Source organism: Anomaloglossus baeobatrachus, chromosome 5, assembly GCF_048569485.1.
Source record: "Anomaloglossus baeobatrachus isolate aAnoBae1 chromosome 5, aAnoBae1.hap1, whole genome shotgun sequence".
NCBI lineage: Eukaryota > Metazoa > Chordata > Amphibia > Anura > Aromobatidae > Anomaloglossus > Anomaloglossus baeobatrachus.
This window is the reverse complement of record NC_134357.1, coordinates 53,946,716-54,090,894: the sequence shown is the minus strand read 5'-3', so window position 1 is coordinate 54,090,894 and position 144,179 is coordinate 53,946,716.

Below are 144,179 nucleotides of genomic sequence, written 5' to 3'. Positions count from 1 at the left end.
ATCCTAATCTTTTCTGATTCTCTACAGGAACACCAGGAGCACGTCAAGACCGTACTTACCCGTCTGAGGGAAAACCACCTGTACATTAAGCTGGAGAAATGCGAGTTCCACTGCTCACAAATACAATTCTTAGGTTATGTCATCTCTCCTCAGGGACTAAACATGGAATCTAGCAAGATACAAGCCATTCTGGACTGGCCGGAACCGGGAAACATCAAGGAGGTACAACGCTTTGTCGGTTTTGCCAACTTTTACCGACGCTTTATCCGTAACTTTTCAGAGATTGTCCGTCCCATCACTCTGTTAACCAAGAAAGGACAGAAGTTTGTGTGGTCCGCCCAGGCCCAGGAAGCATTCCAGAGTCTCAAGGTATGTTTTACCTCAGCGCCAATATTGGTCCATCCGAATCCCGCACTTCCCTTTATCGTGGAGGTCGACGCTTCCGACTATGCATTAGGGGCCATTCTTTCTCAAAGGACCGGGGACAAGAGTCTCTTGCATCCGTGTGCCTTCTTTTCCCGCCGGTTGTCCCCTGCAGAAAGGAACTACGACATTGCGGACAAGGAATTATTGGCGATTATTGCCGCTTTCAAGGAATGGAGACACCACTTACAGGGAGCCGCGCAGCAAGTGATAGTACTCACGGATCATCGTAATCTGGAATTTCTTAAGTCTGCCAGGTGCATGTCTCCACGGCAAGCCCGTTGGAGCCTATTTCTTAACCAATTCAATTTTATCGTTACATACCGTCCAGGTTCACGTAATGGGAAAGCCGATGCCTTGTCCCGAATCCACGCCGTGGACTCCGTGCCTGGAACCCCGTCTCAGACCGTGTTATCGGATGCCAATTTCGTTGGAGTACTCCAGGACCGGGACTTGTGGAAGGACATCAAGCTGGCCTATGATGGTGACGTATTTCTTGCTGCCCCCCCGAATGATGTAACTCTTGTTCTTCGGAATGGTGTGTGGTTGAGAGAGCGACGCATTTATGTCCCGGAGGCCGTAAGACTTCGGGTTCTCAAGTTGGTCCATGACTCCGTGTTGGCTGGTCATAGGGGGGTACAGAAGACGCAAGAATTTCTGAGCCGTTTTTTCTGGTGGCCTACTTGTTTAAAGGATGTGAAGGACTATGTCCACTCATGTGTGGTTTGTGCCCGGTGCAAGGTCCCTCGTGTGGCTCCTACGGGACTCCTCCAACCGTTACCCGTGCCATCTCGCCCTTGGGGGTCTATCTCCATGGATTTTATTGTGGAGTTGCCAGTCTCATGCGGACACAATACCATTTTAGTGGTGGTAGATCGATTGACTAAAGCTGCTCACTTCATTCCGTGTACCGGTCTTCCCTCAGCCGCAGAGACAGTGGATTTGGTTATCCAGAATGTATTCCGATTGCATGGGGTACCAGACGAGATCATCTCTGACCGGGGCGTGCAGTTCACGTCTAGATTCTGGAAGGGGTTTTGTACGGCACTCCAGATTGATGTCTGTTTGTCTTCTGCATACCATCCTCAGACAAATGGGCAAACCGAACGGACGAATCAAACCCTGGAACAATACCTTCGATGTTATGTCAGCCATCTCCAAGACGATTGGTTGAAGATGCTTCCGTTGGCGGAGTTCTCATATAACAACACTCAGAGCAGCTCCACTAAGGTAACGCCCTTTTTCGCTAACTTGGGTTACCATCCGAATGTTTTGCCTAGGTCACCGGTTGCGGTTTCGGTGCCAGCGGTGGAGGACAGATTGACAGAGCTACGACAAAATCTGGAGGTTCTGAAGGACACTGTGGCTACGGCCCAGGAGCGTTACAAGAGGTCGGCCGACACTCACCGGAAACCGGCACCCATGTACAAGGTAGGGGACTCTGTATGGTTGTCCACCAAAAACCTGAGATTGGGTGTTCCTTCGCAGAAGCTGGGACAAAAATTCATCGGTCCATTTAAGATCACCGGGATCGTGAGCCCTGTGGCCTGTCGGCTACGGTTGCCGCACCATCTAAAGGTACACCCGGTCTTTCATGTGTCTCTCCTCAAACCTGTCTCCCCTAATACGTTTCGTGGTCGTGTTGTGCCTCCTCCTCCGCCTGTGATGGTCGACGGCGAGGAGCAGTTCGTGGTTGAGGACATTATTGACTCCCGGCTCCATCGTCGTCGGCTTCAATATCTGGTACGTTGGCAGGGGTACGCCCCCGAGGACGATTCCTGGGAACCGGTGGGTAACATTCGGGCACCCCGGAAGATCGCTCAGTTTCATCGACGGTTCCCGGACAAGCCGGGCCCTGATCCGTCCTGAGGCCGTCTCTGGGGGGGGGAGTAATGTCAGGTTTCCAGGTTTTCCAGTTCTCTTTTGAATGAGCTTGCCCTCAGTTAACATGGAGTTTAAGGTTCTGTTGCCCTACTTCCTGTCCAGCTGCTTAAAAGGCCGCCTCTCAGCCCAGTCCAGTGCCTGAGTATACTGCTTGCTGTGTGCTCCTGCTTTGCTGCTGCTAATCCTGATTGCTTTTGGATCCTCCTAAAAGACTACCGACCGACCGACTCTGGACCTTACCCGGTTTCTCAAGCTGTGCCCGGATTCCGTCTGCCATCTTCGGTCAGCACTCTGCCCGGTTCTCTCTGGTTCGTAACCACTCTGGACAATCATCCCGTACGGACACTCCTGGACTTTTACCGCTTGCCCATTGTGTCCCGGCTGCTGCGCATTTAGGCCTTCCGGGGTGATTGCCGGACAGTCCCTGTATAGGGGTTCGCTCTGGTGGTCTCCCTGGGGGAGTCCGGTGCGTGGCCCCGGGAATTCCCTCCGCTCCGTTTCGGGAAGGTATTTGTGTATTTGTACTGCTGTGTTTGTTCCGTTGTTATCTACCGTGGTTACAGATTATAAAACATCTTGTATCAAAAACTCGTCTCTGCTGATCATTGCCCTACGCTATCGAAATCCTCAGAACATATAATAAGTATTACACCGTGTATTGTAATGCACCCATTCCATTTATTATTTTAGTAGCCCGCCTCTGAACCCTTTCAAGTTCAGTAATGTCTTTCTTCAGCACCGGCGCCCAAAATTGCACACAATACTCCAAGTGTGGTCTGACTAGTGATTTGTACAGAGGGAGAATGATGTTTTCATCTCGTGCCCCCAGACCTCTTCTAATGCATCCCATCACCCTATTTGCTTTGGTGGCTGCTGCCTGACACTGGGCACTCCAATTTAGATTCTTATTGACTAAGATGCCTAAGTCTTTTTCCATGTCTGATTTCCCCAGCAGTTTCCCATTTAGTAAGTAATCGTAGCATCTGTTTCTCCTTCCCATGTGCATAACCTTACACTTATCTGTGTTAAACCTCATTTGCCATTTTTCAGCCCAATTCTCCAATTTACTCAAGTCCATCTGTAGTTGCAAACTGTCCTCCTTTGTGTTAACTACCTTACATAGTTTTGTATCATCTGCAAATACTGATATTTTACTCTGTAAACCATCCACCAGATCATTAATAAATATATTAAATAGTAGGGGGCCCAATACAGACCCCTGTGGCACCCCACTAGTAACCCTGGCCCAATCTGAGTATGCACCATTAATAACCACTCTTTGTTTTCTACCACTAAGCCAGCTACCTACCCATCTACACACATTTTCCCCGAGCCCAAGCTTTCTCATTTTACTTAGCAGTCTTTTATGTGGGACAGTGTCAAATGCTTTACCGAAGTCGAGATAAATGACATCCAATGATTCTCCTCGGTCCATGTGAGAGCTTACATCCTCATAGAAGCTGATCAGGTTAGTTTGACAGGAGCGATCCTTCATAAATCCATGTTGATATGGAGTTAAACAGTTATTAACATTGAGACATTCCATAATAGTATCCCTTAAAAACCCTTCAAACATTTTACCCACAACTGAAGAGTGAAGAGGTTTCTGCATGTTCCCCTGGTGGGCTAGGGTATGGTAGGAGTTATCACCTTCTGTGCTTCATTTATTTATCTTCTTAGATTGTTATGAATACTTTGCACCTAATAAATGGTCCATATTGTTATTACTTTTAGGATGGGGGTAGTGTATATTTTTGATATTTTTGGAATTATCAAATTAACCCTTTTCAAAAGGATTAACCATTTCCAATAAGTTAAAGAAATGGTGAAACGATAAAAAGTGCAGCATATGCTCCACGTTCTCAGAAGCATAAAAACTCCAATTCTGGAAGTTATAGGTCTCTGCAGGAGCGACAATGGAACTAAAGCTTTCTAAGTAAGAAAACTCCTTTTTGTCCGGAGGGTTCTGTCACCGCCTCCTAATGAATGGGGCTCTTTCCATACAAATGCGCTGTTTGCCTCTCTGCGTCAGCTCCCAGGAAATAGAACCTTTTATGATTTATGAGCCGGACCGGCAGGAGGGAGGAGGGAGACATATTTTTCCCCCCAACCTCTGTATTGGTTGCACGTCAAGAAGAAAAATTTAGACAACAATATACTATGGCTGGAACACAAGCAAAGAGCTGAAGGAGGAAACCTCTGATCGTAAGGGAGATCTATTCAGTGCGGAGAGCCAGGAACTTTCTGTCTCATCTTCTTTGCTAATTGAGATAAACTCTGCGGTCGATAAGAAAAGGAAATTCATAGCAAAATGGAAGAGAAGGATGGGGATAATTAGCAACACAGCACAGGATATGCAGTTAGTCGTCCATTTCTCCCATCTAAGAAATCACAAATAAAAACACTGTAAAGTGATTTAATCTGACATTGATCGATTAGATAGGTGACGGACTATGAACTATTCTAGATTATTGGACAGAGGGTCAACACTAAAGACCGCTTTACACGCAACGACATCGCTAACGAGATATTGTTGGGGTCACGGAATTCGTGACGCACATCCGGCCTCGTTAGCGACATCGTTGCGTGTGACACGTACGAGCGACCGCTAACGATCAGAAATACTCACCAAATCGCTGATCGTCGTTCATTTCCCAAATATCATTGCTGGTGCTGGTCGCAGGTTGTTCATCGTTCCTGAGGCAGCACACATCGCTACGTGTGACACCCTGGGAACGACGAACAACACCATACCTGCGTCCTCCGGCAACGAGGTGGGAGTGACCTTCATGTGGCTGCTCTCTCCCCCTCTGCTTCTATTGGTGGCCTGCTAATTGATGTCGCTTTGACGCCGCGCAAACCGCCCCCTTAAAATAGAGGTTGTTCTCCGCCCACAGCGACGACGCTAGGAAGGTAAGTTCGTCTGACGCATCCTAGCGTTATTGTTCGCCACGGGCAGCAATTTGCCCGTGACGCACAAACGACGGGGGCGGGTGCGATCGCTAGAGACATCGCTAGTGATGTCGCAGTGTGTAAAGCGGCCTTAACACTTTGCAGGACCCCTCTAGTTGCATGTAAAACTTCTATATTCATATTACATATAGTACACATATATAAAATATGCATATGTTAATACATTACTTGCTCATTTACACATTACACACGCAAATACATATAACAAACAATAAGCATATATCAAAAACACACTTATGCAGTGGTGTAACAAGTCTGATGGGCCTTGGTGCAAAATTTGGACCTGAGCTTCCCTCCCTGCATGTTTGTCAGATGTATCCGCCCTTGTAGCATTATAAATCCTATAAAGACATATATGTGGCCACCCTTCATTATGTAGTAATATCCCCCATCCTGTTCCAATGTTTCCCATCCTGCACCATCTTCCTGATATATATGTCCCCCATTTTGGGCCCTTTCCTTGTAACTATGTCTCCCATCCCTGGCCCCTTCCTGGTATACATGTCCTCCAACCAGGTATATATGTCCCCCATTCTGGATACCTTCCTGGTATATATATTCCCTATCCTGGGTCCCTTCCTGGTATATATGTCCCTCAACCTGGGTCCCTTCCTGATATATATGCCCCACATCCTGGGCCCCTTCTTTTTATATTCATACAGTGTGTCCCCCTATCCTTGGTCCCTTATTGATACATATCAGAGTAGTATCCAGCACGGGAAGAAAGGTATTCTCCAGCAAGGATTTCCATGTGATTTTATTCCATATGTACTTGGTATATACAAAGTGGATAACAGACAGCCCCTATACAGGGGGAAAAATATGTCTTGTGACGCGTTTCGACCAAATCACTCGGTCTTAGTCATGTAACCATTTAATACAAACATTGGGCTTCTTGGTATATATGTCCCACAACCTGGGCCTCTTCCTTTTATATATGTCCCCATCTTAGGTCCCTTCTTAGTATTAATATCTTCCAACGTGGGCCCTGATCATTACACCCGTGCATATACGTATAACACATGCCTGGGCACAATGGGAATGTACCATTTGTCTGCAGTGGTGTTATCATGTTGACAGCGCTGCAGCCATTCACTGAGCTCAGCAGTTCGTGCCATCTATATCGACAAGTAAATTCAAATTGCAAAATATTGAAAGATAGAAAAGATTTAATTTTATAGGCTTACAGGAAAGTTCAGATTAGAGGGGGCCTTGTCCAGGTTCCAAAATCGGAAGTCAAAATATTATAGATATTGTATCCAGTTTAAAATACATTGTAGCTACTGCAAATTCTATAAAACGGAATTAAAAAACCCAGAACAGTTCTTTTTGTTCACATAAAAAAATGACAGGTGACCTGACGTTCTAGTGAAGAGAGTATGGTCCACTGGTTTCTAGACACTGCATATATGTCATAGACGGGACATTACGCAGCGACAGTCCTGACAAGTGACTCATTTTTTCCAAAGAGGAAATCATTCACCTAATTAGAAGACTATGTATTACAGTAGCCAGAATCTGATGGTAAGACGACAGCGTCTGCGGTAAAGACGCACCAGTATAAATGCACAGATAACAGATTTTAGTTTCATGAATTGCTGTCATTATTTAACAGTGTGTATCAACTATATTTTAAATAATAAAACCGGACAGTGATACATATTCTTTATCTGTAATCTTTTTTTCATCTATTTTCTGCACATGATCATGAAGGCATCCATCTTGCAAGAGCTTCTGTTAACAGCATTTCAGAGATCGGCTCTACAGCAGCAGGTCGGGGATCGCAACATTGTAACATGACCGCGTTGTACTCCCACAATGGTGATGATCATATACTCACCTACCGCTGCTTCCTTTGGGATCCAGCAGTGTTCTTCTCTGCCTCTGAATGACGTTACTGCAATTCCAACTATCCGGCTCATTTTTTTCCTTTTTCTTTTACCTAGTCAGCTTTATTTGTATTGACTGGAGATAAAACTGTTCACATTCCCTTTTGGGATGTTTTTCTTTTGGTGCCATATTTTAAAAATATTGGGCCAACTTGTGCTCTGGCACTGCATACACTTTCTGTGTTTTTTCCTGCTGAAGAAGTTATAGATAGTTTGAAACGCATTGAGTATAAAACTGCTATCATTCATTATACCCTGGATGCTTTGAAATCTTTTTTCCGTACTGACCAGCAGCCCAGCACACCCGCATCTCCTACAACTGATCTCTCCGTTTGAGTCATCGGCCTGCGGAGGAGCAGCAGCTGGATGTATATCTTGTTCCAATAAAGTGTTGCAATTTCTCACAATAACATCTGGTGAACACTGCTACATAACTATTTAATGTTGTTCTCTGGATAACGCCCTATTGCACTATTGTGTCCCCCAAGTGTTATTTGCACTAAAGTGCACAAGGGGAAAACAAAGAACAGTAAAGTGTCATGGGGTATGTAATGATAGAACAGGGGGTCCAAGGCTGGCCCTTAGACTCAAGACCCTGTGCTGTCCCTTATCTCAGAGGTAGGCTTGGTGGTAGCCAGGTCTGAGCCCCCAGCATGACCCTGACTACTGTCCGAGCCCTGTTCTTACCCCCCCATGTCCGCCAGCCTAGGGGCAGGCTGTTAACACAGTAACAAAACCCCAGAGAAACTACATGGACAAGGGAGAACGGAAAACCTATACACACTGCAAACACAAAGAAGAGACTATTCGTGTACAGGGGAAGACAGAAAAGGGAAAGAAGTAAACACAAAACAGGGGAACTTTCACACCACTCAAAATTGCAACTACAGATCACCATAAACAGGATCACCACTAAGACTGGAATTGCTGGAGCTTATGCTGAAGCTATCATTAGCACATACTGGAAGAACCTCATACCTTAAATAGGAAGGAGACAGCTGCACATGGCAATTAGCAACCTGAATGCCTAGTTCCTGCTCACCAGTCTGCAGGCATTAACTCCTGCAGGGGTATAGACCAGTGAACCTGAACCAGCCAACGCCTGGCTCCGACTGAACAACTCTGAGGCATCAGGTTGCTTTTCAGCCTCTATACTGTGAACAGAGTCCGATGCCGCCATGCCACCAAGTGTGTGCAGAGCCAAACATTGCATGACATAAGGTTTAACTAAATACTACTGCACCTGACCTGCCCGCTTCTTGTACGGACTAACGTCCCAGCTGCACAGTCTTTAAAGGCACCTGCACAGACTGAAACAAGCTTAACTGGATGACTAAGATGACCACTCGGACCTTAGCTTCCTAATCGGCCATCGAGGGTATCATGTACCTTCTAAAGAATCTCGGGACGAAGGTGCTTCATAGAAGATAAGTAAAACCAAAATAGCTTACAATTTGCCACAGAATAGCACTTGGTAGTAAGGCTGTAATTCAAAGCAGAGTCCACCAGCAGTGAGTAAGGAAAGACAGGGGAAACATTAAATGGTTACAACCCCTAGATGATAGGGGAGGCCGAATTACTGTATGGAAAACACCTGCTGGCAGAAAAGGACTGAACACAAAACAAAAGAAGATCAGAACTTGGACAGAGACTCTACCTGTCTGTGGCTCAGGGGAAAGAAAAACAGATCACCGCACAGGAGGCTGCCAGATCAAATCCCAAGGCATGGCAGAGACCTTTACTTTGTTCATAGATATAGGCTCAGAAACTCATTAACAGGATGGGGGCGAGTCTTCAAAACTTTTTAGCCAGCTTTGAAAAGTTGCTAAATTTATACTCAACACCGATTTGCACGCATTTTGTTTTTTTTTTTTTCAAATTCTGTCGTTTTCAGTTTGAATTAGCTCCACCAAAATGGGAGGAACAGGGAAGGAAGAAGGAGGGCAGGGGTGTGACCATGCCATCCAGTCTGATTAATCAAAACTGCCGGCATTTGCATTTCTTGTGTGGTGCATGGTGGCGCACACTAATCACAATAATCACCGAATTCATTAACTACCATATGTTTCTTAAGGAATTCGGCACCACTTGTACACCATCAAGACTGGTTTATCACTAGTGTATACCACATCAGTTTTGATGAATCGACTCCTAGGAAAAATACTTTTTAGAATAGGAATTTTTGGATGAAGGTGGGAAACTCCAGATGGGTTTGGCACATATGATACATTAAAGTAGCCTCTCCTTTTACTGGCCTTCAGGAGATGTGCGTAGAGAGCACCTTAGTGCGTCTTATGTAGAGTTGCTGATTTTTTTAGTGCAGTGATAAGAGTCTTTGGAGTAAATGTTGAATATTTTAAATCTGTGCCGTTCACGGACCGAATATCTACACCTGATGCAGGAAAACGATTAAATAGTATTGTAGACATACAAGTCAATGTATTTACTAGTGATGAGCGAGTATGCTTGTTACTACTCGGTACTCGCACGAGTATCGCTGTACTCGGGCTACTCGGCGGGGACCGAGTAATCTCGCGATACTCGTGCTGTACTCGTGGTCTTCATCCCTGCATGTTGGCGCTCTTTTGAGAGCCAGCCCTCATGCAGGGATTGGCTGGCAGACCACTGCAATGCCACAGCCCTGTTAGTTGTGGAATTGCAGTGATTGGCCGGCCTGCACAGCGTGACCGAGTCTTTATACCGGCGGGCGCGCTGTGCTCTGCACACAGCCATCCAGACAGTCAGTGCAGGGAGAGTGTTGCTGCTTCAGGGAAAGGTTTGCGGCCCTTTATAGTTATTTCCGTAGCAGGGCTGCAAACAGTGTGACCAGAAGTCCTTCTCAGGACTATTATAGTTGTATACAGGCAGGCAGGGTATAGCCAGGTCGGAGTACAGTAGCAGAGTCCTTCTCAGGACTATTGTTGCTGTATACAGGCCGGGTATAGCCAGGTCGGAATACAGGCTAGTGACCAGAAGAGTCCTTGTCAGGACAATTGTAGCAGTATACAGGCAGGCAGGCAGGCAGGGTATATAGCCATTCCTAGTGGTGACCGTATACCAGCCTTCATCATATCTGGGGCTGGTGTACACAGTCTAAAACAGTCCTGATAGTGTCAGACTTCTCAGCAATTGTCACTCCTAAAAACCTGTTAGGTTCTTAGTGCGTCCGTGCTTGCATTTAAAAACCGCACGTGTGTGCCTGTCGGTGGCAGCGTACAGGTGCACGTTTTGCACAAACTATTATATAACGCACAAGTCTAGTGAATAATACACTAAGTATAGACACAAGGCACTCCCAAAATTCTTGATGCTGTGATTTTATTTATCAGTGGATGTGCATAAATAACGTTTTCGGTCACAGAAGACCTTCATCAGTTGCACATGGGGAAACTGGATGGTGCTCGTGTCACAGCGCGGAATCCACCGCTGCATGGGGGCTGAACACGTCCTTCCCACACCAAGGTTTGCAGGCCCTACCTCAGTCAGGGTTTCACCCACACTCTACAGCTCCGTAATGTCATGCTCTTCAGCCTCCTCCTCCTCCTGCGCATCCTCATCCACTTTACCCTCCACACCAGTCCCAAGCTGGAAGCACTGCAGCACTGCCTCGGCGAAGCGGCAACAAGCTGTGCTGAAGCTAATCTGCATAGGTGACAAACCCCACAATGCAGAAGAGGTGTGGACAGCTCTGAAACAGCAGGCAGATCACTGGCTCACACCTCTGAACCTAAAGCCAGGAAAGGTCGTGTGTGACAATGGCCGGAACCTGGTGGCGGCTTTGAGGCGAGGCCAGCTGACACATGTTCCATGCGTGGCCTATGTGCTCAACCTCGTGGTTCAGCGGTTTCTAAAGTCATACCCAGAGCTGTCTGATCTGCTGGTAAAAGTTTGCCGCCTGTCTGCACATTTTCGAAAGTCACCTACTGCTTCAGCCGGCTTTGCCGGCTTTCAGCGCCGTTTGCATCTTCCGGCTCACAGACTGGTGTGTGATGTCCCCACGCGTTGGAATTCAACTCTGCACATGTTGGTCAGGATATGTGAGCAGAAGAGGGCAGTTGTTGAGTACCTGCATCACCTAAGCCGTCGGGAAATGGGTCAAACTCCACACATAACACCTGAGGAATGGAGATGGATGTCCGACCTATGTACCATCCTCCAAAACTTTGAGGACTCCACCAAGATGGTGAGTGGTGATGACGCCATTATTAGCGTCACCATACCGCTTCTCTGCCTTCTAAAACGGTCTCTGCTCAAAAACAAACATGATGCATTGCAGGCGGAGCGCGATGAGTTGGAGCAAGAAACAGTAGTGGGTGTGGGTGATAACACACAGCCCAGCCTCGTCTCATCACAACGTGCAGTGGAGGACTATGACGAGGAGGAGGATGAAGACATGGACACCAGTCATATCCTCGGTTCAGCGTGGCTGGCCAGAGGACAGGGTAGATGAGGAGGAGGAGGAGGAGGACAGCATGTTCAGTCATCGTGTTGGTCAGGATACTGAAGTACTGGCTGTTAAGAGTCTGTCGCACATGGCTGACTTTATGGTAAGCTGCCTGTCTCGTGACCCTCGCGTTAAGAACATCTTGGCCGACAATCATTACTGGTTGGTAACACTGTTAGACCCACGCTACAAGGAGAACTTTATGTCTCTTATTCCCGAGGCGGAGAGGTCAGCCAAAATGCAGCAGTTCCGGAAGGCCATAGTCACAGAAGTAGGCAAAGCATTCCCCTCACAAAACGCTAGCGGCATAGGTCAGGAATCAGTGGACAACCAAGGCGTACAGCCGAGAGGGGCACAAGTCCAATCCGCCAGAGGTAGGGGAACAGTCTTTAAGATGTGGGACAGTTTTCTCAGCCCCTCACGTACCACAGCCCCTGAGATGCGGGGTAGTGCCACAAGAAATCCTAAGTTTGCCCAGATGCTCAAGGAGTACCTTGCAGATCGAACAACTGTACTCCGACATTCCTCTGTGCCTTACAATTATTGGGTATCCAAGGTGGACACGTGGCATGAATTGGCTCTCTACGCCTTGGAAGTCCTGGCCTGCCCTGCCGCTAGCGTTTTGTCAGAGCGTGTTTTTAGTGCCGCAGGTGGAATCATTACAGATAAACGCACCCGCCTGTCAACTGAAAATGCTGACAGGCTGACTCTGATCAAGATGAACAAGGGTTGGATTGGGCCAGACTTCACCACACCACCAGCAAATGAGAGCGGAATTTAAAGTTTGTAACGGGAATTTGCCATGTACCTCCACTCACCCATGGGTACACACTTCTGGACTTTGGATAATCGCTGGACTGCTCCTCCTTCTCCTCATGCGCCACCATGATGACCGTTACAATAGTTAGGCCTTTGTTTCAGGTATACCCCCAGTGGTACATTTTTTCGCCCATTCTTTCAGAATGGACATTACAACAACAGGAGACCCGCTCCTTTGCAATGGGAACAATGTTTTGAGGCCCTCATGCACGTCTCTATCCAGGGACAATGTGGAGCCTCCCAATTTTTGGCTGCCCTGCCTAAGGGCTATACTACAATAGACCCACTTCCTGACAATGGACACTTCAGGTTTACAGGCCCTCATGCACGTCTCTATCCAGGGACAATGTGGAGCCTCCCAATTTTTGGCTGCCCTGCCTAAGGGCTATACTACAATAGACCCACTTCCTGACAATGGACACTTCAGGTTTACAGGCCCTCATGCACGTCTCTATCCAGGGACAATGTGGAGCCTCCCAATTTTTGGCTGCCCTGCCTAAGGGCTATACTACAATAGACCCACTTCCTGACAATGGACACTTCAGGTTTACAGGCCCTCATGCACGTCTCTATCCAGGGACAACGTGGAGCCTCCCAATTTTTGGCTGCCCTGCCAAAGGGCTATACTACAATAGACCCACTTCCTCAAAATGGGCACATTAGACTCAAGAGGCCTTCATGTACGTCTCTTCTCAGGGACATCGAAGTGCCACACAATGTTTTCACGTAAAATCTTTCATGTAATCTCCAAAAGTAACATACACCAGCTCTATCTCACTATTGGGTATGTGCCCTTAACATTTCCGCCATGAAAATTCATTTTGGTGTCATTTTGGAAGGTTTTCTGGTGAGTCCGTAAAAATGGCGTAAAACGCGGACAAAATTGTTCACAGCTGTGACTTTTGAATGATAAATGCTTCAAGGGGTCTTCCCCATGCTGTTGCCATGTCATTTGAGCACTCTTCTGAGACTTTTGTGACATTTTTAGGGTTTCTACATGCTGCCGGGGGTCATTTCAGAAAAATACTCGGGTCTCCCATAGGATAACATTGGGCTCTGTGCTCGGGCCGAGTACACGAGTATCTTGGGATGCTCGGCCCGAGCCTCGAGCACCCGAGCTTTTTAGTACTCGCTCATCACTAGTATTTAATAGTCGAACCGACTCCTTCCACTGATTTGGTTCCTCTACCATTTTTGAATTTGTCTTTTTTCAATGCACCCAGCACTTCCTAAGGGTATGTGTCCTGACCATGACATTCTTTAGTAGGCAGATCTGCTCTGAAAGCTGCCATAAAAAGCACAATGAAAATGCATAAAAGAATGAACATATGCACTTTTATACAAAAAAGTCAAATGTTCAGTCTTTTGATCGTCTTTCATCTGCTTCAGGTTTCCAAAGACTCCAATCGGTTAAAAGAAGGGACCCGACCATTCCTCTTATAATATAAGGCAATAGGAAGGCTCAAAACAAGCCCAGGCATAATTTTGAAAAATAATACTTGTGTTTTTCATCGTTAAATGGGCTTAAAAAAGATGTTTTGTGCCCATACTATAAGAGGTGCTGGGTGTGTAGAAAAGTGATGGGATCCCAGTGCCCAGCAGCAGTGTCTGCATTATCACCTGGATGTAATACTCACAGGTGTCTTAATTACAGTGGGATGTAAACGTTTGGGCACCCCTGGTCAAAATTACTGTTATTGTGAACAGTTCAACAAGTTGAAGATGAAAGGGTCTCTAAAAGACAAAGTTATAGAGGACACATTTCCTTTGGATTTTAGTTTAAAAAAATATGTTTTCATCTTTTATATTTTAAGATTAACAAAAAAGGAAAGTTAGCAAAAGTTTGGGCACCCTGAATGGTTTGTAGCAGCCAAGAGTGTATCAGTTCTTGTTTGAGGGATTTTCATCCATTTTTCCTTGAAAAAGTCTTCCAGTTCTGTAAGATTCTAGGCTCTTCTTCCAGTTCTGTCAGATTTCTGGCTCGTCTTCCAGTTCTGTGAGATTCCTGCTCTTTTGAGGTCTAGCCACAGATTTTCAATGATGTTCAGATCAGGGGACTGTGATGACCATTGTAAAACCTTCAGCTTGTGCCTTTTGAGGTCGTCTATTGTGGATTTTGACATGTGTTTAAGAACATTATCCATTTCTAAAAGCCATCCTCTTTTCAGCTTCAGATTTTTTACAGATGGCGTTATATTTGCATAAATAATTTGTTGAAATTTCAATGAATTCATTCTTCCCTCTACCGGAGAAATGTTCACCGTGCCATTGGCTGCAACACAACCCCAAAGCAAGACTGATCCACCTCCATACTTAATGGTTGGCAATATATTCTTTTCCTGAAGTTCTGGGCCCTTTTCTCTCCACACATACCTTTGATCATTGTAACCAAAGACTTCTAATTTACCCTCATCAGTTTACAGGACTTGTTTCCAAAATGTGTCAGGCTTGTTTAGATGTTCTTTTATAGACTTCTGAAGCTGAATTTTATGATGAGGACACAGGAGAGTTTTTCTTCTGATGACTCTTCCATGAAGGTCATATTTGTGCAGGTGTCTGTGAACAGTAGAACAATGTACCACAACTCCAGAGTCTGCTAAACCTACCTGAAGGTCTTTTGCAGTCATGCACGGGTTCTGATTTGCATCTCCAGCAATCCTATGAGCAGCTCTCACAGAAATTTTGCTTAGTCCTCCAGACCTGATCTTGACCTCCACTGTTCCTGATACAGTGCCTACAAGTAGTATTCAACCCCCTGCAGATTTAGCAGGTTTACACATTCGGAATTAACTTGGCATTGTGACATTTGGACTGTAGATCAGCCTGGAAGTGTGAAATGCACTGCAGCAAAAAAGAATGTTATTTCTTTTTTTTTTTTTTTTTAAATTGTGAAAAGTTTATTCAGAGGGTCATTTATTATTTAACCCCTCAAACCACCAGAATTCTGTTTGGTTCCCCTAAAGTATTAAGAAGTATTTCAGGCACAAAGAACAATGAGCTTCACATGTTTGGATTAATTATCTCTTTTTCCAGCCTTTTCTGACTAATTAAGACCCTCCCCAAACTTGTGAACAGCACTCATACTTGGTCAACATGGGAAAGACAAAGGAGCATTCCAAGGCCATCAGAGACAAGATCGTGGAGGGTCACAAGGCTGGCAAGGGGTACAAAACCCTTTCCAAGGAGTTGGGCCTACCTGTCTCCACTGTTGGGAGCATCATCCGGAAGTGGAAGGCTTATGGAACTACTGTTAGCCTTCCATGGCCTGGACAGCCTTTCAAAGTTTCCACCAGTGCCGAGGCCAGGCTTGTCCGAAGAGTCAAGGCTAACCCAAGGACAACAAGGAAGGAGCTCCGGGAAGATCTCATGGCAGTGGAGACATTGGTTTCAGTCAATACCATAAGTAACGTACTCCACCGCAATGGTCTCCGTTCCAGACGAGCCCGTAAGTTGCCTTTACTTTCAAAGCGTCATGTCAAGGCTCGTCTACAGTTTGCTCATGATCACTTGGAGGACTCTGAGACAGACTGGTTCAAGGTTCTCTGGTTAGATGAGACCAAGATCGAGATCTTTGGTGCCAACCACACACGTGACGTTTGGAGACTGGATGGCACTACATACGACCTCAAGAATACCATCCCTACAGTCAAGCATGGTGGTGGCAGCATCATGCTGTGGGGCTGTTTCTCAGCCAAGGGGCCTGGCCATCTGGTCCGCATCCATGGGAAGATGGATAGCACGGCCTACCTGGATATTTTGGCCAAGAACCTCCGCTCCTCCATCAAGGATCTTAAGATGGGTTGTCATTTCATCTTCCAACAAGACAACGACCCAAAGCACACAGCCAAGAAAACCAAGGCCTGGTTCAAGAGGGAAAAAATCAAGGTGTTGCAGTGGCCTAGTCAGTCTCCTGACCTTAACCCAATTGAAAACTTGTGGAAGGAGCTCAAGATTAAAGTCCACATGAGACACCCAAAGAACCTAGATAACTTGGAGAAGATCTGCAAGGAGGAGTGGGCCAAGATAACTCCAGAGACCTGTGCCGGCCTTATCAGGTCTTATAAAAGACGATTATTAGCTGTAATTGCAAACAAGGGTTATTCCACAAAATATTAAACCGAGGGGTTGAATAATAATTGACCCACACTTTTATGTTGAAAATTTATTAAAATTTAACTGAGCAACATAACTTGTTGGTTTGTAAGATGTATGCATCTGTTAATAAATCCTACTCTTGTTTGAAGTTTGCAGGCTCTAACGTATTTGCATCTTATCAAACCTGCTAAATCTGCAGGGGGTTGAATACTACTTGTAGGCACTGTAAGGCTATGTGCGCACTAGAGATGTGAAGTTTCTCGAGAAAATCTTCTCGAGAAACTTCTGGGAGTGAAGATTTGCTGAACTCCGGAAAAAATCCGCGGCAAAACCGCATGCGGATTTACCGCGGATTTGCCGCGGAATTGCCGCGAAATTGCCGCGATTTTCCCGCGGGTGGTTCCCTGCGGATTTTTGCAGGCTGTACTGCAGAAATCCGCGGGATACCTGCGGATTTAATGGACATGTTCATTTTCTCAAGAAAGTTTCTCGAGAAATTTCCGCACCGAAACTTTCTTGAGAAAAATCCGCACCAGTGCGCACAGCTTTTTTTTTTTCTCATAGAATTTCATGGGAAATGTATGCACAAAGATTGCAGACATTTCTCAAGAAATTTCTGCGGCAAATCCGCGGGTAAATCCGCGGGTATTTTGCTCTAGTGCGCACATAGCCTAACTGCCATTTCTTAATTACATTTTACTGAGGAAAGAACAACTTGAAAACGCTTCATCTTCTTATGGCCTTCTCCTGCTTTGTGGGCCTCCACCATTTTCAATTTCAGAGTGCTAGGCAGCTGCTTAGAAGAACCAATGGCTGCTCATTTTTGGCACAAGGTTGGTTGGAGAATGATTAGAAGAGGATGGATTTTTATAAAGCTGTGAAATTTGCATCACCTGGCCTTTCCTAACGATGATAGTGAACAAGCCATAACCCTAACAGGCTAATGAAGGTCTAAAACCTTAGTCAAAGTTATCAGAGCACACAAATCTCCAAGGATGCAAAAACGCTTTCATCAGCCCATTTCCCTTTTTGTAATTTTTAAAATGTAAAAGATGAAAATATTTTTTTTTGCCTAAAATACAAAGGAAATGTGTCATCTTTAACCCCTTAACGACCCATGACGTACTAGATACGTCATGGATCGTGTTCCGGTAAGCCCCGCCCCCTGCCGCCGGCAGGCGGCGGCGAGACGCGCACATATCAGCTGTTATCAACAGCTGATATGTGTGCCTGCTAGCCGCGGGTGGAATCGCTTCCACCCGCGGCCGTTAACCCCTTACATTTCGCTGCCAAAGTCTTGGCAGCGATATGTATATGGGCGCCGCCATGACAGTGACTTACCCCGCCCCCGCCGGAAGTCACGTGACATGATCACGTGACTTTCGACGGTTGCCATGGTAGCACAGGGTCATGTGATGACGCCTGTGGCTAACATGAGTCACTTCCTCTCAATGCCGGAATACAGCCGGCATTGAAAGTGAAGCAGCAAATCTGCAGTTCTCAGCTCTGTAGCTGAGATCTGCAGATTGTGCAAAGCGATCGGATTGCTGATCGCAATAGCCCCCTAGGGGGACTAGTAAAATAAAAAAAAAAGTAAAAAAAAAAGTTTTAAAAAATTAAAAAAAAATAAAAAAACCTAAAAGTTCAAATCACCCCCCTTTCACCCCATTGAAAATTAAAGGGTTAAAAAAATAAAAAATACACACATATTTGGTATCGCCGCGTTCAGAAATGCCCGATCTATCAAAATATAAAATCAATGAATCTGATCAGTAAACGGCGTAGCGGCAAAAAAATTCCAAACGCCAAAATTACGTTTTTTGGTCGCCGCAAATTTTGCGCAAAATGCAATAACAGGCGATCAAAACGTAGCATCTGCGCAAAAATGGTACCGTTAAGAACGTCAGGTCAAGACGCAAAAAATAAGCCATCACTGAGCCTCAGATCCTGAAAAATGAGAACGCTACGGGTTTTGGAAAATGGCGCAAAACGTGCGCCACGTTTTTCGGACAAGCTTGTGAATTTTTTTTAACCCCTTAGATACAAGTAAACCTATACATGTTTGGTGTCTATAAACTCGCACCGACCTGAGGCATCATACCCACACATCAGTTTTACCATATAGTGAACACGGTGAATAAAATATCCCAAAAACTATTGTACAATCCCACTTTTTTTGCAATTTTTCCGCACTTGGAATTTTTTTGCCGTTTTCCAGTACACTATATGGTAAAACTTATGGTTTCATTTAAAAGTACAACTCGTCCCGCAAAAAACAAGCCCTCATATGGCAAGATTGATGGAAAAATAAAAAAGTTACGCCTCTCGGAAGAAGGGGAGCAAAAAACAAAAACGCAAAAACGGAAAGTGCCCGGGGGCTGAAGGGTTAACTTTATACCTTTTAGAGATCATTTCATCTTCAACTTACGTAACTGTTCACAATAATAGTAATTTTGTCCAGGGGTACCCAAACTTTTACATTCCACTGCACTTGAGGCTCCTGAAATACTATTACATCATGGGGTATTAAAGAAGTTAAAAATAAACCACCTGTCCATCAAGTGCCAAAGTAAAAATCCATTCAGCTGCTGATGGTCATTTATGAGGCGAGCTGTTTGTTCTGTTTTTGTGCATTTTGTTTCCCTATTGAGAAACGTGGAGAGATTCACACTTTTAGACTTTGTCAGTCCATTGCCTCCTGCACCATTGTGCGCCGACCAGCCCTGAACAATGCACATAAAAGCCTACGCATTTTTATATCCTAATGGCCTCGTGGAGAAAGCGTTCTGTATCTCTATGAGTAATTTTATAAATCTATGCACTGCCTTTATAAAAGGTTAATGTCATCATCACATAAGTAAAACTAGTGCTCTTACAAAGCATAATAGTTAATGGACAAGTATAAAACATCTGGATGATTGTAGCAAACTCTACAATTCAGTCCATTTCAGATAATATTGTAGTAATAGTTAGCACAAAAAAAAGATGTATTAAATTGGCATTGACTGTCAAATTACGAGCTAAAAAGAAAAAAAAATGTCAGTGGTTGTAGACTATTACCCCTCAACTAGAAGTTATAGAGGGGAGCTGTATACATAGCCTGCTCTGTGCATATTACATAGTGTTGTGATCCTGCTTTATCTAGTTTAGCAGTATAGTCCTCTGTCTTTAAATCCCCACCTTTTATTAATAATGAGATGCTGATCCTGCTCCAGTCTACACAGCAACACTAGAACAATGTACCACAACTCCATACTCTGCTAAATCTTCCTGAAGGTCTTTTGCAGTCATGCAGAGGTTCTGATTTGCCTCTCTACCAATCCTACAAGCAGCTCTCATGGAAAGTTTGCTTTGTCTTCTAGACTTTATCTTCACCTCCACTGTACCTGGTAACTGTCATTTCCTAATTACATTTCGAACTGAGAAAAGGGCAACTTGAAAACACTTTGCTATCTTCTTATATGGCTGAGTGGTTAGCACTGCAGTCTTGCAGCACTGGGGTCCTTAGTTCAAATCCCACCAAGTACAACATCTGCAAGGAGTTTGTATGTTCTCCTCGTGTTTGTGTGGGTTTCCTCCAGTCTCCTCCAAAGACATAGTGATAGGGAATTTAGATTGTGAGCCACAATGGGAACAATGTTTCTGATGTATGTAAAGTGCTGTGGAATTAATGGCACTATATAAATATTATAATATCATTTTTATTATATAGCCTTCTCCTGCTTTGTCGGCCTCCCCCATTTTCATTTTCAGAGTGCTAGGCAGCTGCTTAGAAGAACCCATGGCTGCTGCTTTTTCGCACAAGGTTAAAGGAGGCTGGGTTTTTATAAAGCTGTGAAATTTGCATCACCTGGCCTTTCCTAATGATGATAGTTAACAAGCTTTAACCCTAACAGTGAGCTTTAAAAGGACTAATATAAACAAAGAAGAGAATTTAAAGCCATGAACAAAATAAAAATAAATAAAATGTACAAATCTAAAAGAATACAAAAAAACATATTGCTATACATTCCCAACTTCAACGTTATCCAGTTCGTTTCACTGCTGGCAACGAGAGTTCAAATGCACATTAATTAGTAATAAAGTTTGGTTCACATGTGCACTATTGTATAAGGAGTAACATTTGGCAGATATGCAATATATTGCAAAAATACAGTAGCCATAGTAGGTCCACATCAATGGATGAAAACCACACAGGCGGGAACGGTAAAGGAGGAGGATGTACAGAAGGGTTGGACCTCCGCGGGGGGAAGTAGCTTTTATCTAACAAGGAAAATACAGATGGGGGATGACCTCAATAGACCCCAATACTGGAAAGACCATGCTGTTTTCCTAATATTTATGAAATGTAAGTGATCAGTTACCAAGGTACAATAGTTTTGAACTTCTTTCTACATTTTTTTTTTATAAGAAAATGGCATAACATGAAAAGTTAGGATTGTTTAGTAGCTGCAGATGAACTACAGAAGAAACCTTATTTGTGCTGTGGACAGAGGACGCTGGGTTCACGATTCATGCAGATTGATCAGGTGTTAAAAAGATTGGTGAGATGTTTTTCCACATCCCCGCTTCCCTCATTGATGTTATTTAAAGGGAACCAGTCACCAGGATTTTCGTATATAACCTAAAGCCAGTGCTATACTGGCACTATCAGGCTGATTCTCTGCATACCTTTAGTGGTCAGCTCGGATGTTTTGGTTTTGGAATCCAAGAAATTAAAGTTTATAAAATTAGCTGCTTGTTGAGTGACAGCAGCAGAGGATCAGATAATACTTGGGGGTATTCACACTTATCCCCTCCCCCTCTTAGAATTAATATAAGTATTATACAAACAAATCACTTTGTCTGTTGCAGGACCTGTGTGAGGTCATACCTATGTGACCAGAAGGGTTGGGGCTTCAGCCAACAAAGCTGGATACCAGGTCACATGCGTATGACCTCAGCACAGGTCCTGCAAGAGACAAAGTGAATCGTTTGTATAATATGTATGTATGCTAATTCTAACGGGGGACAGGATAACTATGCATACCCCGCAGATATTATCTGATCCTCCGCTCTGTCACTCAACAAGCAGCTAATTTCATAAACTTTACTTTCTTGGGTTTCAAAACCAAAACATCCAAGCTGACCACTACAGGTATGTAGAGAATCAGCCTGAGTGCCAGTATAGCACTAAGGGGTACTTTGCACGCTGTGACATCGCTAGCCAATTGTAGCGATGCCGAGCGCAATAGTCCCCGCCCCCGTCGTACGTGCGATATCTTGTGATAGCTGCCGTAGCGAACATTATCACTACGGCAGCTTCACACGGACTTACCTGCCCTGCGACGTCGCTCTGGCCAGAGACCCGCCTCCTTCCTAAGGGGGCGGGTCGTGCGGTGTCACAGCGACGTCACACGGCAGGCGGCCAATAGAAGCGGAGGGGCGGAGATGAGCGGGATGTAAACATCCCGCCCACCTCCTTTCTTCCTCATAGCGGGGCGCAGGTAAGGAGATGTTCCTCGCTCCTGCGGCTTCATACACAGCGATTAGGCTGCCGCAGGAACGAGGAACAACATCGTACCTGTTGCTGCAGTGAAATTATGGAAATGACCGACACTACACAGATCACCAATTTTCGACGCTTTTGTTATCGTTTATCGGTGCTTCTAGGCTTTACATGTTGCGACGTCGTTACCAGCGCCGGATATGCGTCACTTTCGATTTGACCCCGACGAGATCGCAGTAGCGATGTTGCAACGTGCAAAGTACCCCTAACACTAGCTTTAGCTTATATACAAAAATCCTGGTGGTTGGTTCCCTTTAATGAATTATTCACCAAAAAGAAACAAAAACCAGAGCATGGAAAACGCAATGAAAACACATAAAACAATTTGCACTTAAAACAGAATGCGTTGTGGCCAAAATCTGCATGCCTACCTTTACGCCAGCAAAGTCAATGAGAATTCTGAAGTTTTGTGCGCACATTGCTTATTTTTTCCTCTCAGATTATTTTAGTCCTTCCACCCATTAACTTCATTAAAAAATACATGGCACAAAAAAGCACCAAAATTTCACCAAAACAAATGTGTTTTTTGGAGCACTTTTCTACCGGAAGGTGCAGATTTCATGCAGAAAATTTCTGCACCCAATCTGCAGCGTGTGCACATAGGCTTACAATTCCAGCAAAGTGGATGGGATTTATAGAAATCTAAAGCCGCCGTGTGCACACACTAAACCTTCTGTTAGACTGCTTATTATAGAGGTCTGTCCAATCAAATGTAACATATAAAGTCTCCTTTTTTTCCTCTCTCTTCCGCACCGTCTTACCCCCCCATAACCCACTAAGTTGCATTATATTAAATTGATAAAATTGCAGCAGCCCATTGACATAATTGCTGGCGGAATAGGTGAAAATAGGTGTTTAGTAGCTAAAAGAAGGGCATCGCTCTTCCATTACTTCAGCTGTAAATTGATAAGGATGATGTTGGCACAATTCTTTTTTTTTTTAAACATATTGTTTTATTTTTTTATTCCCTATTTTTATTTCTGTTTTTCAATCTATTTTTGGTTTGGGTGGCAGAGTTTCAGCGTTGCCACCTTTTCCGCTGGCTGATACCACTTGATGTGACCTCACTGTTTGCTGCGCTGCCGTGCCAGAGCACACAGGAAGCCATTAGCACAGCTGCAATTACATAGCACATCCATCCACCAACCGCCCTATTTTACTTTAATCTGCTTAAGTGCATTTTCTGCACGAGGTTAAAATCTAACTCCCGGCAGCCCCCGAACTCTCGGCTGCGTCTCCGGCCGACAAGAGAGGCCAATTTAGAGCTGATTCAATTTGTTCTTCACAAACATGTGTAAGGGCTCTGCCTCGCTCCCTGACCTGCCTCTTATCACATTAACTCCCAAATCTTGTTAAAGACCATATTGATGCGAGTCGTTATTAAGGGTGATTATGGGAACAACAGACAATGCGCCAAAGTGTTTACTAACTGGCTTATATATAATTTTGGTAATATCTCGTCCAGATGGGAGGGTTTCAGACAATAAATCCAGCTTTTCAGCATTGCAATGAATTGGCTTCCTGCACTGTACAGAAATACTGCATGGTGAGAGGAACAGAGGAGGAAAGTGTAGCAGAAAGTCCCCGCCGCCTGCCTGCCTGACACTTTTTAGTGATTGCTCGGCAGGATTTGCTCTCCTGTACTTCACTAGATTTCAAGATGAAAATTAATGGCTGCCAACTTGGAACGGATGCGTGGCCGGGACACGTTACATTGGTTCCCTTTTATTGCGTTACATTTAGGCTGGAAGCATACATGCTCTTTTTGTGGTCATTTTTAGTGCAGTTTTTGATTGCAGATTTTAGAGCCAAAGTCTTACTGCTAAATTTACTATTGGCTTGGACTTTAAAAAAAAACAAAACAAAAAAATAAACAAACAAAAAACAACATGTAAGGCCTATTTCACATGTCAGTGAAAAACACACGCATTTTTCACGCTAGTGTCGATGGAGCATATGGCCCTCTGTGTGCCGTGATTTTGGCACACTAGTGTTCACCGTGTGCTATCCGTGATAGCACACGGAGAGCAGGAACTTTTTACTCACCTGTCCCCAGCACTGCTGTCCATGGTGCTGATGTCTCCGGTGCTGCTGCAGCTTCCAGGTCTGCAGTGCATATGCAATGATCATAATGATCGGGCCCTGAAGCAAGAAACAGCAACGCCGAAAACAGCAGCACTTGAGACAGGTGAGTATAAGAAATCATTTTATTTCAAAGACGTGTTTTCTCCGGTACGCGTCACGGATTACACTTCTGTGTGGGCCGTGTGACATCAGTGCTGCTGGAGAAAAATGGACTTGTCTCCGTACGGAACACACAGACATGCGTATTCTCCATATGGACGCACGGTCAGTGAGAAATCACTGATGTGTGCGCAGACCCATTGATTTTAATGGGTCTGGGTATGTCCCCGTCATACATACTGGAATCAGAAACTGTTTGTTTGCAGGCATAGGGAATGTTCACCAAATTTCTGTTGCAGATTTTTTTGGCAGCTAGAATTGTTCTAAAAAAACAAATTTGTTGAATTTTCCACTCCCAAATAATACAGCAAAAACTTACATAATGATCTCTTTATCCCATGCAGAAAAAAAATGCAAATATGTGCAAAATAAGGTATGCCACAAAACTGCATGCAAATCCTTATGCCAGCAAAGTCAATGACAATCCTGAAGTTTTGTGCACATTCTGCTTTTATTCCCTTGCAGATTTGGTGCAGAAATAAATCTGCAGCATGTCAATTCTTTCAGCACTTTTGCCTCATAAGATGAAGCATCTCCAGGAATCCAGCTCTTAGGATTAATACCTTTTACGGATCAAAGCAGAGATCAGAACTGTCCAAGATGAGAAGTGGGGAATAAATTGCCGATAATACTTGGCGAATCCTAAGAAATGCTAGATAGGATTCTCGACCAACTGGATGTGGCCATTTGAGAATCGAAGACACCTTTTCAGGATCCATCTTCAGCCATGTGTCAGAGATGAGGTATCCCAAGAAGGGAAGAGAAAGTTGCTCAAAAAGACACTTCTTAAATGTGGCACATAAACGATTTTCACTCGGACTTTGCAAGACCAGACGGACATTTCTCCGATGGGAACTCAGATCTGAAGTGAAGTCCAGAATATTGTCCATATATAAACTGCCACACATGAATAGAGGAGGTTCTGGAAGATATTGTTCACAAATTCCTGGAAGACAGCTGGGGCATTATTTAGCCTAAACGGCATGACGCAGTATTTGTAGTGACTGCATCCAGTGTTGAAGGCAGTCGTCCATTCATCCCCTTGGTATATGTGAATCAAATTGTATACCCTTTGCAAATAAAGCTTGGTAAAGATTCTGGCACCTTTAGAAGTTAAAACAATTACGGAATGAGTGGCAATGGATATTTGTTCTCAATTGTGATCTAGTTTGGATCTCTGTAGTTTATGCAAGGTTGGAGGGTTCCATACTTCTTCTTGACAAAGGAGAATCCAGCTTCTGCCGGTGAAGAAGACTCTTCTGTGAAGTCTCTGCTTCTTTCTTGTCAAAGACGTAAGCGTATGACGAATAAGTGGACGGCAGATCCAGCAGAGTAGACAGCCTAACTGGTGGACGGGCAGGACAGATGACAGTGGACACATTTAATGACACTACTGTTCCCATCAAAGCACCTCATTTAATTACAAATCTAGGATAGGTTTGTGAATACATAACCACAGCAGGCCTAGGAGAAATGGATGTAACATATTTGGCAGCACATAAAAAGCAATCTTCTTTGTATGCAGAGCTCTACTCGAAGCTCTACCTGCTCTGTGACTAAGTACATTGTCTTGGACAAGACTCTTCCATTGACAGATGACATCATCAGAGGACTCAGAAGACGTATCTGGATCTGATACCTGTTCACTACTGTCTGCTGCAAGAAGTTTCCTGCAAATCCAGATAGGCCACTTCTGTGAACTGGACATCTCTAAATGACATAACCGTGGACAGAGTAAATGGTGAAAAGGAGTTACTCTCACCTAGGGTTGTCTCTCCTACAGACCCTTGGCCTGGGAGTTTCCCAGCTTCTCTGGGCAGGAGCGGATTAAATGCACCATGCTTCCTTAGAATGTGTACCTCTACAATTTTCTTACATACATAGATGTATACTCTACAGGGGTAAATGGTTTTCAAGTATTGCAATAAGTGCATAGCCTTTACCATTCTAGGAGTCCCACTCCTTAAAAATGGGGGGGGGAAATTCTTAGGCCCTCAACTACATGTCTTCTTTGTGTTGCAGTCCCTCCTTCTAATTTTTTGGCATCCCTTGTACTTAGTACATAGGCCTTATGAATGTAACAGTTTCACTACCTAACAATTTTAACAGAATTTGTATGAGGCCCTTCTTCATGTGTAATACGGCTGTATTGGAGTTCCTCTTCCTTCTAATTTTTGCCAGTTCTTGTATTGTCTCCTTAGGTTCCGTAAGTTTTAGAGTTCCTCCTTCATAACTTTAACAGGATGTGTATGACCATGTCACTTACATCACATGCACAGATAAGATTGAAAAATGTTAAAATTACATTTACCGGTGACTACCGGTGGGTGTCGTGTTATTTCCCCCTTTACTATGTCATCTACTGTAGTCATAGGTGACAGGTACTGTAAATATGCTGACAGATAGCCTGGATATTAAGGGGTGGAGGAGGCTTTTTTCTTTCTCTTTTTAATTTTGCCTTATATACATGTCATTATACAGGAAATAATGTTTCCTAACATTTTTTTTCACTGTAAAATCCATTTTATCTTTGGTTTTGTATGGTTTATTGTCCTTCGGTAAAATTGTTCCCAGCACTGACCTTGGAGTTAGAGAGGCATATAGGCATCTTCCCCATGATGTTCCTATTCTATATGAGTGCTGCTTCTATCCATTTTAGTGATTTTCCTGCCCCTCAGTCCTTTTTGCTAGGGTCTTCCGGAAAATGCTCAAGTTTCCCATTCACTTCTATAATCTTTTTACTTGTACCATTCACTTCTATAATACTTGAATTGAGCCTGTCCAACTTGCTCAATTTGAGTATCCAGCACTCGAGCATTTTAGTGCTCGCTCATCACTAATTAGCAATTCTCACTAATGAAACTGCATAACCCATTCAATTATGTGTAGGAGCTATTTGTATATATTGGGGCAGTTTTTCTGTTGTATATTTGAACAGGTAAGAAATAGTCCATGGCTCTGATTCATCAAGACCTGCAATTTTCTTGCCAGGCTGGATGAAGGGCCATGTAGGAGTCTCCTGATTCATTAAGAGGCACATGTCTCTTAATGAATCATCAGTGTCTGACAAATACGTGTCCCTTGCCACTAACCTTACTGTAATAAGTGACTTGAGTACGATTTCTAGCAAAAGGAATGCCACAGCTTGTGATGACGAAGATGAGCAGTGGTGTCACCCTCTGTCCCACCCCAACTCCCTCCACTTTGGTGGATCTGGGAGAAACTTGTGTGAAGATGCCATAAGACCCAAAACTTTCACATAACTCCAATTTGCCCAAAAATTTAAAAGTTTTACTCCAGAATTCTAGCTTTAATGCTTTGATTAACATAGATGTGCCAAACTTATTGCAGAAGTTCATGCAGGATGAGAATTTTGGAATGGCTTTTGACATTATTGTCTAACATTATACCAGTTCTTGGTTGCCTTACTTTGTTTAGACCAAACTTTTTGGACAAAGATTTTGGCACAGATTGGAGCATCATAAGCTGTGACACTTTCCTAATAAGTAATGTGGCAAATGAGGAGCACAAAAATGTCTAAAACACTTAATAAAGGTGGCATACTACATGTGCCCCAGCACTCTGGCTCAATTTAAATTACTGGGACAGTGGGTAATCAAAAAAGCATTTGTCTCCCTGTCTAGAAGAACCAATTGTTTCAATTTCCCTTGATGCAGATAGCTTTGATTACTGCGTACAGTGTCTGAAAAAGCTTAACGATAGGCTTCTTCAAAAAGTAAAATAAAAGGAAAGGTCAACCACGAGTCATAATAGCTATGATGTAAAATTATCAAACTAGATTTAAACATTCTACATCAAAAAACATGTATAACAAATTGGATGATCCTTGTAAGACTGATACCCTGTCACAACCACTATTTTAGTATCTGGGTATGTATTTGCTATTAAATTGGGCTGAGCATGTTTATATTGATTGTATATGTAGGATAGAGGGTGTATACATCACATACACAGCACCTCCACTTATATGACTGTGTCAATAGTGTAAAAAAAAAATACCTGCATTTATCTGTTTCATTCACTAAAGCAAGGATTACATAAGAAAGTGTAAGTGCAGGTAAGAAAAAACATCCGAACATTCGTGTGTAGTGATGGGTGAACTAGCAGATATTCGGAAATGGTGGGTTCAACTGGATTTTTAAAAAAACAACAACTCAGTTCAAGCCCAGAATCAATTCCTACCAGAAAAACGTGTGGTTTTTTTGCCAAGAAATGCAGATTTGGTGCTGAAATTTATACACCAAATTCCTGCAACAAATCTGCATCTTCTGGCAAAAAAAACCAACCTCAAAACATGTCATGTGATTTTTTTTGTTGCCAGGAGAAGAAGATTTGGTGCAGGAAAATGCCGTATAAATTTCAGCACCAAATCTGCTTCTTTTGGCAAAAAAACCTGAAACAAAGTGGTGTCATCATGATGCTTGTTTAATGGGCTGGTCTGTATCTCTGTGTCACTCCCTTCTCTGTCCTAGCTGTCCCTGCTGTGTTTGTTCCTCAGTGCCCTGTGAACTGCGTGATCTGCACCCTGCACAGCACTCACTCTGTTATCAGCTTAGTTCTGTAAAAATCAGCTGGTAACAGACTAGTATCTATACCCAACATGTAGGAGACTGGCACTGCTTGAGCTGGGGATGGCACTAGTCTCCTGCATGTAGACACTGCCCAGGCACCTTCCTACAAGGGAAGGTGCCTTAAATACCCAGTGCCTCCTAGCCATAGGCTGGGGAACAATTTCTGAGTATATAAGGATATCATCGAGGTACACCACCACACAAGAGTAGAAGAAATCTTGGAAGATATAATTTCTGAACTCTAGAAAAACAGCTGGGGCATTGCTAAGCCCAAACGACATAACTTGGTATTCATAGTGACCGTCCCTGGAGTTGAAAACGGTCTTCCACTCGTCTCCTTTACTATTACAGATTATGTTGTAAGCCCCTCTTAGATCAAAATAAGTGAAGATTTTAGCTCCTCTTAGATGATAAAATAATTCTGGAACTAGAGGTAATGGATACTTGATTTTAATTATATGATTGAGACCCATATCAATATATGGATGGAGAGTTCTGTACTTCCTCTTCATAAAGAAGAAATCTGCCCTCTCTGTTGAGGACAACTTCTAGATGAATCCTCTTGCCAGTTTCTCTTTGATATATTCAAACATGGCTTGGGTCTCTACCAGTGACAGAGGAAAGATCTGGCCTTTAGGAGTGGAGGCAAGATCTCTGCCTCCTTTTTGTCAAAGACATCAGCATATCAGCATATGCCAAGTAGGCAGGAGGCAAGCCTGGAAGGCTATATGGCGTCAAAAGAGGGTGAACAGGACATAATGAGTTGGAACACCCTTTTGTGGTTAAATTGTCTCCAGCAGAAGAACGTCTCCAGATCTCTAGTCTAGAATGGGTTCATGAGTACAGAGCTAAGGCAGTCCAGGAGAAGAGGATGTGACAGATTTTGAAGCACTAGAAAGGAGATTTTCTCAGTATGCAACATTCCAACCCATAGTTCCACTCCACCTGTTCTGTGGCAAGATGTATGGACTTGGATAGAGCCTTTCCATTGACAGACGATACCATCAAAGAAATCTGGAGACATTGAACCAGAATCTGATTTCAACCCACCTCGGCCTGCTGGAGATTTTCTGGCTAACCAGAGTCCAAGAAAGCTGACATAGAGAAATTAATATCTCCACATAAGAAGGACTGTGACAGAGTTAGCAGAGGGGAGGAGATAACCTCACCAAGGACAGCCTCCCCAACAGACCTTAGGCTTGAGAGTTTTCTGACTTTATGGGACAAGAACGAATGAAATGTTCCGTGCTGCTGCAGTAGAAGCACATGCCTTTGGGCACAACTATGTTTCTGTGGCGCCCCTGACCTGGTCAGGCACCACTGAGTACTGCACCCATGTTGGGTCAGTACAACACAGGTAATCCCAGAGGGTGACTAGGGTGTGGACACACGGAACACTAGTAACCAGAGCACGTACACAGCTAGAGGGGACCCCTGAGCAGACTCAGGGAGGGGGCGTGGCCCTCGCCTCCCAGCTAGTGGTGGGTGGTGTCACTGGGAACAAGGGAGTGTGCAGAGGCAGGCACAGGGGAGGTAGTGGTGAGCCAGTCGGCTAGTGGAGCTGAGAGAGCAAGGAGGTGAAGTGCAGAGAAGCTAAACAGACACTGCACCATTCGTGGCTGCTGGCGGGAGAGAAAGGGCTACTTGGCAGTGCCGCCCTGAAACCACCTGGTGCAGAGAGGTGGCTGAGTACGGGGACTGCCAGTAGAGACCCTGCCCGCACGGGGTACAGGTCCCCAGAACAGGGGCCCATTCAGTTGGCCTGCTCAACCTGCCGGTGAGGGCACTTTATCCGCCTCACCAAACTTACACAGAGTCCGCAGCTACAGCAGCAACGAGGGGCCCATAAGTGACTGACGGCAAGCAACCAGAATCACTTGGTCCACGCTGCCCGCAAACGGGCCAGAAAGAGGAGAAAGGCGTAGGCGACTTCCCTGGGTGACCCCAGCAGGATTTCAGGTCGGGGTCACCTCAAAACAAGAAGGGCTAGGAAGGCGAGTCAGCAGTCACCCCGACATCAGCCGAAGGGATACCTGGTTCTTCCTGGTCCACCATAGCATCGCCCGGGGTAACTCACCCCTGCCATCTGAAAGTGAGTAAAAACCCTGAAAGACTTTGCTGTTTGTGTGTGAGTTCTTCTGCGACTTGTGGTACTACACACTTACACTGGGCCCTGGCGCCAGCCTCACTCTCGGGAGGCTACAACATCTGACTGCAACTAACATCAGATGCCAGGCGTCCCCTTAAACTGCAGTGGTGGTCGCCCTGACCACAATACCGAGAGTGGCGTCACGAATCCCATAGAAGTCAACCTACCTGTGACCAGAAGGATCCAGGATGTGCAGTCCCTGAAGACCCTGAGACGACCTGAAGGTAACGGGGCCACGGGGCGGCACATTTCTGCTGTTGCTCGGTTAGTTTGACACAATCAACCTGCATCAGTTTTGGAGCGGCTACGGGCAACGGACTCTGGAAGATAAGAGGCCTTTGGAAGGATGGAACTAGACGCAGCAGTCGTCTTTCACGCGCCACCTCTCTGGCTCTTTCCTAAAACCTGAGATCAATCCAGGTGGCCTAAGAGATGAGATTATCAAGGGTATCACGGCCAGCCAGCTCATCGTTAATTCTTCTGCACATACCCTCCAAGAAAGTGGCTACCAGCACCTCATTAGTCCATCCCGACTCAGAGGAAAAGTCACAGAATTGAACTGCATATTGACCCACAGTCCGACTACACTGATTCAACCTGAGAAGAGAGGATGCTGTAGAGGTGACATGACCTGGCTCGTCAAAGATTTTGCAGAAGGCCCCCAAGAAGACCTGAATGTACAAAGTGATAGGGTCTCCTCTATTCCAAAGAGGGTTGATCCAGACGAGAGCCTCTCCTCCCAGATGGAACATCAAAAAGGCCACTTTTGCTCAGTCTGCAAACAGGTAGGACAGCAGTTCAAAGTGCAGTGTGCACTGGTTGATGAACCATAGTTTAAGGTCACCATCAATTCACAGTGGGGTGGAGAGATGTGGACCGGCTCCACATTCGACAGTTGCCGGCTGAGGAGTAGCTGCTGAAGTAACTGCAGCATGGGCTGGTGAATGAGAAATGGCTAGTGGCAAAGCATTCAGACGGACATTCACTGACCAGAGGAAGGTCAGAATTTGATCTAGCTGTTCTCGTTGGCAGGTCATCTCCAGAAATAACTCAGCAAGTGGTGGAGAATTGGAGTCTGTGCGGTCCATGGCCTGAGCAAACATTTATTTTAGTGGGTGTGGACCCACTGTGCCAGGGACAGTGCTTACCCTGGAGGGACGTGACGAATTGTCTGCTGGGTTTTCACCAGAGATGGTGAGGATGGACTCTGCTGCCGTAAGACACAAGGTGCCACTCAAGGGCAGTCCCCGGTACTACAGCAGCTGATGCAACAGTCAGATATGACAGCATGGGTAGTGGAGGCTGACTGGATGAAGTACATGCAGGAGACAGGTTGGATGGGCAGGTATAGGAGACAAGCAGAATGGGTTCAAGTACAGGAACCGAAAGGACGGGTATTGGTACTGGAGACAGACTGGTTGGGAGACAGGCAGGACAGAATTGGACAGACAGCAGACTAGTGTACTGACAATATGAACATCAACAAAAACCTAATTGCTCAGCCACCTCCCTAGAGGGGAAGGTGCCATAAATATCCAATGCCTTCCAGACATAGGCTGGGGAACACTTTGAGTGCACCCTCTGCCCCTTTAAGAGGCAAGGAGCATATGCGCTCTTACCCGAAGGACGTTGCCAGGAGATCTGCGTGATGTGTGCACACCCTGGAGCGTGGGTACTGCAGAAGCAAGGGAGCGAACACCTCTCAGTAGTGAGTACAACGGTATCCCTGCCGAGGAGAGGAGGTGGGACAGTACAGGAATGCTGGCATTACAGGTGCCTGCCAACACTTTCAGCTGTGACTGTATATATACTGCTCAAAAAAATAAAGGGAACACTAAAATACCATTGTGTTGTTTAAGCGTTCCCTTTATTTTTTTGAGCAGTATATTTTTTACTTAGAGCATCTTGTGCAGAAATTTATGACAGTAATTATCATTATTTCAGAATTTTCTATAAATGCTGCTAATGTCTTTATAATCGTGAGCTAAAGACATCTATTACATTCTAATCTTTCTTAATCTTCATGATTCATCTCTCATTTTTTCAATTCATCTTCACAATTTTTTTCTTTTATTGATTTTTGTGTAAGGTAAGGTGTCCAGAAAAAAATAGTAGGATATGTTGTATTAAAGGTGCTTTACCAAATTATCAAGTTAGGGGTGTCCGATTCTGGGAGTTTGACTGTTGAGTCTCCAGCAGTCCCAAATTTGGGGCTCTGCAGAGTCCATATGAATGGAGCAAAGATCAATCACGTACACCTCTGCCTTAGGCTGGATTCACACTATTGTATGGCATTCGATTCGAGTTCATCGGATGCGATATGCAAATGACCCTCGGCTCCCGCTCTGAAGCCAGGTTAAGCCTAGCGATCGGATCACAGCTGCCGAGGAGAGGGAGGGAGCTGTGGAGGAGAAGGAGGGATTAATCTCCCCATTTCCTCCATTGTCCTCTGATGCGATTATCGCACTGCACTTGGAAATACCTAGAGGAAACAGAATAAGAACATATAAACTACATCAACATTTTTCCTTTGATCAGATGAGATCATGGGATCCCACTGACAGACAAAAGTTTCTAAATATACTCATGAGATGTAGAAATGAAAAAAGGGGTCCCAACAAGAAAATCAAATGTTTATATGTTTAAGACAAATTTTTAAGACATAGTTGAATCTAATGTTAAAGAGAACCCGTCACAGTTTTTGCCTTGTAAACTATGACTTTTAAAGCATGCAAATGAGTTTCCTACAAAATCTTTATACCCTCATAGTTGCCACTGCATATGTCCAAAAAAAGTATATTATTTATGTACTCCGTTGCATGCAAATTGCGTTGTTCAGTGGCCACCTCCAGATCATGCTTGGTGCCTCCTATGTCCCAGCTAACATCGCTACTTTTATCTCAATGGAAGTGGATGATATCTCCTACTTCATCAACACAGTACTCAAAGTCTCACACCTGCGTAGCTGAATCAGAGTGATGCACAGAAGTGCCTCGCTCTACCTTATTGAGCATCCAGCAGTGCATCAGTGAGACATGACCATGCTTGTCGATGACCTTCCGGAAGGCCCCCAAGAAGAAATGAATGTCCGAGGTGATAGAGTCATCTTCCTCCCATAGGGGGTTCATCCAGGGGAGAGACTCTCCTCCCAGATGGCAAATAAAAAATGGAGCCTTGGAAATACAGGACTTTGCTCTGTTCTAGGGCAGAGCGAGGGGCACCTCCACAGGTCACTGATTCAACTGCGCAGGCGTGAAACTTTGAGCACTGTATGGATGACGTAAGAGAGATCATTCATTCCCACCATCATAATTGAAAAGGCAGTGTTTGCCAGGACCGAAGAGACACCAAGTGTCATCCGGTGACAGCTGTCAGACTGGACAGCATAACTTTTTCAGAGGTATGCTGGGACACCTCTAAGGGTATAAAGTGGTTGTAGGAACCTTATTTATATGCTTTAAAAGGTGATGGACAAGGTTTTTAAGGTATAAAACTGGTAATAGGGCCCCTTTAAAAACTTGGAGACTGACCATAGACTATAAACGTCTGGGTGGTCCATATTTTGCTCTCCTGTGATATTCTAAAACATTACTGCATAGTATAGGGGTAATGGTAAAACACAGTTGGACTCCTCATAGAAAATTCAGAGGCAGTTTATTACACTTTAAGGTATTACTCAAAATGGCAGAGCAAGGTAGGCACAGACATGAAGTTGCTTGGTGCAAAAGAGGAAGATTTATTGTAGTCCAACAAAGTACAGAAAACAGCCCTCTCTTGGGCACAAAGGTATAACAAACAAAATAGTCCAGCCAGCAGTACCCGCTCACCCATTTACAATAGGTTTCCATCCAGGTCTGTGGAGAAATACAAGTCTTCTCACTTTCCTTCAGACTTAAGTTCAAGAGGTGTTTTCACCTCTACTCCCCACCAGCAAATGAGGTAGGTGAACTGCCTTATATCGCTCATTCCAAATCCTGGAACTGGAGGTAAGGGAACGGCCAGACCTACCCAGCTCTAATAGCCATTCCTAAAACCCAGACCAAAAATCCAGGCCCATTAAATAACACTTCTCTGCCCCATAGGGGCTGGAGTCTGCTTCTGTGTCCTACATCACTGAGGCTTCCCAACTCAGTGACTCATACCTCCCATCCTGTTCTGCTGCCACCTTACGACATCTCTGCCTTCTCAATTGCTGTATACACAGCACAGAACAAGGACATAAGTGGAAAATAAATAAAAGAGCAGAGCATTTTTTTAAAAAGCCATTGCCAATCCAAATTGTTGTTGTTTCGAGCTCCGCTCCTGTTGAAACCCCCCCACGTATAATTTATAAAAATATGGAAAGGGCAACACATTTTAAAATGTATTTTCGTGGTCTTGTGTGTGTGTGGTCATAAAAAATGTGAAAGACATGTAATTCCTTTATTTAGCCTCCAGTATCTCTATTTTGGAGAAAAAAAATTAAAAAGAGGATATGAATAGATGAAAATTAGGCCTCATGAGGAATTGTTTTTACAGCTCTTTAGTCCCCATTCACACATCAGTAATTATGGTATATATGACGCCGTTTTCATACGTACCGGAATCACGGACTTAGGCCCGTTTCACACGTCAGTGAAAAACACTGACATTCTTCACTGATGTGTAAAACACGCACATGTCCCTCCGTGTTCCGTGATTCATGGCACACGTGGGTTGTCCATGGGTAATCCGTGATCCGTGATCCCGTGATTGCACATGGACATTACTCACCTGCCTTCACTGCTGCTGTCCATGGTGCTGATCTCCTCGGGTCTGCAGCATCCGCCCACCGCTCTCAGCAGCTACTTCCTGGTCGGCTTTTCCTGCTCTCATGAATATTCATGAGCCAGGCAGGAGCTGCCGAGAGCGGAGCAGGCACAGCGAATCGCAGGCAAGGTAAGTTGTGTGAAAGGGGCCTTATGCAGACCCATTAAAATCAATAGGTCTGCCCACACATCAGTGTTTTTACAAGGAGCATGTGTCTGTATGGAGCACATGCATATCTGTGTGTTCTGCACGGAGACAAGGACGTTCTTCTCTGGTAGCATGAGTGTCACATGCACCACACAGTGGTGTGATCCATGTGGCACATACCGGAGAAAACACATCTTTGAAATAAAATTAATTTCTATACTCACTTGTCCATAATGATGCTGTCTTTGGCACTGCTGTCCCTTGCTTCCGGGCCCGCTCATTATGCTCATGAATATTCACTGCACCGCGGACCCAGAAGCAGCAGCGCTGGAGACATCAACAACATGGACCGCAGTGCTGGGGACAGGTGAGTATAAAGTTCCTGCTCTCCGTGTGCTATCACAGATAGCACACGGAGAACACACGTGTGCAAAAATCATGGCACACGGAGGGACATACGCACCTTCAACACGTCTGTGAATAATGTGTGTGTTTTCCACAGACGCGTGAAAGAGGCCTTTAACTGTACGTACAAAAGCACCTGAAAATGTTCATAATCAGGAACGGGGGTTAATGGTTTAGTTTTAAACTGGTTTAGCTATGATCCAAAACGGTGTCTCTATCTATAAATCTGTGCTGTACACATAAAATCTTCATATCCTACAGATGTAAAAAACTAGTCCTCCATTCCTCCTAAATAAATCCAGTCCATGGAGCGTTTTGCTGGGATACGCATGGTTTCTACCCAAGTCTATGGAATGTTTGTGGCTATACTCATATAATTAACCAAAAAGCTGCAAATTATCTCATTGTGCAGCTCCTCGCAGGGAAGAAGAAAGATGGAAGAGAGGGGAAAAAAGGCAATGGCAGATTCTAAAGAAACTTTAATTAGAATCTGATAATAGCCACTATCTGATTCCTAGATAATTACCTCCCCACATTCTCTTTCTGTGTCAGGACCTCACAAAGCTGGGGAAGATTTCAAGAGCCTGGACAATATGTGAACACAGGCAGACTCCCGGCTCCAGCTCATTCACTCCCTTTATTCTTTCCAATTTAAGCAAATGCTACTGAAACTGTAATTAAGAAAGCGGTGTGACCCTGATCGCTGCAGCATTAATGAGGGACTATTGATTTTTCTATTATTCCTAATGACCGTACACAGAAATCGTAGAAAAACAAATGAAAAGAGCAAAGTGTGCGCGAAGGAGAACATAGGAGAGAGGATAGGAGAGAGGCGAGAACAATAAAATTGGAAAAGAAAGAAAACAACTTAAGAGATAGAAGCCGGAACAAGAGCCCGGGAGATGAGAAAAGCAAAAAAAGAATAAAAAACTCAACATGATTCATTGTATTAAAGCATCAAACACATTGACTACAGATGAGACTCGCTTTCCACTTAGTTTTGTTGGGTTCATTTTCCAAAATTTTCTTTCTGTTATATAGAAATGAAACCTATATGAAACCTATCAAATCAACTTTTTTTATGTACTGCAACAAAAACATATACTATTTCATAGGAATTAGAAAATATTTTGAAATTTGTATTTGCCAGCTTCAACTATTTAATTAAAAAAAATTCACAGTGAATCGATTCACCCCAAATCTCAAGTATGGCAAAGCCTCCAATTGTCATGAAAAGGGGTATGTAACACTCTGAAGATTCCTAGGACTGTATCTAACTCATTTTAAGCTCTTTAATGCGAAAACAATTTTAGTAATGTCAAAGTGACCTCTACATATACACTGACAAGCAAAAGGGTAACAATGTTTTAAACATTTGGCTTTCAGGCTCCAAGTGTCACCATTCACTACAGCTTTGAGCCTAAAGGCCGCTTTACACGCTGCGATCTCGCTAGCGAGATTGCTAGTGTGCGTACCCGCCCCCATCGTTTGTGCGTCACGGGCAAATCGCTGCCTGTGGCGCACAAAATCGCGCGGACCTGTCACACGTACATACCTGCCTAGCGATGTCGCTGTGACCGGCGAACCGCCTCCTTTCTAAGGGGGCAGTTCCTTCGGCGTCATAGCAACGTCACTAAGTGGCCACACAATCTAAGTGGAGGGGCGGAGATGAGCAGCCAGAACATGCCGCCCACCCCCTTCCTTCCTCATTGCCGGCGGCCGCAGGTAAGGAGATTTTCGTCGTTCCTGTGGTGTCACACATAGTGATGTGTGCTGCCGCAGGAACGACGAACAACATCGTACCTGCAGCAGCAACGATAATTGGGAATAGGGGAGCATGTCAACGATTAGCGATTTTGCACGTGTTTGCAACGATTTTCGATCGCATGTAGGTGTCACACGCAACGACATCGCTAAAGCGGCCGGATGTGCGTCACGAATTCCGTGACCCCAACGACATCGACAAGCGGCCTTAAGACTACCTTCATTTTATAGACAATCATCTTGGTTATTTGATTAATAAATTTAACTTCTAACTGTTTAGCATATGATTAGTTTTGTATATTTTTCTCATGTCACTGCTTTGTTACAGTTTTGCTCCTGTTTACTACAAATTACAACCTATTCTCACATTCCCTAGTAGCTCAGTGTGTTATTAGTTTGATTCCAAGGCGAAAGGTTTATGGTTCGAATCAAGGAGCAGCCATGAAGAAGATTTCCCAAGAAAGGAGAATGGTCTCACGGTTAAGAAAATTACCAAAATGCATTATTTGAGTCCCAGAACAGTTGGAAGAAAATGAAATGTAGTCCGTCCATCCATTCAAAAGCCAAGAGGTCGATGTCCAGGCAAATTATGGGTGTCAACAAGTCGGCTTATTACAAGGTCAATCAGCTCTGGCACGACTAACATGGCAGTGGAGGCGGCTCGTATGCTTCATAGTCATGAGATCACAGACGTCCATGCAAGCACCGTACAACACGTTATACAAGTGTGGAATGGTGGCACGAGAAAAAGTTGAAGATGCTTCAACTTCAATATCGTCATAAGAAGTGTTGGTTCAAGTTTGGAAAAAAGTATAAAAACTGGGCAGTAGAAGATTGTAAACGGATGATTGGGAACGATGAGACAAAAGTCAATAGACTGGGTTCTGATGGGTGGAAATGGGTGTAGAAAAAACAAGGGCCAAAATAGCTAACAGATCGAGAAATTGAAGGAACTGTCAAGTTCGTTGGCGAAAGCCTGATGATATTGGGGTATTTCACATCCAAAGGTGTTGGATACTTGACCAGGGTGGATGGTGGTCTCAATGCTAAGCCATATGTGAGTATTCTACAAAATGAGTTACTTCGTACACTCGAGTACTATGGGTATGAAAAGGACGACAAAGTGTTACAGCAGGACAACAATCTGAAGCATACAGCGAGATTGGGGAAGAAATGGTTCAATGACAATGAAGTAAAGGTGCTGGATTAGTCCCCAAAGTCCCCAGACCTAAACCCAATTATACAGTCATGGCCAAAAGTTTTGAGAATGACACCAAAATTATATTTTCACATGATCTGTTGCCCTCTGGTTTTTAATTGTGTTTGTCTGATGTTTACATCACATACAGAAATATAATTGCAATCATATTATGAGTACCAAAAGGTTATATTGACAGTTAGAATGAGTTAATGCAGCAAGTCAATATTTGCAGTGTTGACCCTTCTTCTTCAGGACCTCTGCAATTCTCTCTGGCATGCTCTCAATCAACTTCTGGATCAAATCCTGACTGATAGCTGTCCATTCTTGCATAAGCAATGCTTGCATTTTGCCAGAATTTGTTGTTTTTTGTTTGTCCACCCGTCTCTTGATGATTGCCCACAAGTTCTCAATGGGATTAAGATCTGGGGAGTTTCCAGGCCATGGACCCCAAATCTCTATGTTTTGTTCCATGAGCCATTTAGTGATCACCTTTGCTTTATGGCAAGGTGCTCCATCATGCTGGAAAAGGCATTGTTGGGCGCCAAACTGCTCTTGGACAGTTGGGAGAAGTTGCTCTTGGAGGACATTCTGGTACCATTCTTTATTCATGGCTGTGTTTTTAGGCAAGACTGTGAGTGAGCCGATTCCTTTGGCTGAGAAGCAACACCACACATGAATCGTTTCAGGATGCTTAACAGTTGGCATGAGACAACACTGGTGGTAGCGCTCACCTCTTCTTCTCCTAATAAGGTGTTTTCCAGATGTCCCAAACAATCGAAAAGGGGATTCATCTGAGAAAATGACTTTACACCAGTCCTCAGCAGTCCACTCCCTGTACCTTTTACAGAATATCAGTCGGTCCCTGATGTTTTTTCTGGAGAGAAGTGGCTTCTTTGCTGCCCTCCTTGAAACCAGGCCTTGCTCAAGCAGTCTCCGCCTCACAGTGCGTGCAGAAGCACTCGCACCAGCCTGCTGCCATTGCTGAGCTAGCTCTGCACTGCTGGTAGTCCGATCCCACAGCTGAAACAGTTTTAAGATACGGTCCTGGCGTTTGCTGGTCCTTCTTGGGCGCCATGGAGCCTTTTTGGCAACAATGGAAGCTCTCTCCTTGAAGTTTTTGATGATGCGATAGATTGTTGACTGAGGTGCAATCTTTGTAGCTGCGATACTCTTCCTTGTTAGGCCATTTTTGTGCAGAGCAATGATGGCTGCACGTGTTTCTTTAGAGATAACCATTGTTAACTGAAGAGAAACAATGATACCAAGCACCAGCCTCCTTTTAAAGTGTCCAGTGGTGTCATTCTTACTTAATCATGACTGATTGATCGCCAGCCCTGTCCTCATCAACACCCACACCTGTGTTAATGGAATAATCACTAAAACAATGTTAGCTGCTCCTTTTAAAGCAGGAATGCAATGATGTTGAAATGTGCTTTGGGGGTAAAGTTCATTTTCTTAGCCAATATTGACTTTGCAAGTAATTGATGTTAAGCTGATCACTCTTTATTACATTCTGGAGTATATGCAAATTGCCATTAGAAAAACTTAAGCAGTAGACTTTGTAAAAATTAATATTTGTAGCATTCTCAATACTTTTGGCCATGACTGTACACTCACTTGTATTTTGTGGGTAGAGTTGAAGAAAAAGCTGTATACATACCCAAGTAAGTCGACCAATATGCACCAACATTGGGAACGTGTAGAAGAGACCTGGGAGCAGATTTTGTTCAAGACTTGCTTGAATCTGATAGAGAACATGCCCAGAAGGATTCAGGCAGTGGTGAAAATCAAAAGTGGATTTACAAAATACTAACAAAATAATAAAATATTAAATTTAGATTTTTAGGAGCAAAACAGTGACAATGCAGTGACAGACAAGAATCTGCATAACTAATGATATGCTAAATAGCTGCAAGTCAAATTTATGTCTGAGATGGCAAAGATGATTTTCTATGATATGAAAGTAGTTTCAAGCTCAAAGCTGTAGTGGATGGTGCGATATGGAGCCTGAAAATTAAAAGTTCAAAACATTGTTACCCTTTTGGTCATCTTTGTATGTCTATGGATAAATGAATGGTAACTTGTTGTAATCAAGAGACTGTTTCACACTAATCTTGTTCAATCTTGTATTGCCTCACACTTTCTGCACAGATTATTTTTATTATTTTATGGCTTTCTCACTCTACCTCTGTGGCATTGCTGTGAGTTGTGACATTCTCTCACTATCCAGATTCAATACAAAATGGTGCTTTGGTTTTTATACAGCTTCTCGTGATTGGCTGCACTGTGCCATGTAATGTGATCATTGCAAGGAATTACGGTATGTGTAGTCCTGCCATCTGAATCCAATGTCATCACAGCCTTCTCTGGTGTTACGGTCACCGAGGGGGTGGACCCACTGGACCGTGCACCGGACTCCCCCAAAGAATCAACAAGCAGCAAACCCTTATACAGGGATTGTGTGGTGCTTCTGTGCCGCCCCCGTGCCAGCAGCCTGCCGCTGCTCAGATCCGGACCTTCCGGTGGGTGGCTCGAGGATCTCCAGACCCGGGGGGTCCTGCGGACACTCCGAATGAAAAGGGTGGGGGGTGGTGGATGTAGGACGTATATGTACAGGCTGAGCCGTATTAAGTTCGTGACGCCACCCACGGTGTGTGGTGAGGTTGGACACCACCGCTGCAGTTACGGGGCACCCGGGGGAGATGTTATGCAGCAAGTTGTTAACCCCTCTGTGGGCAGGGATGGTGGCCCCGGGACCCGTTGGGGTTTGGTGCAGGGAGATGGGCGACCATAGGGTGCTGGTGTACTCACTATTAAGGAAACACACGAGTCTCTGGTAAACCAAGGTGATGGTGGTCGGTGCCCGCAGCCGGCTGCGTTCTGGTTCCTCCACCCGGCTGGCGGTCTCTGTCTTTCTCCTGCACCTTTTTAGAACGTGGACTGCCTGTGCTTGCAACTTCAGGAGATGTGGCCTAAGGAGCCCTTGCCCGCAGACGCTGGCCCGTGGGATCTCTGAGCCTTGGCAGTGGCCTTTTATCCCCCTCGGTGGGCAGTTGTCTTCTAATAGGGACTTTGGGTGGGACAGGACCTCTAGTCCTGGCCTCAATCGGTTAATTAACCGGTTCCAGCCGCTTCTGGTCCCGGCTTCAGGGTCCGAGTACCCCCCTGTGTGCTCCGGTTTCTGAGTCGGTTCCCCAGGTCGGTACTGGCGGGCTACAACCCTGTCCCGGTCCACCTCGGTTCCACCGAGCCGTCTTCCTGGCTCCTACAGACAGAGACCGCCGTCTGCCTCCTAGCCAATGGCACCAGGGCTCCTACCCTGGCGCCGTTCAATTTGGGAGTATTCGCCTCTGTTGGAGCTGGGCACAGCTCCAGCCCACACTCCTCTCCAACTTGTACTCTAAGCTTCTCTCCTTTACTTTCCCGCCCCGGGCTGTCTAGACTCCTCGGTGGGCGTCTTCCAACCGCCTGGTTCCGCCCCCTGGTGTGTCTATCTAGCCCTAAGGGGGGTGACTAGGGTTTAAATGTTGGCTGCTGTTACCTGTGAGGGAAGGTGTTTTGCAGGGGTCTATTTGTGACTACCTGGCCCAGCCAGGGCATCACACTCCCTATGGAAGGCCTAAATGCACGGCAGCCAGGGACTAGGTGATAGTCTCTAAGGATGGTTAAAGTCTCAATGTCCAGTGCAGGAGTTCACAGATATGGCGGCACATAGGTGGAGGCTGAGATGAGGAGACACTGTGGTGATGGTTCTGATGAAACGGCACTGCGGTATAGGCTCAGACATGGTGGCACTCTGGTGAAGGTTCAGATGTGAAGGCACACTGGCAATGGTGGAGAGCAGTCTCAGGATGAGATAAAGGTTAGGAACAGGAGACTGGTACAGGAACTACACACAGTAACATATGGGGACCTGAGAACTAGCAACACACTATAGGCAATGTTGCTCAGGCGCCTCCTGTCAGGGGAGGCGGTCTTAATTACCTTCAGGGTGATAGATGACCTCAGGAATTGCTTCCGGGTAAAAGGATGCCTGCCCTTTAAGAAAAGGGATTTGGCCACACGCACCCTACGGGCACTTACTGCAGCCTTGCATGTGGCCTGGAAGCAGGAAGAGGTTGCTGAAGACTCCGTGACAGGAGAGGAAGGAATGGAGTCGACGGACGGGTGAGAAGGAGGACGCCCTCGCCGTGGTCTGGGAGCGGGGACATGTGCAGATACCATGCTAGGACCGGAGGCTGCAGAGCTGCTGGACGGGTGAGAGGGGGGATGCCCCAGCTAGAGTCTGGGAATGGGGTCATGCGTGGACGCCACACTAAAACCGGGACAAGGCGCTACTTCTGTCTTATACAATCTTTTTCACTGTGTAAAATGGAGGTAGTCGATCTAATGAATTGGAAATTAGGCAAAACCCCAAAAATTTAACCCAAATTCAATTTGTGTCTTATTGATTCAATCATCTCCGCTATTTCACCAGATTTGATTTTTTTTCTTACATTAATATGGATGGTGTTACGGGGGGACTGGCAGATCAGCATAAGGTGGTAAATATCCCAATTGCCAGTCGGGACCCACCATGCTCCAGATGACAAAGGAGCTGCTGGCAACTCAAAGGTTAGGCAGAGAATACAGAGCTGGGTGGCTCTGAAATAATATGGGCCTGATCCAAGTTAAGTAACACTTGGATCAGGAGACTGTGAACTCTGTTAGCGTCACAGAGTCCACTCACCCAGCCCAGGAACTCACTGTTGACTGCACAGGAGACCTGGAAACTGGTCACGTGTTTAGGGAAACGTCAGACCGGACGACAACCCAGTTAGCGTTTCGGTGTACTTTTGGCGTTACACCAACCACATGTGCAGGGAACACGTCAGGCCGGGTGGTGACCAGGTAGCGTTGACCAGAAGACCGCCGCGAAAGCGCCCTTTCGGCCACGTGTGTACGACACGTCAGACCGAGCGGTCCCCCGATTAACGTTTCTGGCTACCAGGGCTCTCAACTGGCCACGTGTGTACAGGACACGTCAGGCCAGGTGGTCACACCGGTAGCGTTGACTGGGAAGCCGATATGAGGACAGGTGGCGCAGCAGCCGCAGCCCAGTTGACTCCACTGGGCTGCACTAGCAGGACTGGATGGTAGGAGGTGGAAGCCCGGCGCCTGACCCTAATGTGCAGAGCCATGGGTGTCTTGGCGTAAAAAGCACTGGACGCCTAACCCTGAATACCGCTTCCAATCTATGGCTTATGCCGCAATGAGGCTCTAACATGGAGATGTGCTCTGTCTGAGCAAATGTGAAGACTGCGCACCTCCATGTTGTCTCCAGCCCCTTTTATAACCTGGGTCTGCCCCAAACCCAGGGTGGACTACAATGGCACCTCCAGGGTCCAATAGCGGAGTGCCACGTCATCAGTGAAATCATCAGCGGCCTATCTGGAACCGCCACATCACTGATGACCTCATGGCAGCCACGCCCCCAAACACCTTACCAGTCATCGTCTGATGACCAATGGTGAGATGCCGTGTCATAGGGGCGGGCCTCCGCGAGCCAGTCCGGAGTGGCCACATCATCAGGACACCTAATGCGTGGCAGCCTATCAGGGCCTGCCACCTCACATACATGCCCAGTTAGGTCCTTAACAGACCTAGCCTCTGATGCACTAAGTGCCTGAACAGCAGTCTCAGAAATCAGACTATCTGCCTGAGCATGCTCAGTAGGCACAACACAGGACTTAGACATGGCACAATTGTCCAAGTACCTGTGCAAAGAGGCTTTTCACGCTAAGTGTAGGAGCATGCTCAGTAGCCTGAATTGAAGATTTAGCCTCAGGAATGGCACAATCAGGATGAGCATGCTCACTAGGCGAAACACTGGACTTAGGCTCTGACTGGGGTAAATCGGCAAGTGCATGCGCACTAACTGCCTCTCCACACTTAGATATGGAGGATGAAGCAGCCTGCTGGACGACCCGAGGAACGTCCAAAAACGGCGGCCGGCGCCTGGGCATAAGTGGAACCGCAGCAGGCTGCTTGCAGGTATGGCGGCACCGATTCGTAACAGATGGTCTTCATAGTCTAAAAAAAAAAAATAATTTTTCCCTATGGGTCCCAGTAAATATTTTTCTTTAGTTATAATCAATGCAAAGAAGTCAAGATTTTAATAAAACTACAGGTGAATGTAATACATGTTGTATCTGCTTCCTACTCCACTTATGAGTTACTTCTTCCCTTCCCCTTTGCCTCCTGAACTTGTCATCCACAAAATGGAGTGCAGGCTTACTGTCGTGTCATATGATACAGCCCTTTATCCTCTATGGAGGAAAAGAGAGGAGCACAGTGAGGAATCAGACAGAGAGACACAGAAAGATGGTGCTGAGCTTCCTAATAAATCTTTCATCTCACCCCAGAGCTGGATTCATATGTGCTCTGCTCAGTTCTGTAGTATAATTCCCTCTGTGATGCTGCTTTCTCTATGTGCTAAAACTGGAACAAAGAGCGAAAATCCATTCCTGTGTGCTGTGTATATCAGTGATCCCTGCAGCTAGTCTCTTACCCCTGTCTTACCAACACCCATGTAGGGGACTCGCATAAAGCGAATCAGAAAATGATCTCATATGCAGGACTGTAGGAATCCTAAAAATTCAACTCAAATTTAATTACAAAAATTAATTTGTATCACATTGATTTGTCTGTACTGATTTTCTTGCATTAAAATGTATGGTCTTACATATATATATATATATATATATATATATATATATATATATATATATATATATATATATAGATACACAGTATATATATATATATATATATATATATATACATACATACATACATACAACACCTCCTCATTCGAAGAGTTTTCTTTATTTTCAGGACTCTGAAAATTGTAGATTCACATTAAAGGAATCAAAACTATGAATTAAAACATGTGGAATGAAATACTTAAAAAAGTGTGAAACGACTTAAAATATGTCTTATATTCTAGATTCTTCAAAGTAGCCACCTTTTGCTTTGATTACTGCTTTGCACACTTTTGGCATTCTCTTGATGAGCTTCAAGAGGTAGTCACCGGAAATGGTCTTCCAACAGTCTTGAAGGAGTTCCCAGAAATGCTTAGCACTTGTTGGCCCTTTTGCCTTCACTCTGCGGTCCAGCTCACCCCGAACCATCTCGATTGGGCTCAGGTCTGGTGACTGTGGAGACCAGGTCATCTGGCATAGCACCCCATCACTCTCCTTCTTAGTCAAATAGCCCTTACACAGTCTGGAGGTGTGTTTGGGGTCATTGTCCTGTTGAAAAATAAATGATGGTCCAACTAAACACAAACCGGATGGAATAGCACGCCACTGCAAGATGCTGTGGTAGCCATGCTGGTTCAGTATGCCTTCAATTTTGAATAAATCCCCAACAGTGTCACCAGCAAAGCACCCCCACACCATCACACCTCCTTCTCCATGCTTCACGGTGGGAACCAGCCATGTAGATTCCATCCGTTCATCTTTTCTACAAAGACACAGTGGTTGGATACAAAGATCTCAAATTTGGACTCATCATACCAAAGCACTGATTTCCACTGGTCTAATGTCCATTCCTTGTGTTCTTTAGCCCAAACAAGTCTCTTGTGCTTGTTGCCTGTCCTTAGCAGTGGTTTCCTAGCAGCTATTTTACCATGAAGGCCTGCTGCACAAAGTCTCCTCTTAACAGTTGTTCTAGAGATGAGAAGGTGTGTCCACACTTTTGGTCTGTACTGTATATATATAAATATATGTACATGTAGAAGTGTTTCATACTCACCTTCTAAGTCTCCCACCTTGATTAAGGCCACAGTATCACATGTGACCAATGATTATCTGTCATGGACACGTGTTGAGTATGCTATATTATCCCTGCAGCCTGTTAAAGAAAGAACAGTTTGAGATCACTTCTCCCCTCTGCTTTCTGAACTTATCTGCAAGATGGTCTGCACGCTTACTGTGCTGTTATGCGACACAGCCCATTATACTTTATCAAAAGTGGAGGAGAAAGAGCATAACCAGGAATCAAGCATAGAAAGACACAGAAAGATCATGCTGAGATTTCTAACAAGTCTTTTCTCTCATCAAAAAGCTAGATTCACATCCATTCCACTCACTACTGCTGTATAATTTCCTCTTTGTTGCAGCTTTTCTCTATAGGATATAAAAGGAATGAGGAGCAGGAATCCCTCTTTGTATGCTGTGTTGTGTATAGCAGAGATCACTGCAGCTAGTCTTTTGCCACCAGCTCAGAGTGGATTGCGAATCAGTGATAGTACCCACAGTAAGCAAAAATTGTGAAAATGCAGAATACAAGTCAAGAAGAAGACATAATTTTATTACTTATGTACTCAGATAGAACAGATTTTTTTTGTAGAAGTTACTTGAAAGTATGGTTACCCTCTACATCATTTAACCAAAGCCAGACATGGATCGAGCAGGAAGAAAAAAAACGTATGTCTTTCCTTTATATTTCTCATTCCATTTGATTCCACTCCTGGTTTTGCATGAAAAAATGTGTCAAGAATAGACATGAGCGAACCCGAAGTTCGGTGTTCAGTGTTTGTACCGAACATAAAAAACATAGTTCAGGTTCGGAGTTTGGGTGCTTTACATATGCTGACCACTCGCTGTGCTCTGGTACGCTCGGTGCTCAGTCCAGTGTTAGCTGCTTGCAGTGTTTGAACGGCTCGCACTAGGGGTAACAACAGCGCGATCGGATGTAGTTTGCACCAAACAAAAATGGAAATTCCCCGCCCACCCACCCCCAGAAGTTTTCTGTTTACCGCTGGCTGCAAGTGGGCAGAGACCCGAACTGCCCAATCAGTGATTTCCATTGGGGTTCAGGTCAAGTCCAGGTCCCAAACCGAATTTTATCTAAACCAACTGAACTGAACTTCCATGGGTCCGCTCATCACTAGTCAAGAACTTTAGCTTAGTGAAACAGTACCAAAAATTAAAGGGAACCTGTCACCAGATTTGGGGCCTATAAGCTGCAGCCACCACCAGTGGGCTCTTATACACAGCATTCTAACATGCTGTATATAAGAGCCCAGGCTGCTGTGTAGAATGTAAAAATCCCTTTATAATACTTACCTAAACAGTCGCTGCGGTGGAGTTGGGTCATATGGGTGTCTCTGTTCTCTGGTGCCAGTGCCTCCTCTTTTGGCCATCTTTGTCGTCCTTATTCTGAAACCAGGATGCATGATGCATCCTACGTCATCCACACTCGCCGGCATTGAGGTCCTGCGCAGGTGTACTTTGATCTACCCTGAGCAGGACAGATCAAAGTATTGTAGTGCGCCTGCGTGGGACCGGCGAGTGTGTATGACATAGGACGCATCATGCACACAGGCTTCAGAAGGAGGATGAAGATGGCCAAAAGAGTAGGCGCCACCACTGGAGAACGGAGACGCCAATCTGACCCAACTCCACCACAGTGACCGTTTAGGTAAGTGTTCTAAAGTCATTTTTACGTTCTAAACAGAGGCCTGGGCTCTTCTATACAGTATGTTAGAATGCTGTGTATAAGAGCCCACTGGTGGTGGCCGCAGCTTATAGGCCCCAAATCTGGTGACAGGTTCCCTTTAAGCCTAAAGACTAAAGGGAGTTACCCAAGTTGGTGCTAAAAAACTAAGTGTTCAAAAAAGTGAATTACATTTTTTTATACCAAACCCATCTTGTAACAGGTCATGTCTAGGGATGAGCGAATCTACTAAAATTCAATTCAAATTTGAATTTGTCCAGTAAATCCGATTTGCATAGAATGTTTTATAATGCCAACTGAATTTATATTATTACTCTCCAAAATCTCTCTAGACACCAGAGCATAAGAAACAGACGTAAAAATAATAAATAGGTAAATAAATAAAATTATAAAATTATATTCACTTGGCTCTCACTTGTCCCATTGCGCAGAGATGCTCAGTTCCGTAGTTTTCTTTGGTCTGGTTAATGGTGTGGTCTTCACTGAGACATCACTTTGGCATCTATTAGTGCCCGCATATTCTATAGGCTGCTTTACATGCAGCGACATCGCTAGCGATGTCGCTAGCGATTGCACCCGCCCCCATCGTTCGTGCGTCACGGGCGAATTGCCGGACAATATCGGTACTGCGCGTCACACGCACATACCTTAATAATGACGTTGCTGTGGCCGGCAAACAACCTTTTTTCTAAGGGGGAGGTTCGTACGGCGTCACAGCGACATCACATAGCAGGCCACCAATAGAAGCGGAGGGGCGGAGAGCAGCCGCATTATCGACACTCCTACCTCGTTGCCGGAGAATGCAGGTAAGCTGTTGTTCGTCGTTCCCTGGGTGTCACACGTAGCAATGTGTGCTGCCTCAGGAACGACGAACAACCTGCATCCCAGAAGTTCAACGAAATTTAGAAAATGAACGACGTGTCAACGATCAACGATATTTGAGGTAAGTGAGATCATTAGCGGTCGCTCGTATGTATCACACGCAATGACGTCGCTAACGAGGCCGGATGTGCATCACGAATTCCGTGACCCCAGCGATATCTCATTACATTAGCGATGTTTTTGCGTGTAAAGCAGCCTTATATCTCTTGTGCTGACTAAGCCATGACATTATGAATTTGCATAATGTACATTATGACGATGCAGCTAAGCCAGCTCAGGAGACTCCATAGTTGCTGGACACTAGAAGACAATGAAGAACACACCGGTGACTGGGTCACAGAAGACAGGTAACCCTGAGTTGAGTATTTTTTTTAACTTTTTATTCCAAAACCCATTACTGACTCTTTTAAATTGATCAAATAGTAGTCTGCCCACCATTTTGCTAGATTTGCAAACATTTATGAAATTCAAAACAAATTTAATTTGCCTCAAAGTGATTCACTGGTATAATTTTGTGAAATAATTATATTTTAGTAAAAATAATGCCTCCAGAGGACTGATAGGACACAAAACGTAAAGGAAAACTACACTGAGGCTTGAGCTCACACAGAATGGTATATAGGCTCAGTAAAAGATCTTTCGATCAGTATAATACTCTATGAGTGCTTGAGGATTAGCTAAGCGCTTGGCTTTCCTTTCATATCCCTATGGCTATCTATCTCGCTATCCAAATTCACAGCACAATGACTGATGAGTTCCCCCCTCGACTTTTATACAGGCTATGATATTTTCTTCTGTTTTGCTGTGCTACACGGACAAGCAAAAGGGTAACAATGTTTACAACTTTTGACCTTCAGGATCTATATCTCACCATCCACTTGTCACAAGGCAGTTTTTTCAAGCATCGCCAACTGTCACGACAGCATCATGGTTTGAGGAACTTTACTGATAGTTGACACAGGGAGACACAGGTGTTGACACAAATACTAATTGTTTTCCGGTGGGTTAGCAAGAGTTACTACTCTACTGGTCTTGGATGTTTAACGCTATTAGTCATGTGCAGTGGGAGAATCAGTCATATCTGCTCTCCTCCGGTATAGGCTAGCTGGGCAGGTAGTGCCAGTTATAGTTTGCCTATCCTGGTTTGAAAAAGTGGATTCGTTCAGACGTAACAGGTGGTTGCTTCAAGGATAGCTTAGTGGATTTGGTGTATTCCTTCTGGTGTATTCCTTTTCTTCCTTATTGCAGATCAGTGTAGTTTCTTTGCCTTAGAGGTTTTAGTCCTTTTGCTGCCTTCTGTTATTTCTGCATGAGTTTCGTGAAATTGTGTTTCTGTTTTTACCTGTAATTCTTGTCTAGGTTGTTGAGGAGCAGTCATGAAGAAGATTTCCTAAGAAAAGAGAAACAGTATCATCTAGATCATTCATAGTGGTCTGTCGTTAAAAAAATTGCCAATCTCCATCATGTGAGTGCCATGACAGTTAGAAGAAATAAAGTCCATCCATTCAAAAGCCAAGAGGTGGATGTCCAGGAAAAATATTGGAGTAAACAAATCAAAATCTGGAACAACAAACATATCTTTGGATGTGGCTCATATGGTTCGTAATAGTGAGATCACAGATGTCCATGCAAACACTGTGAGATGCGTGTTACACAGGTCTGTAATGGTCGCTCGAAAAAAGGTGAAGAAGCTTCGACTTCAATATTGTTATAAGAAGTGTTGGCTTGAGTTTGCAAAAAAGTATGAAAACTGGACAGTAAAAGATTGTAAATGGGTGATTTGATTTGGAGCGATGAGAAGAAAGTCAATAGACTAGGCTCTGAAAGGTGCTAATGGGTCTGGAAGAAATAAGGGAAAAAGAGGCTAACAATTAAACAAATTGAATGAATTGTCAAGTTTTGTGGAGCAAGCCTGAGGATATGGGGATGTTTCATAGCCAAAGGTGTTGGATACTTGATTGGGATCGATGGTGGTCTCAATGTTGAGCTATATGTGAGTATCCTACAAGATGAGTTACTTCTTACATTCTAGTACTATTGGTTTGAAAAGGACGACATAGTGCTCCTACAGGACAGCAACTCAAAGCATACGTCAAGATTGCTGAAGATATGGTTCAATGACAATGAAGTAGAAGTGCTGGATTGGCCCCTACAATCTCCAGATCTCATGGATTTGATCACTTGTGGGTAGAGTTGAAAAGAAAAATCTGTATACATACCCAAGTGAGTCGACTAGTAGGCACCTACTTTTGTGAACGTGTAGAAGAGACCTGTGATCAGATTTCAGTTGAGACATCCTTGTATCTGATCGAGAGCATGCCCAGAGGGATTCAGACAGTGTTGAAAGCCAAAGTTGGATTTACAAAATGCTAACAAAATAATGTGTAAAATGGCAGCAACCAGTTTAGACGATGAAAGAAGTGAATTGAAAATTGTTGGTATTCAATGGGTTTGGTGAATACCTAAAAATTCAACACCAATTCAATTTGCTTCAAATCGATTTAATCTAATCGTGACACATTGTGATAAAGTCCACAATCCATGGGTAATAAAAAGTATTTTAATTACTCCTAATGTTATATGTCTAGAGGGAGTTCTATCACTTATGTCATCCATATCAGTGTTTTGTTACCTTGTTCATTAATACAATCCTGCCTGCCGATAAGTGAATTTTTTATATTTCAATAAACTTTCATACCATATATATACACACAGTACAGACCAAACGTTTGGACACACCTTCTCATTCAAAGAGTTTTGTTTATTTTCATGACTCTAAAAATTGTGGATTCACATTGAAGACATCAAAACTATGAATGAAAACATGTGGAATGAAATACGTAAAAAAGTGTGAAACAACTGAAAACATGTCTTATATTCTAGGTTCTTCAAAGTACTAGCCACCTTTTGCTTTGATTACTGCTTTGCACACTCTTGGCATTCTCTTGATGAGCTTCAAGAGGTAATCACCGGAAATGGTCTTCCAACAGTCTTGAAGGAACTCCCAGAAATGCTTAGCACTTGTTGGCCCTTTTGCCTTCACTCTGCAGTCCAGCTCACCCCAAACCATCTCGATTGGGTTCAGGTCTGGTGACTGTGGAGACCAGGTCATCTGGCGTAGCATCCCATCACTCTCCTTCTTAGTCAAATAGCCCTTACACAGCCTAGAGGTGTGTTTGGAGTCATTGTCCTGTTGAAAAATAAATGATGGTCCAACTAAACGCAAACCGGATGGAATAGCACGCCGCTGCAAGATGCTGTGGTAGCCATGCTGGTTCAGTATGCCTTCAATTTTGAATAAATCCCCAACAGTGTCTCCAGCAAAGCATTCCCACACCATCACACCTCCTCCTCCATACTTAACGGTGGGAACCAGCCATGTAGAGTCCATCCGTTCACTTTTTCTACAAAGACACGGTGGTTGGATCCAAAGATCTCAAATTTGGACTCATCAGACCAAAGCACAGATTTCCACTGGTCTAATGTCCATTCCTTGTGTTCTTTAGCCCAAAAAGTCTCTTCTGCTTGTTGCCTGTCCTTAGCAGTGGTTTCCTAGCAGCTATTTTACCATGAAGGCCTGCTGCACAAAGTCTCCTCTTAACAGTTGTTCTAGAGATGAGAAGGTGTGTCCAAACTTTTGGTCTGTACTGTATATTAACTGTATTTTTTTGTTTTTTCACAAGATCTTTCTGCTTCAAGATAAAAACAGACCCACTTTTCCTTTCCAGTGGCTTCTTCTTGTAGAGAAAAAAAGAATCGTATTGACATATTGGTGAAATTTTATCATTCAGCTAAGAAAGAGGAAGAGCCTGAGCTCTGGAGAAATGGGTGTCTGCAGGTTATGCCCCACGGATTCAATTCCGAATTAAAATCCCATTTCTGAGGCCGACAGCAGCCTGAGCAGTTAAATGCAGATTTTAAGAAAATTGAAGTCATATTAGAGCGAGACCTGCAGGTTGCAAAAACGAGCCGGAGCTGAAATGTGTGCGGAAATATACCAAAATTGCCTTCTAATCAGCTATTGAATAATATTGTCATCTAATGGATTATAATAAAATAAAAGCTGTTATTAGAGGAAAACATTACCTAAAAAAAGAGCAAAAAGGGAGGAAAAAAAAGCTGTTTTTATTCGTGTGTCCCCCTCCTCCCCTCTCCCCGATGTAAGTGTGTGTGGGGGGGTGTGGGGGGAGAGTAGAAAAAAGGAGCAGATTTAAACAGGTACATTGTGTGCTTATGTGAAAGTGATTCATAGCAGAGGCTGCTGAAAATGGCTTTAAACATTGAGGCGAACAAAAGCTTCCTAATAAAAGAACAAAAAAAGCAACCGTCCCCCGAATATGAAGAGGAAAGAAACTGAAGGAGGACGGTAAAAGGCGCCCCCTCCTCTCCTCTCTCCTGGAGTAATTAGGTGCATGCTGCAGTTAATGTATTTGCTGCTGAGAATGCCTGGGTGTCCCATTCTCCCGCTGTTACCTTTGCACCCATAGCAATGCAATGAGTACAGTACAAGAAATTAGCCTGCCGCTGCCGTCTTGTTCTCTCTTTTACCTTCTGCTAGTCTGCGCCAACTTTTAATTCTTTTTTTTCTTTTCTTCGCCTAATCATATTCTGCTCTATGGGGTATATTTACCTAATACTTCATTTAACAATTCTGCTCAAATACAAAGGAAAATATGATCCAAGACTGGGTAAACTGCAGCTAGTAATGTGGCAATCTGCTAAGAGCCGCGATAATGTCATTGTAATATTGCTTAGATCAATACTTTTCCAGTAGTTTCAGCACATATTAAAAATATTTATTAGTGGACTTGGTGTAAATTGATTAGCAGGATCCAGTCCAATGGCCACGTCAGTGATCGGTGGTCTCTGGATGGGAGCCTTGAGAATCGCCTCCTACTTGACAGCATCCGTGGCTGTTCTTTTGATTAGCCAGCCATACGTGATGTTACATGTGTGGAACGCCGCAATGATGACGTAAAAAAATCAAAGGAAGAGTTAGGCTATGTTCACATTTCCGTTTTTTTGCATCAGTCACCTGCGTTGCTTGACGCTTGTGACTGATGCGTTGTACAACAGGTGACAGGAAATGGAATTAATTGTGAGGAGAAAGCAGATTCCTTTGGTGAAATTATTTCAGTATAGAAACGAGAGAGAGAGAACGATCAGCGGATCGCTCTGAAAAGCCGGCAGCCGGCTTTTGAGAGCGATCAGCTGATCGCCCGGCTTTTCAGAGCGATACGCTGATCGCCCGGCGGCCGGCTTTTCAGAGTGATCAGCTGATCGCCCCGCCAGCAGCTTTTCACAGCGATCAGCTGATCACCCAGCGGCCGGCTTTTCAGCTGATCGCTCTCAAAAGCCGGCCGCCTGGAGATCAGCTGATCACTCTGAAAAGCCGAACACCGGGCGATCAGCTAATCGCTCTCGAAAGCCGGCCACCGGACGATCATTTCAGTTTAAAACCTGCTAGGAGGGGGAAGAGAGAGAGAGAGAGGAACTGATTTTACATGATTTTGGATGTTCTGCTGAACATGCTGGGCATGCTCAGTAAAACGTGATGGATTCCTGCACTGGAATCTGTTGCGTGACGCAGGATAATGGAATCCTGCACCATAGACGAACATTATGCCTCCTGACGGATTCCAACAGAATCCTGCGGGGTGCGTTTTTTTGCCGCACCAAAAAACGTTGCATGCTGTGTCCCTCCCGCCCGACGGTTAGTCAGTAAACGACTGATGCACAGCACGGCGGATGCAACGCAGGGTCATCAGTCACAATCCGCCGCTCATACAAGTCTATGGGAAACAACGGAATCCGCTAAACGGATTGCGTTGTTTATCAGAGCGGCGGATTGTGACTGATCCTAAACAACGGAAATGTGAACATAGCCTAACACATAGCGATGTAAATGGGTGCATCTCAAGGCTCGTGTACAGCAGCCTGGACTCATTTCTGTAAATCAATTCACACAAACTCAATTTCTTAGTGTAAGGCCCATCCCAGCATCCCAGCACTGTCTTGTCCCCCTTCCCCGGCCGTTGCTTCGGTTCCCTCACAAGCCAGGACGTCCTGCGATGGCTGCCCCTTCCCCGGTCCATAGTGCTGTCTCCCAAAGCCTGTGTGCACCGCACATGCCTCCTGGTTTGGCCCGAAGGGTGCTTGTGTGGTTACGCCCATTTTCTTAAAGGGCCAGCGTACCCTAACCTGGAACTTGTTCTCAGGTCAGCTGAGAGGTTGCAGGTACTTAAGGCACCTTATCCCTATGGGAGATGCCTGGGCAACGATTCAGATACGTTGCTAGTTCTCAGGTCCTTAGCACTGCTGCTGCTATCGACAATGCTGCTGCTGATTTATTTTGTCATTTAGTGTCCCTGCTTATACACTGCTGCTGTTATCCGAAGTCTGCTGCTGCTGCTACAAGTTGCGATGCCAGCCGCCAACCATGATACCCACTGCCAGAAAATATCCTTAGCAGCTACTGCTGCCACATCCATCCATTGATCCCTGACGAAAACTGGACAGCTGCTGCCCCAGTTACCCATCACCAGAGATTCTCGCTCCCGTTCCTCTGGGGCCAGTCGTCGCAGCACCAGCCTTCCCGAGTGGCCCCCAGTTCACACCTGCAGCGTAACACCCTCATCATTAGAGGCTCTCGTGGAAACCAAGTGTCGTTCTGCGTCAAGCCCCTCTGGATTTTCTGTGTGCTGTGGCCCAGTGGGTCTGTTAAATCCCCTGCTCACCCAGCGAGCATAACAATTAGCATATGTTAATTGACAATACATTAGGTTAAAGACAGGGGTATCATGGACGTATTCATTTTTTATTTAAATAATTTTTGTTTTTTTGGCTAAAAACAATTGTTCCAATAGCGTTTCTGCAAACATTTTTAACCATTTGGCTTCTACAGCCTTTATGTATCATTGTACATAAATTGCCAGTTACCGGCAAATCTATATGTGAGCTTGTCTGAAGATGAGCTGCAATGAATTATCCTGTAACAGGATAGACAGCATGATGAAAACCAACAGACCCCAATATAGCTGACGGGATCTACCATGAGATGCTAGTATCCATCATGTAATGGATCCTGCACTTTCATTAATTTCATTAATTTGCTCTTAAAGGGGTAATCCGAAAGTAACACTGATTTAACCCCAAATGTCTATTTATTTAATATAATAATCTAATTGTTTTTCTTATATATTTGTGTAAGCGTGATGAACAATTGCTGGTACATTTCTACCCCTGAAGACACCAATTGCATTATTTTCTTGTAATGTGAACAATGTCCTGTGTGTTTTGTAAATATTGTGTCATGTGAACGTTGATGATATAATGTATGTATGGTAATGTGCTTCTGTATAATGTAAGGTATAGTGTATAGTAAGTATTGTATGGGGTAATGTGTAGCATAGCACTTGTTTAGGAAGTTGTCGGACTGTAGGGTTGGTAACACTTAAGTGTTGGGACTAGCCCATTATAGGAGGGGTCAAGTGAAAGGGAAAGTGACAGTTCATTCTGGAAGAGTCAGTGACTACCTAGTGAGTGAAAGTGATGGATGTATAGGGAGTCGGTCGTGAAGGTTGGAAACAGTGAGTGGTCATTGACAACAAAAGAATAGCCTCTGCTTACACAGAAAGCGAGATAGCATGAACCTTGAGTGTTAACAGAGTCATGTGTGAACAGTGTTAAAAGGAGAGATCGATCCTTGAGCGGAGTGATCTTAGACAATAGGATCCGGAGGACAGGATTCTAATGGCTTGGCCGGTTGGTCTCCATGTGAGTATGAGTTGTCATTCGGTCCTCGCCAGCCAATATCAGCAGTAATATGCAGCTTAGACAGGTTCACAGCCCACACAACACCAGTCCACACACCCAGCCAGGACCAGGTCATGTATTGTGGGTATCTGGAGTCAATCTTTTAATACACTTTAATTAAAACTTCACTGACATTGCCTCTTTACTATAACTGTGATTTTTCTTTTTTTTGTTTTACCTACTTCCTATTTGATGACTTTTTGTATGAGAATCCCCAGTGCATGCTGACATACTCAAACAAGACATCATCAGGAGCAGACGCTGAAGCTTCTGTCCCCACCCTGAAAGAAAGCATCATCAGTGACATCCATTTCAGGGGCTACTAAGCATGTGCCGATTGTCAATTCAGACATTTGCTCAGTCGGATCTTGTCACTATGCAATATTCTTTTTAATGCCAAGTAACTGTCATGCCTTGTGTTTGGGACCTTGAGCTGCGTGCTGAGTTTCCTTCCCTGCTGGTCTACAGCCTGGTCAGTCCCTGTCCAAATGCTGATGGTCTTTTCCTTTTGCTTCTATCCTTTTGGTTTGCGGTTATCAGGTCGTCACAATTGCTCATTTTCTCTGTCCTATCACATCCTGGGTGGGGCTATTTATATAGCCTTCTCTGCTGGCTATATTCCTATGTGAATTCTGCTAAAGAGTTCCAGCCTCACTGCGGGGGATTTTTGCCTGTTAGACAGAGACTAGTGTGGTATTTGCTTAATACTTTCTCCTTTATGTAACCTTCACCTTTCTCCTCTTTGCTGTCAGGTTGTAGGAGGCTAACCTAGCTTATGTTTGCTTTCACCATTTCCACTTGTGCACGTTTTATGTTTTCTCACCTTGGATCCCTGCCTGTCTCTAGATGCTTTTCCTATCTTGGTTTATAGGGAGTAGCAACCACCCCTCTGGTTCCTCAGGAGGTATGAGTAACAGCTTGACGGACATTTAGGCAGATACCGGTAAGTCTGAGTTGTGAATTTTGAATGCTATGGCTAGGGTTATTCCAGCCTGTGCAGGAACGATTAGGGGCTTTGCAGCTAGGTATACTAGTCTGTGTAATAACCGGTAGGGTGCACATGCGGCTGTATTGAGATAGGTATTATTTGCCCTTTTACCTGTGCTGGAATACTTATGTGCATCACAGTAACAGTGCACTCCTCACCAGCTTGATGAGAAGGGACATGTCGGCAACAGAGTGCACTGTCACTGTGCACTTAAATGAAAAGACCCAGCAAGGAGGAAAGGCAGAGACAAACCATGCCCCCCAAAAGTGATATCAGTTTCAGAGACGGGGCTGGTCTCTGTTCTCCCTACATGCCCGTTTCTTTCCTTACAGTGTGCACTGCCAGCTATGTACTGCGATCCATAGAGGATGCAGATGCCAAATCCTCCCAAATTTTTCAAAGGCTTTTTAAGCAAACATACATGTAAAATTGTGCTCACATCCTTCAAAGAGGACCAACCACCAGGATTTTCCTATATAAACTAAAGCCAGTGATATACTGGCATTATCATACTGATACTATACATACCTTTAGTTGTGAGATCGGATGTATAGTTTCTGAAATATAGGCAAGTAAAGTATGTGAAATGCGCTGTTATTTGATGAGAGGTGCAACAGAATATCTAATAGGTGCTAGTTATTCCCACCCCTGTCTGCCTGCCTGTCCTTTCTCTCCCCTGTCCTTCCTCACCTTGTAATAACAGAGACAGGGGGAGGGAGGACAGGCAGACAGGGGCAGGAATAACTAGCAAAACCCAACCCACCTATTCGATATTCTGCAGCACCTACCAATCAAATAACAGGAAATTTCACAAACTTTACTCTGCGTATATTTCAGAAAATATACATCCGATCTCACAACTAAAGGTATGTATAAAATCAGCATGACAGCGCCAGTATAGCACTGGCTTTAGTTTCTATATGAAAATACTGGTGGGTGGACCTCTTTAAACTTATTTGTACAACACACAGGGAACGATAGTGACAAATTCATCAATTCTAGTCAAATGTGAAGATCTGTTGTATATTTTCTCACATAGGGGCAGTGTTATTTTTCATATATTTATATATATATATATATATATATATATATATATATATATATATATATATATATATATAGATATACAGTACAGCCAAAAGGTTTGGACACACCTCATTCAAAGAGTTTTCTTTATTTTCATGACTCTAAAAATTGTAGATTCACATTGAAGGCATCAAATCTATGAAATAAAACATGTGGAATGAAATACTTAAAAAAGTGTGAAACAACTGAAAATATGTCTTATAGTCTAGATTCTTCAAAGTAGCCACCTTTTGCTTTGATTACTGCTTTGCACACTCTTGGCATTCTCTTGATGAGCTTCAAGAGGTAGTCACCGGAAATGGTTTTCCAACAGTCTTGAAGGAGTTCCCAGAGATGCTTAGCACTTGTTCGCCCTTTTGCCTTCACTCTGCGGTCCAGCTCACCCCAAACCATCTTGATTGGGTTCAGGTCTGGTGACTGTGGAGACCAGGTCATCTGGTGTAGCACCCCATCACTCTCCTTCTTAGTCAAATAGCCCTTACACAGCCTGTAGGTGTGTTTGAGGTCATTGTCCTGTTGAAAAATAAATGATGGTCCATCTAAACGCAAACCGGATGGAATAGCACGCCGCTGTAAGATGCTGTGGTAGCCATGCTGGTTCTGTATTCCTTCAATTTTGAATAAATCCCCAACAGTGTCCCCAGCAAAGCACCATCACACCTCCTCCTCCATGCTTCATGGTGGGAACCAGCCATGTAGAGTCTCCATCCATTCACCTTTTCTACCAAGACACAGTGGTTGGATCCAAAGATCTCAAATTTGGACTCCTCAGACCAAAGCACAGATTTCCACTGGTCTAATGTCCATTCCTTGTGTTCTTTTGCCCAAACAAGTCTCTTCTGCTTGTTGCCTGTCCTTAGCAGTGGTTTCCTAGCAGCTAGTTTACCATGAAGGCCTGCTGCACAAAGTCTCCTCTTAGTCGTTGTTCTAGAGATGAGAAGGTGTGTCCAAACTTTTGGTCTGTACTGTATATTAACTGGCCTGATCTTTTATATGAAGCATTATTACTCGTCCTTTCTCTTGTTTTCGATTTGCTATTCGAGTAGCTTTGCATGCTGGGAGTGATCCTTTCATTAGGACCCTCCTGGCTTTTCCTTTGCATATGGACTTTCTGTGTTATATATATATATATATATATATATATATATATATATATATATATATATGTATATATATATATATATATATATATATATATATATATATATATATACTAGCTGTACTACCCGGCTTCGCCCGGGTTAATAACTGCTGTTAACAAAATAGAATGTATTAACAAAAATGTATTCTGCACCCAAAAACCACAAAACAAATAGATAGAAATGTAATTATTAAATTGTTGCCTACATTAACCAATCAGAGCTCAGATTAATTAACTGTAGCAAAATAGAAGCTAAGCTGTGATTGGTTGCTATTGGCAGCCTGATAAATCTCCAGGCAACAGAAAGCCCTCCCCCTGACAGTATATATTAGCTCACACATACACATATAGACAGGTCATGTGACTGACAGCTGCCGTATTTCCTATGTGGTACATTTGTTGTTCTTGTAGTTTGGCTGCTTATTAATCAGATTTTTATTTTTGAAGGATAATACCAGACTTGTGTGTGTTTAGGGCGATTATGTGGCGAGGTTGGTGTATGTGTGGTGAAATGTGTGCTGAGGGTGGTATATGTGTTCAAGCACGTGGTAGTGTGTGGCGCATTTTGTGTGTGTGTGTGTTCATATCCCCGAGTGTGGTGAGTATCCCATGTCGGGGCCCCACCTTAGCAACTGTACAGTATATACTCTTTGGCGCCATCGCTCTCATTCTTTAAGTCCCCCTTGTTCACATCTGGCAGCTGTCAATTTGCCCCCAACACTTTTCGTTTCACTTTTTCCCCATTATGTAGATAGGGGCAAAATTGATTGGTAAATTGGAACGCGCGTTGTTAAAATTTCGCCTCACAACATAGCACCCGGCGCTGCCCGGGATAGTAACTATCTCTCTGTTTCTCTCCAATTCTCTGTCTGTCTCCCCCTCTGTATATATCTCTCTGTCTCTCTCTCTTTGTCTGTCTCTTTCCCTGTCTGTCTCTGTCTCTTTCTCCGTCTGTCTCAATCTCTTTCCCTGTCTGTCTATCTATCTCTTTCCCTGTCTGTCTATCTATCTCTGTCACTTTCCCTGTCTGTCTCTTTCCCTGTCTGTCTCTTTCCCTCTCTTTGCCTGTTGCCTCTTTCCCTCTCTTTCCCTGTCTGTCTCTTTCCCTGTCAGTCTGTCTCTTTGTCTATGTCTGTCTTTTTGTGTCTGTCTCTTACCCTGTCTATGTCTGTTTCTTTCCCTGTCTGTGTCTGCCTCTTTCCCTGTCTGTGTCTGTCTCTTTCCCTCTCTTTCCCTGTATGTCTCTTTCCCTCTCTTTCCCTGTCTGTCTCTTTCCCTGTCAGTCTGTTTCTTTGTTTATGTCTGTCTTTTTGTGTCTGTCTCTTACCCTGTCTATGTCTGCTTCTTACCCTGTCTGTGTCTGTTTCTTTCCCTGGCTGCATTGTGACACGCCAACATTCCATATAAGGGTGTGGCTGCGCATTGTTCTGAAGTTCTGGCTGCACTGTGGCTCCCAGCTCTATTTGCTTTAATGGAGACAGTTTTTTTGGTGAATAACTGTAAAGAGCAGGGTTAACATTTCCCCTCAAAACATAGCCTATGACGTTCTCGGGGTCCAGAGGTGTTAGTGTGCAAAATTTTGTGGCTGTAGCTGTGACGGTGCAGATGCCAATCTCGGACATACATACATACACACACACACACACACACACACACACACACACACACATTCAGCTCTATATATTAGGTTGATATACATATATATATATATATATATATATATATATATATATATATATATATACTGCTCAAAAGAATAAAGGGAACACCAAAATCCAAAATCCTTGTGTAAGTACTCCATTTATTTTTTTGAGCAGTGTGTGTATAATATATATATATATATATATATATATATATATATATAATTACAGCTCACAGTAATTGGTTTCACATTTCGCTTAGGCTTCATGCACACTACTACATTACACATCTCACAATACACGTGAGCACAACACAGATTTCATACAAAAGACATCCGAGAATTGCTATTTATCAGGAAATGCAAGTAGTTACTAAAAAGTTACTAAAATAGACATCACAGGAGAGGTGACAGGTCGTCTCCAATTATTTTATTCACACGTACAACTCTTCAGTTTTATTCAGTTTACTGCTAAGACTGCGTTAATCAGAAGTTAGTGGCACCGTCCTATTCCAGATTCTGTGTAAGAAGCAATTACCAAAGAACAGGGCACAATTTGAAGGACTCTTATTAAACCTATTGGTTATGGCTAAGTGTACAGATCCAGTAGGGTGCAAAAGTTTTAGGCAGGTGTGGAAAAAATATTGCAAAGTAAGAATGCTTTAATCGTAGATTATTTTTTAATCAATTAACAAAATGCTAAATGAATGAACAAAGGAGTAATCTAAATCACATCAATATTTGGTGTGATTCTGCTTTGCCTTCAAACAGTATCAATTCCTCTCGTTACTTGTAGAGGGTTTGAAGGAACTTGGAAGGGAGGTTCTTCCAAACATCCTGGAGAACTAACCAGAGATCTGTGTATGTCACTTGCACAAATCTGTCTGTCTCTTCCGGTAATGCCAGACAAACTGGATGATGTTGAGGTCAGGGCTTTGATGAGACCATAATCCCTTCCAGGACTTGCTTTCCACCATGCTTCACTGTTGCTTGTAAACACTCTTTATCATACCACTCTCCAGACCTTCCGAGAACAAACTGCTTTCTGACTCGTTAGTCGAGAACACCTGCTGTCATTTTTCTGCACCCCAGTTCTTATTTTTTTGTGTATAGTTGAGTCACTTGGCCTAGTTTTCATATAGAAAGGTATGACTTTTTGGCTTCAACTCTTCCATGAAGCCCACGTCTGGCAAGATGTCTCCAAACAGTACATGGGTATAGCTGGTCCCAATGGTTACTGCCAGTTCTGAGTTGAATGGCACTGCTGGACATCTGATTTCAAAAAGAAGTATAATGTGTCTCTTGTCTGCTGCAGGACGTTCGCTTGGTCAAACCACTTCATATACAGTCCTGGATGATGTCTATTTCTTGTTGTTTCTTAAAAAGAGCTTGAACAACATATTGACACCCCAGTCTGCTTTGAAATCCTTACCTTATCCTTGCGCATCAGGGTGAGACTTTTTGGGCTGGGTCCTCAGGAGTGCTTCCTCCTCCTGGCTTGCCTCCATTTCTATATTTAAATTTTGTGCATTGTGCATTAGCCTACCTTGATTTCGGGTGTCATTTTATTGAAGACACAGTAGAGACAAATATGAGCTGTGGCGGCGCATGTGCAGATTGAACTTTTTTTCATCAGCGCATGCACCCCCGCTGTTCATAGTTATCTCCACAGTATCCTCAGTAAAATGACGCCTGAGATCGCAGTGCTCGCATGCTGCCATTTTATTGAAGAAAACGTGACACTAGTATTGCGCATGTACGGCCAACAGTGGCAATAGCGGTGGCGGTGTGAAATTTAACTAAAGAAGAGGAGACAAGCCAGGAGGAGGAAGCATTCTTGAGCACCCTGCCCACAAAGTCCTGCCTTGATGCTCATGGTGCTTTTTACATTATACAGAGCGCCCTTTGCTCTTATATAAAGCATTCTAGAATGCTGTATAGAAGAGGTCTCTGGTGCTGGCCGCAGCTCATAAGGGCCTGCGCAGGCGCACACTGATCAGCCCTGCTGAGGGCAGATTAAAGTATTGTAGGGCACATGCATCCACATGGTTACACCTGATGACAGGTTCCCCTTAAGACAGAATGGTTACATCAAATATTGATGCAATATAGATTTCTATTGTGTGCATTCACTTTTCTTTTTTGTTAATTGATAAAAATAAGCTATCAACACTTCTATTTTTTAAAGCATTCTTAAGGGCACTTTACACGCTGCGATATCGCTATCAATCTCGCTAGCGAGCGTACCCACCCCCATCGATTGTGCGACACGCACAACTCGCTTAGACCCATCACACGGACTTACCTTCCCTGCGACGTCGCTCTGGGCGGCAATCCGCCTCCTTTCTAAGGGAGTGGTTCGTGTGGCGTCACAGCGACGTCACACGGCAGCCATCCAATAGAAACGGAGGGGCGGAGATGAACGGGCGGAAGATCCCGCCCACCTCCTTCCTTCCTCATTGCCGGTGGACGCAGGTAAGCAGATGTTCGTTGTTCCCGCGGTGTCACACACAGCGATGTGTGGTGCCGCAGAAACGACAAACAACATCGTACCTGCAGCAGCAACGATATTATGAAAAGGAGCGACGTCTCAACGATCAACGATTTTTGATGTTTTTGCGCTCGTTGATCGTCGCTCCTAGCTGTCACACGGTGCGATGTCGCTACCGGCGCCGGATGTGCGTCACTAACGACGTGACCCCGACGATATATCGTTGGCGATGTCGCAACGTGTAAAGCACCCTTTAGTGTGTATCCTTATTCTCTTACCTGCACAGTAATTTATATATATATATATATATATATATATATATATATATATAAAAATGTATCTTAATTAAAACAGTCAAGGCTCTTAATCCACTGCTGAGCAAGCGTTTCCCAAGTCTTGTGTACTGGCGTGTATTAGCAGTGCACGTGTGTGTATGTCTGTTACATTTCTCATGGGAGAGGCAAGGCTCCTCTCTGGCTGTTTTCACGCAGTTGATAAAAATGATCTCTTTACTTCTAAGACTGAAAGGAGCCTTGGGACAGATCAGTTTATCTCCCTCGACCTCCCAGGGCATCTGCTGCCTACAAGATCTAGTCATGTAATGCACAACTAACAAGCCTCACTTAATGCATTATTAAGTAATAGAGTGCAGTCTGTAACCACACAAACCCGATGACCTGTCAGCCACTCTCCTCAGCTCACCACAATAATGCCGGAGCACAAGCCATTGTCTTCTTCTTGCCGCTGACCTCTGATCTGCAAACCATAATGTGTCCTACAGACTGAGCTTCTCTTAGCCTCTCTGTCGTTAGCAGATTCTTAGACTTAAGGGTCTATGACTGCCGTGTCTTATTATTTTAAGTGATACCTCCCAAATCTAATTCATCTACATTTATAGATGATACATTGTGCTCGATAATAGGTGAGTGCAGCTGATTAAGACCAAGAGGAAGAGGATCTTCTCCTTTGGAATATACGCGGAGCTTCTCCTCTCTGTAATGCTTCCTAAGGCTTAGGGAAACTTATTTCAATACCCAGAGGGCAAGATATTGTCGGAATATTGAATTGTAATTACTAACGATTAGATACAACTTTTTAAGGGTAGCTTTAACCAGAGTTTTTTATGAAGACTTTGAAGGAGATTTGATCGAAAATGCAAAAGAGAAGAGAATTCAAAGAGTATTTGAAGTGTTTTTTTATGTGAAATTTGAAGCAGTCCATGTAAAATAACTTAGTGTGAATCCTTATAATATAGAAAAAAATGGAGAATTAAAGAGGTTCTCTGCTACTGGAAATATTTTGATTTTTTTGATATTCATGATCTAGTCTTATGATACCTTGGCTGGCGTCTGAGTACTTTACTTCAAATATTTTAAAAAAACTGACCCGCACATCCTACAAATGTGAACAGGTGCCAGCTGAAAAAACATAGCAAATACAAGATGCATACAGCTTCACACTAAAATGCCATCAATGTATAAGGGAACTCTGGTACTGCATTACTGCTATATGAAAAAATTAGATTTTTAGTTTATGAATTGGCCAATGCATGTAAGCCCGGAAACCAACGACAAGGTAAATATCTTTTAGTGTGCAGCTGTATGCATCTTGAGTACTTTACTTGGCACAACTCCATACATTGGAACTTTAGTTAACACAATTCCATTCATTTTCCCTTTACTTGGCACAACTCCATACTTTGGCCCTTTTCTTGGCACAACTCCATACACTGACCCTTTACTTGGCACAACTCCATACATTGGCCCTTTACTTGGCACAACTCCATACATTGGCCCTTTACTTGGCACAACTCCATATATTGGAACTTTAGTTAACACAACTCCATACATTGGCCCTTTACTTGGCACAGCTCCATACATTGGCCCTTTTCTTGGCACAACTCCATACATTGTCCCTTTACTTGGCAAAACTCCATACATTGACCCTTTACTTGGCACAGCTCCATACATTGGCCCTTTACTAGGCACAACTCCATACATTGGCCCTTTTCTTGGCACAACTCCATACATTGACCCTTTACTTGGCACAACTCCATACATTGGCCCTTTACTTGGCACAGCTCCATACATTGTCCCTTTACTTGGCAAAACTCCATACATTGACCCTTTACTTGGCACAGCTCCATACATTGGCCCTTTACTTGGCACAGCTCCATACATTGACCCTTTACTTGGCACAACTCCATACATTGGCCCTTTTCTTGGCACAACTCCATACATTGGCCCTTTACTTGGCAAAACTCCATACATTGACCCTTTACTTGGCACAGCTCCATACATTGGCCCTTTACTAGGCACAACTCCATACATTGGCCCTTTACTTGGTACAACTCCATACATTGGCCCTTTACTTGGCACAACTCCATACATTGGCCCTTTACTTGGTACAACTCCATACATTGCCACTTTATGTGGCACAACTCCATACATTGCCACTTTATTTGGTACAATTCCATACATTGGTATTTTACTTGGCACAACTCCATATATTACAATTACCAGGGATTGAAACTGAAAAACGTATAGAATTTTGCCTGGTAAACAATTAAAAGGCCGAGTCACTGCAATCCCTTCAATCATCTTATAATGAGGTGCCACCAGTATGACTCTTGTTGATTTGAGGACTTCTTTGTCTGTGTGAAGGAGGACTTTATGCTGATCCAACAGTAGATGGCAATATTGTAAAGTTTCCTTACTCACTGTATTGTAAAAAATGTTTAGTTTTTATTCCTGGTTTTGCTTTCTCTTCCTGATGCAATACTGTATGACTGCATATTTCACCTCATGTTCTCTAAGAAGTAAAGAGCTTGTTATCCCATGTAATCTGCTCTGTGAACTTTGTTCTGCGACTGGGAAGCTAGAAGCTGTGCAACTGAATTAAGGCTCCAATATGCACGGCAACTTAGGCGACAGTGTAACGTGCATGGCGACCTCCAAACTTTCCCCCCACTAATAGAATTCTCAGAAATAGAATCACCAGATCATATTCATCCGTAATAACAAACTATCGTCCCAACTAACTTCATATGCCTACAACTAACTCATAGTCAACTATTAGTAAATTATATATCCCATCCAAGTGGATCAAATTCATTAACAAATACTTTATTTTTTAAAGAAGGTTTTTTTTGAGAACACACAGTGCAAAAAGTGTAGTTTAAAAACAATCAGCCATTAAGGTAATAATAACAGGGCAATATCACTTGGAATTACAGAAATGCAAAAACATAATTCATAACATGGAGGATGAATCAACATCAGTACAGACATGTCAATAAACCGTTCACATTATACATGGGGATCCAATAAATATACATGAACAATATATTATTTAGTATATCACAAAAAAGTGCTTTAACCCTAATGCCAGTACAGTATATACTTATTGACTGGCATCAACGTCTATATTAAATCCCCCCATTGATGAAGTCAGGTGGGAGATAAAAATCTGGTTTGTTCAACTTCGGACTACCAATCCTTTAGTTCTCTTCAGATAAGTCGCCACCAGAGGAGTCAGCAGAATGAGTGCTGCTGTGTATAAAGGAGACAAGACAAATAACTGCGAAACAACTGTTTGGCCCACAGGTTTCAATGGTGTATGGGGCTTCTAAGTCATCATTAGCAAATTCTCAAAAGCTCTTTACAATAAGGTCCCCTGCACAACACAAGTCATCATGGTATGATTTGTGGAGATGCAACCTACAGGACTCCTGGTGAACAATACAATGAAAGGTCCACATTATTTGAACTGTGACTTGCCCCAGTTACACCCATTCATGGGTATGCAATGCGTTGCAGTGTCCGGCACCACTGCTGATATTGATAACATAGGCATATTTATGTTACAGTCCCATAAAATCTCTTTAAAGTCTAACTAGGCTGTTTAGTTATATATATCGAAATGGGGACTTTACATTCAAAATAGTATATATTTTTATATATATATATATATATATATATATATATATATTTATGCATCGTGAGTCGAACACTTAAGGCTGTGCTTTGTGGTTGGCTTAGCTATACATTGAGTCACATAGGATAGACCTATTCTCTGTGTGTTTGTTATCTGTTATCCCTGCTTTGGTATTTCAGATTAACAGATGTTTTCATTTACTTATTTGTCTGTCCAGTCACCTTTTGGGTGCAGCTATTAATATAAATTTTATTTTTCTATCTAGCCATACTGTCGTTGGTTTATGCCAGTCAGTGAAAGATGAGCTAAGGGTTCACCTCTTTGCTGTTTGTGCTTTTCACCCTGCACCTATCTTTTGTTTCTTAGTAGGACGTAAGTGGCATACTCTTTTGCAGTATTTACCTTACGCTTTCTCTTTTGTTTTTGTGGATTCTGTCTGTCACAGTTGAAGTTATCTATGATTAAAAATTACAGACTGAGCAGCAGAACTCAATGTCAGGCAGCAGCTGCAAAAGCACACAAGATTCTAGGGTGTATAAAAAGAGAGATTAGATCCCGTGATCCCAACGTATTGTTACCCCTCTATAAATCACTTGTAAGGCCACATCTGGAATATGGGATCCAGTTTTGGGCTCCACATTTTAAAAAGGACATTCAGAAGTTAGAGTCAGTTCAAAGGCGGTAACTAGACTACTACAAGGAATGGAGGCCGCCCGTATGAGGAGTAATGGAGGCCGCCCGTATGAGGAGTAATGGAGGCCGCCCGTATGAGGAGTAATGGAGGCCGCCCATATGATGAGAGGTTGAAAAAGCTAGATATGTTTAGCTTAGAAAAAAGACGTCTCAGAGGAGATCTCATTTATATGTATAAATACATGTGTGGTCAATATAAAGGACTGGCACATGACTTATTTCTTCCAAAGACAATACTAAGGACCTGGGGGCACTCACTGCGAGTGGAAGAAAAGCGATTCCGGCAGCTAAATAGGAAAGGGTTCTTTACAGTTAGAGCAGTCAGACTGTGGAATGCCGACCACAAGAGGTAGTAATGGCCGATACTATAACAGCTTTTATAAAAGGGGCTGGATGATTTCCTCACTACACAACATTGTTGGTTATAAATGACTTAGTGACCAAATGTAGAACTGGTGGAGGAAGGTTGAACTAGATGGACCTAGGTCTTTTTTCAACCTTAGTAACTATGTAACTATGTAACAGACCTGTCCATTCTTTGTAGGTGGGAAAATGTGCAAAATCGGTAGTGTATCTGATGCTTATTTTCCCCACTGTATATATATATATATATATATATATATATATATTCACTGGTGAAATAGGTACATCTATGGTCCGATTTCTTTGCATGTGTGGCTTGAATCAGTTCTTACCAACATCTGATCAGAAATTCATGTCAATAGCACCTTTAGAAATATATTTACTTACAAAATTGGTGAAGTGTTCAATACTTATTTCACTCGCTCTATAGAGTAGTCCCTTAAAACCCGGTAGGTCAGTGGATGCGGTGGTGAGGTACAATGCCAAATGGTGACGTCCAATCACTTAAATCACAGAGCAAGAGAGCTCAGCGAGTGCACACCTAATAGATGAGCATGAGCTCAGCAGTGGATGGACTAATGGACTTTCTATTGGGGTCATACAACCACGTGTGCATGCTCATGGATGCACTGAGCTCGTCTACCTACGGCTTGAGCAATCCACGGTGAGTGTTTCAGGATGCAGAAACCTCACCACCCATAAAAAAAATGTAAGAAGTTTATTTATTCTGTAATATACAAAAATGTCAAACATTTGACATCTGATAGTCTTTTCTTTCGCTGACCATGTCATTGGGTGGTTTCTGAAGAAAAGCTTTAACCTTTGTCCGGCTGAGTAGGTACAATTGTAACTATTCCGTTTTAAAATTGCAATAAATTTTTTTTTCCAAAAGCCGTAGAGGGCTGAAATTTCGTGACATCTCTGCAGTTTTGGTCCAGAATATATTGGCCAAATTTGAATAAAATATCTCCACCCCCTTCCGAGAAAAGGGGTCGCTGTTAACGTTGTAAAATTATGCAGCCTGACGAAGGATAAAGGGTTTCTATTTTCTACCCTTACATCATATTGATAGGAGTTAGCAGGTGAGGCTCCCATCTATTACACATCTATTGAGTTTTCTATCCCGGTGCTTTGACATCTTCATTAGTCTTCATTAGTCTATCCACATATTTTCCTTTTCCTATTTTGTTTTGTACCAAAATTTACACAGAGCTGATGGGAAACAACCAATATTTTTTACTCCTTCCCACGGTGGATCTCCATCTTCAAGGATGAGGGGCGATCTTGTGCTGCCCCCGCGACAGCCAACGGGCTTCTCGGATCCGGATCCGCAGTGGCTCGAGGGGTCTCCGGATCCGAGGCGGGGTCGCGCGGCCGCTCGGAATGAGAAAGGGGAAGATTATTTACAAAAGGGGGTTGAAAAACAGAGTTCGTGATGCCACCCACGGGTCGTGGTAATGTGGGATACCACTGCTGCCGCGTTTTGGGTAGCACCCGGGAGCGATGGGGTGGCAGCCGTGATGTTAACCCCTCCGTGGGCAGGGGGAAGGTGTCCCGGGGCTCGGTGGTGTTGAGATGGGAACCCAACGGGAGGAGAGGGGCACAACGTACTCACTCAGTCCAAGAATTCTGACTCCGACAACGGGTAAACCAAAGTCCTGAATGCCCTGCAGTTGTTGTTGGAGCACGCTGGGTCCGTGCCCTTTTGGCGTTGCTGGTTGGTCTGAAGCCTTGTCCCTTGGCACTGTGTTTATGCTGTGTGGATCCCTTTCACCTGAAACTACTCGGATCCCGCTCACACTCGTGGCTAACGGAGTGAGCTTGCTCTCAGGGTTCACGCTTGGGATTTTCTGGACGGTTTTGGGAAGTCCTATTCCTCTTGGTGCGCTAGTACCCTGATTTTGGAGCGGGTGGAGAACTGCTCATGAAGACTCCGCCCTCGTAAGGTAAATTACTGGGCTGCGTAAAGCTACTTCCCAGCCTAGGGTCCATGTACCCCGTCGTGCCCTGGTCCCTGCCCGGTTGTAGCACAAGGCCGCCGAACTGCCCTCCGTGGCAGTACCGTGCTCCCTGTCACTACCCCCTGCGACCGAGGTTCCAGCTACTTCCAGGCCAGGCCAACGTCTGGCAGCTGGGACAGGTACAGAAGCCCAGCTCCACAGCGTGACCTTGCACTGTCACTGCTGGCTCGACTCGCTCTCAACTACTGACTGCTACCTGACACTTCTGGCCCTCCTTCTACCATCCCTCCATCTGGGCGGCCCTATTCCACTCAGGCCGCCCAATGGGTGTCTGGTGGGTGTGGTGCAGAGTGTTCCTCAGGATTTGTGTATACCTGTTCTTAGCAACACCAAAGGGACAGGACCCGTAACCAAGGAGGAGCAGGTACCATGCATAAGGGCAGATTGCACAGTACCCTTGTGATGACCTGATAGGCCAGGGCGTCACAATCTCATACATCTCTAGGTGTAGCATTTGTTATGCAATCTTAGAGATGGCTAGGACAAGTTGTCTAGATCTGTCATGGTCGTCTCTATGTTGCAGAGACTAGTGACAGGTTCTGGGCCAGAATTGCTTTACGTTTAAACTCTGCAGATTAGATGTATTCCCTTTCCTTTGGAGAGGAGAATGTTAATGTGAGTATTCCTTGCCAGCAAGCATTCTCATTACTTTTTCAGGTGTTTCCAGTTTGGACCACTCCCAGTCCCTATATATACCCTTTGCTCAGCAGTAGAGGGTGACGGGTGTTCTCTTACTCATTTGGATGCTTGGTGAGGAGGTGGAAGGAGCTGGTGGAGTCCTCTTTGCAAGTTGCTGTGTAGGCTGTAGTCTTGATGCTGACTGCAGCAGTCTGTTGTTGTGTTTTCCCCTGTCTGTCTTTCCTTCCCTTGGTGTTTTAGTGCTGCAGTGTGGCTAGTGTCCCTCACCTGCCACCTCACTAGCCAGGGCTATTACAGGGTCTGCCAGGGTCTCAGGTATCCTGCTTGGCGAGAGGTGCGGAACCTGTATAGGATAGGGACTCGCTAAGAGCGTAGGGTACAGCTGCAGGTGAATGAAGGAGGTGTCCCATCTTGCCCATCACTAACGCTAGGGCCCACCATTGTTAAAGTGTCCCCGATGTACCCCTTCTGTTGTAGTGTGTTGCATCGTGCGCCATACTTCCGGTGTTACTCGCGTCACAAGATCTGGGTCCAATCTTACAATGCCTTAAATTTTTTTTAACTAAAAACTGTCTTTTTGGAACTGTGTTTTCTTTCATGTAGTCAAATCCAACGGCTCGGAAAGGTCTATAAGAATTTCCTTTCCTCTGTTGACTATTTTCCATTTTTAAGACTTGTGACGTTATTTGTTTGGGGGGGAGGCAAATTATTTGTTGATTTTATTTTTTCTACCTGGAGAACATATGGCAATGATTATAATTTACTTTAATTTGTTTAAAGTATATTTAATGGCTCATTAAATTAACTAAGCCAGCCCAGTTCTTTGTCATGGCTGATGCATAGAGTAAAGGGTGCTTTACAGGCTGCGACATGGCTACCGATATATCGTCGGTGTCACGTCATTAGTGAAGCACATCCGGCGCCGGGTAGCGACATTGCAGCGTGTGACAGCTAGGAGCGACGATCAACGATCGCAAAATCGTTCAAAAACGGTGATCGTTGACACATCGCTCCTTTCCTTAATATCGTTGCTGCCACAGGTACGATGTTGTTCATCGTTCTTGCGGCATCACACATCGCTGTATGAATAGAGTGGAGGTCGATCATGTACACTGCCACTCCATTCATTCTTCATTGGTCCAATGGTGATAGCTGCTCTCTACTGGTCTTCACACACCCATTGACCCCCATGACATTGTCTAAAGAGCCCCTGCACTTAGGATCAGTGGAGATCCCAGCGGTTGGGCCCCCAGGGATTGAAAAAGGTATCCCCAATCAAATGGATAGCGAATGACTTACAAACTTTAGAATACCCCTTTAAGACATACAAAATTCGGGGTTAAAAAATTCCTTTATGAAATAATTTGTACAGATTTTCAAAAATCTCTATTTTCTAGAACAACCAGGATTTCCAAATCAAACATCATTGCAAAATGTGCTCCTTAATGAAGATTGCAATTTTTGGAATTTAGAATTTTTAAATACAGATATAAGTGCATGTGTTAATTGGGATACAAGGAACATTCATCCATTTCACAGAACTCGATACAAACATATCTGCCGGATAGTGAACAGAACCTTTCATTGTCAAATAATCCCATTTTATCTTTTTATATTTCTTTTTGATTTTATCATGTCCTCTGAAAGCTCAGCGTCCAGCCCCGCCGTGACCTTGCCGTATGCCTTGTGCGGCTCTTCCCATTGTCCTGACATCCTTCCTTCCATTTACAAATATTTTTTGTAAATAACATATCGTGTTTTAACAAAGAGCGCTCCCTGCGCACCCTCTATCCCTCCCCAGAGTGGTGTCCCTGGCAGGCTCCGGCTGGAGTCGAGCAGCTGTCCCTATGACTTGCAGTCACCAGGGGGGATTCCTGTGCAGGAGCTGTCACTTTAATGGACAGATGATCGTTCCCTCCAGGTTTGGGAACCGCGATCTCTGGTTACAGGATTGCAGTTCTCACTGGACTTCGAGATGGTTTTGGACTTAAGTAATGAGTGAATGCACAGCCGGTTGAGAGCATCATTATGCATTGACCACAGCATATTAATTATTGCTTTGCATTAGTATCATATTTAAAGCCATAAGGCAAGGAAATTGTGCCATTTCTGACTTTTATTCGAGCCGTATGGTGGACTATTACTTAATGACCCTCTACTCAACTCTCGTAAATGTCTGAAAATCTAAAATGCCCATTGTGGCCACCACTTTGTAACAAGTACTTGTCAGATTAGTCCCATTTATTAAATTAACTCATCTGAAGAGTGGAATGGAAGGTATGGACATAATCAGATAATAAGAATGGAAATTTGCTGGAGGCCAAACATGTCAGAATTAATTCCTATATCTGACACACTTAGACTGGTAGGTTATGGGACAATTGTGTGTATTTAGTAACACATAAAAAATACATCAATGGCATTATCTAGTGCATCTCTTGAAAAGTCTAGGATACTTTTTCTCCTGTGGAGACTAGAATATGCAGTTTGGAAATTTGTAGGACAGACAATGCTAACTGGCAATGGCGTAATTAGAGTTTAATGGGCTGAGGTGCAAAATTAGGACCTGTGGAACCCCCCCATCCCCATATGGTGGTCAAATATATGTGTTCTAAATTCTATAAAGACATACGTGTTGCCCTTCCCCCATTATGTAATAATGCCCCCCATCCTGTTCTAATTTGCCCAATTATGGGCTACTTCCTGGTAAATATGGCCCCCCTTCCTGGTAAATGTCCCCCATCTTGGGTAATTTCCTAGTAAATATGTCCCTCATCCTGGTTTATATGTTCCCCATTCTAGTATATATGCCCTCCATCCTGTTAAATATGTCCCCCATCCTGGTATATATGTCCCCTATCCTTTTATATACTGTCCCCCTCCTGGTATACACTGTCCCCTTCAAGGGCCCTTCCTGGTATTTACTGTCCCCCTCCTGGTATATATGTTCCTCTCCTGGGCCCTACCTGTTATATACTGTCCCCCTCCAGGGCCTCTCCTGGTACATATGTCCCCCTCCAGATATAAACTTTCCCACTCCTGGTATATATGTCCCCCCTCCTGGTATATATGTTTTTTTTCTGGCCCCTCCTGGTATATACTGTCTCCCTTCAGGTACAGTTAGGTCCAGAAATATTTGGACAGTGACACAAGTTTTGTTATTTTAGCTGTTTACAAAAACATGTTCAGAAATACAATTATATATATATAATATGGGCTGAAAGTGCACACTCCCAGCTGCAATATGAGAGTTTTCACATCCAAATCGGAGAAAGGGTTTAGGAATCATAGCTCTGTAATGCATAGCCTCCTCTTTTTCAAGGGACCAAAAGTAATTGGACAAGGGACTCTAAGGGCTGCAATTAACTCTGAAGGCGTCTCCCTCGTTAACCTGTAATCAATGAAGTAGTTAAAAGGTCTGGGGTTGATTACAGGTGTGTGGTTTTGCATTTGGAAGCTGTTGCTGTGACCAGACAACATGCGGTCTAAGGAACTCTCAATTGAGGAGAAGCAGAACATCCTGAGGCTGAAAAAAAAGAAAAAATCCATCAGAGAGATAGCAGACATGCTTGGAGTAGCAAAATCAACAGTCGGGTACATTCTGAGAAAAAAGGAATTGCCTGGTGAGCTTGGGAACTCAAAAAGGCCTGGGCGTCCACGGATGACAACAGTGGTGGATGATCGCCGCATACTTTCTTTGGTGAAGAAGAACCCGTTCACAACATCAACTGAAGTCCAGAACACTCTCAGTGAAGTAGGTGTGTCTGTCTCTAAGTCAACAGTAAAGAGAAGACTCCATGAAAGTAAATACAAAGGGTTCACATCTAGATGCAAACCATTCATCAATTCCAAAAATAGACAGGCCAGAGTTAAATTTGCTGAAAAACACCTCATGAAGCCAGCTCAGTTCTGGAAAAGTATTCTATGGACAGATGAGACAAAGATCAACCTGTACCAGAATGATGGGAAGAAAAAAGTTTGGAGAAGAAAGGGAACGGCACATGATCCAAGGCCCACCACATCCTCTGTAAAACATGGTGGAGGCAACGTGATGGCATGGGCATGCATGGCTTTCAATGGCACTGGGTCACTTGTGTTTATTGATGACATAACAGCAGACAAGAGTAGCCGGATGAATTCTGAAGTGTACCGGGATATACTTTCAGCCAAGATTCAGCCAAATGCTGCAAAGTTGATCGGACGGCGCTTCATAGTACAGATGGACAATGACCCCAAGCATACAGCCAAAGCTACCCAGGAGTTCATGAGGGCAAAAAAGTGGAACATTCTGCAATGGCCAAGTCAATCAGCAGATGTTAACCCAATTGAGCATGCATTTCACTTGCTCAAATCCAGACTTAAGACGGAAAGACCCACAAACAAGCAAGACCTGAAGGCTGCGGCTGTAAAGGCCTGGCAAAGCATTAAGAAGGAGGAAACCCAGGGTTTGGTGATGTCCATGGGTTCCAGACTTAAGGCAGTGATTGCCTCCAAAGGATTCGCAACAAAATATTGAAAATAAAAATATTTTGTTTGGGTTTGGTTTATTTGTCCAATTACTTTTGACCTGCTAAAATGTGGAGTGTTTGTAAAGAAATGTGTACAATTCCTACAATTTCTATCAGATATTTTTGTTCAAACCTTCAAATTAAACGTTACAATCTGCACTTGAATTCTGTTGTAGAGATTTCATTTCAAATCCAATGTGGTGGCATGCAGAGCCCAACTCGCGAAAATTGTGTCACTGTCCAAATATTTCTGGACCTAACTGTATGTACTGTTCCCCTTATGGTATATATGTTCCTCTCCTGTGCCCAACCTGGTATATACTGTCCCCCTCCTTGTATATACTGTACTCACTCTCCCCGACTCCACCGTCGCGCGGCGTCCTCCTCTATAGCCGGTCCGAAGTGGCCAGCAGCTTTCATTGGCGTCCGTGCTATGGCAACACATGATGTCATTTTATCAAGCGCTGCCTTAATCACGGGGATGCTGCTGAAAGCTGCCGGCTTCTATTTGGCTGACAGCATGTATCACAGTGCAGGGACTCGACAGGTCTCTGTGTAACGGGCCTAGTCGTTCCACCATGCTTACTGGGTAAAGATTATGCAAATTAGCTGTCCTCCAGAAGGAGGAAAATTACTTTCTAGATGCAATATTTGAGGTAACTACACTGGTAGTAAATATTCAACTCTTTAAAGACGATTGCCAGGAGACGTAGGATATTTAGTAAAAACAGAAAAAGTGTAGGGTCCATAAAGGTTCTACTAATGACTTTTAGGGTAGCTGCGTCCAATAGGTGGCACTTGAGAGACAACTTTGTACTTGGTGATGAGGACCTAACTTATGCAACCCACATGGGGACATGTCCGTTTTTTCTGCCAACATGGATAACAAGGTCCAATACAAGTCTACGGGTCCGTGAAAGACACATAAGGTATACAGATGTCATCCATGTGCTACCGTGTCTTGTACATGTTTAATATTGAAAAGTATAGTAGAAGCTTTGTAATATTATTTTTTTAGCCATATTGGAAAAATATGGATGGCATATGGATGACACATTCATGGCACACTGATGGAAAACATTGATGACACCGATACCAGTGTAACACGTACATGTTTTATACGGACATGTAAAGGGGGCCTTAGACTGATATTAGACCCCTGACCTTGGTTCTGCAATTTTGATGGAAGAATTTATGGACATTTCACAACAGGACTATGTCACACACAGACTAGGGTAGAGTCCGGCGTGAAGCCAAACACACAACTTAAATGGAGAAAACACCACGACAAGACAAGGGGTACACCAGGGACACTTTAACAATGGTGAGCCCTAGCACTAGTGAGAGGGAAGATGGACACCTCCTCCGCTTACCTGCCACTGTACCAGGCACTTCTCGCCAGTCCCTATACAGATTCCTCACTTGTCGCCAAGCTAGAACTTGAAGCCTTGAGATGACCCTACAGTAGTCTCTGGCTAAGGAGTGGAAAGGTGAAGGATGCTAGCCCCACCACTGCACTGATACAACACATCAGGAAAGGGAGACAGATGGGAAAAACAACAACAGAATGCTACAGTCTGAACCAAGACTACAGCCACCACAGCAAGTCCAAGAGTAACAGCAGCTCCTTCTTCCTGCAAGACCAGGATCCAAATGAATCAAGAATAACCGGCACCCTCTGCTGGTAGCAGAGGTTATATAAAGGGACTAGGAGTGGTCCAAATCAGAAACACCTGGGATGGTAATTGGCCTGCTTACTGTCAAGGAATACTGCCATTAACCCTACAACTGCCAAACTGCCCAATTGTCCAATTACCAGAACATCCCACTGGTTCTGTTGCTGGCAGTGAGTCTCTCCCACTCTTGTTCTTTAGAAGTACTTTATAAGAGGTGGCCAGATTACCCTACTCCTACGGTTGTTATATGTACATTGTCTGATGTATTTTATAATGTGTATGCCTAAGTACTTCTGCTGTAGAAGACAGGCTGGCAATGTAGCAGGGCCGGAGCAGTGCAGCGATCGGCGCCATCTAGCTGCCGAAAGTTTAAAGTGTTTTATTGAAGTTTGCATTTTAATGTATAATGTGTATTTTATAGTATTGTAAAGTAAAATCTGTATTGTGTGATTAATATATTAACTGTGTAATGTAAAGTGCAGGAATGTCAAGTAGGATTGTTAGTCAGAAAAGTATTAGAGAAAGAGAAGGTTTTAAAATATAGTGTAAAGCCAGCTTTACACCTTACAATTAGGTGTGCGATCTCGTATGCGATGTGACACGCTCAGGTTGCATATGGGATCTTATGAGATTTCACGTAGGTCGTTCATTTGCTGTCACACGAGCGTTAGTAGTCTATGTTAAATTGATCAATTTTGTGTGCGATCCTTTAGATCATGTGTTCTGTGACGTATGCATTGGACACCCTTTTTTTTTTTTTTTTTTATTTATTGACTTGCCAAGCGTGTGTAATGTGTAGGGATGCGTTTTTACTATGTCATCTGCCATTCAGCTTTGCTACATGGCCGCTGACAGCAGACACAGACAGCCATGTAGCAGAGCTGAATGGCAGATGACAGCAGACACAGACAGAGCCGCACTGTCAGAATGAACTCGGGTGAACTTCACCCGACTTCATGGTCATGCTGCGGCTCTGTCTGTGCCGCGTCCTGATTAGCGGTCACCAGTGAAGGACCCACCGGTGACCGCTAAACTCCTGAGTAACTGAATTGAGCAGCCCTCTCTCATATACTCACCGATCCCCGATCCCCGGCGCTGCACGGCATTCACACTTCTCCGGCGGCTTTTACTGTTTTGAAAAAGCCGGCCGCCCATTAAACAATCTCGTATTCCCTGCTTTCCCCGCCCACCGGCGCCTATGATTGGTTACAGTGAGACACGCCCCCACGCTGAGTGACAGGTGTCACACTGCACCCAATCACAGCAGCCGGTGGGTGTGTCTATATTGTGCAGTGAAATAAATAATTAAATAATTTAAAAAAACGGCGTGCGGTCCCCCCCAATTTTAAAACCAGCCAGATAAAGCCATACGGCTGAAGGCTGGTATTCTCAGGATGGGGAGCTCCACGTTATGGGGAGCCCCCCAGCCTAACAATATCAGTCAGCAGCCGCCCAGAATTGCCGCATACATTAGATGCGACAGTTCTGGGACTGTACCCGGCTCTTCCCGATTTGCCCTGGTGCGTTAGCAAATCGGGGTAATAAGGAGTTATTGGCAGCCCATAGCTGCCAATAAGTCCTAGATTAATCATGTCAGGCGTCTATGAGACACCCTCCATGATTAATCTGTAAGTGACAGTAAATAAACACACACACCCGAAAAATCCTTTATTATAAATAAAAAACACAAACATATACCCTGGTTAACCACTTTAATCAGCCCCAAAAAGCCCTCCTTGTCCGGCGTAATCCAGGATGCTCCAGCGTCGCTTCCAGCGCTGCTGCATGGAGGTGACCAGAGCTGCAGCAGACACAGCCGCTCCTGTCACCTCCACACAGCTAATGAAGACAGCCGCGCGATCAGCTGAGCTGTCACTGAGGTTACCCGCTGTCACTGGATCCAGCGGTGGATGCAGCGGTGGCCGCGGGTAACCTCAGTGACAGCTCAGCTGATCGCGCTACTCACCGCTGCTCCTCTCACCTCCACGCAGCAACTGAGGTGAGTAGCGCGATCAGCTGAGCTGTCACTGAGGTTACCCGCGGCCACCGCTGCATCCACCGCTGGATCCAGTGACAGCGGGTAACATCAGTGACAGCTCAGCTCGACACACACAGCAAATTACGACAGCTCAGCTCGCGCGGCTGTCTTAATTTGCTGTGTGGAGGTGACCGGAGCGGCTGTGTCTGCTGCAGCTCCGGTCACCTCCATGCAGCAGCGCTGGATGCGACGCTGGACCATCCTGGAGTACGCCGGACAAGGAGGGCTTTTTGGGGCTGATTAAAGTGGTCAACCAGGGTATATGTTTGTGTTTTTTATTTATAATAAAGGATTTTTTCAGGCGTGTGTGTGTTTATTTACTGTAATTTACAGATTAATCATGGAGGGTGTCTCATAGACGCCTGACATGATTAATCTAGGACTTATTGGCAGCTATGGGCTGCCAATAACTCCTTATTACCCCGATTTGCCAACGCACCAGGGCAAATCGGGAAGAGCCGGGTACAGTCCCAGAACTGTCGCATCTAATGTATGCGGCAATTCTGGGCGGCTGTTGGCTGATATTGTTAGGCTGGGGGGCTCCCCATAACGTGGAGCTCCCCATCCTGAGAATACCAGCCTTCAGCCGTATGGCTTCATCTGGCTGGTTTTAAAATTGGGGGGAACCGCATGCCGTTTTTTTTTAATTATTTAATTATTTATTTCACTGCACAATATAGACACGCCCACCGGCTGCTGTGATTGGGTGCAGTGTGACACCTGTCACTCAGCGTGGGGGCGTGTCTCACTGTAACCAATCATAGGCGCCAGTGGGCGGGGAAAGCAGGGAATACGAGATTGTTTAATGGGCGGCCGGCTTTTTCAAAACAGTAAAAGCCGCCGGAGCAGTGTGAATGCCGTGCAGCGCCGCGCCGGAGATCGGGGAACAGTGAGTATGAGAGAGGGGGTAAGAGGGATAGACTGACATGGACAGAGAGAGAGGGACAGAGATAGTGACGGACTGACAGAGATTAGTGAATGACAGACATTGTGAGGCGCTTCAGAACGCAGCTTTTCAGCTGCGCTCTGAAGCAGACCTTTTTTAAGCTGCAGTGCAGAGCGCACACCTGCGCACATAGCATCAGACACCAAAATCGTATGAGGGATGTCACACGTTTCAATTGACTAGGTTCATACAACAAAACGTCCAATGTATGAGGAATAAACGACGTGTATGCGATCACCGTATTTTCGTTCAATCTTGATTGCACGTAGGTGTCACACGCAAATACGTCACGAACGATGCAGGATGTGCGTCACTTACAACTTGACCCCGACGACGGATTGAAAGATTTATTGAAGCGTGTAAAGCAGGCTTAACAGATGCATCCTGGATGCTGAGGGAACTAGAACCTGGATGGGAGTGTCGCGGGTGGGGAGGACGCCGCTGCCGCGCGCTCGCTAACGCTCGGGTCCGACGCTGCTGTGGCTGCTGCTCCTCGGTGGCTTGAACAGTGGGTTGGATCCGGGGACTCGAGCGGCGCTCCTCGCCCGTGAGTGAAAAAGGGTGGTTGGTTTGGGGGATTTAGTCTGTGACGCCACCCACGGGTTGTGGTGAAGTTGGGCATCACCGCTGCTGGTGACGGGGATCTCGGGAGCGATAGTGGGGAGCAGCTGGGATGTTGTTTTCCCCCTCCATGGGTAGGGCTCGGTGGTCCCGGGGCCCGGTGGTGTGACGGGGAGGCAGGGTTGGTGAGGTACAGGGTTGCAGGGACAGCGCGGCGCAGTGCCGGATGGCACGGGTGTACTCACTCAGTAAGAGATGCACAAAGTCCTCGGTAAACCAAACGGCTGGATGGACGGGTCCCACAGCCGGCTGCAGTGTCTCTCCCCAGACAGGTGATGGCGGCTGTCTTTCCCTGCACCTTTGTGTACTTGTTTGACTACGATGGATCCCCAACAGTAGTCCGCTCCCTGGTGTATTGATGCCGGAGGAGCCCGTTTGCCCGCAGGCGCTGGCCCTTGGGTCTCTAGCCTAAGGTGGTAGCTGTATACCCTCACGGTGTGGGCGGTTGCCTTCTAACGGGTCTTTGGCTGTTAGGAAACCCCTGGGGTTCCGGTCACACTCGGATTTGACTATTGTCGGCGGCTCCAAGCCTGGTCGGGGTCCGATGGCTCTGCCTGTGTGTGCTGGCTTCACTTCGCTCCCCGGTCGGTACCGGCGGGCCAACGCCTGACCCCGGTCCTACGGTTCCGCATCGATTCACCACTCCTGCAGACGGCCACCACCGTCTGCCAACCTTGTTGTCAGTGCCTGGGCCACAAACCCAGACACCCAAGTGCTTACTCCTCTCACTTCAAACTTTGATGCAGAAAAATCCGCAGCAACATTCTCCCGTGGACACATATCCTTAAAGCAGTGCAAGGTCCCAGGATCGGTGTGGGTATGGGGTGTTGCCCCACGTGTATCGCCACAGAGAATGTGGCTTCCTCAAAGGCCAAAAAATAATATTTAATAACATAGGTTCAGCCTGGTGAGGTAGAGTGGAGACCTGTCGGCCTGGTGTTTGCAAAAAAAAAGTGCACGATTGTTTTTAGGATATTTTATTCATTGTGTTCACTATATGGTAAAAGTGATGTGTCGGGGTGATGCCTCAGCTCACTACAAGTTCGTAGACACCAAACATGTATAGGTTTACTTCTATTTAAGGGGTTATAAAAATTCAGAAGTTTGTCCAAGAAAAGTGGCACACTTTTTGCTTCATTTTCCGCGACCTATAGTGTTCTCAATCTTCAGGATCTATGGCAAAGTGATGGCTTATTTTTGCATCTTGAGCTGACGTTTTTATTTGTACCATTCTTGCACAGATGCTACTTATGATTGCTTGTTATTGCATTTTGCGCAAAATTTGCAACAACCAAATAATGTAATTTTTTTTTCCTTTTTTTTATTTTATTTTACTAGTCCCCCTAGGGGAATATAAGGATCAGCAGTCTGATCGCTTGTTCCTTTCTGTAGATCACAGCTGCACAGCTCTGATCACCAGAAATGCTCATCTCTTGTAACAGCAGCTGCTCGGCCGGCTGTTACAGGAAGGGAGTCATGATAGCTACAGGAGTCATCACATGACTCTGTGCTACCATGGCAGCCATCGTATCCCCATGATCACGTCACGGGGCTTCCAATGGCGGCGACTAAGTGCGCTATTACATTTTGATAACGAGAATTAAGGGATTAACAGGCGCGGGTGGATCGGGGATCCACCTGCACCTGTGAGGCACACATGTCAGTTGTTCAAATCAGCTAACAAGCAGAAATCACTGCCGGCTCACCGCAGCAGCCGGAGGTGATTATCCCTTGATGATTTAGGATTAGAGTTGAGCGGATCGGTTATAATCCGGGTCCAGCGGATCCGGATCGGGTTGCCACAGAAGTCCGGATCCGATCCTGAATCCGCGCCCATGTAAATCAATGGGGAGCCGGATCGAGAGAGAGAGAGAGAGGGGAAAAAACCCCCAAAAAAACAGATCCGGATCGTGCACCCCGAATCCCGGGTACTGGTTGGACTCGGATCGGGCTCTCAAACCGTGCAGATCCGGATTTTGCGGATCCGGGTCCGCTCAACACTATTTAGGATGTACCGGTACGTCCTCGTTCGTGGGTTAAACTGTATGACTTGGGTGAAACATTTTGGATCTCTTTCAACAAGTTTCTCACAATAATTGGTAGGAATTTGGGCCCATTACTCCTGATAGAACTGGGGTAACTGAGTCATGTTTGTAGGTTGTCTTGCTCGCACCGGTCTTTTCAGCTTTGCCCATAAATTTAAATAGGATTGAGATCAGGGCTTTGTGATGTCTACTCCAAAACATTGACTTTGTTATCCTTAAGCCACTTTGTAACCAGTTTGGCAGTATGTTTCCGTTCATTGTCCACTTGGAAGACCCATTTCTGCCTGAGCTTTAAATTCCTAGCTGATGTCTTCAGATGTTGCTTCAGTATTGTCACATAATATCCCTTCTTCATGATGCCATCTCTTTTGTGAAGTGCACCAGTCCTGCAGCAAAACAACCTCACAACATGATGCTGCCACCCCCGTGTTTCACAGTTGGGACGGTGTTCTTAGGCTTCAAAGCTTCTCCCTTTTTCCTCCAAGTGTAACAATGGTTGTTATGGCCAAACAGTTCAATTTGAGGTTGTTTTGTTAGACCACAGGACATGTCTCAAAAATGAAGATCTTTGTTCCTGTGTGCATTTGCAAACATTAATCTGGCTTTTTTATGTTTCTTTTGGAGTAATGGCTTCTTCCTGGCAGAGTGGCCTTTCAGCCCATGTTGATACAATATTTGTTTCACTGTGGATAATGACACAATCTTACCAGCTTCTGCCAGCATCTTCACAAGGTCTTTTATTTTTGTTCTTGGTTGATATGCACATGTCTGACCAAAGTACGTTCATCTCTGGTACACAAAATCCGTCTCCTTCCTGAGAGGTATGATGGCTGGACATTTCCATCTTGTTTGTACTTGCGTATACTTGTTTGTACAGATGAATGAGGCACCTTCGGGTATCTGGAAATTGCACCGAAGGTTGAACCAGATTTGTGTAAGTCCACAATTCTCTTCCTGAGATCTTGGCTGATTTCTTTTGACTTTCCCATAATGCTACACAAAGAAGCAATGTGTTTCAGGTGTGCATTAAAATACATCAAGAGGTGTGTCTCTAATCAACTCAGATGCCAATAAATTTTCATTGACATGACATCATCCTATGGGCTGTTCCATATTGTTTAAAGGCGTAGTACTCTTAGGCGGGCTTTACATGTTGCGACATCGCTAGCAATTGCTAGCAATGTCCAGCTCTATAGCACCCGCCCCCATCGCACATGTGATATGTGGTGTTCGCTGCCGTAGCGAATATTATCGCTACGGCAGCTTCACATGCACATACCTGCTCGGCGACGTCGCTGTGACCGCCGTACAATCCCTCCTTTAAGGGGGAGGTGCGTTTGGCGTCACAGCGACGTCACCGCGACGTCACTAATCGGCCGGCCAATAGAAGCGGAGCGGCAGAGATGAGCGGGACATAACATCCCGCCCACCTTCTCTCTTCTGCATTGCCGTCGGGATGCAAGTAAGGAGATGTTTGTCGCTCCTGCAGGTTTACACACAGTGATGTGTGGAGCTGCAGGAACGACAAACAACATCGTACCTGTGGTCGAACCGACATTATGGAAATGAATGACGTTACACAGATCAGCGATATTGTACGCTTCTGTGCTCGTTCATCGTCGCACCTAGGATTTACACGTTGCGATGTTGCTGAGCAGGTATGTGCATGTGAAGCTGCCATAGCAATAATATTCGCTACGGCAGCAATCACCATATATCGCATGTGCGACGGGGCGGGTGCTATCTCGCTGGACATTGCTAGCAATTGCTAGCGATGTCGCAACATGTAAAGCCCGCTTTAGTGTATGTAAACTTTTGACTTTTTAGAAAGTAATAAAAATACCTTAAAACATTCTCTCATTATTCTGCCATTTGGAAAATATAAATAACGGGAAAGACGTAAGGGTGCTTTACACGCTATGACATCGCTAGCGTTTGTTAGCGATGTCGATCACGATAGCACCCTCCCCCGTCGTACGTGCGATATGTGGTGATTGCTACCGAAGTGAAGATTATCGCTACTGCAGCGTCACACGCACATACCTTGTCAGCGACGTCACTGTGACCGCCGTGCGTTTGGCGTCATAGTGACATCACTGCGGCGTCACTAAGTGGCCGGCCAATAGAAGCGGAGGGGCGGAGATAAGCGGGACGTAACATCCCGCCCACCTCCTTCCTTCCGCATTGCCGGTGGACGCAGGTAAGCAGATGTTCGTCGTTCCTGAGGTGTCACACATAGCGATGTGTGATGCCGCAGAAACGAGGAACAACATCGCTAGTGCCCAAACAACGATATTTTGTTTTAGAATGACCTCTCCAAAACCAACGATTTTTACCACTTTTGGGATCGTTGGAGGTCACTAGTACGTGTCACACGCTGCGATGTCGCTAACGGCGCCGGATGTGCATCACAAACACCGTGACCCCAACGATATATTGTTAGCGATGTCGCAGCGTCTGAAGCACCCTTTAGTGTAAACTTTTGACTTTTTAGAAAGTAATAAAAATACCTTAAAACATTCCCTCATTATTCTGCCATTTGGCAAATATAAATAACGGGAAAGAGTTATGCGGGCGTCACACGAGACGAGCTATCGCGCGATGCATAGTAGGGGTCACGGTTTTCGTGACGCACATCTGGCATCGCTTGGGACTTCGTTTCGTGTGACACCTACGAGCGACGCAGAATCGCTCACAAATCATGAGTCGTGTACTCGTTGCTTATGTTTAAAAAATTGTTTATTTTTAATGGCGCCAGTTGTTGATCGTACCCGGGGCAGCACACATCACTCCGTGTGACACCCCGGGAACGATGAACACAGCTTACCTGCGTCCCGCGGCTCCTGCCGGAAATGCAGAAGGAAGGAGGTGGGCGGGATGTTTACGTCCCTCTCATCTCCGCCCCTCCGTTTCTATTGGCCGGCCGCTGTGTGACGTCGCTGTGATGCCGAAAGTCCCTCCCCCTTCAGGAAGTGGATGTTCGCTGCCCACAGCGAGGTCGCTCACCAGGTACGTACGTGTGACGGGGGATTAACGACTTTGTGCGCCACGGGCAACTAATTGCCCATGACGCACAAACGACGGGGGCGGGTACGATCGCTCGTGCAATCGCACTATAGATTGTACCGTGTGACGCCCGCATCATTCTGATTTCATGTCAGATAGTGAGAAAAACATTCAGATGTGTCTTTTTAGATGTATGTATCCATAATGTATGGAAACTACTGGTTTCAACTGTATATATGATATTTTTATATTAAATAAGTAGTGTTGTTTGCTAGTTTTTGGCTTTTGCATGTCAGTTTCTCACAGGTTCCAATCTTCATAGATCTTGGTCGAAGCTCCAAAATGTTGATGCAAATTTACTTCTTAGTTTTATATCCAACCTCAATTGCTCATATCCATAATTAATGGAGGTTTCCTGCACCGATCTGAAATTTCCACTACATTCAGAATTCAGAATATGCGCTACCAATGATAAATTGCTTCTGTCCGCACAGGCCAAACGTGAGTGATGCCTTCTCAGCAGCTCTGATCAATGTTTCCATTAGATAAAGTCCCTGGTATACATGCAAATCCTTCCCTTTCGAGCCAAGGAAACGCTGCACCCCCGCAGGGCACGTAATACACTGACAGACAGCTCAGGGGGAACCTGCGTAGGGCTTCAGAAAATAACAAGCAGTTGGGGGCAATCCCTTCCATTGGTCTTAACACGTGCACTCTTGTCAAAATGGAATGTGGCTATAATATCTGCATGCGTTGGTATGTTTTATATCTCCATTTACCGCAAATTAGCTAAAAAATACAAGATACAAAGTATGTAATAAAAAATATGATTAATTTAATATTGAACAAAACTCCGTCCATATACATTATATACAGTTGGGGAAAAAAGTATTTAGTCAGCCACCAATTGTGTAAGTTCTCTCACTTGAAGAGATGAGGTCGGCCTGTAATTGACATCATAGGTGACCACAACTATGAGAGACAAAATGAGAAAACAAATCCAGAAAATCACCGCGTCTGATTTGGCAAGATTTTCACTATGTCACTATGTAGCGCTACTCATCATCGGGCCAGTGATATTTGGGGTTGCGGTGAATGGCCTGACCCGACTCCATGGCCCTGTCGGCTACATAAAAGAGTGTGCTATGTGACAGGTAACAGGGGATGGATGTTTGCTTTGCAGCGCCACCCGTGGTGTGCGGCCATGGAGTAGCCGCCACTGCGAGATGCAGCTCTCCTCCAGGGCTCATGGCAATGCAGCTCAGATAGTCCAGCTCCCAACAGGTGGAGCAAGCCCCAGGGAGGACAGTGGTGACGGGGGAACGGCCGTTGGCGCCAAAGCGCTGGGCAGCGGCGCCGGCAATAAGAGGCTGAAGCAGCGGTTGCGGTTACAGGTCTTTTACTCACAGTTCGTGTGTTGCTCCATCGTAATGATGGGCCCCAGCCGATCCCGGATGTTGTGAAGCGTGTGAGACCTTTCTGCATTGCACTCTGTAGTGTGGATCCACGTGGCGTGAAGCTACTTGCGGACCCCAGTGTCTTTGGCTTTAGTTCCCATCCCGTACGCAGGCAGCGCAAAACTTGTTATGGACCCAACCGTGGCCGTGGCTCCTGTCTCTATATGCTACTGGTGCCCCGGGACTTTTGGTGGTGGGCAATGGGACGTTAAATCCCCCTTCCCTGCAGATTCTGGTAGTCCAACATGAAGTATGTTCTATCCTAGGGCTCTGCACCCTGGCACCGATCCCAAAGGGGCTGTTGGGGCTCACCCTCTGGCTACCGTGTTGCTACTCTGTCTCACAGCTCCACCCATTCATCTCCTGCTTCTCTCTCAGTCTGCCCGGTACTCGGTCGGCCCCTCTGAGGGGAGACTTTCAGCAATGAGCATCCCCTCAGAGGCCTTGCTCTTCTCTGTCTCAAGATGTTCAGTCTCCCGTGTCTCAGACAATTCTCTCAAACTGTTCTGAAATAAAACTGTGTGTGCTCGCTCACTTTCTCAGGCAGCCCCCACCTTCCTGATGACTCACCAGTGCTGGGGAAAACCCATTGCTATGGTGCCCACTTGCAGCCCAGTCTGGTGGGAAACCACCTAAGTGTATTGTGTAACTGCTAACTCATTGTGTTGTGTAAGCTAGAAAACACCAGTGGTTAACCTCTTCTTACCTGGAATAAGTACTGCACCTTAAAGGAGATGCAGTACCCTGTGGTGACTGAAGCCTCAGGGTCGCCACAACTATTATTAGCAGTGATGAACAGATGTCAATAATTTGGATGGTCAAGGTATTAGACAGGAATCAACCCACCATCTTTACACTTTTAACCTCCTTTATGTAAAGATTTAAAAGTGATATTCTCCAGAATGGAAATTGCACATAGGGTATGTGCACATTAAAAGTATTTGCTGCAAAGACGTTTGCATAATTTCTGCTTCTCTTGGCAGGGAAACAGCTGCTTAAAATATGGGCGTTTTTGCTGCAAATTTTTCCCTTCACATCACTATGGGTGAAATATGCAGCAAAAACACTGAAACAATTGACATACTTCAGATTTAAATCCATATTCTACAGAATGTGGACTATCTGTAATTAAGTCCATGGAAGTTCAGCAAAATGGTGGCCGACCATCAAAAAGTTAAAATTAAAAGAAAAAAAAATAAATTAATACCCACCTCTCCATCCAACTCTGCTTCTTATCATCACTGCCTCCTGCATACTGATGCAGGGTTTTACTGGGCTTAGTTTAGGCTGAAAATCCTAGAATTCGCACTGTAAGGCTGCAGCATATATTGTGACCTTACAATGCGCATGCACCAAGAAGTCCCATGCCTAATTATGCACTGTAGGCCGGGACATCTGGCTGCATCTAGAATGTCTCTGCACATTCAAATTGTAAGGTAGTCGGGGCACTGTGATGTCATAACGTAAGCCACCACCTTATGATGGCCTCTATTCTGGCTGCAACTAGGCTTGGATCTTCCCTACCGTATGCGCGTTGTAAGGCCATGTTGATGTTGAGCATATGACAGGCGCTCTAGGATGGAACTTACGGCTGCAACTAGACCTGGGATGAGCCTGCACATGCAAAATGACTCCAAGCCTAGTCACTTGACCATGTGTGAAGATTACAGATGACCAAACCTCTGAAGGCTCGAGTTCGGTTCGGTTCGTCGAACGGAGGGCTGGTTCGGTGAACGTTCGACGAACCGTTCGTCGAACCTCTCGAACCCCATTGAAACCAATGGCAGGCAAACACAAACACATAAAACACATTATAAATGTACACATACAGTTAATAAACATTGCCATAACACTTACAGGTCCCCGCGACACGTCCTGCACTCTGTCTCCTGCTGCTTTTCCTTCCGATAATCGCTGCATCTTCCCAGTAACCAGCACTGATGATAGGACCTTCCGTGATGTCAAAAAAAGCATGTGACCAGTCACGTGTCCATTATCTCATTGGCTACAGACTGGTCACATGGCTAGATGTCATGCTAGGTCCTGTGTTATGATCCGGAACCATGGAAGACCACCACAAATCATTGGCAAAAGGTGACAAGAGCATTGGCAACTAATCTGGCCACCATCCCCTTACTAACCATCACAACTAGAAGTAGCCGAGGGGTGAACTAACATCCTGTGTACCGCGAACCGAGCCGGAGAACTAACTATCCTAAAGGTAGGAAAGATGAATACCTCTCTGCCTCAGAAAATAGACAAGAATAGCTAGCCCCCCACATTCAAAGACTGCGGTGATATAGGAAAAACACAATACACAGGTAGATGACAGGATTAGCAAAAGGTGAGGCCCCTGCTGACTAAAATAGGAAAGGACAGGAAAGGGACTGATGGTGGCCAGAGAAAAACCCTGCAAAATACCAACTTCCTGATAGTACAAAAAGGCCCTCAGATCACACAATCTGAACTCCGTCCTATACCAGGTGCCCTTGTCATACCAATGAACAGAAAACAAGAATCATAACAAAGTCAACAAGCCACAAACACATGGACCCAAAGGAGCTATACTCCACACAGAACTGCAGGGAGTTCCTCAACAATCCACTAAGGGGGAAAATCCCTGCAAGCAAATAAACTGAAACCAACCACAGCAAATGACAAACCCAGATAAACAAAAGAACCAGACAATAAATAAAGAGCAAGCACTTATCTGGGGAAGATGTGGTGTAGAGCAGGATTAAGCAGGCTGGAGATACAAAGAACAACTGACATCCGGCAACAGCCTGCAATCAGACCAGGATTTAAATAAGTATAGAGTTAGCAAAGGAAACACCCACTGCACAACACACCTGGTCCAAGTACAAACCATTCCTGGCCACCAGAGGGAGCCTCCCAGCAGCCAAAACATAACTAACATTCACAACAGTCCTGTCAGTGCATCTCTCCGGTATGCGGTGATCATTCCAGTATCTCCGTGTACCGGCGAAATGCTCTGGCACATGATCAGCTTCCCCGTTCTGCTTCCCCGTTCCGTTATTCACCGGCTGCCACAGCCATTAATAGCGGAGATTACCGTTGCTATAGCAACCCGTCTGTCAGTGGTGACATCACCGCTTACAGCGTGCAGCCTCTGCTCACTCACTGAGTGAATAGACTGCACGGGGAGCAGCAGCGTCTTCCTCCCATGCTGCGCTGTCTGATGTAGCAGAGCTGCATGGGTTGAAGGAGAAAGAAGACAGAAGACCATGGATCGTGGAGGGATGAGATGGAGTAATAAACATGGAGTCTCTAAGTTTGTCTGTGTGTTTATTTCTATTAAAGTATTTTTTCTCTGTGTGGTGTCTTTTTTTTTTAACCCTTTATTGGAGATTCTTAATGGCCGGGTCAAACTTGCCTGACATTAAGAATCTCTGGCTTAATACTAGCTAGTAAAACAAAGCTAGTATTAACTCATTATTACCCAGCAAGCCACCCGGCTTCAGGGCTGCTGGAAGAGTTGGATGCAGCGCCAGATTATGGCGCTTCTATGAAAGCGCCATTTTCTTGGGCGACTGCAGACTGCAATTCGCAGCAGAGGGGCCCAGAAATCTCATGCTAACCTGTGCTGTGGATTCCAATCCCGAGCTGCCTAGTTGTACCTGGCTGGACACAAAAAAATGGGACGAAGCTCATGTCGATTTTTCTCTTTTTACCTCTCTCTCTCTCCCTTTTTTAATTATTTCATGAATTTTATGAAATAATTAAAAAAAAATGACGTGGGCTTCGCCCAAATTTTGTGTCCAGCCAGCTATAACTAGGCAACTGGGGTTTGGATTCCGCAGCTCAGGGTGCCCAAGCTTTCTGGGCATCCCTGCTACGAATTGCAGTCCGCAGTCCACAGCCGCCCCCGAAAATGGCGCTTTCATAGAAGTGCCACCTTCTGGCGCTGTATCCAACTCTTCCAGCTGCCCTGGTGACGGGTGGCTCGCTGGGTAATAATGGGGTTAGGGCTAGCTGTATATTATCAACTGGCCCTAAGTCCGAAATTCATGCTGTCACGCCAATATTAGATATGGCCACCAAGAATTTCTAGTACAGATAAAAAAAAACACAACACAGAAAAATATTTTATTAGAAATAAAACACAACACAATTAGTGACTCCATCTTTATTGAAATAAAGAACAATCAGCTGATGCATCAGTGGAAAAAAACCCAAAAAACTACACACTTCCGTGCAGACTCCTGTCCGACAGCATCAGTTCATAGTTTAGCCGGCCGGGCGGTAAAAAGCCTGCCTCACCGCTCTACTTATAGTGTCCGCTGATTCCGTTAGGTGACCACATCAGCTGATCATCGCCAGGTCTGAGAGAGAAAGAAGAGAGAGAGAAGATAGAGAGAAGAGATAGAGAAAGGAGAGAGAAGAGAGGGAGAAGATAGAGAGAAGAGATAGAGAAAGGAGAGAGAGAAGAGAGAGAGAGAAGAGAGAGAGAGAAGAGAGAGAGAAGAGAGAGAGGAGAGGGAGAATAGAGAGAGGGGAGAGAGAGAGAAGAGAGAGGAGAGAGGAGAGAGAGAGAAAGAGAGGAGAGAGGAGAGAGAGAAAGAGAGAGAGAGGGAGAAGAGAGAGAGGGGATAGAGAAGAGAGAGAGAAAAGAGGGATTAGAGAGAGAGAGAGGGAAAAAGAGAAAAAGAGAGACTGAGAAAAAGAGAGAGAGAAAAAGAGAGAGAGAGAAAGAGAGAAAAAGAGAAAGGAAGAGAGGAGAGAGAGCAATGCAGCCTCATTCCGTGAATTGCTCCGATTTTAGAGTTGTGTCCCGCGGCTGACAGCTGATGTCCGGCTCCTCCCCTCAGTGCATAATTAAATAAAATTATAATTATGACTAAATAATAATGATTATAATTTAAAAATAAATTAAATTAAATTTTTTACCGGGACGGCCGGGACTAGAACTCGTGTAGTAATGCTTTTTAGGCGAGCACTCTATCCATTGAGCTACTGGCTCTAATGATAAGGAGGATGATCTAATGATGGAGAGGACACAGCGCGATCGTGTTCTACGGTGCTGCTGCATCTTCATGTAGCAGAGCTGACAGTGTCGTGTGGATTACGTCGGACCTGGAGGGGTATTTGGGGATTTTAATAAAATGGTGAAAGAGGGTGTTTTTTGTCTTTTATTCCAAATAAAGGATTTTTTGCTGTGTGTGTTTATTTACTTTTACTTACAGTTTAATCATAGAAGGTATCTCAGGGAGACGCCAGCCATGATTAACTCATTATTACCCTGATTGCCACCGCACCAGGGCAATTCGGGATGAGCTGGGTAGATTCCCGGGACTGTCCCATCTAATGGATGCGGCAATTACGGGCATCTACTGGGTGATATTGTTAGGGTGGTGGGCTCCCGATAATGTGGTGCTCTCCATCCTGACAATACCAGCATCCAGCCATGTGGCTTTATCCTGGCTGGTATCAAATATGGGGGGAACCGCATTTTTTTTTTTATTATTATTTATTTATTTATTTATTTTACTGCACGATATAGACCCGCCCGTCTCGGCTGTGATTGGTTGCAGTGAGACAGCTGTCACTCAGCATGGGGACGTGTCTGACTGCAACCAATCATGGGCGCTGGTGGGCGGGGAAAGCATGGAATAACTGATTGAATAATGAAGCGGCAGCCATTTTCTAAAGAGGAAAAGACGCCGCAGATTTGTGACAGCCGTACAGCGAGGCGCTTGTGATCGGTGAGTAGGAAAGAGAGAGGGATTGTGCTGGGGATGCAGGACGCATGCAGATAGCAACGTGTGCACATAGCCTTACTGTGAAATGCCATGCTTTTGTGATCGAAATGTTCTTGAACGTAACTCGAACTGCCGAACTTTTAGCAAAAAGCTCGAGTTCGTCGAACGTCTCGAACACCCCCCCAAAATCACTCGAACATGAAATTGGCGAACCTCGAACATCGCTCATCTCTAGTGAAGATGCAATGTACTGCGGTTATAAGAAGAAGCGCCGGGGATCATACAGGAGAGAGAGAGCAGCGAAGGTGAGCAAATGGTGAGGTGAGTATCAGTTATTTTGCTTTTTTTTCTACATCTTACTTTTTCTATTCCATGAGGTCTCTCCAGACTCTAGAGTATAATGTAGTAGAATGTGAAACATTCTATTCATGGAGAATAAATTTTGCTGCAAATTTTTAATTTACAGTTAAAATTTACAAATGTTGGTGATTTTTAATTATGCCAGATCCTCATCTCAACAAACAACCTTTTCAGGCTTTGTATTATCTGCATGTGTTCTGATAGTCTTAGGATTGAACTTTGTCATTGTATGTTGTAAATGGAATGGCATTAGGCACAGACAGGATAATGTATTTTATGTGCATTCATAATTATATACTTAAAGAGATTGCCCTCTTCTTTTACATTGATGGTCTAGCAACCACTTTCGGTGCCACCGCCGGTAGTAGGTGGATGGAAGTGCTCAGTTCCAGAGCTGCCACATCTTCTGATAGCGGCCACGATGGATACTGCACATGCACCTCCTACTGATTTGAATGGGAGGTGGATGTGCTTTACCCGGTCGCGGCCGCCATCAGAAGACTGGGCAGCTCCAGAACTGAGGACCTGCTGCCGGAACTGGCACCGAGAACAGCTGATCAGTGGGGGTGCCGGTTATCGGTCCTCGGATGATCAGAGGTTGATGACCTATCCTTAGGACAGGCCATCAATGTAAAAGTAGTGGATAACTCCTTTAACAAACCAGATTTTTTAGAAATGCAAATCAGTAAATGTTCTATTTCAGTCTATAGACCTGCCAGCTTTCTGACCAGACTCCAGATTTTCTGTATGAAATACTCATTTTACTGTTCATTTATTCTGTATCTTTGGCTGCTTGTATATTTGACAGATTTCTCTTTTTTTTTCTTCTTTATTCCATTTCTTTGTGATTCTTTCACAGATGTAATAGGTATTAGACCCCCGATGAAATACTTGCTTTAAAAATGATAGGAAAACCTAACAGTGCTTTGTAGATGGGACTTTGGGGGGTCACATATCAAGATCTCAGAAAGTGCATCTAATAGCTGGAATAATGGAATAAACTTCTCCATCTAGTTCTGTACAATAGATGCCAATCTTTGGGCTGAGAGGTGTTCAGCTCGGATGAAAACGAAATAAACCATTGGTACCTCAGGTGTTAAAGCTGATAGATCCCATTATGAGACGTCTGCCCTGTAATCTCTCCTTTTTCTTTTGTGTTTACGTTCTTTGGAAAAAATCAAGAACAAATTCGTAATGAAAACTTACCCATGGCACTTTATTGTCCAAGTTTCATGCAGTCTACTGTTTTGTCACAGGGTATAATACTGTACAGATTGAATTAGCACTTTTAGGACATCAGCAATCCAGGACACGTAGGATAAAGCTACAGGTAGGCAATTGCCATGATGAAATGTATTGCATGCAGCAAACATTGGAAGTCACTGAGTTGCCCAAACAGTGGCGTGATCACCTCTGTAGCTTTATTAGGTAAATCCTTACTTTACAGACATTTGGACTTCGGCATTGAACAATACAATGATGTTAGTTTTCAGGCAAAATTGCATTTAAAAAGGCATTAACAAGTGGCCTGTTTGCAAAGAGAAATGGGAGGATGCATTACTTGTTACCCTCTGTATTTAAGATTTCCCAAAAATAAAAGACACGTAGCTTTTAATTCATGTACTGATTTCTTTATTTCGGAAATGGTACGGCACAATGTACAACCTCGGAGAAAAAGAAGGTCTCAGACTCAGAGATAACACCGCCACAATCCCCCACTTTCACTCACTCAACACATTTTTCTGTAGCGTGTCCAGGAGAGCAAGTTGAGAACCTCCACCATGACTACAGCCTCTGGCAAATTTACGCAAGCAAGGCCAATGCTCCATTTCGATACAGGCTTGTCTTCAGTAAATGATGGGCTCCCAGGGGAAAAGCCCACCTGTCACACAGAGATTTTTACAAACTTTGCCAACTGTCATGGCATTGTCGGTGTCTCCTTTGATCACGTTATGGGGAAGCCAATTGTCGCGGGCGGGGAGGAGGGTGTCAACGCTACGCTCACCCACTGCTCGGGTCCGGCTGCTGCTACTCTGTGGTGGCTCGAGCGGTGGGCCGGATCCCGGGGTCTCGAGCGGCACTCCTCACCCATGAGTGAAAGGGGTGTTGATTTGTTGGTGGGGGATTTGATTAATGTCCGTGACGCCACCCACGGTTGTAGTGATTGTGTGGACACCACCGCTGCTCTGTCTGGGGATCCCGGGAGTGGTGGTATGGAGCAGCTAGATGTTGGTTAGCCCCTCCGTGGATAGGGGTTTTGGTAGTCCCGGGGCCCGATGATGGGGAGGTCAGGATGGTGGACAGGCGGGTTATGGGGCCTGTGGAGGTGCAAAGACGCAGGGGCAGCGCTGTGCCGCACGGCACGGAGGTACTCACTCAGCCCAAGGATAATGACACAGTTCACGGTAAACAAACGGCTGGTTGGACGGGTCCCTCGGACGGCTACGGTGCTGATGTTCCCTGCAGTTAGCGGTGACGGTCACTTCCCTGCACCTAAGTACGGTTCTTTGGTAGCGATGGATTCCCACCGGTAACCCGCTCCCCAGCTTGGATATGAGCCGGAGGAGCCCCACTCTTGCCCGCAGGCGCTGGCCCTGGGAAACTGGTGCCTTGGCGGTGGCGGTGTCTCCCCTTCACGGTCGGACTGTTGCCTTCAATCGGGACTTTGCTGCTGGGAGACCCGAAGGTCCCCTTCACTGACGGATTTGGCAAATTATGGCGACTCCTAGCCTTGCCGGGATCCGAAAGGCCCCTGCCACTGGTGCTGGCTTCTCTTCGTATACCGCTCCGGTACCGCCGGGCCACCACCCGTCCACGGTCCTTTCGGCAACCTCCAAGCAGCCTCTCCTGCAGACGGTCACCACCGTCTGCCAACCTTGCTGTCTCAGTCCGGGGCACACACCCGGACTAACTTCAGGCTTTTCAACTGTCACTTTCTCTGTCACTACTCTCACTGTCCTCCTTCTCCTTCCTCTCACTTTGAACTCTCCCTTCAACCTCAACTTCCACTCTCTATCTCTCTCCAAACTAAACTCAACTCACTGCCTTGTTTTCCCGCCTCCAGGGCTGTGAACTCCTCGGTGGGCAGAGCCAACCGCCTGGCCCACCCCCTGGTGTGAACATCAGCCCCTGGAGGAAGGCAACAAGGATTTCTGTTTTGACTTTGTTGTTCCTGCAGGGAAGGTGGGGTGTGTGGTGGTGTTGTGACCTGTGACCCCTGGCTTGCCCAGGGCGTCACATTCCCCCTTAGCAAAATGCAGACCGTCCTCGGGCTGCCCGTCCAACACCGGTTTTATTTTCCTTTTTTTTTTTTCTGGAAGATAAGAAAACGGTAACACATACAATCAAAATAACATCATCCCACAGCGGGAGGCCCTTTGCTTAAACGTTACTAACGGTTTTAACGGTTGCTGCTGCCGCTCTCTCCCACCCAAATAACCTGGCCCTGATGCTGCCTCTAAGAAACAGGCAGCACCCCTTGACCCAAGTCCTGAACCAAGTTACCCGAGCAGGATCTGTCCTTCCCCTCCAGAGGGTAGCCACCGGTTCCGGTGGTGGCTGGGCCCCAGCCTGCTCTACTGCGGGCCCTCCCTCCAACCTGCCTCTCCGGAGGCGGTAACGGTTACCTGCAACAAAAGATTTTTATTTACAAGCCACGTAACGTTTGTGGTTGCCCTGCAAGTTCACGGGCTTGTCCATAGAGAGTTCTCTATGCAAAACTTTAAACGGTCCCCACGGGGACAACGGTGCCGGCAACGGCCGGTTTTCCAAATCACAGTAGGATAATCAGGTTACTTTCTCGGTTCCATTTCACTTATCATCATTTTCTCAAACTTTTAAACAAACACACTGGTGGTCCCAACGGGGACTGGGCAACGGTGCCCCGCTGCCATCACTCTGCACTTTCGTTCTCCCCACCCGGCTCTGGGTGGAAGAACCCGGGCTCCAGCCCCTCCATCGCATAGCAAGCACGGCGAGACAGGGCGGCCCGATACCCATTGTTCCCACTCCGGGGGATGTAAATGGCCTCCATGGCATGCAAAGCAACGACTCCTTCATCCTCCTCCGAAACGGGCTCGGTGTCAGGCCCGGAATCATTATCGTCCATCCCTGCGCCAGGCGGGTTGCCGCCAGCTGCCGCAGCTTCCAGGCTCACTACTCTTTCGGCCACCGTGACGAAGGGGAATACTCCCGACGGGCCAGGCGCAGCGCGGTGCACGGGCAAGGAGGACGGAGGCGGCATAGGGGCCAGGGGTAGACCGGGTCCCTCAGCCGCAGCAGCCGGTCCCTCGAGGACACAGGGGCGTGGGTCACTCACCAGCTCCTCCATCATGGCCTCCATTCCATACACTCGTGCAACTGCAGCTGCATCCTCCACCTCCGCGGTCCACTGCTCCATCAGCCTACAGATTCGGCTCCGGTAGTGTCGGCAGATCCCTGCCGTTCGGGCCCTCAGCCATGCCGCTGTCCCGGGCACCAGCTCGGTAGCCTCCGTATAGCTAGGTGGAACGGACATCTTTCTGCAAGGCTCAGCAAATCGCGGGGTCCCAGCGTCCTTGCTCGTATAGCCGCGCGCTACATACGCTCAGTCACCATTTCATCCCCCTTAGCCTCTTTCCGGCTCCTCCTCTATCGGGGCGGGGTTTTGGCCTTCGCGCCTCTACTGCTCGAGAAGACGCTCGAGCGGGAACTTTTCGCTTTTCTGAAATTTTCTGGCCGGTCACCTCCGGCGGTAACAAGGCGCACCTCTACCAGACGGCAGAGCGGTAAGATCCTGTTCGTGACGCCAAGTGTGTCGCCCGTGGATAAGGGGTACTCAGATTCGGGCCACGAGGTCACTTCTGTGGGTATCACGGTGGCGTGACCAGGTCTGTGATCCCAGGCTCCACAGTAAAAAAAGGGGTTAGGTAAGGGAGATTGTCCGTTACGCCACCCACGGTTGTGGTGAGGTTGTGACACCACCGCTGCTCTGGATGGGGATCCCGGGAGCGATGGTATGGAGCAGCTAGGATGTTGTTTCCCCTCCGTGGGTAGGGGGTTGGTGGTCCCGGGGCCCGGTGATGGGGTGGGGATGGATGGCAGGCAGGTTACGGGGCCTGGTGAGGTGCAGGGTCGCAGGAGCAGCGCTGTGCCGCACGGCACGGTGGTACTCACTCAGCCCAATGATGCACACAGAGTCTCTGCTGAAACAAACAGTTGGTTGGACAGGTCCCTCGGACGGCTACGGTGCTGATGTTCCCTGCAGTTAGCGGTGACGGTCACTTCCCTGCACCTAAGTACGGTTCTTTGGTAGCGATGGATTCCCTCCGGTAACCCGCTCCCCAGCTTGGATATGAGCCGGAGGAGCCCCACTCTTGCCCGCAGGCGCTGGCCCTGGGAAACTGGTGCCTTGGCGGTGGCGGTGTCTCCCCTTCACGGTCGGACTGTTGCCTTCAATCGGGACTTTGCTGCTGGGAGACCCGAAGGTCCCCTTCACTGACGGATTTGGCAAATTATGGCGACTCCTAGCCTTGCCGGGATCCGAAAGGCCCCTGCCACTGGTGCTGGCTTCTCTTCGTATACCGCTCCGGTACCGCCGGGCCACCACCCATCCACGGTCCTTTCGGCAACCTCCAAGCAGCCTCTCCTGCAGACGGTCACCACCGTCTGCCAACCTTGCTGTCTCAGTCCGGGGCACACATCCGGACTAACTTCAGGCTTTTCAACTGTCACTTTCTCTGTCACTACTCTCACTGTCCTCCTTCTCCTTCCTCTCACTTTGAACTCTCCCTTCAACTTCAACTTCTACTCTCTATCTCTCTCCAAACTAAACTCAACTCACTGCCTGGTTTTCCCGCCTCCAGGGTTGTGAACTCCTCGGTGGGCGGAGCCAACCGCCTGGCCCACCCCCTGGTGTGAACATCATCTGGAGGAAGGCAACAAGGATTTCTGTTTTGACTTTGGTGTTCCTGCAGGGAAGGTGGGGTGTGTGGTGGTGTTGTGACTTGTGACCCCTGGCTTGCCCAGGGCGTCACACAATCACATCTGCTCCCCTCCTATATATGCTGGTTAGATCTTTCCACCTATGCCAGCTATAGTTTATCTTAGCTGGTTTGGTGAGGTGTTGGAATCCAGACCATCTGGTGCTTTCTTTACATGTTGCTCAATGCGATTGTGGAGTTAGTTGCCTTTTTGTTGTTACCTTCTTGATTTATCTTTACTCCAGAGAAGGGTTTCCCGAACTCCAGTCCTCATGGCCCCCAACAAATCATGTTTTCAGGATTTCCTTACTATTGAACAGGTGATGGCATCATTATCGAGGCATCACCTGTGCTATATTAAGGAAATCCTGAAAACATGATCTGTTGGGGGTTGTGAGAACTGGAGTTTGGGAACCACTGCTCTAGAGTCTCTCTTTGTCTATTCCTGTGTGTGTGCAATGTGTCAGAGTTTTGGTTTCCTTTGTCTGTCTTTATTTGTTTTCCATAACACTCCTGCCCTGTCCTTTCCTTTTAGGAGGAGGGTATCAGAGTAGTACTGGTCAGGAGCATAGCCAAGAATGGGACTAAGGCATCTCCACCATCAGGAGTAACCCTGAGGTTAGGGAAGCCTAGGCTCCCCTAGTGTGTGGGACAGCATAGTAGCGCCTGTCCCCCGCTATCCTAACAGTCACTTTGTAACACCAACCATCTGCAAAGCAAGGAGATAAGTGTTAGGCTGTGTCCCCATGATGACTTTTTGGTGACTTTTTTTGTCACAGCATCATACAGTTCTTTCAACGTGGATAGGGTTTATAGAAGTCTCACAGTCATTGCCATTTTTTTTAAGGTGCGCAAAATGACCAGATGTACGTTTATCAGATCTCTAACGTCAATTTTTCTTGATGACACACAGAGTTTTATGTGGAGATTTTCCCAAGAGAATTTTATTGGATGTAGAAAATCCTGTATGTGCAGATGATAGCTGCAGCGATCCAGGTCTTGGTGAGTTTCCTGTTCATGGTGATCCATGTTGTGCTTCTGAGAGGTGTGATCGTTCCCTTGTTATGCGTTACTTTCTTCCCTTTTCCTTGTTCCTTAGTATACATATTGTCTCTTGTGTGTATTGAGTGCTGTGTGTACAAGTTTTAATTCTCCTTTGTGCGTGTCATTTTGTGGTGGTTTGTCTTTCTGTTTTCCGGCCCGCTTCAAGTGTGTGGGAGAGGGGGAGTAAAATCAGGGCTCAGACAGAGATTAGGGTCACGCTGGGGGCTCGGACCTGGCTACCATCAAGCCTACCTCCGAGATAAGGGACAGCACAGGGTTTCAAGTCTGAGAACCAGCGTAGGGGCCACTATCCTGTCATTACATACTTTGTGACACCATATTAATTAGATTTTGAATGAAGCTGCCATCATTCACCTAAAGTCTATGAGGAATATAATTCATTGATTGCACTAACGTCATTGATGTCTGGGATACACTGAGAGTTCAGCACTTCTACTGAACGAATACAACAAATATTTGTTCAACGCCAAAATTACATGAATGGCTTGTTTCTTTCTATACAGAAAAGGACAAAGCTACAGGTAAGAAAAATATCTTTGACTTTGTCTTGTCAACAAGTTATTTCTGCACAATGGGAATAGTTACTTACTCGTCCATACGGTATGAAAAATTCTATACAGTGTTCCTAGGCATCGGTACAGATACAGCCTATTTTAAGCATTAAAAAGCTCTTTATTTATAGGTTATTACATTGCAAAACTGTAGATGGTGAACAGGCAGCTGAAAAATATTGCAGATCTGTTGCATCAGAGATAATTACTTCCAGGACCTGAAGTGGCACTTCTGTAGCCGGCATGTAGCGTGGTGGCTGGGTAAACATTTCTATGTGCGCTGTATTAATGGCGCAGCTGTGTTCTGTACTTATGTAACATCAAAGGATGTACATGTACGAGAACAATGGTTATATCATACGGAATAAAATGCTGTAATGATCTTTGTAAATGTTGGAATTGGTAGAAGATACAGATGTTTGTCTTGACTCCATTATAAATGTGTTATTTTTTTACCGTGGGGAGAAGAAAATATAAGGGATCTGGCAACGGCTTATCTCCTTGGAGGATCGATCCATTGTGCTCCAATGGAGATGAGTGGAGGATTGATTACAGATGAGCAAGTCCGAGACAAATTTTCTGAAATTTGTGGTATCATGCAAATTTGAACATTTTGAGGCTCGATACGCGGTTTGCAAAAAGAGAAAAAATTGGCCTGTGCTATTTCCTACATTGCTGAAGCATCAAAGAGTGGTCTAACATCATTTTATGTTTATGATATCGACACCTTTAAAAATGTTTTGCCTAAAAGCATTTAATGTACAAATTCGGACCGCTTGGCCTTTACAACTAGGGATGATCCAATACCTCAAATATTCAGATTCGCGAATATTTGCTGAATAAATCGCCGCTATTCGACTATTCGAGAATATTCGATGCATTATGTAAGTCTTTGGGAAACCCCCGAATAACAACTATTCGGAACTATTCAGGCTTCCCATAGACTTACACTGTGCATTGAATATTCGCATAGCGGCGACCTATTCGTCGGATATTCGCGAAGCCGAATATTTGAGGTATTCGATCATCCCTATTTACAACATCTGTCTACTGCAGATTGCTAGATAACTTAAAAGGGTTGTCCACTACTTTTACATTGATGGCCTTTGTTTATGATAGGTCATCAATGTCTGATCGGCTGGGGTCTGTATCCTGGCACCTCTTCTGATCAGCCATCTAAGGTGCCACCGGCGCGGTAGCAGGCTTCCGGAAGTGCTCAGTTCCGGAGATGCCCCGTCAATGGATAGAGGCCGCTGCCGGGTACGACACATCCGCCTATTATTGATTTGAATGGGAGGTGGATCTGCAGCACCTGCCCGCGGCCGCTATTGGAAGACGGGAACTGAGCATTTTCTGCCACATTTCTCCTTCTGCTGGCACTGAGGACAGCTGACCAGCAGAGGACCTGGGTGTCGGACACCGGACGATCAGACCTAAGGATAACCCATGAATGTAAAAGTAATGGACAACCTCTAATGAATCCATTAGTGAGCTCATTCTGGTGACATGATCTGTAACCCTTTTCTCTCTTCTCCTGAGCCATCTCCTAAACTAACTTTAAGAATCAATTAAAAGTTATACATAGATGCGGCCAGCTCAGAAGATGTTTCTAGAGAAATGAGATAAGTATGATAGATCCTGCTGTCAGACAAGATCACCGAGTGATTAGACCGGTAACTCACTCTGTTATGTACTGTGATACATAAAAGCTGTAGAAGCCAAAATGCTGTAACACTACTGCAAAATGATTTTTAATTAAAAAAACAAGAATATGCATTTAAGTAAAAAAAATAATCCCCAAAAAATGTATGGTTATTCCCATCTCAGGTATTATGGGATATCCATAGGAGGAATAACAGGGGAATGGCATAAAGCCAATCATACATTATAGATCATTAAAATAACTGGGATTTTTACTTAATTTGCGCTTGCCAAGTTTACAGTCTAAATTCCCTGTTTTAAAATACAGCACTGGGGAACTAAGCATACTCCCTAAAATAATGCTTTGCCATTTGCATTCTATTTGCATATTATTTCTTATTAATAAATATTTGATCTACTGTATATTAGGCTCTGTTCACATCTTGTAAATTCCTTAGAGGAGTTTTCTAGGCTTAAGAGAAATTTCTGTAACTACAGACTGACAAATCACGACAGAATGCAATGTGCACACTATCAGGATTCACCTCTCTTTCCAAAACAAGTGAGCAATCATGTGATCAAAAAGCATGCATACTTACGGTCACCTGCAAATTGGACTCTCATCTGGTTTTCTAAAGGTTCTATTGCAAAAAGCACGCAACTACAAAGTATGCAAACCACATGCTTGCAGTTACATGATATCTCAATGGTTCTGGAAATGGAGAGGAATCCTGACAGTGTGCTCATTGCACATTATCAGGATTCCAAAAATCTGCAGTCACGTAGAGTGACGTCTTTTGATCCCAGAAAACCATGTTTGGCACGTGCCGTAAAAAAATCTCTTGTGCTAAACATAATACTTTGATGTACTGTTATATACGACACCCATAGATTGTTATTTTAAATTACCCATGAGTAATTTTATGCCAAAATTTCTGAATGCATATTAATGGCTGTTTTAATTTAAATTTCCACATTTCTACACTGTGTGCAGAATTATTAGGCAAATTAGTATTTTGATCACATGATACTTTTTATACATGTCCTACTCCAAGCTGTATAGGCTGAGAGCCAACTACCAATTAAGTAAATCAGGTGATGTGCATCTCTGTAATGAGGAGGGGTGCGGTGTAATGACATCTACACCCTATATAAGGTGTGCTTAATTATTAGGCAACTTCCTTTCCCTTGACAAAATGGGTCAGAAGAGAGATTTCATGGGCTCTGAAAAGTCCAAAATTGTGAGATGTCTTGCAGAGGGATACAGCAGTCTTGAAATTGCCAAACTTTTGAAGCGTGATCACCGAACAATCAAGCGTTTCTTGGCAAATAAGCCAATAGGGTCGCAAGAAGTGTGTTGGGCAAAAAAGGCACAAAATAACTGCCCATGAATTGAGGAAAATCAAGCGTGAAGCTGCCAAGATGCCATTTGCCACTACTTTGGCCATATTTCAGAGCTGCAACGTTACTGGAGTATCAAAAAGCACAAGATGTGCCATATTCAGGGACATGGCCAAGGTAAGGAATGCTGAAAAACTATCACCTTTGAACAAGAAATGACTCGCCCACCCCGGGGCTGTGGGACACCCGGTGCCGGGCCGGACTAGTCCGGGGGTCGTGAGTGGTGGCGGGGCCCGACTTCGTGGCCCTGGTGGGTGTCAGTTAAAGTGGCTGGAGACTTGGGAGTAATTAAAGTTTTTGTTCGTGACGCCACCTGTGGTATGCGGCTATAAAGCCGCCGCTGCTGTATGAGGCCTCTGGGGTGATGGAATGGCAGCTAGTATGGTACTGCTCCCCACAGGTGGAGCGGTGCCCCGGAGCACAGTTGGTGCTTATTAGTGTCTATGCAGAGAAATAACTGAGGCAACACCAGGGGTGCAGTTTCAAGGTCTTTACTCACAGTTCTTGTCAAGGCCTGCAGGAGCCTTTGGACTGCTGGGACCACCGTCAGGGACCTCCGCCGATCCCGGGTAGATCTGGGGGTTGATGCCAGTGCACCCCTCTAATTGTGTCCTTTCTCAGCTGACTTCACTGGCCACCAGCTCTGAAGCTATCTGTGGCCCTGGAATCCCTTTGTTCCCTGCTTGGTGTCACCTGGACCCTCCGAGTCCCAGGGTCTTCACCAGGAAGCGTCACTTTCTTCTTTCTTTAGCTCCTGCCTGAATAGAGCTCTTCTTCTACTCTCTGTTTCTCTCCTTCTCTGTTGCTTTCTTTCTCTGTTGCGGACACTCTGAACTCACAGAGCTCCTTTCTCTTTCACAGCTACATGCTGGCTCCTCACTCTCTGAGGTAAACTGAAACTCTGACCTTCCTCTCTGCTCTACACTCGGCTGGCTCTTCCCACCCCCCGGTTGCTAAGCTACCACCCTATGGGAGCAGGGATGGGTCTTACGACCCCTCCCAGCATGCAGCATGGGAGGGTTACTACCACTGTCCCTGGTCCCAGTGTGTGCCTAGCAATGGGTGTAGTGCAGTTTTACCTGTGAACTGGCATGTACCCCTTTCCTTACCCAGGATGGGACATCACACCTCTGACTGGGGTGCAATGTCTTTGTGGCGACGGAAGCCTCAGGGGCGCCACAGAAACATAAGATAAAACGTCACGACTGGGCCAAGAAATATCTTAAGACTGATTTTTCAAAGGTTTTATGGATGACGAAATGATAGTGATTCTTGATGGGCCAGATGGATGGGCCAGAGGCTGGATCAGTAAAGGGCAGAGAGCTCCACTCCGACTCAGACGCCAGCAAGGTGGGGTACTGGGGGGTACTGGTATGGGCTGGTATCATCAAAGATGAACTTGTGGGACCTTTTCGGGTTGAGGATGGAGCGAAGCTCAACTCCCAGACCTACTGCCAGTTTCTGGAAGACAACTTCTTCAAGCAGTGGTACAGGAAGAAGTCGGTATTGTTCAAGAAAAACATGATTTTCATGCAGGACAATGCTCCATCACATACATCCAACTACTCTACAGCGTGGCTGGCCAGTAAAGGTCTAAAAGATGAAAAAATAATGACATGACCCCCTTGTTCACCTGATCTGAACCCCATAGAGAACCTGTGGTCCCTCATAAAATGTGATATCTACAGGGAGGGTAAACAGTGCACCTCTAGGAGCAGTGTCTGGAGGCTGTGGTGGCTGCTGCACACAATGTTGATCGTAAACAAATCAAGCAACTGACAGAATCTATGGATGGTTGGCTGTTGAGTGTCATCATAAAGAAAGGTGGCTATATTGGTCACTAAGTTTTTGGGGTTTTGTTTTTGCATGTCAGAAATGTTTATTTCTAAATTTTGTGCAGTTATATTTTCTTACCTGGTGAAAATAAACAAGTGAGATGGGAATATATTTGGTTTTAATTAAGTTGCCTAATAATTTTGCACAGTAATAGTTATCTGCACAAACAGATATCCTCCTAAGATAGGATACTTAGCAATATACAATAAGAAGATCCACAATGATTAACAGACAAAGTAGCTGGACCAATCACTGAGCTAGAAATAATAATAATAAGACATAAAACGTAGCTTTTACTATTCAACATATAAAAATGAACTGTAGTTCATAAACGAGTTAAAACCAGGGTAACAGTCGTCCAAATGAATGGACAACAGATGGGCCTAAATATGAGGAATATAAAGACCCTAAACAATACGGACTGCCTCAGCTGGCTTGCATTCAAATGGACAATTATGCCATCAAAAGCACTATATCCAACTGAAAAAGAATAATCATATACACACAATATAGTTTATCACATTAAGAACCCCAGTTATGGGAAAATATTCCTGTGTGTATTATAGGCAGATACTCAAACACTGAGGAATTATAAATAGAAGGTATTCCTCTCTGATAAGGAATGGTCTTACCACATCCCAGAGTCATAGGCAGGCATTATACAGGTTACCGGCTCAAGATAAGGGGGGCTGTTACTCAGCACATCAGATCCCATACAGCCAAATAACCTCAATCAGGCAAAATCAAAGGTTCCCACTCCCAATGTTTCAAACTGGATCATCAGGGGAGTCCAAGTGGGATATCAGCAGTGGACGTCACTAGGCATCGCTTTCACATGACCCTCCACAGGTGCCCGAATCACTACAATATCAATAAGCAAATATCAGAAAAACGCCCAGGGAACTGCCGATCAGGCCGCATTTATCGTGCCCGATGGTTATATTAACTCACCGCATCCAGGCGTGTGTCAAACCTAATTCAAGCTTGCTGCGCTTGGCATCTGGAGTGACGCTACAAATATAGCACGGCGCATGCGCGGATTAGTTGAAATTATCGTGACGCGCACTACTACTTTGTCTATCCTCCTAAGATAGCCAAATCTAAAAAATAAAACATCCAACTGCCAAAAATATTAAGCTTTGATATTTATGAGTCTTTTGGGTTGATTGAGAACATAGTTGTTGATCAATAATAAAAAAAATCCTCTAAAATACAACTTGCCTAATAATTCTGCACGCATTGTAGTATAAAATTTTTTTTTTTTTTTTTTTTTTAGATAATTTTTTGTTCTCAACTTGTCAGAGGCAGGCTCTATGCTTGCGTATTTCCCCTCTGGCAGCCAATAATATAGTCCTTTCTCATTTTCCCTGCAGGAGTGTTCTCTGTTATTCGGCCATGTATTGCAGAGGCTGTGCTCCTTTCTTGACAATCAGGGAATAATATTTTCATTGGCTGCTCTGCAGTGAACAAAGGGTTACTATGCATCCACCTGGCAGTGACTGAACATGTGCAACCAACAGCAATAAGCTCATTTGGTGCACGTGCACATTGCAATACACTTTGGCATCATAAGTAATTAAAGGGAACCAGTGACGTGGAAAAATGCTAGTAACCTTAAGATATGGGGTTAATCTGCAGGTTAATAGCATTTTGAACCTGCCCAGCGCCTGCACATTGAACCCTGTTGCCAGGAGGAAATTAACTTTAATCCTCCCTGCAGCATTCACGATTCAGTAATGGAGGCTGCGCTGGTGTCTTCAGTCACTATTCTGTGTATGGAGAGCAGCAGCTGTAACCACGCCCCCAGCAATGATTGACAGTTGGTTCTAATGATAAGTGGCTGTCAATCATTGCGGAGGGTGCGGATAGAGCCGCCACTCTGTATACACAGAGCAGTGACTGAACTTGCACTGGTGCCGCCTTCATGACTGAAAAGTGTGCACTGCCAGGAGGATTAAAGTTAATTTCCTCTCGGCAGCAGGGATTAACGTGTAGGCACTGGGCAGATTTAGAATGTTATTAACCTGCAGATTAACCCCATATCTACAGGTTAAGTGTTTTTCCAAGTGACAGGTTCACTTTATATACCTTAAAGGGGCTTCCTAAGTTCTGGAAAAATGATGGAAATATTATAATATAATTAAAGAGCCTTTACTCACCTGTTTAATTCTGGAAGATTTTTTGCTCCTTTGATGGTTCGTGCTAATAGGCTGCAGCTATGATGTCATGTCGACTAATGTGGAGGCAGTAATTCATGGTTAGTCATTACTGCAGCCAAGTAACAAAGGCCAACAGGGGGCACCGAAGTGACGGCACTAGAGGGCAGAAGGGGATTTAACAGGTAAGTAAAAGGCTTTCTTAAATTATTGTAATACAGTACATCCCCCCACCTCTTTAGCCAATTTATTCCCAAACTTAGAAAACCTTTTGGACTCTTATCACCAGGCATTTGGAGTCCCAATTCATCAGTAGCCAGTTGTTTTTATGAGTTTTTTTAATGGAAAAAAAAGAGTTAGACATTTTCCTTGACATATACAATGTATTGCTGTGTCCAAGTGTGACACCCTGGCCTGGCCAGGTAGTCACAAATAGGGCCTCGCATTACACCTGTCCCTCATAGGTAACACACAGCCAAACATACAAACCCTAGTCACCCCCCTCAGGGCTTGATGGACACACCAGAGGGCGGAACCAGGCGGTTGGAAGACACCCACCTAGGAGTCTCAGATAGCCTGAGGCGGAAAAGTAAACAGTTTTTGTCTAGAGTTCAAGTTAGAGAGGTGTGTGGGCTGGAGCTGTGTGCAGCTCCAGCAGAGGAGAAAAAACAATTTGAGCAGGTGCCGGGGTGGGAGCCCTGGTGCCTTTGGCTAGGAGGCAGACAGCGGTCTCTGTCTGCAGGAGCCGGGAAGACGACTCGGTGGAACTGAGGTGGACCGGGACAGGGTTGTAGCCCACCGGTACCAACCCGGGGAACCGACTCGGAAACCGGAGCACAAAGGGGTACTCAGACCCTGAAGCTAGGTCTAGAAGCTACTGGGGGCTAGCTAATTTACTGATTGCGGCCAGGACTAGAGGTCCTGTCCCACCCAAAGTCCCGACTGAAGGCAACAGCCCACCGAGAGGGATAGAAGGCCACCGCCATGGCTCAGAGATCCCACGGGCCAGCGTCTGTGGGCAAAGGGCTCCTTAGGCAACCACAAGCCGGGAGCAGACTCCTGAAGTTGCAAGCACAGGCAGTCCACCATTCACAACAGGTGCGGGAGAAAGACAGAGACCACCAGCCGGGTGGGGGACCAGACTGCAGCCGGCTGCGGGCACCGACCACCATCACCTTGGTTTACCAGAGACTCGTGTGTTTACTAATAGTGAGTACATCAGCACCCTCCGGTCGCCCATCTCCCTGCACCGGCAAACACCCCCAACGGGTCCCGGGGCTACCATCCCTACCCACGGAGGGGTTAACAACTTGCTGCCAAACATCTCCCCCGGGTGCCCTGTAACTGCAGCGGTGGTGTCCACCTTCACCACATCCCGTGGGTGGCATCACGAACTTAATGCGGCTCCAGCCGTACATCTACATCCCCAAACCACAACCCTCCTTTTAGTTGAAGTGACCGCGAGACCTCCGGGTCCGGAGACCCTCGAGCCACCCACTGAAGGTCCGGATCCGAGCGGCTCGGCTGCCGAGCACGGGGCGATACACAAGGACTGTACAGAGATCACCCAGCCCAAAACTGAAGATACATGTAATATGGAAACACAGGATCTTGGGACGCTACAGAATAGGTCATATGCACATGGTCTCAGACAAGAGATATTGAATGAGATATTGTGCAAATTATGATCATATAAAGCAAGTTACAATACTGCTGTAACGCCAGCGTCCCTGCATGGTTCGTCTCTCTCCTCCTGGCAGGGACGCCAACATGCACACTGCCGCGGCAGCCCTGGAGGCTATCCACACGTGTGCCGATTCCTACTGAGGTCTCCAGCTCCCAGGGCCTGCACACGTCCCCCAAGTTTCCTGGCAAATGGCTTAGGGCATGTGCTCCCCGCTTCTTGAACAGGCAGCGTGCACACTCTGCAAGTTTCCTCAGCCTATGGCTGAGAAGAACTGGATTCTTTAGGCACCCTTCCCTGTAGGGAAGTACCTGAGTAATGTTTGTATCTAGTAAGTCCTTGTTCTACTAGTTAGTTGTCAGGTATCTGTTCCAGTACCAATCGTGTGACCCTGATCCTGAACCTGTTCTGTGCCCCTGAACCTTCCTGTGATCCTGAACCAGTCTGTGTGACCATGAACCAGCTCAAGATCCTGCACCCATCCAGTGTCCCTCAACCACACTATGATCCTGAACCCGTCCTGTGTTCTAGTGCCTAATGGTGTTTTAGTACCGGTCCTGTCTGTATCTCTGTACCCATTCTGCCTGAAACTCCAAGTCCATACCCGTATCCCTGAACCTTGGGGTCAGCTGCTACTATACTTCGAAATGCCCTGGAGTGGTACCTGGAGGCTACCTGCAGCTCAAGCCTGACCTCACCATCAGAGGCTCTCGTGAAGACCAGGTAGCTGTTTAGTCACGCCCCTCCAGGGTAAATTCGGCACAATGGTGCAGTGGGTCCACACCCACCATCATGATATTCAAATTGCAATAATTGGTTTCATCAACATTTACAGAACTTTTGATGTACAAATAGACATCTTCCAGGTCTTGCTTCCTTGGTAATAGTTGGAGCATCTGCTGGGGAGCTTTCCTATGGAGGACCAATGATTATTGTCTAGTCCTGTGTTCTCATTTCTTTTCCACTTTCGTCCACTTTTTCTCTGAGAAAGCAAGGGAATTTCCAAGTTTTAGGTTGTAGGGTTGGTCCAAGTGAAGATGTTATCATATTTCTGGTGGATAACTGATAACTTGTTAATCGGTGGAGGTCCGACTGCTGTAACGCACACCGATCTGCAGAACTTTTATGCCTGTTAGAGTAGAGCGTTAGTGCGCAAGCCAAACCATCTCACCATTCATTTCCTATGGGGCTGCCAAGTGCTGCACATGGCTTTTTCCAGCAGAATGAATTGAGGCAAGTGCTTTGCCGTTCCATTCTAAAGGGGATAAAAGTGCCCCATTCTGCTGATCAATCAGACCTGCACTGGTACCGTGTTTCCCCGAAAATAAGACACTGTCTTATTATTTTATGTTGCCCGGAAACAATGCGCTAGGGCTTATTTTCGGGAAAAGGCTTGTTTTGGAGGAAACACAGGTTGAGGGTAAGTTTACACCCTCAAAATGCAGACCTTCCCCAGGAAAATCATACTTACCTGACCCTGGACATTTGCATCACTTCCAGGTCCTCAGTGCACACTCCCTACAGGTTCTTGTCTTCCCCACAGTGGTCCTCCGCTGCTTCCAGCTGGCTGGCACTCATACACACGTATCAGTCACACTGTGAGGGCCGGGGAGGACTGGTAGGCCAAGGAGGTGGATCCACTGGACCGAGCACCCCACCTGGAGGGCAGGGTACACGGTAGCTGGAGCACTAACGTGGCAGGAACGGGTGCAGGTATCAGGAAGCAAAGACAGGACCAGGTCACTAAGGTCACTGCGTACTTTAAGGCAGTAATAGGAAACAGGAACAAAGACCTGAGCACCTAGCTCACAAGACAAGGCATAGAAACACAAACGATGATCAGGCGCCGCCCACATAGAAAGGCCAGTCTTATATACTCAGCACAGCCTCAGGTCATTTCCTGTTGCAGCAGTGCTGGGGCTATAAGACCAGGTGAGTGGGCGCGGCCCGGTCCTATACAGAACATTAGTCAGAATCAGACTCCTGAGACTAGGAACAGGACTCTGGGGAGCATGAGCGGGAATGGCAGGCGTGACCGGTGGACGCATGGACTGGACCAGTGAGGAAGGAGCAGTGGTACGCTGACGAGGCTGGATCAGTGGGTACAGAGTGGTGGCGTGACGCAGGTGTGACTGGCTCAGTGGTTACGGAGCGGTGCCTGGATGGTGAGACCGGCTCAGTAGGTAAGGAGTGCTGCTTGGACACCGGGAGCGTGACACACACATACACATCCGGTGATACCACACTGCTTATGGCAGACAAGGGGACCTGGGACACTGTGTATTTGAGGACCTGCAGTGAAGTGCATCAAGGGCCTGTAGTGGAATGTGTTGCATTGCAGGTCCTCGATGCGTTCTTTCGCAAGTCCTCTCGTTCCTCTAGTTCCACAGTATCCCAGGTCACCGGAGCAGTATGGTATATATTTAAGCCTTACTACAAAAAGCCCGAAAATTCCCACTAGGGCTTATTTTTGGGGAAACACAGTATTTAAGTTATCACTTATCCTGTGGACAAGTAATAACTTAGCTTCACTGGAGAACCCCTTTAAGTCTCTAATCCAGAGTAAGTACACATGGGATGGATAGGCAGTAGATTTTCCAGGAGAAAAATTTTGCAGTATGAAAAGGTAGATCCCACCAGTACAATTCTGCTGCAAAATATCCATAGTGAAGTGTAATTCAATAATGGCAATTATTTAGATAAATTGTTTTTTGGCATATTTAGTCAATTTTAAATTTTCTCTGAAGCATGTAAATGACATTTTGTTAAATTTAATACTCAATGTGATACAATGCATGTACATCCGCATATGAAATTCTGCTGCATATATGACCAGCGGGAATGAACCCTATATGTCAATTAAGGCTATGTGCGCACGCTTAGTATTTGGTCCAGAAATTTTCAGTTCCAAATCTGCATCTTCTGGCAGAAAAATGCACAAAAAATGTGGTGCATTTTTACCTTGCGTTTTTCATATTAAAATCAATGGCTTTAAGGGCTGAAAAATGCTGCAAAAATGCACCAAGAATTGACGTAATGCAGATTATTTTCTGCACCAAATCTGCAAGGAATAAAAATATGCAACATGTGCACAGGATTTTCATTGACTTTACATAGGCATGTGTGGTGCCCCTGCGGCTCCAGTTGGCAGAGTATTGCACCTTATGTTAGGTGCGATATTCGCCTCGGGTAAGGAGGGGGTTAATAACCGGTGTTCCACATTCACACTTTACATATAGCTTAGGAACCTTCACACTGAGGAGCTGGACTAGGGTAGGCAGGGGGTTGGCCATCACGAAGCATGGGAATTTCCCGGTTACTTAGACAACCACCTGGGGCGCGGGTTCCACTTGGGGTAGAAGTAGGAGCAACTTTACACAATCACCAGTCAGTCTACCCGGGTCATCAGTTCTGGCGACACATCACCACCTTCTTCTTCTTCTTTTCTGGGGCCTAGGCTTGGAACGGAACGCTCAGCCCGGGTTCCTGACTACTGGAAGGGCAACTCTTGCAAAGAACACTTTCTAAGCACCGGTGGCTTCTAACAACTTATCCGAGGTCGACGAGGCCCATCACAGCGGTGACCAGTGCTTCTGCGGCAACAACCGGGCTTCTTAAAGAACTGTGAGTAAAGACACCTGGAACCGCAGCAGCCGACTTGGACTCTTATTACACCTTAGGGCACGAAATTGGGCAGGCCACCGCGACATCCCAGACTTCTGCAGCGGCCCGTAACGTGTAAAACAGGTACGAGACCCGACCTAAACCACTGCCCCCGGGTGCTACACATGCAGTTTTGTGACACAACGACACCAAAACCCGCAGTGTGTGCACATGGCCTTATGCTTTCTATTTTCACCCCTCGAAATCTGCAGCAAATCTGCAACAAAATATTTACAATTTGGTGAGGATTTAGCAGCTACATATTTCACTACAGAATTTCCTCTGCACATAACCAAAGTTTTTGAACACTAAAAGTTTAATGAGCAATTGGTAATTACTCCCATCATTACTTTACATAGATATATCCATGGTCCGCGTTGATCTTCTGGAACATCCCTCTAGGTGACCTTCATGACTATTATCAGAAGACCCTCTCACATTGTAATTTTTTTAATGCTTATTAACCTATTGCATAATATCCACCTACAGTCATTCTCGGAGACCTAATTCATGTAGTTTTCGCATTGTCCATGGCATTTATGTCCACTCACCCAATTACAGAAAATCCATTACCCCATAATGTATGCATTTCGGTATCATGGAAGTGATAATTGGGAAATGACTTGGAGATATGGATCGCATGTTACGTTTGTCGGCAAGCACCTATAGATTTCTTACCAGCTTTTCCCGGAGACACTTTTATGCCGTTATCTACTGCTGGAAATTTGTACAGCACACGCCTAGTGGGACCGCTAATCTGCGTGGGGCTAACAAATCTTTTTCAAGCTGTGTATCTTTCTTTATAAAGGAGCCAGAAGCAGCTGAAAGGAAATTAATTATTCTGGCAGTAATTGTTCAAGAAAGAAGCAGATCTGAGAGAACAAATTAGTAATTAAATCATAATTAAGCACACTTACCTAATTTAATGATTCTACAGTCATTTAAGAAGCCTTAATTGGCTCCAGAGTTGGAGCAATAACAAGACGGCAATGTATGAGGTCAGGAGAAAAGGTTTAATTGATCATAATAAGTCTTTGATGGCCAAGGATGAATTATCTCATTGAATGCCGGCCTTGGCCAAAAGTCAAGTACAACCTCGCCCCCCGGGAGGTGGAGAATCATGACTGGCACTAACAATTTTGGGGAGGCCCCTGAAAAAAATGTATCCACTGTTTAGTTTAGCTGTTAATATTGACTGGACACTTTGAAAACTGTAAAGTTTATCTATCATCTCTCCTGACATATCTGTTTTCTTAAAGGGAACCTGTTACCAGATTTGGCAACTATAAGCTGTGGCCACCACCACTGAGATGTTATATACAGCATTCTAACATGCTGTATATAAGAGCCCAGGCCGCTATGTAGAACATAAAAATCACTTGATAATACTCACCTAATGGTCGGTGCGGTGCAGACTGGTTGGATGGGTGTCTTCATTCACCAGTATTGGTGCCTCCTCTTTCTGCAATCTTTGTCCTCCTTCTTCTGAAGCCTGGGTTCATGACACATCCTACGTCATCCACACTAGCCGGCATTGAGATCCTGCGCAGGCGCACTTTGATCTGCCCTGAGTAGGGTAGATCAAAGTATTGTAGTGCGCCTGCGCGGGACCTTAATGCCGGCTAGTGTGAATGATGTAGGACACATCAGGTACCCAGGCTTTAGAAGTAGGAGGACAAAAATGGCCGAAAGAGGAGTCGCCGGTACTGGAGAACAGAGACACCCATCCGACCAGTCTGCACTACAGTGCCCCTCAGGTGAGTATTATAAAGGGATTTTTACATTCTACACAGCGGCCTGGGCTGTTATATACAGTATGTTAGAATACTGTATATAAGAGCCCACTGGTGGTAGCCGCAGCTTATAGTCACCAAATTTGGTTACAGGTTCCTTTTAACTATAGTCCTAATTCTGGTTCATTATATCTTATCATTCACCTCAGCCATTATTCCTCCTACAAATACATATAAATAATTTGATAACTGAGGTTCAGATTAATCATAGCTTTTACCCCAGAATTCTGAGAATTCTGGTGTAAAATGTTTTGAAGAGTCACAAAATGTTGATGCAACTCAACGGTGCGCTAAAACTTTTGTGACTTTTTGTGCACTCGTGATATTTTTGTGGGAGGAGCTGGAGCGGGATGGGATGTGTCCTTTTAGCACACTTTGTCTCACCCAGAGGGATTTAGCTTTCGCTAGTGAAGGGGCCTATTACGACAACACTCCTATGCTCTGACGTTTGATATCTGCCCTCTCTTTTAGGGCCACACTAACCGTCTGTCTTCTGACGGGATTCTTTGGGTATCTTTCCAGTAAAATGAATGCCACGCAGACCGCACGGACTTAACCAACTCCTAGGGATGCAGTTACACTCAGTCATCTCCACACTAGGACCCTGCGTGTCCGGGGCTCGGATTTGACCTGAGGGTCCATCCAAATTTGGGTTAACAGGGCTCTTTGCCTGCCGCATCTCTTACAGACACTGCTTCTTATTCCTCTCACATTACTCTCCTGGTCACTTCCTGATTACTTGCCCTTTTATTGACTACACTCCTCCCTGCAGTTAACCCGTGTCTACCCAGAAGGTAACAGGGAAGTCATTTCTACACCATGGGCATCTAGTGGCTGTACCAAACATAACACAGTTTTTTGTCATACATAACACAGTACTTTTACCTCTCTGGGTGTCTGAGCCCTAGAACCCCTCACACACACATGGCGGTGTACACCTCTTATCAGACGTTCCTGATTCATGAAGAGCCTTATGTCTCTTTATGAATCAGGAGCCTGATGCTACACCCTTCCCCCGCATCAACAATGGAGAGAAAATTGTCGGTCTTGATGAATCAGGACAGAAAATGCTTTAATTCTGCTTCTCAAAGCCTGACACTGTCAGCACAAAGTCAGGGTGTGTCCCTGCACAGTCTGTAAATATCAGCACTGATTGGACAATGTCACGGTGTGCCTCTGCACAGTCTGGTAATATGAGCCCTGATTGGACAATGCCAGAGTGTGTCCCTGCACAGTCTTGTAATATCAGCCCTGATTGGACAATATCACGGTGTGTCCCTGCACAGTCTGGTAATATCAGCCCTGATTGGACAATATTGTCGCGGGCGGAGGAGGGGACACTGCCCTCTCCCACTGCTCGGGTCCGGCTGCTGCTGCTCGGTGGTGGCTCGAGCGGTGGGCCGGATACCGTGGTCTCGAGCGGCGTTCCTCGCCCGTGAGTGAAAAGGGGGGAGTTGATTGTGGGGATTTGGTATTGTCCGTGATGCCACCCACGGTTGTGGTGAGATTGGTGACACCACCGCTGCTCTGGACGGGGATCCCGGGAGCGATGACAGGGAGCAGCCTGGAGGCTCTGGCCCTGGGAACTTTAGCCTTGGCGGTGACTGTGTTTCCCTCTAACGGTTGGACTGTTGCCTTCTATCGGGACTTGGCTGCTGGGAAACCCAGGAGGTTCCCTTCGCTAACGGATTTGACAAATTGCACGGCGACTCCTAGCCTTGTCGGGGTCCGTAAGCCCCTGCCAGATGGTGCTGGCTTCTCTTTGCGTACCGGTCCGGTACCGCCGGGCCACCGCCCGTCCACGGTCCTTACGGCTAGCTCCAATAAGCCTCTCCTGCAGACGGTCACCACCGTCTGCCAACCTTGCTGTTCTGTCCGGGCCACACACCCGGACCACTTTCTCTCTGCTCCTCCACCCCTTCACTCCTTCCACTCCAAACTCTAAAACTCTTCTCTTTCCTTTTTCCACCTCCAGGACTGTGTATGTGTCGCCCTGGACAAGCCAGGGGACACAGGTAACAACACACACGCACCCCCACCCCCAGCAGTTCACAGCAGACATCCCCAAAGTGACCTGCTTTCTGCCTCGGGCTGACACACCAGGTGGGCGGAGGGAGGAGATGGAGACGCCCACCCAGGAGTGAGCTGGCTTGAGGCAGGAAACAAGCCCAGTCTAGTCCTAGGAGAGGAAGAGTGAAGGTCTGCAGAGAGGCAGACGGAGCCAGGGGCCTAGGTTGGAGCCTAGGGCCTCGTAGAGAAAGTCCGGCAGACGCTAAGTGCCGCCTGCAGGGAGCCGGGGAGACAGCTGGTGGAACCGAAGGTAGCCGGGGCTGGGCAGTGGCCCACCGGTACGGAACCGGGGAGCCAGCTGGAAGCCGGAGTGCAGGAGAAGGGTGCACGGAGGTGGAAGAAAGGACTTACACCATAAAACTGGGTCAGGGGAGAAACAACATCCGCAGCCGTCTGAGGGTACCTGTCCATCCAGCCGAGTGTTTTACTAAGAACTGTGTCAGTGTCTCGGGCTGAGTGAGTACCACAGTGCCGCAAGGCACAGCGCTGCCCCCGCGTCCCTGCACCCACCAGGCCCTGCATCTAACCCCATCACCGGGCCCCGGGATCACCAACCCCTACCCACGGAGGGGCAACCCAACATCTCGCTGCTACACACCATCGTTCCCGGGCCTATAGAGCAGCGGTGGTGAAATCACCACAACCGTGGGTGGCGTCACGGACAATAAACAATCCCCACACCCAACAAACCCCCTTTCACTCACGGGCGAGGAGTGCCGCTCGAGAAACCCCCGGGATCCGGCCCACAGCTCGAGCCACCACTGAGCAGCAACCGCCGGACCCGAGCAGAAGGGGTGAGCGTAGTGTGCTGACACCCTCCTCCCCGCCCGCGACAACTTGGCGTCACGAACAGGATCTTACCGCTCTGCCGTTTGGTAGAGGTGCGCCTTGTTACCGCCGGAGGTATCCGGCTGAAAAATTTCAGAAGTCGCCATCTTTGGCGCGAAAAATTCCCGCTCGAGCGTCTTCCCCGAGAAGGAAAGGTGCGAAAGTGGAGCCCCGCCCCCTGAAGAAGGAAGGGCTAAAAAGAAGCTAAGGGGGACGGGATGGCGTCCGGCCGCATGTGAACCGCGGCTGTGGAAGCAGGGACGCCAGGACTCTGCCAGCATTTGGTTCCAGGAAGAGGCCGCCGCAGCGATGCACCGAGCCGTTACCCCTGTTACCGGTAGCGGAGCCCGCAGCGTCTGTGGGGGAGGACCCAGACCTGGGGTCCCCAGGCCTCACCTTTGTCACCACCCTGCCACCGGCCCCGGCAGTCCGCCCGGCCGCAACGGCAGCGAAGTACCGGTCCCGTTGACCAATCTGGAGCCGTTCCTGGACTGGGGTCAAGGGGTGCTGCCTGGGCTTTAGGGGCAGCACCAAGGCTAGGTTGTTTGGGTGGGTGACTGAAGGACCCGTTACACAGTTATTATTAAAAGTGTTTGACTGTTATTGCAACGTTAAAGTAATGTGCATCCCGTTGTGGGAGGATTGAACATGCTTGTGTTTGATGTTTTTATCTTTTGCAGTTTAAAAGAAAAATAAAACCGGTGATGGACGGGCAGCCCGAGGACGGTCTGCATTTTGCTAAGGGGGAATGTGTCGCCCTGGACAAGCCAGGGGACACAGGTAACAACACACACACACCCCCACCCCCAGCAGTTCACAGCAGACATCCCCAAAGTGACCTGCTTTCTGCCTCGGGCTGACACACCAGGTGGGCGGAGGGAGGAGATGGAGACGCCCACCCAGGAGTGAGCTGGCTTGAGGCAGGAAACAAGCCCAGTCTAGTCCTAGGAGAGGAAGAGTGAAGGTCTGCAGAGAGGCAGACGGAGCCAGGGGCCTAGGTTGGAGCCTAGGGCCTCGTAGAGAAAGTCCGGCAGACGCTAAGTGCCGTCTGCAGGGAGCCGGGGAGACAGCTGGTGGAACCGAAGGTAGCCGGGTCTGGGCAGTGGCCCACCGGTACGGAACCGGGGAGCTAGCTGGAAGCCGGAGTGCAGGAGAAGGGTGAACGGAGGTGGAAGAAAGGACTTACACCATCAAACTGGGTCAGGGGAGAAACAACATCCGCAGCCGTCTGAGGGTACCCGTCCATCCAGCCGAGTGTTTTACTAAGAACTGTGTTAGTGTCTCGGGCTGAGTGAGTACCACAGTGCCGCAAGGCACAGCGCTGCCCCCGCGTCCCTGCACCCACCAGGCCCTGCATCTAACCCCATCACCGGGCCCCGGGATCACCAACCCCTACCCAAGGAGGGGCAACCCAACATCTCGCTGCTACACACCATCGTTCCCGGGCCTATAGAGCAGCGGTGGTGAAATCACCACAACCGTGGGTGGCGTCACGGACAATAAACAATCCCCACACCCAACAAACCCCCTTTCACTCACGGGCGAGGAGTGCCGCTCGAGAAACCCCCGGGATCCGGCCCACAGCTCGAGCCACCACTGAGCAGCAACCGCCGGACCCGAGCAGAAGGGGTGAGCGTAGTGTGCTGACACCCTCCTCCCCGCCCGCGACATGTACTCCTCGGTGGGTGGGACCAACCGCCTGGCCCACCCCCTGGTGTGAACATCAGCCCCTGGAGGGAGGCAACAAGGATTTTATCTGACTTAGGTGTGCCTGACCGGGGTGTGGGGTGTGTTGGTGTAGTTCCTGCGACGTCCTGGCTTGTCCAGGGCATCACAATATCACGGTGTGTCCCTGCACAGTCTGGTAATATCAGCCCTAATTGGACAATATCACGGTGTGTCCCTGCACAATCTGGTAATATCAGCCCTGCTTGGATAATATCAGGGTGTGTCCCTGCACAATCTGGTAATATCAGCCCTGCTTGGATAATATCACAGTATGTCCCTGCACAGTCTGGTAATATCAGCCCTGCTTGGATAATATCAGGGTGTGTCCCTGCACAGTCTGGTAATATCAGCCCTGCTTGGATAATATCAGGGTGTGTCCCTGCACAGTCTGGTAATATCAGCCCTGCTTGGATAATATCAGGGTGTGTCCCTGCACAGTCTGGTAATATCAGCACTGATTGGACAATGTCACGGTGTGTCCCTGCACAGGCTATGTGCGCACTAGAAAAGTGATTTTTCTCAAGAAAATTTCTTGAGAAACTTGTGGGAGTTGAAGATTACCGCACCTGCGGTAAAAAAACACACCAAATCCGCGGGAAAAACGCATGCGTTTATGCCGCGATTTTGCCGCGGTTTTTCCGCAGGTTGGTCCCTGCGGTTTTTTTATGCTGAACAGAAAGAAATAATATAGATAATAGATAGATAATCGATAGATAGACAGATAATGGAGAGAGGGAAAGATGGATAGATGAATAGATAGATAGCTAGATAGATGAGAAAGACCTATATAATGTCCCACCCCCCTGCATTTTCTAAGCTGGCACCCTTTAGTGACTTTCATGTGGCACTAAAGGGTGCCTAGCCTTGTATTTAGCCAAAAAATAAATAATTAAAAAAAAATGACATGGGAGTCCCCCTATTTTTGTAGCCAGCTAGGGTAAAGCAGACGGCTGCAGCCTGCAAACCACAGTTGGCAGCTTCACCTTGGCTGGTAATCCAAAACAGAGGGCACCCCACGCTGTTATTTTACATTAAATAAATAATTTAAAACAAAAAACGTGGGGTCCCCCCAAATTGGATCACCAGCCAAGGTAAAGCGGACAGCTGGGGTCTGATATTCTCAGACTAGGGAGGTCCACTGTTATTGGACACTCCCCAGCCTAAAAATAGCAGGCTGCAGCTGCCTCAGAAGTGGCGCATCCATTAGACGTGCCAATCCTGGCGCTTCGCCCCAACTCATCTCGTTGCCCTGGTGCGGTGGCAAACGAGGTAATATATGGAGTTGATGCCAGATGTGTAATGTCACCTGGCATCAAGCCCTGGGGTTAGTGATGTCACGCGTCTATCAGATACCTGACAACACCAACCCAGTCAGTAAGAAATATAAAATAGACAATAAAAAAAGTTTTATTTGAAAAAAAAAAAACACCCCACATTCCCACTTTCACCAGTTTATTGATAAGAACAATCAATTCCACGTCCGGCGTAATCCAATAAGGGGGGGGGCATCCCATGGCGATCCATACCATAGTCACTGTCCCAGTCCATGCAGAACAGAATGTTCCCCATTGGCTGGGAGAGCAATGCAGTGACCTGAGCTAACATCAATAGCCCAGGTCACTGCAGGGGATGACGAGCGCTGCTGTCAGGAGGATAGATGAGATCATTACCTGCTGTGATGATCTCCTGCAGTCCTGCCATCAGCGATGTCACTGACTTCTATGCCCGCCGCGTTGTCAGCAGTATCGCGAGAGCCCGTGATGTCACCGCTAGTGACAGTCTCAGGCCGCGGGCATAGACAGCAGTAACCGCGGTGATGTCAGGAGGCAGGAGATCGTCACAGCAGGTAATGATCTCATATCACCTCCTGACAGCAGCGCTCGGCATCCCCGCGGCTGCACGCACTGCTGTGTGTCAGTGTCTGCCTGCACTGCAGCGTGACAAGCTGCTGACACTGCGAGCAGACACTGACACACTGCAGAGCAGGCAGCGGCGGGGCTGCAGCGGGACACAGACTGCACGGGAACCCACCGGACGTCACACGGAAGCGCTTCTGTGCGGCGTCCAGGGAGTGTGACATCTATGTTTACTCTGCTCCGCTTCCTCTTCCTGGCATAATGACATCAGTTCCTGCAAAACCGCAGGCAGCGATGAACATTACCGCAGGTAAATCGCGGCTATACCGGGGGTATACCGCACATCATTTGCTACCTGCGGTATACCCCCGGAATTTCGCGATTACATTACAGTGAATGGAGTGAAATTCCGGGGGTATTCCGCAGGTACCTGCGGAAAATAATGGACATGCTCATTTTCTCAAGAAAGTTTCTTGAGAAAAATCTGCAGTGTGCGCACAGCTATTTTTTGTTCCCATAGGTTTTGCTGGGAAATGTCTGCAGAAAGATTTCAAACCTTTCTCAAGAAATTTCCGCAGCAAATCCACGGGTAAATCCGCGGGTAAAGCGGCCTAGTGCGCACACCCATCTGTCAATTTATTAAGGCTATGTGCACACTAGAAAAGTGATTTTTCTCAAGAAAATTTCTTGAGAAACTTCTGGGAGTTGAAGATTACCGCATCTGCGTAAAAAAACGCACCAAAAACCTCGGGAAAAACGCATGCGTTTTTGCCGCGGTTTTGGTGTGTTTATGCCGCTGTTTTTCCGCAGGTTGGTCCCTGCGGTTTTTTATAAATAAAGTATGTTGAACAAAAGAGAAGAAAAAGGTCATTTCCTTCTGATATAGATAGAGAAATAGATAGATAATGGACAGATATATAGATAGATAGATAGATAGATAGATAGATAGATAGATAGATAGGTAGATAAATAGATATTAGGATATATAGATAGAAAGAAAGATAGATAGATAGATAGAAGGATAGATAGAGGGATAGATAGAGGACAGATCAATCAATAGATAGAGGGATAGATAGAGGACAGATCAATCAATAGATAGAGTCCCTGTGAGCACACGCTGCATGTCTCACGAGCAGTAGTGTGTTCACATTACCGACCGTGGGAAATGACCTGTAATTACCTCTGCAGGCTCGTTGCGAGGCTGCATTCTGTACAGTGTCAGTTGCAGCTGGATGCAAGCATCGTGGGACACGTCGGAGCTGTGTGTTGGGGGGTTAATAAAGGGGTAAAAGAGGGGACTTTTTGTCTTTTATTTAAAATAAAGGATTTTTCGGTGTGTGTGTCTTTTCACTTTACTTACGGGTTTTAATCATGAAAGCTGTCTCATAGACACTGCCATGATTAAGCCTGGACTTAAATGGCAGCGATCCGCTGCCATTTAACTCAGTGTTACCCTCATTGCCACCGCATCACGGCATCTGGAAGAGGCGGGGACACTCCGGGACTGCTGCATAATAAATGTGACAGTCCCGGGGCAGCTGCGGGCTGATATTCTCGGCTGCAGGAGGGGGGGGATATTAACCCTGCCCCTCGCCCTCCCCAGCCTGAGAATACCGGGCCGCCGCTGTGTGTTTACCTCGGCTGGAAGGTAAAAATACAGCGCAGCCCGCGTGTTTTTTTTTTATATGTCCGTTTGATTTCTATGTGTATTCTATATGTCTGTGTCTGTGTGTGATGTGTGTATTCTGTGTCTGTGATGTGTTTACTCTCTGCTCCGCTTCCTCTTCCTGTCATAATGACATCACTTTCCTGCAAACCGCAGGCAGCGATGAACATTACCACAGGTAAACCGCGGCTATACCGAGGGTATACCGCCCATCATTTGCTACCTGGGGTATTTTGCAATTACATTACATTGAATGGAGTGAAATACCGCAGGTACCTGCGGAAAAGAAGTGACATGCACATTTTCTCAAGAAATTTTCTCAAGAAATTCTGCAGAAAGAATTTTCTTGAGAAAAAAACGCAGTGTGCGCACAGCTATTTTTTTTCCCATAGGTTTTGCTGGGAAATGTCTGCGGAAAGGTTACAAACATTTCTCAAGAAATTTCTGCAGCAAAACCGCGGGTAAAAACGCAGTGTGCGCACAGGGCCTAATACATTTCTAGTAGTTTTAGACTGCCGAAACTCCGTATGAAACCCAAGGTGACCAGAAAAATGCCCACACAGAAAATTGCCAATTGCAGCATCACAAAGTTTCAGATCTCTGATATTTGAGGTGCAAGGTGAGGATGTTCACATGATAGGAGATCAACTTGTAATTTATAGTGGACCTAGTGCAAAAGTGCAAAAATGCTGAGATCTGTGGTTTGTAACAGTCTGTCATTATCAGCGATAGATACAGTCTGCTCTCATCTCTCAGCCCAAAACAGCCGCACATGCACAACCAGCAGCAGTGTGAACCAGAGGAGCAATCACTACTATCTGTACGCAGAAAAGTATCACTGTATCGTCTGTTGAGTTACATGGGACTGCAGGTCACTTCTCATACATTATCATCTCAGTGGGAGCCCACCAAAAGCAGGGTGCTGCTGGCAGAGACAATTGGTCCTGGAAGTCCAGAAGGCACAGCAGATAGGTGAGACCCTGTCGCTTGTACCACCTTGTGTTCTTGCTGGGAATGTATGATATGTTTTTACAGTGGTGTAACTAGAGTCCAATGGGGCCCAGTGTGAAATTTGTACCTGCCCTCCCCCACACACACACGTTTTTCAGATATATGGGCCCTTGTAGCGTTCTAAATGCTACCGTGTTTCCCCGAAAATAAGACCTCCCCCGAAAATAAGACCTCCCAGGAGTTTTCAGGGAAGCTTTAAGATAAGACATCCCCTGAAAATAAGACCTAGCCGCAGTCAATAATGAAGTGTCATGCAGCGGTGAAATAGTTAAAGACACTGCAGGACACTTCATTATAGGCAGCGGGCACCCCCAGAAGAGAGAAGACAGAAGAAAGAAGACGGCCGATCATACTCACTAGATGCCGACCGGGAGCAGGTGAGCGCATCAAGGTACTGCAGCGGAACACACACACACAGTACAGATCGCATCCACACACTCACAACATCTGGCAATATCGCTTGCTTCTCGGCAGCGATACTGTGCGTGCAGTGACCTTCCAGGACCTGCCGAGGATCACATGGCCGGAATCATGTGGTATGTCCGGATGTTGTGAGTGTGTGCGCGCGTATGTGAGATATTGTGTGTGTGTGTGTGTATATGTCGCGGGCGGAGGAGGGGACGCTACGCTCTCCCACTGCTCGGGTCCGGCTGCCGCTGCTGCTGCGGCTGCTGCTCGGTGGTGGCTCGAGCGGTGGGCCGGATCCCAGGGGCTCGAGCGGCGTTCCTCGCCTGTGAGTGAAAAGGGAATTTTGATTATGGGGGTTTTGATTATTGTCCGTGACGCCACCCACGGTTGTGGTGATTTTGGTGACACCACCGCTGCTCTGGACGGGGATCCCGGGAGCGGTGACAGGGAGCAGCTTTGATGTTAGTTCTCCCCTCCGTGGGTAGGGGGTTGGTTGTCCCGGGGCCCGGTGATGGGGTAGGGATGGATGACAGGCGGGTTGCGGGGCCTGGTGAGGTGCAGGGTCGCGGGGGCAGCACTGTGCCGTACGGCACGGTGGTACTCACTCAGCCAATGATGAGGACACAGTTCTCGGTAAAACACACGGCTGGATGGACGGGTCCCACAGACGGCTGCGGTGTTGTTTTCTCCCGGCAGGTTGGTGGTGACTGCCTTTCCCTGCACCTAAGTTGTTTGTACGGTTCCAATGGGTTCCCACCGGTAACCCGCTCCCCGGCTTGGATATGGGCCGGAGGAGCCCCTTTTGCCCGCAGCGCTGGCCCTGAGAAACGGTTGCCTTGGCGGTGGCGGTGTCTCTCTCACTGGGTGGACTGTTGCCTTCTGTCGGGACTTGGCCGTTGGGAAACCCAGGAGGTTCCCTTCACTAACGAATTTGGCAAATTCACGGCGACTCCTAGCCTTGCCGGGGTCCGTAAGCCCCTGCCAGATGGTTCTGGCTTCTCTTCGCGTACCGGTCCGGTACCGCCGGGCCACCGCCCGTCCACAGTCCCTACGGTAGACTCCAATCGGCCACTCCTGCAGACGGTCACCACCGTCCGCCAACCTTACTGATCTGTCCGGGCCACACACCCGGACCAACTTCAGGCTGCTTAGCTGTCACTTTTCTCTTCTCTCACCACTTTTCCTCCTTCCACTTTCACTCTCAAAGCTAATCTGCCTGGTTTTCCCGCCTCCAGGACTGTGAACTCCTCGGTGGGTGGGGCCAACCGCCTGGCCCACCCCCTGGTGTGGACATCAGCCCCTGGAGGAAGGCAACAAGGGTTTTGTGTTCTGACTTTGATGTGCCTGCTGGGAGCGTGGGGTGTTGTGGTGTTGTTCTCTGTGGCCCCTGGCTTGTCCAGGGCGCCACATGTATGCGATCGGATCTGTGAGTGTCGGCAAAAGACAGAGGAGCACGGCGTGCTGCACAGCTGCTGGGACCGTCCAGCGGAGGGCACAGGGAGAAGTGGGGTGTGTGTTTGTGTGTGTGTGTGTGATCTGATGTCAACCAGACGCAGGGGAGCACAGCTGCAGGGAGATCACAGGGAGAAGTGGTGTGTGTGTGTGTGTTTGATCTGATGTCAACCAGACGCAGGGGAGCACAGCTGCAGGGAGATCACAGGGAGAAGTGGTGTGTGTGTGTGTGTGTGTGTGTGTGATCTGATGTCAACCAGACGCAGGTGAGCACAGCTGCAGGGAGATCACAGGGAGAAGTGGTGTGTGTGTGTGTGTGTGTGATCTGATGTTAACCAGATGCAGGGGAGCACAGCTGCAGGGAGATCACAGGGAGAAGTGGTGTGTGTGTGTGTGTGTGTGTGTGTGTGTGTGTGATCTGATATCAACCAGACGCAGGGGAGCACAGCTGCATGAAGATCACTGGGAGAAGGGATGTGTGTGTGTGTGTGTGATCTGATGTCAACCAGATGCAGGGGAGCACAGCTGCAGGGAGATCACAGGGAGAAGTGGTGTGTGTGTGTGTGTGTGTGTGTGTGTGTGTGTGTGTGTGTGTGATCTGATGTCAACCAGATGCAGGGGAGCACAGCTGCAGGGAGATCACAGGGAGAAGTGGTGTGTGTGTGTTTGTGATCTGATGTCAACCAGACACAGGGGAGCACAGCTGCAGGGAGATCACAGGGAGAAGTGGTGTGTGTGTGTGTGTGTGTGTGTGTGTGTGATCTGATGTCAACCAGACGCAGGGGAGCACAGCTGCAGGGAGATCACAGGGAGAAGTGGTGTGTGTGTGTTGTGTGTGATCTGATGTCAACCAGACGCAGGGGAGCACAGCTGCAGGGAGATCACAGGGAGAAGTGGTGTGTGTGTGTGTGTGTGTGTGTGAGATCTGATGTCGGCCAGACACAGGGGAAGCATGCAGCGTACCTGCTGGGAGATCACAGGAGGATCTGGGAGCCATACAGACGCCCTGGGCTGGTAAGTATGACGATCCTGGGATGGGGGGGGGTCTGCTTTTTGTGGTGGATAAACAAGAAGTGGTGTGTGTGTGTGTGTGTGTGTGTGTGTGATCTGATGTCAACCAGACGCAGGGGAGCACAGCTGCAGGGATATCACATGGAGAAGTGGTGTGTGTGTGTGTTTGATCTGATGTCAACCAGACGCAGGGGAGCACAGCTGCAGGGAGATCACAGGGAGAAGTGGTGTGTGTGTGTGTGTGTGTGTGATCTGATGTCAACCAGACGCAGGGGAGCACATCTGCAGGGAGATCACAGGGAGAAGTGGTGTGTGTGTGTGTTTGATCTGATGTCAACCAGACGCAGGGGAGCACAGCTTCAGGGAGATCACAGGGAGAAGTGGTGTGTGTGTGTGTGTGATCTGATGTCAACCAGACGCAGGGGAGCACAGCTGCAGGGAGATCACAGGGAGAAGTGGTGTGTGTGTGTGTGATCTGATGTCAACCAGACGCAGGGGAGCACAGCTGCAGGGAGATCACAGGGAGAAGTGGTGTGTGTGTATGTGTGTGTGTGTGTGATCTGATGTCAACCAGACGCAGGGGAGCACAGCTGCAGGGAGATCACAGGGAGAAGTGGTGTGTGTGTGTGATCTGATGTCAACCAGACGCAGGGGAGCACATCTGCAGGGAGATCACAGGGAGAAGTGGTGTGTGTGTGTGTTTGATCTGATGTCAACCAGACGCAGGGGAGCACAGCTGCAGGGAGATCACAGGGAGAAGTGGTGTGTGTGATCTGATGTCAACCAGACGCAGGGGAGCACAGCTGCAGGGAGATCACAGGGAGAAGTGGTGTGTGTGTGTGTGTGATCTGATGTCAACCAGACGCAGGGGAGCACAGCTGCAGGGAGATCACAGGGAGAAGTGGTGTGTGTGTATGTGTGTGTGTGTGATCTGATGTCAACCAGACGCAGGGGAGCACAGCTGCAGGGAGATCACAGGGAGAAGTGGTGTGAGTGTATGTGTGTGCGTGTTGTGTGTGAGATCGGATGTCGGCCAGACACAGGGGAAGCATGCAGCGTACCTGCTGGGAGATCACAGGAGGATCTGGGAGCCATACAGACGCCCTGGGCTGGTAAGTATGACGATCCTGGGATGGGGGGGGTCTGCTTTTTGTGGTGGATAAACTTACCGCAAACCATGTCTCTTCGAGAAGAAGACACCCCCTGAAAATAAGACCTAGCGCTTTTTTTCAGGGCAAAAAAAATATAAGACAGTGTCTTATTTTCGGGGAAACAGGGTATAAAGACTTATGAATTTCCCCCCTCTCCCCCTTCATTATGTAGTAATGTCCCCCATCCTGGTATTTAAATACCCATCATGGTGGGGAATATGTCTGCATCCTGGTATATATGTCGAAATGCTGGTATATATTGTCCCCATCCTGGTATGTATGGTCCACATGGTCTCCATCCTGGTATATATGCCCTCTTCCTAGTATATATGTCTCCATCCCGGTTTACATGGTCCCCAATTCTAGTGTATGTGTCAAAAACATTCTACTCACCTTTTCTCTGCTCCCACATCGCCTGGTGTCTTCTGCAACCACCGCACAGCCCGGCAGCGGACATCGAAGTCTGCGCCACTGTCATGTGCCACTCCCTGTGGCTGCACCTCCAACTTCAGCTCACAGCCACTGTGCCAGTAGTATGTACCGCAGTGCAGGGACCCAACGGGTCTCTGCAGGACAATGCATGTAATCTGGATCTGCGTCTTCAGTGAGGACGCAGATCCAGCAGAAGCAGGCACTAGAGTTGGCGGGTCCCTGTACCCCCGTGCCTGATCGTGACCTTGATCCCTGCGAACACAGTCATTACACCTCTGTATTTTTCCCCACATTTATTAATTTCTTTTCCATAAAAGTGTATTTTGAGTTTATCTACTGTATATTATTCCATCTTGTAGAGCAAACAATGGAGTTTTCAAGAAGCCAACGGAACTACAAAGTCATGATTTACTTGGGGTTTGAATATCTTGTATTTCGCACAATCAATGTAGTGGTGACTTGGAGATTCTGACTGCCTCGTTCTTCAAATTCTCAAAACAAAAGATAACGACATAGTTCAAGAACCAACAGAACATTGTCGTGACTCCTGCCCTCAAAAAGCAGAAGCAAACATTGCCAGAAGCAAAAGGAGAGAAGACAGGAGAGCAGTAAGTGCTACTCCTCGCAACGTGATGGGAAAGGTATTGTCTGTGTTGAGTAATGATGTATTGGCCCATATGCCAAGACAATCATCTCTTACAAGAAGCCTGTTCTATCATAGAACAGATAGTAATTTTCCTAACCCATAAATGATAATTTTTTGCATTCCGGAAAAGTAAAGTCAACTGATACTTCATAATTCAGGAAAGGATGAGCGAAACAGAATTCTGGTTTTAGGAGGTAGAGATCTTATGCTTGAATTGAGCAAAGATATGTGACGCCCCAGGGCTGTGGGGTACTCGGTCCCGGGCATGTGTGACACTCAGGGGGAGTTGTGGTTGCGGCCGATGCCTGGTTTCGTGACCCTGGGGGGTCGGGCCGATAAAAAGGGGTCAAAAATAAAAGGGAATAAAAATAACAGAGTTCTCGACTACGCCACTTGCGGTGTGCGGCCAGGTTATTGAGGCCGCCGCTGCAGGGTCCTGCTGGGGCTGGTGGAGTAATGCAGCTTAGGTGTTTCGTGCCCTCTGCAAGCAGGCCCAGGCCCCAACAGTGGATGATGAGGGGGCAATGATAGGGGACAGTCAGTATATATGCAGAGGCGCAAAGGAAACAGTCCACACCGGTATTGCAGTTTCAACTTGCCTTTACTGGCCTGGTACCTGGACCTGCTGGTGCCAGTTACAGGTGTTCCCTCTCCGCTTGTTCTCCGTGCCAGCTGTGACCTGGGTTGGCTGTCCTCCATGCACACTTGTTGTTAATGGGCTCCCGTGGCCTAGAGCTTGGAAGTCCCTTCTCTTCAGTCTTGGTCCTATTGCAGGCAGCCTGGACCATTTAAGGGGTTCAGTCCCCGGTCCCCTCCTCGCTGCTGATGCTTCAGACTCTTTGGGTTGGAGATGGACCCTGGAGATTTAAAGTGGCACTCCGGTGTTACTTTAGGTCTTTCTGTACTTTTGCTCTCGCTCCTTCTCTATCCTCTCCACTCCTCTACTCCTTCCTTCACTCTCCTCGACTTAACTCTCCTCGACTTAATGGACTATTTCCTCCCGCCAACTTCCCAACTACCGATTGGGTGGCGACTATCCGATTAGTGCCCATCCCTTTAACCTGTTGCTAGGCAGTCTCCCAGTCTGGTGTTGGGGTTGTGTATGTGGCCTGAAGGTGTTGGTGTACTGACTGGCACAGATATTCCGGGTTTGGGTTTCTACAGGTTACATTTTTTGGCACCTGTTACCTCAGGGGTGCTACAGATACAATCTATGGAGATGGCACCTTGATAAAGCGCCCAATGTGTTTTACCAAGTATACACTTGGCATGCCAAAGTGGGTAACTCATATCCGCCATGTTTGTACATTTTACTACAAAGAAAGGACATGAACATGTCTTCTCTCATTTTGCTTCTGGCAGTTAGTGATGATCGAACCCGAACTGTAAAGTTCGGAGTCCATACCAAACACATAGTGTTCGTGCACACAATCCTGAACACGAGTTTTCCTGGGAAACCGGTGTTACAGTTCGGGTCCAGGGACTGTAAAAAAAGCACATTAGAAAAAAACATTATGATTATACTCACCGGTGCCGTGACGCATCCTGCAGACCCGCTCAGCTGCTGTCTCTCAACCGCTTCTGCTTCCGGGTCTGATCATTAACTTCCATACATGCTGCTGGTTCTGCATGTGCTGCTGTTTTGGGCTGGTGGGAGGAGTAAGGCAGAATCAGTGAGAGATGAGAGCAGACTATCTATCACTGATAATGACAGACTGCTACAAACCACAGACCTTCATCATTTTTGCAGTTTTGCACAAGGTCCACTGTAAATCACAAGTTGATCACCTATCATGTGAACATCCTCACCTTGCACCTCAAAAGTCATAGATCTGAAACGTTGTGATGCTGCAAATGGTAATTTTGCATGTGAGCAATTTTCCGTGTGGGCAATTTTCCTGTGGGGATTTTTCAGGGAACCGAAACCCAAAGTCTTTGTTAGGCACCTCAAATAAAATACGTGAGTTGGAAACCAAATCTTTGTTATAGGGAGATTGATTACAGTTTTGTCAACTGTTGTGAATGTTGTCTGTGTGGGTGCTGTTTTGAAGCTCCCTCTGGTGGACAGAAATGGTAGTGGAGCTGAATCTGAGCCTGTGATTCAGACAGGTGTCAATTTATGTCACCGGTTATAATTGTATATTCCTCAGTTTCTGTTCCTGGCTTGGAGTTTTGTCCTTCCCTGTTTCCCGAGCAAGACTTCTGCAGATAAGTTCTCAGTTTTTTCCTTGCTTCCTGGTTTACACCTTAGGGTGGTTGTTTTTCCTTGTTTTGCTTTGTATCTGTTTTCTTTCAGGTGAAGTTTGGTTTATCTTGTGTTGTGAGCATAGAAGTTCCCCCTTTGCTAGCTCTCCTGCAGGAAAAGGGATTTTCTCCCTGTCTAATTTGATTATTTGCTCTTCTGTATTTTGTGTTCCTTTTGGTATTTTGTTCTCCCATTATTTACAGGCGTACCTGATATAGTGGGGGTGAGGTTGGACCTCCAGGGCCATTTTTACTATGAGGAGTTTGGCATTTTTCTACAGGAATTTTGTACTAACCACAATCAGTTTTCTTTCCTTTTCTTTGTATCAAGTTAGTTGGGCCTTGCCTTTGCTAAATCTATTTTTCCTATCTGTGTATTGTGTTTTCCTACATCACCATAATCTTTGTATGTGGGGGGCTATCTACTCCTTTGGGGTCTACTCTGAGGCAAGATAGATTTCCTCATTTCTTTCTGTGAGGCGTAGCTAGTTTCTCAGGCTGTGACGAGGCGTCTAGGTTTTTCGGAACGCTCCACGGCTACTTCTAGTGTGGTCTGATAGTTAGGGGATTACAGTCAGCCCAGGTTACAACTACTCCTGTTTTCTTGGTGTGTTTTCAACAATGGGAGTTTTTTGTAATCCATAACTTTCGTAAGGCACAAAAACAGCATATTTCACAAAGAAAGCCGGCATGCCGATGGAATAACTTAAAAGATAAGCTGCAATAAATGAGAATGGCCACTATACAATGTGTATAGAAGGCTGATCCTGCTCTATACATTCTGTTCATCCAGCCGCTGCCAGAGCTGCAAACAGTGAGAGTACCTTCTCATTGAAGTAAATTTTAAGAGAGCACAAGTAATCACCCAACAATCTGATATTAGTGACCTAACATAGGTCATCAATAAATAAGTTCTGGAAACCCCCTTTAACAAGAAGAATTGCATACACCATGTATTAATCGCTTTCAAAAATACACATATAATCTTAAAGATGTATTACCATCGCCAAGATCCTATACCCAATATGCAGTAGTTGTAATAATATTATTAGCAAATACCTCCAATTAGAAATGTAGTATGGTTCTCCTGATTAGCTATGTTACATACCTCATGTGCAATGCATTGCAGCTTATGTATCCATGGTTATGGCCATGAGCAACTAACTGTCACTATATATGTGGTTGGAACCATGGATACCTAATCTGCAATGCTCTGCACATGAGGTAAGAGACATGGCTATATCAAGAAAACTATACTCCATTTATAATTGGAGGTATTTGATAATATTATTATTATTACACCTACTACACTGGAGATCAAAATTAGAGAACAATGTCTGATGTCTTGCTTTTTTTCAGAAATAATGTCATCTACATTGATGAGCATTTGAAGGATTTTTGTAAGGGGTGCACCATGTCACTAGAACAGGGTTTTACAAAAGATCCAAAATTTAACAACATAAACCCTTTTTTTTGCCCAAAACGTGATGATCATAATTAGAGAACAGCAATGACTGTAGCAGAGAAAGATTATAAGTACATTTTCTGAAGGTAACAACAGTCAGCAATCTGTAGAACGTGCACCGGACGTCGCTGTGAATGACTTCAGCACATCTGCGGCCACAGGACATCACTAGTCTCTCACACTGCTCTGGTGTGATTTTAGTCCACTCTTCTTCCAGTCTCTTCCGCAGTTCTTTGACTGTTGTGGGTTTCTTGGGGATAACTTTGTCACCAAGGATTTTCCAGAGGTTTTCTATTGGGTTTAGATCAGGACTCTGGGCTGTCGCCATTTCATTATTTCAATGTTTTCTGTTTCAAAGAACTGCTTTACTTGTTTTCTTGTGTGACAGGGGACATTGTCCTGCATGGAAATTGCTGCCTGATTGAGTAATGAACACAAATAAGGAACCACGTGTTGTGAAGAAGGTTCTGATCCGCATTTGCAGTCACTCTGCCATGTAGCTGTATGAGAGGTCCAACTCCTGCTGCAGAAAACATTCGCCAAACCATGACACTTCCTCCACTATCTTTCACTGATTTCTTAACACACTTTGGGTTCAGTCTTTCCCCAGTTTGGCGATGAACATAATATTTCCCATCAGACCCAAATGCATTAAAATTGCTTTCATCACTCAAATGAACTGTGGAGCACTTCTCCTCTGTCCTCACAACACGCTCCTCACCAAAGGTGAGTCTAACCTTTTGATGCTTTCTGCTAATGAGAGGTTTTCAGTCCAAATGCTCTTAAACGTCATGACACTGTATGACAAGACAGATCCTTACCCTGTTCAGTGCTGACCTGCAGAACAATTCCAGCTGCAGTGTTGAAACAATTACCCATGGAGATTCTCCGCAATATCCTGTCCTCTCTTGCATTTGTCTTTTGAGGGCGACCAGCCTTCTTGGGGGACTTGAAAGAGTTTCTGATGTTTTAAAAATGCAATATTTTCGATATCACAGACTTGAGCGACCAACTTCTCTTGCTATGGCTGATAGGGTCACCCTTTTGGCCTTCATCTGGACAACCTGCTGCCGGAGGGTTTCAGTCACTTTGGAACAACACACCGTTTTTGCAAAGTCAGTGCAAACTGGAAAGTTAAGCTGCCAGTTACATAGGGTTTGTCAGATAAATAAGGAAGTTAGCACCAGGTGCCAGATTAACACCAATAACTTGCAGGTATCTGAAAGTGTTCTCTAATTTTGATCAGCGTTCTTTTACATTTATTTCATTTACATTTTTGTTATGTGCTTTACAGTAAATTCAATTTATGTATGTAAAAAAAAGCTGAAAATGCGAGAGGGTGAGTATAAGGGTAGGGTCAGGAACCTTAGCTTAAAAGCACCACTCCAATGGGAGAAAAAACCCCCAACAAACTCTGGAGTGACGCTTTATATCTAAGTCCCCCACACCTGGTTGTTTACTCACCCTCCGGTGTTGTAATCTGTTTCCAGCGTCACTTTGTTCGGTCTTCTCCAGTTTGTGACCTGCTGTGGTGCAACTCAATACAAGTCTATGAGAGCCTCATTCTGGCTCTCATAGACTTGAAATGAGAGCTTGTGATGTAACTCTGGACTTCTGGCCAATCAAAAGTTATGGGACCAGAGCGATGCCAAAAAAAAAGGTGAAATCGCCAGAGGGTGAGTAAAACGGTAGAGTCAGGGGCCTACTGTTAAAAGCGCCACTCAAACGGAAGAAAAAACCTCGAGAGTGGCGCTTTATATCTAAGTCCCCCACTCCTGGTCGTTTACTCACTAATGGTGTCGTCATCTTTTTCCAGTGTCGCTTTGGTCAGTCTTCTCCAATTTGTGACCTGCTGTGGTGCATCTCAATACAAGTCTATGAGGGCCTCATTGTGGCTCTCATAGACTTGAATTGACAGCTTGTGATGTAACTCTGGACTTCTGGCCAATCAGAAGTTATGGGACAAGAGCGATGCCAAAAAAAGGTGAAAACGCCAGAGGGTGAGTATAAGGGTAGAATCAGGGGCCTCAGGTTAAAAGCACCACTCAGGTAAGGAAAACCCCCCCAAAAACTCTAGAGTGACACTTTATATCTAAGTCCCCCGCTTCTGGGCGTTTACTCACTAATGGTGTCGTCTTCTTTTTCCAGTGTCGCTTTGGTCAGTCTTCTCCAGTTTGTGACCTGCTGTGGTGCATCTCAATACAAGTCTATGAGGGCCCCATTGTGGCTCTCATAGACTTTAATTGAGAGCTTGTGACGTAACTTCGGACTTCTGGCCAATCAGAACAAAGTGATGCCGAAAGAAGGTGAAAACGCTGGATAAATATAAGGATAGGGGCAGGGATCTCAGGTTAAAAGCTGGAGTGGTGTTTTAAGGCGGATCTAAAGTAGACCTCCCCTTTAATTTCTTGAGTGACAACTTATCTATATGTTCGCTCCCGGCTATTAAAATGTTATCTCCCTCAATTTCTTCAAATCTTCCCCCCTTTTTAATCTTCCGGCTGCGAAAACCAAAGTTGCTCATCGCTATTGACTGGCCCCACGGTGCTTTGGCAACTGAAGCGGCCCTTTTCCATCATTCTGTCATATCCATCTGGATAAATAATGAAAAAGTCAGAGCAGTAGTTCACTTACTGTTAGTTAAATTCCAGAGGCATAATGGATGAATATTTGTTTGTAATTTCAGTACACGGCCCCGGTGTCAGCTGCCTGCTCTTATTTGCATAGGTAGATTGAGCTGTTCCGAGGTTAATGAGCGCGCACGGGTAATAAATGAGGTTTATCAGCGGCTCTGCTGTTCTCTAAATGTTTGATAAATTCGGCATGGATTATGCCAGCATTATCAGGTTTTAGTGCTTAAAGTCGTCACGTCAAGTCTACCCCAAAAGCTTCCTGATCCTTTCTCCGTCTGACAGGTTTTACAATTCATACCGAGATACCAGCGGCGGCCAGGAACGGCATTCAGGGGAGGTTGTCTCAGCAGCAGATGCTGGGTAATTAAACATACGGTTTGCTCCTTCTGAGCGGCTCCGCAATGTGCCGCAGATGCAGTTTGTTTAGCTTTGGCTGGAAATAGAGTCTCCAAACGAGGAGAAATAAACCCAATACAAACACATTGGACGGGAAACGCCAAAAATCAAATTCGGGCTTTAGTCAAAGAAAAATAATTCTATTTCAGAAGTAAAATTAATGATGTTGACTTTTTCTACACGGGCCTAAATAATAAGATTCCGTCAATCCTGAAAAATAATACATGTACTCCTTACTATATAAATCACGCTTCTATAAAATCTTCACCATGGTATGTAATAGTTTAGATTTCCGTAAAAAAAAAATTACCGTAGCATTATAATATAACATTTATATATATATATATATATATATATATATATATATATATATATATATATATATATATATATAAATGTTATATTATAATGCCAATTTTTTTTTATGGAAAACTAAACTGGTATGTAATAGTTTAGTTTTCCGTAAAAAAAAAATTTGCTTTATAATATAACATTTATATATGTGTATATATAAATATATATATATATATATATATATATATATATATATATATATAAAATCACGCTTATATAAAATCTTTGCCATGGTATGTAATAGTTTAGTTTTCCGTAAAAAAAAATTAGCATTATAATATAACATTTATATATATATATATATATATATATATATATATATATATATATATATATATATATATATATATATGTATAAATGTTATATTATAATGCTAATTTTTTTTTACGGAAAACTAAACTATTACATGCCATGGCAAAGATTTTATATAAGCGTGATTTTATATATATATATATATATATTTATATATATATGGTATATATATATATATATATATATATATATATATATCATATATAATATATATTTTTTTTCTATATATATTTATATATATATATATATATATATATATATATATAAAAATAGTAAAAGAGAAATCTACTGCATAATGATAATGTATAAGGCCACATCACATAAAAAAATTTTTTTTGGCAAACCTTCATTTACAAATATTTATTAGTATTTATTTGCTGCAATTTTTTCAGCATTTTATAAAAAAAATTAACACCTAGTATTTATTTATTTATTTATTTTTTTAAATAAATGTACAAATAGTAGTGTTTATTTTCTGCAATTTCTCAGCTTTTTAGAAAAAATATTAACACCTAGCTTTTTTTTTTTTTGCAAGAATAATTATACAAATATTAGTGTTTATTTTTTACTTTTTATAAAAAATATTATTAATACCTAGTATTTTTTTGGACAAGAATAAATGTACAAATATTAGTGTTTATTTTCGGCAATTTTTCAGCTTTTTATAAAAAAATATTAACACCTAGTATTTTTTTTGGACAAGAATAAATATACAAATATTAGTGTTTATTTTTGGCAATTTTTCATTTTTTTCTAAAAAACATTTAACACCTAGCATTTTTTTTTTGCAAGAATATACAAATATTAGTATTTATTTTCTGCAATGTTTCCACTTTTTATTAAAAATATTAACACCTAGCATTTATTTATTTATTTTTTTCAAAAATAAATATACAAATATTAATGTTTTTATTTTCTGCAATTTTTCCAGCTTGTTTTTAGAAAGATTTTAACACCTAGCATTTTTTTCATGCAAGAATAAATGTGCAAATATTAGTGTTTATTTACTACAATTTTTCAGCTTTTTCTAAAAATATTAACACCTGTATTTATAGTTGTTTTTTTTCTCCTGTTGTACTTTTAATATTACAATTCATTGTTCGTGTGATTTCACTCTTCCTCTTGTAAGCTGTAACGAGCAAAAACAAGACATCATCCCCCCCAACAAACCACGATATACACGTGTGCAAATGCAATTTTTAACATAAGGATGAAAAATAATGGAGATGTATGGAAAAAAATTGTCTGGAAAATAAATAAATAAATAATTAAATAAATAAAAAATTGCCTGTAAAAAAATTGCATGAATAAAAAAAAAAATAAATATAAGAAAAATTGCCTGAGTAAAAAAAAAAACAAAGAAAATATGGCTGAATAAAAAATAAATAAAAACAAAAAAAATGCCTGAATAAAAAAATAAACATGAACAAAAAAAAATGTACTGAATAAATAAAAAAAATTGCCTGAATAAAATAAAAAAAAGCCTCAATAAAAAAATAATAAAAAAATTGCCTCAATAAAAAAGCCTTAATAAAAAAAATAAAAAATTGCCTGAATAAAAAAAATCCTGAATAAAAAATTGAAACAAAAAAATTTACTGACTAAAAAAATTAAAAAAATTCCCTAAAAAACCAAAACTGCCTGAATAAAAAAAAATAAGAAAAATTGCCTGAGTAAACAAAATAAATAAAAGAAAATATGCCTGAATAAAAATAAATAAAAACAAAAAAATGCCTGAATAAAAAAATAGAGCCAAAAAAGTTACTGAATAAAAAAATAAAAAATTGCCTGAATAAAAAAAAATTGCCTCAATAAAAAATAAAAATAAGAAGAATTGCCTGAATAAAAAAAAGCCTGCATAAAAAATAAAAAACTAAATATGCCTGAATAACAAAATAAACACAAAAAAAATGCCTGAATAAAAAAAAAAAAATAAAAGCAAAAAAATGTCCTTAATAAAAACATTTAAAAACTTGCCTGAATAAAATAAAAAAATTGCCTGGAAAAAAAAATGTAATAAAAAATAAAAAGAAAAATAATTGATGAGTAAAAAATAATAGAAACATAAAAAAAAGTCTAAATAAAAATAATAAAAAAATCTAAAAAAATAAAAACATAAAAATTACCTATATATAAAAAAAAATAGAAGCAAAAAAAAATTGTCTGGATAAAAAAAATAGATAAAAAACAAAAACATGTTTGAAGAAAAAAAAAAATAGAAATAAAAAAAAACTAAATCCAATAAGAAACAAAAAGGCAAAAATGCACATAAAGACCAAAGATCTGAAAATCTGATTGGGGGATTTCCTGCAATTAGTAAAAAAAAAATCCTTTTTTTGCCTCGAAACAAAACGTTACCCAAAATGTACATAGGAATCGATATAGTATACAGCGCGCGGAATATAGATGGGCAATATTTTAATGGTCTGATTTTTTTTTTTTTCTTATCTGTAAATGTTACCGTTTTCACAGGGGTTTATAAAATGTTCGTTTCGCACAAGTTCTGGAATAAGTCATGGTGTAATAGGGTGGTAAAAATAAGAATGGGGGGGGGGCAATATACCAGCGCAGCCCAGAAGCCGGAATGCTCCTTCCAATCTGCAGCCGAACTCCCGTCCGTTACGGCAAATCATGTTAGTGATTATATGGGTAATGAAAAGCAAGCTCTTTTTGTCTGTGCAGCTGATTAATCTGCTCTCTATTTAGCCCTGATTTATGGGGCTCAGCAGTTGAGGTGAATGCTGCCCCATCAGTTCTGCAGCCTATTAGCAGCACTCTGACCGCGCAATGCCTAGGAGGCTCAAACACTGCTCCACCAAGCCTACAGCTTCCCGCCTCACTCCCTCCAATCTGTTTTGCTTGCCGGAGTGACCTTTTATACAGTAAAACACATTAGTTGAATAGCAGCGTCTCATTAAAGGAGTGAATTAACCAGTGAGTCCCTTTAACGAAATGACAGCCAGAGGAACGAGTGCCAATGGCCACAGGCATTTGGAAATTTAACTCATGAATCAGATGTGTTAATACGTTCTGCAGCCTGAAGCTGTGAGAGCTCTTCTGTCCCTTTCTCTGCTTCGGAATAAAAAAAAAAAAAAAATATGAAAAAAAAAGCACATTACTTTCCTCCTGATGGGGGAGAGGGAGAGAACGCGGAATAATAAAGCTTGAATTTTTCAATGCAGTTAAAAATGAATCTGACAGATTACTGACAATAGCAGTTCGAGCTGAGACACAGAGAGCAGGAGCACTATTAACCATATCATATATCATACAATGTAATTAAATCAAGCCACGGAGTAAAATGGGTTTTTTTCGGTGAGTGAAATGGCCTCTGAAAGAGCCCTATTAAATGAACTGGAGAGCTGAAATTAAATAATTCACAGTGAGGGATTTTGCATTTATACAAAAATTGTGTGCTTAATTGTCTGTGCTACATTACGAACTTGGCCCTGTGTTAACAATACACCCCGAACATATTACTTGGAGCCGAGCGGAACTGCTTAACACAAATGTAGCACAGAAAGGCATTTTAAAAAGGGAATTGAAGCCAAAGAGATCTATGCAAGTGTCGACCATTACTGGCAGCCAAGACGTCAATTTGCTATCGCAGCCAGGTGCAAAAGGACAGGCCCTTCCTACGGGCGTCAGGAGGACAGCGGTTGGAAGTTTCGGGAGGACTAACTTAAAGGTGCAAAATATGTAACAGGCCCACCATTGACTGGCATAGACAGCATAGGGCCCCGTTCAAGAACAATATGCGGGCCCTCTGCTGCCCAAAAACTCATCATAATATACAATATCTCCTACTTTAGAGGTTAAAAATGGGCCCCCTTAATTGTTACGCCCCTTTGCAGCCACACAGGTTGCACCAATGATATGTCTGCCCCTGGGACCCAACACTTACCACATGGTAGTTATACTATGTCCCACAAGGGCCTATGTGTCATGTCTCCACCAGAGTCCGCTCCTGCAACGACAGCTCCAGTCTCCAGGCGCCACCGTATTCCCACATTAGGCAGTGCTCCTGATAAGGGAGGAGTCAGTATTAGTAGCTCTGGTGGGTGCAGTCTCCACCCATCCACCAAGCTTGGTTTGGCTGGGACTTGCAGTACGACTGTCTGACTGTGGTAGTGTGTGCCTACCAGCTGATGTATCAACTCCCACTCCAGCCTATTGGAAGGCACCACACCTTTTTTTTATCTTCAGTGGGCTGCTGGCCTTTGCCAGATATAGCTAAGTGTACTCTTACTGCTGTCTATCTGGTTTCCCCTTGCTAGTTGTATGCTTAGTTCCATCGGTTTTGACCTCGGACTATTTTCCTGACATTCTTCTTGCCTTCTGACTCCTTACCTTGCCTGACATCTCGGTTTTGACTTCGGCCTCTTTTCTGGACATTCTTCCTGCCTTCTGACTTTGAACCTTGCAGACATTCTGGTTTTGACCATGCCTGTCGACTATCCCCATCTTTGGACTGCAGCCTTTCCATAGGCAGCGATCTCCTAGACCCTACTGTAAATCCAGATCCCTGTATAGGGCTTAAAGGATTTCAGGGTGCCTCGGGATCCTACTTAGTGGGCGGCTTGCCCTAGTCCGTTTGGGTTAACCAATTTGTGTCTGTGGTTCCGGACTGCCTTTACACTGCTAAAGTCACAGCCGATATAAAAATGACAACCCTGCACCCTGTGAATTTTAGAATGTATTAACAATAGTGATGGGTGGACTTGCAGATAACCAGGATCAACGGGTCTAACCGAAATTAAAAAAAAAAACCCCGGGTACTGCCCGGGATTGATCCCAGGAATCTGGATGGACGCCATTCCCCATATAAGTCTATGGGGACCAGGATCCAGCAATTAAAATTGGTGGTAGAAGAGATAGGAGTAAGCAGGCTTTACTTACCGAGACTCATTCACTTCCCGGGCCACTCATTACCTTCATGGAATATGCGCTGCTTTCCCTACCCAGTGGTATCTGTGATTGGTTACAGTCAGATGCACCCCCACCATGAGTGACAGCATGTCTGACGCTTCTGTGACGCCCTGGGCAAGCCAGGGGTCACAGGTCATGACACCACCACACACCCCACATTCCCTGCAGGAACACCAAGGTCAGAACACAAAACCCTTGTTGCCTTCCTCCAGGGGCTGATGTCCACACCAGGGGGTGGGCCAGGTGGTTGGCTCCGCCCACCGAGGAGTTCACAGCCCTGGAGGCGGGAAAACCAGGCAGATTAGGTTTGGAGTTGAAGTTAAGTGGTAGAGGAGCTAGAGTGAGGCATTAAGGTGGAAGAGAAAGTGACAGTTAAGAGCCTGAAGTTGGTCCGGGTGTGTGCCCCGGACTGAGACAGCAAGGTTGGCAGACGGCGGTGACCGTTTGCAGGAGAGGCTGATCAGAGGTTGCCGAAAGGACCGTGGACGGGTGGTGGCCCAGCGGTACCGGAGCGGTATACGAAGAGAAGCCAGCACCATTGGCAGGGGCCTTTCGGATCCCGGCAAGGCTAGGAGTCGCCGTGAATTTACCAAATCCGTCAGTGAAGGGGACCTCCTGGGTCTCCCAACAGCCAAAGTCCCGATTGAAGGCAACCGCCCAACCATATTGGAGAGACACCGCCACCGGCAGGGCACCAGTTTCTCATGGCCAGCGCCTGCGGGCAAAAGGGCTCCTCCGGCTCATATCCAAGCTGGGGAGCGGGTTACCGGTGGGAATCCATCGCTACCAACAACCGTATTAAGGTGCAGGAAAGAGACAGTCACCGCTAACTTGCAGGGAACATCAACACCGCAGCCGTCCGAGGGAGCCGTCCAACCAGCCGCTTGTTTACCGTG